General features: G+C 36.2%; 1 protein-coding gene across 1 annotated transcript; it reads right to left on the bottom strand.

The window, feature by feature from the left end:
* Positions 1 to 42,358: 42,358 nt before the first annotated feature.
* LOC113250826 (sodium channel protein type 2 subunit alpha) lies at positions 42,359 to 124,187 on the bottom strand. The gene is made up of 26 exons (XM_057318264.1): positions 123,883 to 124,187; positions 122,893 to 123,011; positions 112,188 to 112,277; positions 111,102 to 111,230; positions 110,621 to 110,712; positions 109,286 to 109,558; positions 106,687 to 106,750; positions 105,046 to 105,187; positions 104,699 to 104,905; positions 102,799 to 103,086; positions 97,574 to 97,921; positions 93,806 to 93,938; positions 88,919 to 89,157; positions 82,543 to 82,716; positions 79,801 to 80,157; positions 76,917 to 77,396; positions 67,043 to 67,163; positions 62,803 to 62,957; positions 61,042 to 61,215; positions 56,952 to 57,074; positions 54,449 to 54,730; positions 53,059 to 53,112; positions 49,681 to 49,818; positions 49,208 to 49,312; positions 45,690 to 45,960; positions 42,359 to 44,126 (listed from the first exon to the last, which is right to left on the bottom strand). The coding sequence occupies exons 1-26, from the start codon at positions 124,147 to 124,149 to the stop codon at positions 42,931 to 42,933; spliced, it is 6,021 nt and encodes a 2,006-aa protein (XP_057174247.1). The 5' UTR covers positions 124,150 to 124,187; the 3' UTR covers positions 42,359 to 42,930.
* Positions 124,188 to 144,179: the final 19,992 nt, after the last annotated feature.

Here is a 144,179-nt window from a genome sequence, read left to right as displayed (position 1 = left end):
CTGTGCTATCATGTAAGGACAGAGTGAGTAGATGGTCTTCTATGAACCAGGAAGCAGGCTTTCACCAGATTCTGAATGTCCTTGTGCCTTTATCTGAGATTTCTCAGGCTTCTGTGAGAAAGAAATTTCTTTGGTTAAAAAAAATTTTTTTTATTTTGTTTATAAGCCATCCAAGCTCTAGTATTCTGTTATAAGCTGTCTAAATGGACTAAGACAATATTTATACTATAACATACCTTAATTTAGAGGTAATATTTCAAAATTATAAACCAGGGATGCCTGGGTGGCTCAGTTGGTTAAGCATCGGCCTTCGGCTCAGGCCATGATCCCAGGGTCCTGGGATTGAGTCCTGTATCAGGCTCCCTGCTGAGCAGGGAGCCTGTTTGTCCCTCTGCCTTCTGCTCCCCCTGCTTGTGTGCGGGCTCTCCTCTCTCACAAATAAAGAAATAAAATCTTAAAAAAATTACAAACCAAAAATATTGATTCAAACACATTCCAGGTAGATGGTGTTAGCCCAAAATTCTATAACCAGCTAAGTAGGTAATGAAGATAAGCTAAAAGTAATTAAAATTTTAAAGTAATAAATAACTTCAAATGAAGACCTCAGTAAACTCAAGACATACTTATAATGAAATGTGCTTGCCAAAAAATGAAGAAATTGCTAATATGTCTTTGTGTTTATGTTTCTGCAGTAGGTTTGCAAAATTCCCAAGCGTTTTGAGGTAACTAGAACTTTTAGAAGCTTAAAGTCACCAAATGGATTAACAAAGCTCTTAGGAAAAGGACAAGCATTCCTAACATTGCCTGGATCGTCCAGCACAGTCTGGCCTTGAATGCTTCACCGTTTCCATGCCACGCTCTCCGTCAGAGCTGTCTCAGCCCCTTTGGATTTCCCTTAATCGTACCATACTCCTCTGCTTCATGGCCATGCCCTCCGTCTGTGGATGCTTTATCTCACCTCCGTTCCCTTTCCTATTATGTTCACCAACTTAATGCTTGCTTACACTTGAGAAAGCAGCTCAAATCTAATTTTTTCAGGATGTTTTGTCTTGCCCTGTCAGATTCTATCATGTTCCCTGTTATAGTTTTATAATATAGTTTTAATATAATTTTAAATATAAAATATAGTTTTAAAATTTAAATATAAAATATAAATTTTAATATAATTTAAATATAAAATATAGTTTTCCTGTATTTGCACTTTCAAGTAGATGTTACTCTTTGTGCTTACATATTTGGGTGATGGTTTAGTTAGTATCTGTTTCCTTAACTGACTATAAGCTCCATGTGGTCAGGCAAGTGTTTGATTTGCTCACCATTCAATCCTTAACATCTAGTACAATGGAATTAAAAGCATGGGCCCAGATCTAGAGCCTTGATTCCAGTCCAGGTTCTATCATGTAAACCTCTCTACGGCTTGGTTTCTTCTCCTGTGTAATTTGATCAGTAATAAAACCTTCTTTGTAGGGTTGTTTTTGTGCTTAAAGAGACAGTATTATATTTATAACATATATATATTTAGTGCAATGCATGTAACAATTATAAATAAATACTAGATATTTTAAAAATAAATATTTGCTGAAAGAATAAATAATAAAATAGTAATATAGATTTTTCAGTACATATTAGTAGTGTACTGATTGTAGTAACTAATAAATACTAAATTTTAGGAACCCTTAGTAACTCAGTGTTGAGTTTGTAATTTAACCCTTAGGTGTGTATAAAAGGGAAAGCCCATGGAAGTTTCTGTCATCCTTCCATCAGATGGAGCAAAACAGCTCAGCCCATCACTTACCCCTGAAGTCTCTGTAAGGGCAGCAGCTTTATTCATCATTGAATCTCGACTGTTCAGCACTCTTCCAGATGTGTAAAAAGGTGTTGCAAAATATAACTGAATAAATAACACTACTCCGTGTCAATTTACAGTTGGGTTCAAGACCAAATATCTAGTTTTTTGGGGGGGTTTTGTTTGTTTTTTAAGATTTATTTATTTGAGAGGGGGAGGGGCAGAGGGAGAGAGAATCTCTAAGCAGACTCTACGCTGAGCATGGAGTTCGACATGGGGCTTGATCCCAGGACCCTGAGATCACGACCTGAGCTGAAACCAAGAGTAAGATGCTTAACTGACTGTGCCACCCAGGAGCCCCCCAAATATTTAGTTTTATTCCTGTTGGTTGATCTCGATTTATAGGTACCCGGAAATTTGTTTAATGGGGGTAGGTACGTGACTCAATTATTCAATTGACTACTTAATAAACTTAGGATAAATCCTTCCTAAACTTTGAAATGATGGAACAGATTCTAAATGCTTCCATTCTTTTCTGTCAAAATTAAAAAAAAAAAAAGGTAGAAACTAGTAAACCTCATAAATCAGACACAATCAGCAGCACATTAAATTTAAGGTATGTCTTGAATATAATACTGCAGTCTGAATAAAAACTTTCGTTTTCTAGAAATGACAATAAACACACCTAATAGGAAGAATCTATTAAAGAATTGAACACTTAATAACACAGGTAGTATCTGGTGCTTATGAAGCACTCCGTAAATACCCACCGAGTAAAGGAACAGGATGTGTTTACTTTGACTTCTCTTTTAAATGTTTAGGTCTCAATGTTACAGCAGCAGCGAACAGTAAAACAGCTGGAGTGAGGACAACCCTAACTAGTAAAACAGCTGGAGCCCCACTATCTGCAGAGTATCCAAAGTAAAAGCAGACATGTTCAGCACAGAAAGCCTAGATGAAAGTCCCCACCTACCAACTTCTTCCAGAAACATTCAGACAAGTCCACCTTGGGGAAAAAAGGAAGGAAGGAAGGAAGGAAGGAAGGAAGGAAGGAAGGAAGGAAGGAAAGAAGGAAGGAAGGAAGGAAGGAAGGAAGGAAGGAAGGAAGGAAGGAAGGAAGGAAAGAAGGAAGGAAAGAAGGAAGGAAGGAAGAAAGGAAGGAAAGAAGGAAGGAAGGAAGGAAGGAAGGAAGGAAGGAAGGAAGGAAGGAAAGAAGGAAGGAAGGAAGGAAGGAAGGAAGGAAAGAAGGAAAGAAGGAAGAAAGGAAGGAAAGAAGGAAGGAAGGAAGGAAGGAAGGAAGGAAGGAAGGAAGGAAGGATGGAAGGAAGGAAAGAAGGAAGGAAAGAAGGAAGGAAGGAAGGAAGGAAGGAAGGAAGGAAGGAAGGAAGGAAGGAAAGAAGGAAGGAAGGAAGGAAGGAAGGAAGGAAGGAAGGAAAGAAGGAAGGAAGGAAGGAAAAAAAATGAAAATGATATTACAAGAACAAGGTCTGCAAATAGGGATTAACAAATTCCCACCTCACTGGGGTTTTTTTTCCTATTATTTTTATAGGCTGGAGAAATTTTAAGGAACAAAGAACTGGATTTTCTGTATTTAAAAACACATACATTTTCTGTATTTAAAAACACGTACACGTACACACCTACACCAAACACACATATTTGTTTCTATGCCAAGTCAAGATCAGTGGTGTTTTCTATTTAGGAATATGTCTGAGAAAGAAACCTTTTCTGATTAAGATAATACAGAGGGTCAATAGAGTATTCTATGAACACAATACCCTTTTGGGGGAACTGTTAAAAAATGTGTGTCCTAGTGAGAAAGGATAGAATTTTCCTTGCTTTTTTTCCTTCAGTTTCTAGGTAGGTGCAAACAGAGGTATGAAGCTTGATCAGGCTAGACAATAAAAAGCTTTGTCAAATAAAAGCAACCTCTTTCCTATTGTTATTCAAGCTATTATGGAAAGGATGTGGAGCGGGGCTGTCAAGAATATCACCTCATTATTTTCTTTCAAAACCAAGTGTATTTCACAAGCACGTGGCAAATATCAACAGAAACTGAAATGATATATTCATAACCCAACAGGATTTATTTCATGATGGTCTTAATGACTTCATTTGTTTGCCAGGTAGGAAAGGATTCAAAAGGGGGGGGGGGGGTAAGAAACAAACATCAGAGGAAGACCAAAATTGTAAGGATGTATAGTGCTTAGAGTAAACAGATTAAAAGCATATTGATAAAAGCCACATGTATGTAGCAGCAGCAAACATGGTTTACTCATAATTGTGCAGCTCAATAAAATATGGTAAAGTACTGTACAGGCTTACACATGTATTATTTACTCATATACTCAACTGATGTGAGAAAGCATGGATTATATTTCTGAAAAAAGGAAAGATCCATTTAAATAAATAAAAAACAAACTCCTGGTGCTTTTATGAACCAGGAGCTTTAAAAGCCTGATCTTATTTAATTCCAATGACACTGCATGGTAGTTATCATGCCCTCTAATTTACAGGTAGGAAAATGAGATCAGAGAAATAAAATAAATTATCTGAATTAACTCAGTAAGGAATCTGAACACGGGAACATCTGACGCTCCGGAATATATCACTGACATCTTTCAAAACCTTTGCAATCTAGAGTATCTTGCCAGTAAAGGACATCCACACAACATTTTGGACATAAAACCTTCCACTGATTTCCCCAGCCCTTCCCATTGTGAGAGATGAAACCTGGGCCATATCAGGCTTCCTCAGAGCGAATACTCATATCAAACAAGCCATTATTTTCTTCCTCAGAAATGAAAACTGGTGGGGTTAACCTTTAAAAAAAAAAAAAGCCAGTTATTTTTACCAGCGAAAATGGATTTATTTGGGAATAGCAGAGAATTGCAGTCCTGGACAACCAAGCTACAACAAAAACCATAGACAAGCCTGCTGAACAAAAGAAAGGAGCACTCTTTTACAGAGGGAAGGGGGAAGCTGGGAGGACTGTCATAAGCAAAAAACTCCATTGGAGTAAACTGGGAGTTCAAAGTATAGTGGTTTTTCATTGGCTGAGTTGTGACTGTCCTTCATTGGCTGGGCTGTTGCGGCGGGCGGGCGGGGGGGGGGGGGGGGGGGGGGCAGGGGAGGGGTTAAGGGATGGGGGTTGGTAGTAAAGTAGTATCCAAGCACAAGGTCCCTCTCTTCCTGTTGGATGTGCAATAAATGAGGAGTGGTAGGACATGAGAGCTTCCTGGCTGAACCTCCTGACTTCGTTCTAGTGAGGTTTCCCTTTATTAATTTTCACAGTGGTAACACAGATTTTTATATTGAGCACTTGGATAAAGGTGGCTTACTCTCTGATTTTTTAAAGTCTAAACAATTTCTTCAAAGAAAAATGTTAAAATGGTTTAAGTAAGATTTGGAGATATCATAAATATTAATATAAAACATATTAGAAAAATACATTGAGGCTCACATCTTTTTTTCAACGTATTAGGATCTCAAGCATATAGTATCAATGTTTAATTATATAGAACTGATGAATAAATAATAAATGCTATTATGCCATTTAAGTGATACTATATATTCACACTAAAAATGTATTTATTGACATGGAAAAAAATTCATAATAGGTACTTTATGAAGCAACTATTTAGTGTGTGTGTATAGAAAGAATTCTAGAAGAATGTATCAAAATGTTTATAATTTTATTTCTGGAGGTTAAGTCATGTCATGTAGACATTTTTTCTTTGCTTTGCTCATTTGCATTTTCAAATTTTTATGTAATAAATATGCACTATGTAAAATTACATAATAAGTTAGCATAGTACATTCCTGTTCAAATGTCAAGACTTCATGAACATCAAAAACTCTTTGGTGAAAACCAAAAGTTCCTTTTATGACTTCAAATAATTTTCAACGCAAAGATATTCCACCAATTTAGGTTGGGGAGAAACAAAGAGTTCTTTTCCAGGGAGTTGTGCCCATTTCCTGCTAGTGTGTTGTGTTAGAAAAACATTCATCTTGACTCAAGTGTGGGGTGACATCTAGTGAACTGTTTCTGTAGATGATTGCAGGGTTATCTCCTCTATGGCTCCCTCTCCTGCCTCTTTGCTTTCAGTACATAGTCCTTCAGATCTGTCCTTTTTCAAAGCATGCATATGTCCCCAATTTAGAGAAGGCAATATTTGAGTTATGTGTAGGCATAAATGAGATTTCTCATTTTGCGCACCTTGGCAAGAGAGAGCTGTTCAGTTTGGCATGTAAATAACACATGTTCTTTTCTCTGAAAAACAACGACTTTGGACTTCAGGCTTTGGATTATGATTCACCTAGCTTTTCATCTGTTAGTGGTTAAAAAGATGACTCCGTATTTGCTAAGGCGTAGGACAAGCTGAAAGTCAGTATCTATAGTCAGTCAACAGGTCACAGACCAACTCTTCCTTCACCAATGAGCTTGAGTTTTGGGGAACAGACAACTATCCCTATAGTTGTTTGCCAATAGAGGCAAACTTAATCCTTGGGTTCAAGACAGATAAATTAGTTATGAGTACTGAAGTTCATGACCAAGGCTGAACTAGCAGGATCTGTAACTTAATGCTAAACTATATATTACTGAGATGGAAACTACTATCTAAAGTCAGGATTGGTCCTAAAGAATAGACTTGAGAGTGGCCAAGTGGCCTTGGCAATAGGGAAAAATACTGTAGGCAGAGTATGACACATGAAGTAGACAATCCTCTGTAATAATTTTATATAATATAGTTTAGTCCCTCTCCATATTAATTTAAAAATTATCAGGATCCCATTTAAAGGTTGCCCATGAGTATAAATTATTGATATAAGTTTGGTATCATGGCTTTTCTGAGTTTTAGGAGGAATTTTGACATCATAAACTCTTTTAGCTAACCATAAGCAGAGATTTTTCTTTTTTTCACATTGGAGATTGCTAGAACCAGACGATTATTTTGTTGTTGTTGTTGTTGTTGTTGTTTTTCATAAGCAGAGATTTAAGCAAGCACTGATATTTTGTAGTATCATTCCTGTATTAAAAAAAAATTGAGATCCATTAAGTTCAAGTTCAGAGGGTAAGATGGGTGAAGGGAAGTGGTGGGAGAACAAAGGATTGGAGTCATATGACAAAGCTTGCTAGTCATCTTACAGAAGTAGTTATTACATATTATCCATACTTTCCCTAAAACATGAGGCTGGCTAGAGATCCTATACCCTGGAAATCAGATTTTAGTCAATAAACATCAAAGAAGTAGAATAAACAGCTTGCACACTTACACAAAAATAAAGATAATAAAGTGTCATACTCAAAATCCACAGCACGATGGATACTAAATAAAATTGGCTTGAGGCAGATTTAAGTTACCAGTATGTACCCATTAAACTAGCAAGAGCACTAAAAATCCATTGGTGACAGGTTAAGGTATAAAGGTACGCTTATATATTTTAAGTGACATCGTAAATTGGTTCAAATTTTCTGCGGAGCTGTTTGTGACAAAAACTATATAATGGTTTCTTTCCTTTGACCTAGTAATTTCACTTTGGGGAATATACTCCTAGAGAATAATCTAAAAGCAAACAAGTAATTTGTTCCAAGCTTTTCATACAAAGCTGTTAGGAAAGGCGAAATCTGAAAATAACTCAAATGTCCAACAATAAATGATTATCCAAGGAAACTAGTGTTTAATACCCTGAAATACTAGCTGACCTGTTACATTGTATGGACTAGTTAATATAGGCCCGTATTTAGGGTAAATAACTGAGTGAAGAAAAAAAATAAGATCCATCTGTGAAACCTGATTAGAGTCATACAGATACATAGGCCTATGGATGAACTGGCCATCAGAAGACACTCTGAAGTGAAGAAAGGGAGTGAATGCAGGTTTATTGATATATTGAGGACCTGTGTCCCAGTGTCTTTACGTAACTTATCTTTTTTAATCTCAGATCAGTCTTGTGAGACTGGTACTATTTATCCAATTTCTACTCAAGATACCCAGTGGTTGCCAGTCGCATAGCTGGGCAAGGGACAAAGCTAGAATTTGAACCCTGTCTGGAATTCCAAAATCCATAAATTTCCAATTCATCGTATTGGGTATTTTCTTGAAGTTCTTTTTAAAAAACACTAGTCTCATTACCTGGTCCTCCAAAACAGATTGATCTGCTGAAAAAATTTGAAAATGTATTAAACTACATCTTTCTAATGTTAACTGGCAAAAACTTTCAAAATCTTAAAGTAAATAAGCCCATTTACATTTATTTAAGACAGCACTTCCGAATCCAGTAAATCCTGTTGGGGGGGGTGTTTACACCCCTCCGTAAGTATATATGGCAATGGTTAACAAACCATAAAACTCAAGATCTGCAGAACATAGTTTGGGAAATACCAATTTAAAGTTTTGTGCTCACTAGGCATATTCTTCTGAGGTTAAGTATTAAAATTTCAAGTTTTAAAATTAAAACTTAAAAGTATTAAGATTAAAGTGTTGAAACGTGTAAAAGTTAGCTCTATTGCATTAACCTCTATCTGAAGGCACTCGGAGAATTAAATGTAAATTAAGGAATTGCTCAGAGCTTTAATGTGAATATATATGTATGGATAAAATAAGTATATATAAGATATATACATATATAAATACATATTGGAAATATGATAAATATATTTTTTCATATTTTCTCTCTTCCTTAAAATAAGTGGCAGCTCTTTAAATGTTGGCACAGAAATCACCATGGGATCCCTGAGGTTCATCTTCCCTGGAGGAACAACTTTATGGCAATTTGTCCTACTTATTCTATAGATAAGGATAATTAGAATTTTGATGTTCTCGGGTCAAAAATTTAGCTCTCAGAGTGGCCACTGAAAAGGAGGTAAAAGATGAGGATTCTGAGTCCATGAAGGGACACGTCCTGGTGACAACACTGACACTAGCTCTCTGAGAGGTGATTGTGCTGGTGAGCTTAAATAAATGAACACTAGCAGCTGTACCCCCGGGGGGTCAAGGCTAGTCAGGAATGAAGACCTCACCACTGAGTGTGGTTCAGAGGACTCATGTTTTCCCAAAAGCATTTTCACTTCAAGACCTGTGGCACTGGCCATCCTAGAGGATTTGGCCTCCCTCTCTGACCTAACCTTTGTGTTCAAGAATTGCTTTGACAGGGGCGCCTGGGTGGCACAGCGGTTAAGCGTCTGCCTTCGGCTCAGGGCGTGATCCCGGCGTCATGGGATCGACCCCCATATCGGCTCTTCTACTATGAGCCTGCTTCTTTCTCTCCCACTCCCCCTGCTTGTGTTCCCTCTCTCACTGGCTGTCTCTATCTCTGTCCAATAAATAAATAAAATCTTTAAAAAAAAAAGAATTGCTTTGACAATCAGCCAGTTCTTAGACCACCACAAGCATTATAATTAGATGGCTGGGGTATGTGGGTAACCTCATAACCTTCACCAACCTCTCATAACTCTGTAACTCCTTGTATTGCAAATGCAATAGGGGACCAAGACAGGTTTGTGACTCCTCTTCAGATCCTGATGCTCGATATACTGGGATTGGTGTAAGGAATTAGAGGAGAATTTATCCTACTTCTGGACCCATTACTATTTCTACCATGTGTTAGTCCCAACACGTGGACATGGACTGGCATAAGATATATGTGTGCCCAGCTTCCAGATCAATTAAGTAAGAATCCATGGTTGGGCATTGGTACTTTTTAAGTTTCTCAGGTGATCTGAGGAATCTGGTCTGAGAATCACTGATGTAGAAAGCCATCTTTATTACAGATTTATTACAGTGTGCCTTGTAATGTATTTTGTGATTTAGGCCTTTCTTAATCTTTCAGTCATATTCTCATCTTCAGATTTCAGCATTTCTGGTCTAGTTGATCTTGTATAGTTTGTGGAATAAGGAGCAATGCATGCTGGACCCCATTTGAATATAAAATCTCATCAGTGACTAAAATTTATCTAAGAAAATAGAAACCTTCTTATAAGAATGAATTGTTTGATACTACAAAAGATCTATAGGAAGTTGCTTGAGTATTTAGGGAAAGAACACTAAGCAAAAAACAAAATGCAATGTAATAATATAAATTCAGGGAAAGAGATCATTCTTGCAATTTTAGGAAATAATTTCTCTTTTTCTAAATTACAAGTAATCCCTAAATCAAAATAATAATCTAATAGAAGTAATGTAGAATATACCAGTTTCCTCCCATTAGCAAACCTCTAACTGAAATTCAGAGATTGTTTGGTTTTATTGAGCAAAAAAGAGTTTGGGGTTACTAAAAAAAATGCAAATGAATACAAAGTAAACAATATTACCTTTCTTCCTCTCAGATGTTGGACCACATCACCTACTCAAACAAAGCCTTGTTTCTACTTTCTGATCCACAAGACAAATGCCTTCTTGTTTTCACGATCAAAGATATAAAATGGTTTCCAGATACTCCATTCCCACAGAGGATATGCTCACAAACTTCCTTCCTGACTTAAGGAAATATCTGCTCAAGTCACCAATATCTATGCTCTTCAACAAGAGCACTGGAGTTTTTTGTCTAAGATCTAGGATGGTCTTAGGCAAGTTTTACAGCAGTCTGAGCTTAAGTTTCCTCATCTATGAAGTGAGGATGTAGTCTAACCACATGGGAAAACTGGCAGCTCATGGCCTAATTTTGACCTGAAGATATGTTTTATTTGACAAGCAGTACTTTTTTTTTTTTTGCATGCATTAGCTGCCAACATTTAAAAATTGGGATGTTTACATACAAATCCATTTTTATTTTTTTTAAATTGGTAGAGGTGGCCTATATTCTCACTTAGCAATAATTACCTGGAGCTGTGTCTTCAGTCCCCCCTTTAGATGGGGCTTGCTCTCGGAGATATCACAGTCCCAAGCTGACCTACTTCACACACTGTGGTACTATCTAGCTCCAGGAGCATTCGAGACTGTAATCTGTGACCTAAGAATCTCCTAGGTCCCTTGCAGGTCTGAAATCCTACGATTCTGCTTTTTCTTAAACACAAACACATGGAACAGGACAGGATGAGAGGGATGGAAAAGGTTAGAACAGGATGGGGAGAGAGGGGAACTCTCAGCTTCCTTTGAGTGTGGATGTATAATTTCTCTTCTAGACAGAACTACTCCCTTCAAAAATTTAATCCGCAATTTCAGAGGGGGTGAAGGGTGAGAGATACATATAAACACCGCAGTCATATTTACCAAGTGATGTCAAGACAGAAAAGTAGCTACTGAATTTCCTTTCTGTTATTTCAAAACTTAGATTAGTTTGTTTGTTTGTTTGTTTGTTTGTTTGTTTAGAGTGGAAGGGGGGAGGGGCAGAAGGAGTGAGAGAATCCCAAGCAGGCTCCATACTCAGCATGGAGCCCAAAGCAGGGCTCGATTCCACAACCCTGAGATCACGACCCGAGCCTAATCAAGAATTAGATGCCCAACTGACTGGGCCACCCAGGTGCCTTGAAACTTAGACTCATTTTTTTTTCAGATTATAAAATCATTTACGGTCATTTCAGAACATTTGGAAAATCAAAAGATGTATAAAGCAGTTCCAGATTAATATCCATTGAAGTCAAATCTACAGAGGGATAAAAATATTTTATATCAATTGATTATAACAAGAATCTATTGAGCACTTCTATGTGTGTTAGGTACTGCGAGGGATACAAAGACAAAGACAAACCAAAGAAATAACATTGAACTTCAGGAAGCATATAATCTATGAGGAGGAAATAATACAAGTTACATACCCCTGATATAAGGAAAAAAGACCAAAATACAATACTTTCAAGGTCTGTAATTCAAAGAAACTTGCCAATTAAAGAATATAAAGAATTTTACATCACCCAAGACAAAGAATACATTTTCAAATTTTCATTGAGTTACACCAAATAATGCAATTCAAAAAAAAAGGAATTAACTAAAACAAAACAATTGTCCATCAGTGTGATGCATATACACGATTATACGTAATCAAAATTATTCCAAAACAAAAAGTATTAAACTATTGCAAAAAAAAAAAAAATCAAAGTGTAATATGCAGCCTGTCCCCAGTCACTGTGGTAGTACAAGAAATAGAGTTCAATTTCACAGTTACTGGATGAACATTACACTTTGACCCAGACTTCATGGGACCTAGCACTGAAAGTAATTACCATAACATAAAATACCTCTGTTTGAAAGATTTTCATTCTCATATAGTCATAAACCAAGCAGAACATGATTTCAGTATGTTATGAATAATACTTGAGAGAGAAATTACCATGTCCAGACATATACTGGTAGAGAAAAAGAAAAAACTTTCTCTTGATTTAATTTGAAAATGATAATTGGTTCATTTTTCAAAGGGCCTTAATTCTGAAAATGTTTTACCATAGCCTTTTTGTGTATGTAAAACCTAATGATACCCTAGATAACAAGCTCCCAGATGAAATTACAAACAATTAGATGCTGCATATATCGTTTTCAAGTCTACAATGTTACTGAATTATCATTGTTCTGCAAATTAATACTTGCTTTCATTTATAGTAAGTGACCAAGGGCAAAATCGGCTCAAAATGAATGTAACACAGAAAATATGAATCACTAAAATTTGTGGCTATTTTCCTTACAATCATTTCCTCCTGCATGTAAAATATGGTTTATAATAATAACAAAACATTTCCCCCAGCTTTTCACAGTCTCAGAAACTGGTATGCTTACCACAGGATCTTTATTTGTCTAGAACATTTAGTGGAAACAGCATACCGTCCACTGGATAAACCATGTACAATAAATGCGATCCTTCAAATTTACTGCTGATTTATCAAATGTACAGTTGTCAGCTAATCCATTTCTTTGATGGATCAACATTTCCATTACTAAGAGAAAACGTACACCTCTGAGCTGTATACTATTCTCTGCAGACCAAAAAATGTGGTTGTCATGGCAACCGCAAACCGTGGAAAGTCTGTCATGACCCAGTAGCTGTATAATGGAAAACATCTGCTGGGAAATCACGGACTGGCACAAGGTCTTCGGGAGGAAGTATTTGTGAGAATTTAACCTTCAAAGATTTCCTCAGCCCCGATCTCAGACTCGCCCAATGCAAATATATAAAACGGTGCTATTCTTGCCAACATTTGCAGCACGCGACAGAAAGAGAAACACCGAGAGAAAACACGATGCTTCATTCATTGTCAGTAATACAACTTCCAAGGAATTAAGTTATTTCTTCAATATCAAATTGTTTCTTATAAAGTTCCCCCCTCCACACACACACAAAACAAGAGCACAAGTAATTTTCATTACTTGACCTCAACCAGTGATCTCAAACTTAAATGAGTATTAGAACTGCCTGCAGGGCTTGTTAAAACTTAGACCGCTGAGTCCCATGCCCTAAGTTTCTGATTCAGTAGGATGGGGTGGGGTCTGAGAATTTGTATCTCCAAACTTTCCAGGTGATGCTGTTGCTTCTGACCCTGAAACTGCATTTTGAGAACCACAGAACCTCAGAGAACTCTACAAGCTCGCTAGTAAGAGAATTTTGAGAGGAATGAGAAAAACGTCAGTTCTAATCACAAAGCTCACGTCAACGATATAAACTGCAGTGGTTTCTATACCTGGTCCTGCGTGAGAAATCACTTAAAAAATATAAAATTCCAGGTCTTACCCCTCGAGATTTGATTTTGGTTTGTCTTGGACAGAGGCCAGTGTCTAGGTATTTTTAACAAGCATCCCAAGTTGATTCTGATGTAAGCTGTTTCTCTACTTTGCTTGCTTTACTAATTGGAGGCAAGTCATCACTTCGTGGTATCTCACAATCACCTGTAAAGCTTGTGTAAAATTTTAATTGCTGCCCCAGCTCCTCCGATCCAGTGGCTCTGGATGGAACCCAGGAATTGAAATCTGTCAACCACCACTAGGATTTGGTGGACTGACCACAAACACCAGTCTTCAAAGGGGCTTATTCAAAATATCTATTGAGGATGGGGTAAAAATACTAGAACTCTTGGTTTTTTTTTAAGATATTTTTTCTGGGGGCACCTGGGTGGCTCAGATGGTTAAGTGTCTGCCTTTGGCTCAGGTCATGATCTCAGGGTCCTGGGATCGAGCCCCACATCAGGCTCCCTGCCCAGCGGGGAGTCCACTTCTCTCTCCCCACTCCTGCTCTCTGTCTCTCAAATAAATAAATAAAAATAAAAATTTTTTTAAAAAATATTTTTATCTGAAAACTTAGAAAGACATCAAGCTTTACTCAGAACTCTGGCTCTCACAATGAGTCCCAAACAGTCATGAGTCACCTACTGCACGAGGGAAAACGGACTTTTATTGTGGAGGCGGCGGGGGGGGGGGGTGGCTTTGACAGAAATGCTTGGTCTGGTTCATGTATTATTACAACACAGAGCAGTTCATTGGGACTTATTTAGGTAGTCTTGTGGATATATTTTCCCTAGTTTTCACTGACCTAAGCCTTCAGAAAATGGGCTAGTGGCTTAAAAAGAATTGCAACTGATTGAAGACATTACAACTAATGCAACCACAAGTAGCCACCTGAAATGGCATAACTCACACCATTTCCTGCTCTTAGTGCAAGCTGTTTCCCAACCTAATTAAGAAGAATAATCTAAGATCCAAGAAGGTGATCAATGAAAAGAAAGTAACTCTTTTCTGCAAGACATGTAGGCTATGGATGGAGCATATTTAAAATAAATGTTTCCATGATTATATAAGTTCATTGCTAAAAATTGGCACACTTAAAAACATGGAATCCAAATGTTCTACTTTGATTAAAAACCTTCAAAAAGGGGGAGCTTATGGCTGGCTCAGTCAGTACAATATGCGACTCTTGATCTCAGGGTTGTAAGTTCAAACTCCGCATTGGGTGTAGAGATTACTTAAAAAAAATACTTAAAAAAAAAAAAGAGTTTACTTTAAAAAAAATCTTCAAAAGGATTTCAGTACATTTGAACCATCGTTTAAGGATATAATTAAAAAACACAATTAAGATATAATTAACACTCGATTAGTTTACAAGAAAAACTGATGGATTTTGGGGAAATTAAAATTTGCTTGAATTTCAACAAAAATCTTTAGTGGACAACATAGAGAAATGAGTAGAAAGATTTGGTAAGCAAAATCAAAAAACAGACAAGATTTTTCCATTTAGCTCTTCATCTTTTTTTTTGTCAGCTAAGATGGACTTCTAAACCCAAATATCTAAGTAAACCAAAGTTAAACCCAGACCTACAAATTTATTATAAAGTGCTAGGCCAGAATGTTTTTATAAATAATCAGGCGTGTTAAATATTAAGTTTATCCTCTGTAATGTAATGTGTATTTATTTTTAAAGAAAAAACATTTTGTTCCTTTTTAAATTAAAATAGTTATTAAAATAATGTTTGTTATCCTCAGTTCATTTTTAAAAAAATTCTATTGTATTCTTTTTTAAAAAGATTTATTTTTTCAATTTAGAGAGAGAGAAAGAGAGGGCATGAGTGGGGAGAGGGGCAGAGGGAGAGAGAGAGACAAGCAGGCTCCCCACCAAGCAGGAAGCCAGATGCAGGGCTCTATCCCAGGACCCTGAGATCATGACCTGAGCCAAAATCAAGAGCTGGACACTTAAACCAGCTGAGCCACCCAGGTGCCCCTAAAAAAATTCTACTGTATTCTTTATAATATAAGGACTATGGGAATGTATTTCTTTGTAACATGTAAATAAATAAATATACATGTACTGGGAATATGCACTTGAAAATATCTTACTGATTTGTGTATGCAAATTAAAAAGTTCAGAGATTCGGTTTTTGAAAAACTGGATTAGAGAAAATAGTTTTCCTTAGAGCTCTAGTCAATAAGGTAGAAATCCTTTTCTCATCTATGAATTTGCAACATGTACCAGTTGAGGATAGTGATGTGGATGTTAATTATGTGAGTATTATAAGCATTGTGTTAATGCTACCTGCTATACATGTTAAAAATTTTTGTAATTACTAAATAATTATTGGGCTAAAAGTAACTGACACTTATCATTCCTTTTGTGACCAAATAGTGTCTAGTGTCAGAAAAGGTTATGGCATTATAATTTGATGCATGTTAACCCGGATCTTGAAATTGAAAGTCACAGAAATAAATATTTTTGCCAAATTATATTAACCATCTTTGGAGAATCAGTGAAAGATTCACCCATTTAAAAAAATTTAATTTGCTTTTCTATCATACACTGTATGGACTTTGAGCAACATAGAGTATAAGCATTTTTTACATGGTCACAAAAAAATATAAAACACCTACTCCCCTCGCATGGACTGTACAATCTAGTTGGAGAGGTAAGACATAAAATTTTACCTATACATCTTTTTACTTGATGGGAAAGAACATCACTCAACTCTGTCTTTGACCATTTCCTCCCCAGCCGATGGTGCTTACTGTGCGCAGTGAGGGAATTTCTCACCACTACCAACATAAACTAGCACTGGTGGTAAAGAAATGCTTTGCTGAGAGTTAATGTCACAGTTAGCAGAACAGAACTTCAGCACCTCCTTTGTATGGGCCTATTAGTTTTTCATTGCTATGTAACAAATTACCACAGATGTAGCAGCTTGAAACAATATCCGTTTATTATCTCAGTTTTGGTAGGTCTCAAGCTCATTACTGTATTCTCTGTCCAGGGCCTGCAAAGCTGCAATCAAGGTGTCAGCCAGGGCCGGAGTCTTATCTGAGGCCCACGAATCAAATCTCCTCTTTCGAGCTAATGTGGTTTTCGGTAGAATGCATTTCCTTGCACTTACAGAACTCGGGGTGGCTTTCTTGACGGCCAGCAGGAAAACAGCTCTCTTAGACTTCACCTCCCTTTTTTTTTCCTTTTAAAGATTTATTTATTTGAGAGAGAGAGAAAGAGCGCAAGCGGGAGGGGCAGAGGGAGAGGGAGAGAGAATCTCTAGCAGACTCCACACTGAGCGGGGAGCCTGATGCAGGGCTTGATTTCAGGACCCTGATATCAGGATCTGAGCCAAAACCAAGAGTCGGTTACTTAACCAACTGTGCCAGCCAGGCACCCCAGACTTCACCTCATTTTAAAGGCCTCCCCTTGCTTGGATCAGATCCAGACATGATCACCTTCCTTTTTATTAACTCAGTGTCAGCTAATGAGTGCCCTAACGGCTGGAGGGCTAGCTCACCAGATGGTCCTGCGCTTAAACCCTACAGTGGATTATTATTTTTGCACTAAACAGTTGAGTATCTTTTAAAGAACTTAAAAATGAGAAAATACATTTTCATATTTACCCAGGTATTTACTGTTTCTGGTGCTCCTCATTTTTTGGTGAGGATTTATATTTCCCTCTGATATAATTTTCCTCCTGCTTAACGAACTTTCCTCAACATTCCTTGTAGTGAAGGTTTACTGGGGATGAATTCTCTAAGCATTTGTGTGTCTAAGAAAGCTTTTATCTCACTTTTATTTTCGGACAACAGTTTTGCTGGATATAGCATTCTAGAATAAAAGGTTTTTTCTTCCTTTTTTCAAGTATTTAAAGACACTGCTCTATTGTGTTTAGGACCAGCCTGCCAGTCTTTTCTTTTCTTTCTTTCTTTCTTTCTTTTTTTCTTTCTCTCTCTCTCTCTCTTTTTTTTTTTGTCCTTTGTAGTCAGTCTGCCTTTTTTCTCTGCCTATCTCAAGATTGTCTTTCTATCACTTGATTTTCAACAATTTGATAGTGAGATGCCTTGATATAGGTTTCTTTTACTCTGCTTGGGGTTATTAAGCTTCTTTGAGTTATTAATTTATAAATTTTATTAAACTTGTAAATTTTTGGCCGTTATCTCCTTAAATACTTCTATTCCTCCCACCTTCCTTCTGGGACACCAATTACTCATAAATGTGGCCAGTTGATGTTGTCCTATGGGTCACTGATTCTCTGTTTTTCTTTTTTCTTTTTTTCCAGTCTCTACGCTCTCTTTACCTGCGATCAGAGCTCCAGTCAGCCAGTCCTTGGCACCGTGTAAACTTTGGTAGTTTTGACTTGGCGGCTTCTGCCAACCATGTTGACAGAGTAGCAGATAAAACTTCTCTGCAGAAAAAATAATAATAAAATCTGTTCACAAAGAGAAATAGGACTGAGAGACAGAGAAAGCATGCTCTCTGAACTCTTGATTTTTTTTTCACGTCCTGGATTCAGTTCCATCTGAGGCTTTACAAATTCTTGTCTTTGGAGTAACAGGCTCAATTCTTGCCCACATTTTTGTTCTTGGTTTCTGAGAAATGCCCAGTTTCGTTATAATCATCTTTATTTTGCTTAAGCTAGCTGAAGTTGGTTTTCAACCACAATTGTAAGACAATTTTTCTCCATTTGTTTCAGTGTGGAAAACTTTGTTCAAAATGAATATAAATGGAACCCCAACAGGTAAAGAAGCAAACACGGAAGTGCTCCGGATCTCTAGGTGTTGAAAGGCTCTGTGGAGATCCAAGTACTTGCATCCCCTCCCCTCCGCCATGGCACCTACTTTACTCTACACAACTCTCGGGCTTCCCGGAACACAGCGTGACAAGCACAGTCCGACAGGATTATTCTTGCTACTTACATTTTCTGTGCATAATTTTTGTCTTCTCGTGTCTGTGTTTTAGCCCATGCTGTTCCTTGGTTCTGGAGTGTTCTTTTCCTTAACCTTTTCTTTATCTATGCTTTGGCTATTCCTTGGGGTCTATGTTGCTTAAATGGCCAATCATTCTGAAAACTTTCCTTAATTATTCTTATAAGGAGAGAAGTGAGGACAAGCCAGGATTTGGTGCTGCTTCTATTGTCCCTTCTTTAATTTCTTTAGAAAAAAGTTTGAAAAATACTTACCTAGTTCCTCAGAAACGAACCAAAATAAGCCAAGATAGACGAAACTTAATCTTTGTCATACTTTCTGAATGAAAGGAAACAATCCCATATTTATTTAAGTATTTGGAGGGAAAACTTAACAGAGAACTATGTTAATTTTATATATTTACAAAGACCATACAGGTATTGTCCTAAGATACTATCTGACTTTAAGGCTCTGAAAATTTTGCCTGAAGTCCTTACGCCATCACATGGATAAGGGGAGAAGGATGGAAGCAATATCGAGTAAACACTGTATACCAGCCAATTCATTAGATTTAATTTTCCAAACTCTTTATGACGGTCAGCTTTTCAAATTTTTTCAGTTGTTACATTGTGAAGTCAGGATTCAATCGATTGTACTTACTCAATGAGACAAACGTAAGTAAGAATAATCCAGCATATTAGAATGTTTATGTTAATTTTTTCTTGGAATTCAAAGATTTTTTTACATTTACTAAATCTGCTATTTTTTAAAAAACAAAGGTGCCTCATGCTAGTGTTTATAGTAAGAAGGAATGAAACAAAGTCTTGATTTGTAGTAAGAATTGCTTCTTCCTAAAGGATGTTTAATAAATCACACACACCTACTATAAATCATTTCGTATCAACACAGCTCTTTAAGTAAGAGTAGCTTGGAGGTGAGGACAGCTCTGTGGCTGTGAGGTCACATGTACCTAAGTTTCTATTGAGCCACTTCCTTGCTTTTGTCAATCAGCTCTCAGAAATACTAACATGGATGGCCCAGTATCCTGCACGACGATGGTTAGAGAAGGGGTCTCTGCAATCATGTACAAATGTACACGATAAGATAAAATAAAATATCTGCAGACTTAGCATAATATAGCATAACTGCCAAATGGTAAGCTATATTCAAATAGTAATCATAAATCAATATTAAATGTCCCATCTTTTATTAAAAAATATATTTAATAATGACGTTCATATTGTGCTGCCCCGAACAGCAAACACTCAAGCATTCCAAACCCCCTGACACATCAACTTTCCAACCTAGATGCAACTTTCAGACACACTTGTCAAATATTAAAGATAGGAATACAGTATTAGTAGTAGCAGTACCCGGTATGGAATCACGCTTTGCACTGGGAGAGAAATACACCAGATAAGTCCTTTCTCCAAGAATTTGTAACATAAAGCCTTCAATTTGAGAAGGCAAAGATATGAGAAAAGGGCTGAGATCCAAGATAATTTCACCATTACATTAACACAAACTTAAGGTAGTAGTAGTTTATTCAAAAGCTCAGTTTTTAAATGTAAGTTGTTTGGTTCTTACCATATTAAGTACTTAGGAAAAATCAACCTATAAATGGGCTTTAGGAAACCTATAAATAACTTGAGATTGCTTCCAAATTCTTTGGGGGAGAGAGGAAGTGTATACATTTTGCTGGAGAGAAGGTACATGGCTTTCATCAGATTCTCCACTAGTCTATAATCCCCAGAAGTTTTAGAGTTATTAATATAAAAGTTCAGTTTGTTTATTATTTTGTTGTTAATGGGAATTATTGCTGTTTTTATATAATGTTGACAGAACAAAAGTCTGCTGAAATCAAATTTAAGGATATGGATTTAGATGTAGCTCTCTGTTTAGGTTAATATTATGCAGAGTTCAGCAGATAGCTTACAGTTATCTTCACCGATCTGATTAAAATCAGGAGACACCTGCCCAACTGTCTTCAGGGGCCAGGAAGGTATTACAAATATGTAAAATGAATGGACACAAACATGTAGGACACTACAGAATAGTAGGAATGATGTAAAACCAGAGTATTAGCCTCTCCTAAAGGTATTCAAACTCACTGTGTTTCTTTTAATACCATGGGGCTGAAGAAAACACCAGTTTGTAACCCCTGAATCAAGAATCACGACTGATGATAACTGTAAATGCACCACTGATGTCTGTGACACCACTACCTGCTTCATATGGTTTTACTGATTATGCAGAGTGAATTCATCTCACATTGCCAAACTTTTATTAGATAGATAAGTCTATAATGGTTAAATCACACTAATTCTGCTCTGGGTGTGTCACCGTTTTAATATTTAGACTGCTTCAAATGTGATAAAAGTAAGTTGTCGGCAAGACAAAAAACTTTACCCTGTTATGTTTAGTGTTTGAAGGCCTCTCATTAAACTGACAAATGACAGATTAGCAAGGAAAAAAAAAACAGATTTAATTATATATGTACTTGGAAGTTCACAAAGAAAGGTGAGTCAGGGATGTGGTTGAATTTGGGGCTTATCTCCCATCTTAATTGGGGATGGGGAAGGGGAGAGTGACACTTTGGGAGGAACAAATGACTTGTTAGAGAGGGATAAAGGGGCACTTATGGAAAAACAAGTGACTTTTAGAATGGGTCTTTAGGAAAATAGACGAAAAACATGGTAGTTCCATGGCAATGTCTGCTTGGGTGTGTAGACTTCTGGTCTCCAAGAAGAGTTGATTAGAGTTGCCCCTGGGTGGGGGTGGGGAGGGGAATTATGACAGTTGGGTTCTCTTGGGCAGCTTTGCTTTTAGGCAGATGAGGGATTTCCAGAATTCAAATGTCTTTGGCTCAAAATAATTTTTATGCATACTGGCTTATTCTGGACCCCTTCAATATGAAGCAACATGCCATGAATACATGGAGAAAAGAAAAGAAAAAAAAAAAAAGATTGCTTCCATTGTGAAAAGTCAGCATCTGAGCTTCTTAGATCATTTCTGCTAGACTTATAATGAAGTTCATATTTTTGCTAAGTGTAGTGAGTTAAAAGCACAAAGTCACCAGTTAAAGAAAATTCAGAAGAAAAAAAAACTTAAAAAAAACCCACTTCTGAGTTGTTAAATTACAGACTACAAAACAAGTGAGCTGAAACAGAACGATTTTGGTAAATCAATGGTTTATCCTTTTACACTTTAAAGATCAGAGACTTTGAAATGTTTTTCTGAACTCACATGACTTTATCACCAACAGCAATTTAGTAGTTTCATTTTAATTAATACTACTGCTAAAAAGCTGAATCTGAGCAAATTAATCTGGATTCTAAGAGGTTAGGCAATTTTCTTCAAGAGCATACACTTAAAAAATAAAATTTGTTCTAGTTTACACTGACAATACAACAAACTTCCAGAGGTTCTACAGCCAACCCCTCACACCTTCTATATGCATCTTCCCACTGGGACTTTTATTCCTCCACATCCTTCCCAGGACCCCTACCCTCTTAATTGCCCTTCCTTTGTTTTCTTTTCCAGGGATTGTTTTCCTTTTCAGGAATTTTTCTGTTACCCAATGGCAGAAGTTTAGAGTTACAAAGCCCTCACAGATCTCTGCAGAGATAAGGGAGCAGCTGCTCTGAAAGAACCCAGAAATGAGAGAAATGGATGGACGTGATTTTTCAGAGGTGAGACCACTGCTTCTCAATCTTAATGAATGAGTTTACAAATCTCCTGGAGACTTTGTAAAAATGTCTATTTTGGGGGTGAGACCTGCGATTTTTGCATGTCTGACAAGCTCTCAGTGATGCTAATGTTGTTGGTCCATGGACCACTCTTTGTTTGGTGGCAAAGAGGCAGAGTGTTCTCTTTATGAAAGCACTCCTTCCTTGAAGGTTCTGAAAAACACTCAAGAATTAAACTGCTTTTCATTATTTTTCTTGCTACTTTATTATTCTTTGCATTTATTCAAGGTTGCCAGCATTGATTGATTGATTGATTGATTGACTGATTGATTTTTAAGTAGGCTTCTTGACCAGCATGGAGCCCAGCGTGGGGCTTGAACTCATGACCCTGCGATCAAGACCTGAGCGGAGATCAAGAATCATATGCTTAGCTGACTAAGCCACCCAGGTGCCCCAAGGTTGCCAGGATATACACAGCATTTGTGAAATCTACAGTTTCTCTCAGGCAATAATGTTGTCTAGGGCATGCATCATGATGTATCTGTATGATAATCAGAAGATGAAAAAGCTTTGCCTGATCCTTGAAACAGTATAACCGTGTTGCATTTTTAAAAACAACAACAACAATCCCAAAGACCATTTGTTAAGCATTTACTCTGTTCCAGGCACTCTATCAGGTCCTGGGATTCAAAGTTGAAAATTACATCATCCCTACTGGTAAAGACCTAAAATCCATCGTGCTAAGTGCTACAGTAGGGTATGTATAAGTGACAAGAGAAACAGTTGGAAAAATAACTTGCATCTGGGGAAGAGTGAAAGGCCGCTGGGAAGAGGTAACACTTGAGTTAAGGCTTGAATGATAGGTAAGGCTTACCTGTCAGGAAAGGGGGAGAGAATGTTCTCTGCAGAGAAAATGGCCGGCGCAAAGGCGTAGAGACACTTGCCCCTGAAGCAGACTTCTGATGGTGGGTGTTACGCTCTTTACCTAACAAGTTCTCTACCCAACAAATGCAATTAGCATCGCAGTAAGAAATAGTATTACGTTATTCATGGTGACAAATAATTGAAATAAGAAGCAGGTATTTGTTTTTTAAAAAGTACTTGAAAAAGCAAGTGGACATTAAATTTTCTATAATTACTCTCTGCACTGCCTTTTAAATGAAGCTTTGTAAAAGAAAAGAATGTGTTCTGCATCTGTGCCCAGCTCACTGCTGAGGAAGCTACTAGAGCAAGCGTCACAAGCAGCTGCTGTTGCTTTCAGGCACAAGACTAGTTTCCGTATGGAATTAGAGACAATCCTTTCAACTGCGATTTTAGGGTATCTCCACAGGCAGGATAAGCCTTTAAGAAACCAGCTTTATATAGTCTGTCTTTTTATTTTGATTTTTTCCTATCAGCCAAAGTAACCGATAGACATTAATAAGGGGAACACCGTAAGCAAAACAGTGCAGTGCAAGCTTCAAATACACCTAACATTAAATCCATTTGTTTTTTATGCATATATTTATTTTGCAGTATTTTATGCTGAGCACTTCTCTAGGCTTTGAAAGTAAAATGACAAAGCAGATGGGGGGTATCCCCCCATTGCAAGAAGCCTACATTCTACCGGAAGCACCACCAAGCAATAGGGAACTCTATTTAATAAGCGGTTCTCAAAGTGTGGTCCATGGAACTTTGGGGTTCCCCAAGACCCTTGCAGCAGGTCCATGAGGTCAAATAACTTTTCATAATACCACTAAGACATTTGCTTCCCCCCCTCACTTTGTTGACATTTGCACAGATGGTACAGAAGCAACGAAGGGTCAAACTCTGGGTGCATTAGCACAAATATCAACAGCGGTACCAACCATTCTGCCTTTCTAGTCATTGCGTTCTTAGGGCCACACACTTGCAGGAGAAAAATGGAAAAAGCTAGTTGCACTTAAGAATGTACTTAATGAAGCAGTAAAAATTAATTTTATTAAATCTTGACCCTCGAGTGAACATCTTTTGACTATTGGATGTAGGACTTCAGCAAGATGGCAGATTTTTCTTTTACCTTCCCATTAAAAAAGAAGAAGAAAAGAAAAAGAAAAAAATAAAATACAGTTAGTTACCCATGAATGAAAATAGCCCTAGGAGGTCTCAAGATTTAAATTCACCCTACAGAAACACAGTGGAGGGAAAAAAAAAAAAAAAAAAGGGAGAGTAACCACACAGAAAGGATTGCTGGGTGATGGCAGAGCCGAAACATCCCGAGAAGGCTAGAAAGGAAGAAGAGCAGGAGCTTTCAGTACCGGTGTCAGGATCAGTATCAGCCGCGTCCAGGTCCCCAAGGGCACTATCACTAATGCGGACCCCCAGGGAGGGAGACGCTGCTGTGGGCCTCCCAGGGAAGGAGCTACTGTTGTGTGGCCCTGGGACCAGGGCTACAAGGCCCTTTACCCCCAATCCCGCGTGGGCCTTGGACCCCAGAGCTCAGCCACGGAGCACGTACCTGCACTCCAGATCTTGGCTCGTAGGACCTTCCATACGCACCCACGGGCCAGACGCTAACCTGCCGCTGCTTCGCGTGCACACGCAAGCGTTCCTAGCAGCCGAACCACTGCCTGGGAGGGCTCGCCAGCACCTGCCCTCCAGAGCCGCGCTTTCCCGTGCACCAGCGCTCGGCCGGCTGTCCTGCTGCTCCGCGGTCACCAGCACGCCGGACACCAGCACTACTGTGACTGCAGGGCGCCTGCGAACCACAACTAGTGCTAAGAGGGATCCTGTCCGCCACGACACCCTCCATGGGCGAAGGAAGGTCAGGTGCCGCTAGAGAATCTAACAGCTCTCACCACTACTGCAGACACACACATCCGGGGCCCTTGAGAACCGCTGAAATCTTCCCCAACACTGGCCTCAGCTGGGGGAGACCCAGGAAAACTGCTCTGCTGAGCCTTTCCTGCGGCGGGAACCGCCAGACTCCATACAGCAGGTTCTCTCTACTCACCCACGGATAAGTGTCTTTCCCAAACAAAACCAGCTGGTAAAGTCTGAAACAGGTGAGCGCTGCATCAAATGTGCAGATAACAATGGGAGATTACAAGAAACAAACCAGTAATGAATAGAATCGTTAGACGTTTTATCAGTAATCAAAAATTCCCCAACAAAGGAAAGTCCAGGACCAGAGACTTACCGATGAATTCTACTAAACATTTAAAGAAGAAGCAATATCAAGGCTTCTCAAACTCCCAAAAATTTGAAGAGAGGAAACACTTTCAAACCCATTTTAGGAGGCCAATGTTATCCTGATACCAGATATGGACACTACAAGAAAACAAAACTACAGATCAATATCCCTGATGAACAAAGATGCAAAACTCCTCACAAGCCAAATTCAACAGCACATTAAGAGGTTCACACACCACTATCAACTGGGATCTATCCCTGGGATTCAAGGGTGTCCCAACATGCATGAGTCAATAAAGATGATAACCACATTAGCATGCAAAGGATAAATATCATACGATCATCCCAATAGACGCAGAAAAAACATTTGACATAATTCAACATTCTTTAATGATAGAAACTCTCAACAAATGAAGAAATGAACCTCAACATAATAAAGGCCATATTGACGAGTCCCCAGCGAAGATTGTACTCAACAGTGAAAAACTGAAAGCTTTTCGTCTACGATCAGGAACAAGACAAGTATGTCCACTCCCACCAGTCTTATTCAGCATAGTGCTGGAAGTCGCAGCCAGAGAATTCGTTAAGAAAAAGAATTAAAAGCATCCAAATCAGAAAGGAAGAAGTATGTTTCCTATGATTAAGAGTCTCTTATGGTTTGTCTCCCTCTCTGATTTCGTCTTGTTTTATTTTGAGGGTTGCTGGAGGGGACGGGGTTGGGGGATGTGGTGACGGTGTGATGGACATTAAGGAGCGCTACCCATAGTTGAGCCAAACTTCGTGGGTCAAGGGCACAGCCCTCTACCTGACTGTGCTCACTTCAGATACCAGCTGTAAGTTAGAAGGTCCCCAGGCCGCCTGTGCTTTTGACCAGCTGGCTACAATTCTGGGAAGTTCCCACCACCTTCTCAAGTTCAACTATTCATTAGAACAACTCAGAACTCAGGAAAGTGCTATGTTTATGCTTATAGATTTATTATAGCAAAAGGATGCAAATAGAACTAGCCAAAGGGAGAGACACCTAGGTGAGGCCTGGGAGGGCCCCAAATTCAAAGTTTCCACCCCTGCACACCCCCGGGGAATCAGGATGTCACTTTCTCAGCATATTGATGTGTGACAGTATGTAGAGTATTACCGACCACGGAGCTTACTTAGGCTTCAGTGCCTAGAATTTTTATTGGTATTTCATTACGTAGGCATGATTGAATAAATCACTGGCCTCCACATGATTGAACTAAGCCTCCAGTTCCCTTCTCCCTGGATATTGGGCTGTTATCACCCTCTAATCACATGGTCGGTGCTGGGTCATCTCAGCAGAAAGATCTAGGGCCCCCCATGAGTCACCTCCTTAGTATAAACAGTCAGACACCACTGCAAATGACAAAAACACTGCTATCACTTGGGACATTCCAAGGATTTAGAGGCTAGTTCAATTTTTTAGTTTACAACAGAGACCACAGGCACTGAAATAGGGCATGTCTTCCGTGACTAAGACTAAACACTGGATGTGGCTTAAGCCTAAGATATTTTGAAACATAAAGTGAATAACAAACCAGAAAAAGCAGTTTGGAGACATTTTATGAGGAATCTTTGAAAGTAGCCCAATGATCTTATCTTTTTAATAATAGAAAATCTCTTCCTATTACAGTGTTTGTCTCCATCTCCGATCCTTACCTGAATGACTTCTATTCGGTGAGATGATGGCATTTCAAAAGATTTTAACAGAGAACCGGCCTCGATCATGTTTCTAAAAATCTACTTCATACTTACAAATTGTTTTCAATGAGGCCAAGAAAAATTGACAGAGAGACCAGCAGATTAACAAAGATAAGAGCCATCCTGATGCTTTCCTACAAGTCAGTATTTGACCGCCCAGGTCCGATTGCCTGCTTACCTTCATCCCTTGACACTAGACCTGCTTTTGGTCTCTGCTAGTTCCCATTTTGTCTCCTGATTCAATCTGTTTTTTCTCTAGGATTCCAGATATCTAGCTCCTCCCCAACATATTTTTGTGCGTCCTAACTTACCAATGCCTGTGTTAACCCTTAGCTTGCCATATGCCACCTCGGGCAAGGCCATCATAGCCAGATGCCTAATTCCACGTCCCTGTTATCCACGTGGCCGTGCCGGGACCAGAAACTGCGAGCTCTTTTGCCTTGCATCGCTTTCCTGTGATGCTTGCATTCTTCTGGTATGAGTGCCCTTTCCAGCCCATTCCAGCTCCCGGCTCTCAGTCACATGGGGCGATTTCTGCCCTTGCACACTGCTTAGCCATGGCATTGTGTGTTGTACAGTGTGGGCACCTGGCTCTCCACAAGATCTCCACAAGATCTCTACTGGTTCTGCAGAAGTAATTGATACTATAAATGATTTCTCCCTTTCTAAAAAACATGGATCTTTGTGATGGTGGCACACAATAAAAAAAAAAATTGTATCTGTTCTGGCTTACAAGAGATTCTCAACATGGTTAAATGTTCAGTGCTAAGCGACAGATGTGAACAAATGAAAGGACCTCTGGCCTCATAAAACTAATAGTCAAGTGGGTAGGTTATAATTTTTGGAATATAAACACTATTAGTTAATTTTTAAACTTGTCCCTAATTATAGATATATATCTCCTTAATAATTACAAATTTATTAATATGATAGTATGTTGGGCATATTATAAAATATATATATAAACTGGAAAATCAGAAGGCTATATTGCACAATATTTTTGTAGACTTCTTGATAACGTTTAATGTCTTTGGCCAACTTATTAGATGCAATTTTCTTATCAGATACATTTTCCAGTGCTTTTACCTGATTACATGGCTGAAGGAGAGATGTAACTACTAATGGTGAAAGCGTCATTTTCTGGTTGTTAGGTACATTTCACAATTCCTTACGGGGTCTTTTTAAGCTACCTAGTCACAGAATCTAGAATATTTATCTCATTTTAACTTAAAATGCCTTTAACGGATTGGCCCCAACCTGTAGTTAGTAAGTTCTACATTCCTCATTCCTTTATGTGCACAGGTGGGTTCCTGTGTCAAGACGACCATCCAAAGTGGGCATGATTCCTTCCAAGCGCGGGTATGTAGCCAGGCCATCCAGATTCCCTCTCCGGAATTTAAGGTTGGAAACAGAATCTGCAGGAGCAGACTATGTGGGAACAGAAGCTGAGAAGATATCCAGGATGCCATATTGTGGCAAAGGCCACGAGAGCCATGAGTGAGGTGAAGACAAGCTACAGATGAGATGAATGAGCTGGTTGGCAGCTGGCAGAAGCGGAGATAAGTCCCTGTATTGCCCTCGAATGCTGTTCTCAGTAAATGAACCCTAATACGGTGTAGATGATTCTACCTGACTGTGTTCCATTCCACCAAGCCTCAACCGTTCGGCTGCTCCTGAGTTCCTTGCTTCCCTTACTGCCACAAGTTTTAGTTTTACTAACCTCCTGCAATGTGAAGTAGCCTAAATGAGCCTCTATTCCTGACCAACGGACAACAGCGCGCCTACACCGCAGGCAGTGTGTCTCCTCGCGATTACCCTTGCAGGAACCATCATCTCCGTCACTGCTCCTCTGGGCATGCTCCACAATGTGGCACCAGAGATGTCCTCATAGAACCAAAGTGGAATGCATATGCATAGGGGGATCACGTGGGCTCAAGATCCTGGACGTCAGAGGGCTGACTCATGGAGAGGCGTAAAGCTAGGTGGACACCTGATTGGTGTTTTAGGAAATGAGACAGCAGGAAGACCCCGAGAGGCCATGACATCAGACCTAGAGTGTTTAGGGAACAGTTTATTTCCCATTATGCTTTGCATTACCTAATTGGAAGAGCTACCCTCACCTATTCGCAGCAGGAAGTCAAGCTTCCCCATGGAATTCTGCCTATTCGGCCTTTCAGCTGCTGAGTGAGCATCACTGGCGTATCCAGATGGTTACCCAGTGGTGATAAGCTCTGACTCTGAAGTCTGGGCTCTTGCCCATTGATACGTGTAAGTGTACATCCTGCCACCTCTCACTACTGAGTTTGGCATGAGAGATGATGACAACAGGATGTTTGAATCAATCTTCCGTTGAGCTAAAGTGTGGTCAGAAAAAGAGGTGGAGAGTGAGGCTGGGCAAGAACCACAGGGCGTGCTGCTACCAGTGAGGGTAAAGCAGGAAGTGAGGCAGACAGACCCATGGAGCCCAGGGCAATGTGGCAGCCAGGGAGTGTGTACTTCCGTGATATTAGCAACTGCTATTCCAGTGACTACCAACTACAGTAATAACTTCAAAATACTAATATATACAATTTTTAGTGTTTAATCATTCTCTGTAGTCTATTTGATCTTACATTTCTTAGCAAGGAAGAGTAAGAACCAGCAATATATTATCAATCAAAATGTATGCACTCTAAAGCAGCTGAGTTTCATCAGAGGGTATACTTTAAATACATGAATCTTATAAAATACTTGAAGCATATTGAAAAGTGTAATAAAAATATCCAAGAAAAAAGAAGTGAAGCAGCTTCAGATTTTAAAAAAGTTATAGAAATTTTAAAATAATGCTATTCATTAAGAAGTTTTACTTCTTAATACTTTGTAATACTTTGTAACACTGTAATACTTTGTAATACTTTGTAACACTTTGCTCTTCATGGTTTTCAGAAAAATCAACATAAGATATAAACTTACTTACATGTTATTAAATCTATGTATATGTTCATTTAAAACTACATGTATTTTGAAACAAACTAGAGTCAGACAATTTATAAACTCTGGCTTATAAATAGAAAATCTCTATCAAATGCTCAACAAACGTGTTTGATTCTACTGAATCTCTTCATGTTCTTTACAGTGCATCTGTCACTTTCTTCATGTTAAACTATTTCTACTGAGAATTATAAATTTATATTCCTCTCTCTCTCTCTCTCTCCCTCCTCCCCTTTAAGCTGGGGAGCTGTTGTTGTTGATATAAAAACATTTTCCAGAAAATAAATTTAACAGAGTTTAAGCCTGCTGTATCCCTAAGAGTTTGTGATGTGAGGATGGAGAGAAAAGCTATGATATACTCTTTAAAGTTTTAAGTTTAATAATTTTCATGCTTGAAGTGAGAAAAATGAGGAAATAAGGTAATTCACCCACAGATACCTCGTGTTCCTTTCTTTGACCTCCGGCACATTTCAAAAGCCCATTGATAATCTTACTTAAGACATCTTAGGTTGAAAGTAATATAGTCTTCAAAGTAAACAAAAATAAATGAATAAAAAGGGGATTTATTGAAAAGGCATTTCATAGAATTCAAAGAAATGATTTTTTAAAAACCCCACAATCCTCGGAAAGACAGAGTCTTCCTAGCTCCACCATTAAATAATTCAACTTTCAAATACCAATCTCTATGTCTTCAGTTCAGATTTGTAAAAGAGAATCTGATTTATCCACCTGGGTCTTCATCCTTCATCCACTGTGACCAAAAGGTAAGGCAGCAGAGCCGGAAGAATGCCTGACAAATGTCCAGTCTTTGGGGAAATGGGGTATGAGTTGGGGGCAGTTCTCATGGGAAAGACTGCTAGAAGATCCAAGTTGTCCCAAACCCTTCAGAAAGACTATATACAGATCACCATTCATTCAATTTCACAGCAATATTTAATAAACACCTGCTATTTTCCTGGTATTACCATCTACATGGGAGTGGTAGCACCCTGGCACTTTCTCTAATTCTGACACAAATGACTGATTAATCTTGAGCAACTGACATCAAAGCCTTCCAAAGGCGCCAAGATGCTTTGATGTCTTTACAGCGAGTAACTACCCTGAAAGTAGCCACTTAGGTTCTTAGACATCCCCCCACTTGTAGAAAGACAAAAGCACAAGTATTAATCTGTAACAAGCCATTCTGTGACGGGTCACTACGTCGTGGGATAGCCAGCTTTGTTGGTGACAAGACTTCCTCAATATCCTGACCGCTTCTGTACTAGATTCAGATTTACATCAAACTCAAGTCTGGCACAAAGCCTAGCCCTGCATCAGCCATGTGACAGGCCTGACGCATACACTTCCTTATTGACTGACTTGATTGCTTTATTATTTCTAGCAATTAACTTAATCAGGACTTACAAATGGTCCTCAAGTAAGAGTTAGATTTTCGGTTTCAGATAATTATTCCAAATGCCATAAATCACTCCCAGGACTAACAAATTATTCAAGATCATGCAGATAGGATTGTGGGATTGTTACCTCTGCAAACTTGCTCCAATGTCTCTTTCTCCAAGGTCTTTGCTGCCCTCACAGAAGACTCTTCAAGATTAGCATTTTTTACTTAGTGTTCTTTTACTTGTTATTTTTCCTTGTTTCTTTGTAGCTGAGATTTAAGAGACCTCTTTTTTTGTTTTTTCTCCCTGACGTTCTGATTTTTCAGGCAAGAAGTTGTGTAGACTAGCCACTTCTTTTCATTAGTGCAGTAACCAATATCTGGATGCCAGATCATTTTAGTACCATCTGGAAATAGTCATGTGCAAATTTAAGTGATGTGAGAATGAATCATTGTGCATTAAAAAAAATAGGATAAAAGTCAATAAATGCACCAGGGATTCTTTATGTACTGAGTAAGTTAGAAATTATGATTGGGTAAATTCTAGTAGATAAAGTCTATTTGATTTTTCTTCTGAGTTACTGGTAGAGATTTAATTAGAATTTTAAAAATTCAGGCTGCGTGCTTCTAAAGGAAATTTCCTCTGGACAAAGGAAAACAATTGTCAATGCTTAGGTCATTGTCTGATAGAGAAAGATAGTTTATTTGGGGTGCAGATGAATGAATATACTGGTGTGAAGGATGAAGAGTGATGGCTGGTTGTAATTGTTGCGTGTGTGACGTATGTGGCCACCCAGAGAGAAATCAGCCTCATTATTCCACAATCATAAGAGGCTTGCAGAAGAGAATGCCTTCTTCCTGGCCTAGCCTCTGTGAGCAATATAATTTTGGTTAGGATAGTCAGGTTTCATTTAGTTCAGCTATCTTTATATGTGGCAGACACACCTAAAGTGACCCCCCTTCCCCCTGAGCTGTGCCACCCTGGTGTAATTCCCTTTACCTAAATGTGGGCAGAACATGTGACTTGCTTTTAACCATTGAAATATGGCAAAGGTGAAGGAATTTTGCATATGTAATAAAGATATCTAATTGATTTAATTTAATTTTTTATTTAAAAATTATTTATTTATTTATTTATTTATTTATTTATTTATTTATAGAGCAGTTTTAGGTTCACAGCAAAATTGAGAGGAAAGTACAGGGATTTTCCATATGCCCCTTGCCCCTACACATGCATTGTCTTCCTCCATCAACATCCCCCACCAGAGTGCTACATTTGCTACAAATGATACACCCATATTGACACATCATAATCACCCCAGTCCATAATTCACATTACAGTTCACTCTTGGCGTTTAGCATTCTATGGGTTTAGACAAATGTATAATGATATGTATCTGCCATTACAGTGAACCTGGAGTCTTGAAGCAACAAAGACTCCCGCTGGCCTTGAAGAAGCAAGCCCCATGGGTTCTGTAACTGTAAGGAACTGAAATCTACCAACAACTGCATGAGCTTGGAAGAGGCCCCCCAAGCATCAGATGAGACCCCAGTACTGGCCAATGTCTTGATTACAGTCTTGTGAGACCCCGAGCAGAAGACCCAGGCAAACTGTGCCCAGACTCCTGACCCATAGAAACTGTGAGATAACAAACATGTGTTGTTTGAGTTACCGTATCTGTGGTTATTTGTTACTTGGCAATTGAAAACCAATGCACTATAACAAGATCTAAAAGTTATTCCATGGAAAGGACAAAAAGGTATTTCATTTGTTGGGTTTTAGAATGACTGAATTGAAGCATCTTAGGAAAATCTATATACGCCTCATATATGGACTATAGAGTAGGTTCTGACATTTTTCCATTTCTTTCTAAGTAAAGGTCTATGATTAAGCTCATGTTTCTGAATTGTTAGATTCTCTTGCCAAGCCTCACATTGAGTTTGTCCCAAACTGTCTGTCCCAGAATGCTTGTTTCTTATTTCACAGAGGACTTAATAGCAAAACTGTTCTGATTTTGCTCGGAGTACTGTCTTTATAGTCTTTATCAGCTAATTCTGAGGAAGGCTTTGCTTCCTGTTAGTACGACTTGGAAAATGCTGACTGCTGACTTTATAAATTAACCCAAGAATGGCGGTACAATGCTATAATTATATGGTACTAATTAGAATGTTTTGAATCAGATTTGCTTTGGGGACTATGTTTTCTTGGGCTAATTTTTTCTGCCGCAATTGGGATCTGTTGTTTACAATAGCAGGAGGACATTTTCTTTGTAGGAAGAGTAACTTATTGCGTGTGTTGAAGCTAAAAATACATATTTCACACATATGAAAGCATGACCCTTCGTGTGTGACTTTGTTAAAACCCCTGGCCACAGAAGCTAAGGGAGATAATGGTCTAATTATTTTATTCTTGATACTACTCCAACAAATAGAGCTTTATTAATGAATAGAGTTATTTCATGAATTAGAGAAAGAATTTAAGACATGAACTGAGCTGGACAACCAAATTTTATTGTGCTTATGAAAATGTGGATAAACACTTCAAGACCCTCTCAAGTACTTACAGTAATAATGAACAGTTATTTGAAACTCTGTACTTGAACATTTTGTTCATCCAGTTTTATGTGACTCTCTGAAGTGTTTTCCATTCACCATTTCTTTGGCTTCATAATTTATTTGTGTTGGTTTGGATTTTCAACTATGAGGTCTTCAATGTTCAAGGAAAGAAATCTTTTCTTAATAAAGATGTTTGACAAACTGCTTTTTCCTAAGAGATAATTTAAATGTAAAACATTGTTTTCCAGAAATGTTTCCAAAAGGTACAGTTGCTTCTATTTTTTCACATCTAAAATAGATGCAAAATAAGCACAAAATGTATTTGCAAAGGTAACTCTCCTACTCTACCAAAAAAATGCTTGTCATGTTTCGTAATGGAAGTAGCGCCCCCTAGTGGGTAGTATTGCAATAATATTAACTAATTTTTTTCATCTAAATTTCCATTGAAATGAAATTCGCGTAATTATATTAAAGTGTGCAACTCAGTGGCATTTAGTATACTCACAATTTTGTGGAACCACAATCTATCTTTAGTTTCAAAACCTTTAAATAGCCTCAGAAAACACCCCATAGCGAGTAAGTAATCGCTCCCTATTCTGCCCTCAGCATCCCCTAGTAAGCTTTAACCAGCTTTCTGTCTGTATGGATTTGATTATTCTGGACATGTCATATAACAGAAATCATACAATACCTTTCATTCTGGCCTCCTTCCTTTATCATGATGCTATTAAGGTCAGTTCAAGTTGTGGTATGTATCAGTACTGCATTCCTTTTTATTGTTGAATAATATTTCATTGTATGTATATTCTGCAGTTTATCTCTTTATCCAATGATGGGAATTTGCATTGTTTCCACCTTTTTGTTGTTATGAGTAATGTTGTTATAAACATTTGTGAACACATTTCTGTGTGTGCATATTTTTTCATTTCTCTTGGGTGTATACTTATGACTGGAATTGCTGGGTTGTATGGTAATTCTGTGTTTAACTTTTTGAGGAACCATCAAAGAAGGCCAACCAACACACATCAGAATATGGTTTCCTAAAATATTGGTTGGTATTACAAGAGAATGCCTTTTAGTATTGGAAAATAATGTCAATAGTTATGAACTACTCATAGTTCCTTCTAATAATGCAATCTTTTATAGGATGCCTTTCTAGAATTGAACATGAGGTGATAATTCCTTTTACCCCCTAAAGATTGGCTTCAATAATATACTACAAGATTTATCAATAAGAATGTGTGATGTATTTATATAGAAAAAACAGACAAAAAATCAATAAAGATGAATTTTGATAACATAATCAATAAACTTGATCTATTAAACATACATAATACAATAACAACTGAATAATACACTTTATTTTCAACCACGTATGAAACTTATGTTACATTTGCTAGCTGCTGAGCTACAAAGTAGTCCCCCCCAAAAGTTAAATGATTAAAATTATGCAGAGTATATTATCTGAACAAAGGGAAAATAAATTAGAAGTCAAAACAAACATATCTAGAAAATTCCTTAGATATTTGGAAATTAAGCAGTACTCTTCTAAATTTCTAATAAAATAGGAAGAAGTCACAATAGAAATTAGAAAACATTTTTAACTGAATGGTAACAACATAAAATACAACAAAATTTGTGGAATGTTATTAAAGCCATGCTTAGAGAGAAATTTATAGCCTAGCCTAAGTGCATTTACTAAGAAGAGAATAAAGGCTGGACTTGTTTTTTAAGAATTTACAAAATAATGGTAAATTAAAACCAATGAAATAGAAGAAGGAAAAGATAAATATAAAAGCAACCAAAATTAATAACGAAATAGAAAAGGACATACTATAGAGAAGATTAGAAAAGCCAAAATTGGTTCTTAATGTATAGTAATTAATATAATACAATGTAATATAATAATAAAATTAATATCAGTAGGAAAGGGGTCTTTACTACAGATCCTACAGAGTTTTAAAAGATAATATAAAGTTATAAGTAACTTTATGTGAATAAAATTGAAATTTTATTTGAAATGTTAAATCATTAGAAAAAAATAGTTTTATGGCAAGTGAAACCAGAAGAAACAGCAAAGCTAAATGGCCCTCTATCTATTAAAGAAAACAAATACATGATTAAAAAATCAAACACAAAAGGCAAATCAGGCTCAGAAGACTTCATAAGTCATCCAAATATTAAGGACAAATTAACACCTATGTTATTCAATATCTAACAGAGGCCAAAAAGTAGAAAACTTTCCCCAACTTGTTTTGAGCATACCAATAACCTTATGATCTAAGCCTAACAGGCACAGTAAAAGATAGAAATACTGTGGGCCAAGCTGTTTTACAGATGTAGATTTGAGAATGTGAAACAAAATATTAAAGAGCTAAATATTGCAATATATGAAATTGATAATGTAAATGACCAAATTGTATTCAATTCCAGGAGAATAATTAGGATTAACATTCTAAAAGCAATTAATACCATTTACCATAGCACCAAAATAAAGAATAACAATATGATTATCTAAATAAGGTACAATAAAAATTTAATAAAGTTAAGTGTGCACTAATGATTTTGAAAACCCTTAGATTCGGAATCACAGGGATTCTCTTTAAGTTGATAATGGGTATCTATTTTGAAAACCTACACCAAACAACATACTTAATCATAGTAGGATTGAAAAGAGCAGAAATCAATGGATGGAAAACTGAAAACTGTAGAGAAAATCAATAAACCAAAAGTTGGTATTGTGAATACATTAATAAAATTGAAGAACCCTTAGATAAGCTAATCAAGAAAGAGATAAATTACAAATTTTCAGTACCAGAAGGGAAGAAAGGGATATGACCAGTGATGCCACAGATACTGGAAGCCTAATAATGGAATGACATGAACCATTTAGCAGTAAATTTGATAACTTGGATGAACAAATTCTTTAGAAAAATGCAACTTCCCAAAACAAAAAAAGGGAAAAATCATAATAGTCCTAGATCTACTAAAGAAACAAATATCTTTAATTAAAAACTTGTCCACAAAGAACACTGAAGTTCCATATGGCTTTACTAATGAATTCTATCATTATGTAAGGGAGAAATAATTGCACTCTTACAGAAATTCTTTCAGGAATGGACAATTTCTAACTTGTTTTATGAAGCCAGGATTATCCTGATACCAAAAGCTGACAAATTACCCAGAAAGAACACTAAAAATAAGGAAGAGACAGTAAAAAACGTGGGAGAAAGATTAAGAAATTTCAACATATAACCCTCAGAGGTTCCAGATGGAGAAAACAGAAGAATATAGGATGAGGAGATATTTGTTTGCTGAAAGTTGAGAATTTTCCTGAAATTTTCTGAATTACAGATGTTAATGTCAATCTCAAATTAAAATAGCATTAATTCTGAGGCAGATTAATAGTTAATTTCATAACTAGATTCAAAAAATTAAAAAAAAAACACCATAATAATTATAATCTAAACTATTACATTAAAAATATGGCTGGGGTTGCCTTGGTGGCTCAGTTGGTTAAGCGTCTGACTCATGATTTCGGCTCAGGTCAGGATCTCGTGTTGTGAGTGTGAGCCCCACATCAGCTCTGCGCTCAGCAGGGAGTGTGCTTGGGAGTCCCTCCCTCTGACCCTCCCCGCACTTGTGTTCTGTCTCTCTTTCTCTTTCTAAAATAAATAAATCTTTTTAAAGAAATATGGCTGAAATAAAGCCATTTTCAGAAAAAGAAAAAAAAAAGTCAATTTGCTACCCACAGACCTTACTAATAAAATTCCTTACATATTTCAAGAAGGAAATAGGGGGCACCTGGGTGGCACAGTTAGGTGACTGACTCTTGAGCTCACCTTAGGTTGTGCTCTCAGGGTTGTAAGATTACGTCCCACTCCAGGCTCCGCGCTCAGGGGCTCAAGGTAGGGTCTGCTTTGGACTCTCTCCCTTTTCCTCTCCCTCTCCCTGTGCCCCCCTGTCTTAAATAAATAAATCTTAAAGAAAAACAACGAAGGAAATAGAGCATAAAATGAAGAAGTAGACAGAAGAAACATATTTTAGGAAAGATTAATTAACATGTGAATAAGTCTAAGTAAGCACTGAATATACAAATTCATCATAATAATATTGTTTAATTTGTTGGGTGTCAGACAAAGCAGAATTAAAATAGTAGACAAAAATCACACCAAAAGGGGACAATAATATGCATTGAATCTAGAGAACTTCATTGTTCCAGATAAGGGTGCAACTGCTGATTTTATTTCACTAGTTAAGTATGCATGTTAAAATTTAAGAGCAATCACTTATTAAAAAATAAAAGAGAGAGAGAGAAAAGGAAGGAAGTGAGGAAGGGAAGAAGGGAGAGAGGGAGGAAGATGTGTAGGTTCCAAACCAGTACCGATGTGCGAGAGAGAATAAACATAACAAAATTAATGAGAAAGAGGACAAAAAAAGGGAAGGAAGAAAAAAGAAAAACTTGACAAATAAAAAGCACAGAAAAAAGTAATAAAAATAAAATCAAATATATCTGTGTATAAAATAAATACAAGTATAATAAGATAGGCTATTAACAGAAAATGTTAGGTTTTTAAAAATCTATGTATATTCTTTTAAAAATATATACCGAAAGGTAAGAACACAGACATCTTTAAAAATAAAGCGATGGGAAAGTGAGAGCTCTGTGAAATATTAGCAAAAAGAATGGTCAGTGTAGTCTTCTTACTATCAAATTAAATAGGGACAAAAATACCTAATGGCACTGCATTGCACTGTTGAGGAGCAATCAATCATTCCTTGTTGCCAACAGAATAAATCTCAGGCTCTTGAGCATGACATTCAAGGTTCTTCACCTCTAGCTATACCCTTTTTTGGGACAGTTAATTTTGTCTTTAATCTCACAGCTCCTATCACAAAGTTAATATGTAGTAGACACTCAAATATTTATTTAGTTCAGATGACAGAAAAAAAACCCATTATCGATGCAATCATTCTAACATTTACTTGCATAATGTCCTCTTCGCCTTTATCATAGTTTTTTTTCTTTAAAAAAAAGGAGAGGAGAAACATGTTTGCTTTGTGTATCTAACAGGTCGACAACTAAACACAATTTCTTTCCTATGTCTTTTCCTTCCCCCTTCCTGCACTATTTCTGTAGATATTAACAGCAAGACCTTTTTTCAGAGGTTAATTTATAAAGCATCCCTTCCCATTTTGATATTCTCCTCCCTCCCTCTACTTCTCCCAGTTGTTTTTCCCTCTTTCCTTCTCCTCTGCCTTTTCATCCTTCCTCGTATTTTCTCCCCTCTTCTCTCTGTAAATCGATCTGTATTATACAGAACTCAGGAGAACATGTGATTATGAGAGGTGCCCCAGAATAGAGAAGTAGAGGATGGGTCTTTCCTGTTTAGATTTTTGACTCGAATGACAAACTGAATGTGTGTTTTATGTGGATTATCTCCCATTGGTCCAGATTAATGGTTTTTACCCAACAGGGCATGTAGTATTCACCTGAAAGAGTATTTTATGAATCCAAACTGTTTCCTAAACCACCTGCATATTCATCTTACCCAGTATGTACTAGGAACAACTGCGGTGCCTGTTGTGTGGGTGTATAATTTGAAAAAGTTCTCAAAAACAATACTGATAGAATTCCCTTTCACGAACTACAGTCTTAGAAGAGAACCCCTGATATATAAACAGATCAATGTCAAGTCCTTGCACTACGAGATAAACACCTCAAAAGCCACCATATTGGAAGCCTTACTTTATACACAGTGAGTTATATAATGAAAACTCCGAAACATGAAAGGGGCAGGCATTTTCTTTTTTTTTCTATTTTTTCTAATATTTTTTTCCTATTGGGCATAGAGACCCTAACTCACTGGCTTTCAACCCGTAGTATGAATCAGCATCAATGGTAAGCCTTAAAAAAAATTAGATGCTTAAGTCTCATCCCCAGAAATATGATTTCAATTGGTCTGGCCTTGGCCCATGCATTGACATTTTTAAAAAAGCTTCTCAGGTAATTCAATATGGAATCAGAATTGAGAAACATTTCCCAAACTGCTCAAATTAAGTAGAAAAACCAAATCTGTGTCATTTGGGAGTTTTGTTAATATGGTACAAAGGGTTGAGATCTAAGCTCACTTAGAATTTTTGCCAAAGAAATTGTAGAAATGAATATAATGATACTCTATGGATTTTTTATAGCGACAACAAATTATTAGGGGTTTAAGTGCACAGAGCCATTGTCTACAGAATGTAATTAATAAGAGATTGGGTGAACAGAAAAGAAACAAGAAAAATATCCTGAATGAAAAACAAGAGCCAAAGGCAGGAATGGAAAAGTATATAGGAAAGCAGATCAAGAGTACATAGGAAGGGCGCCTGGGGGGCTCAGTCAGTCAAGCAACTGCCTTTGGCTCAGGTTGTGATCTCAGGGTCCTGGGATCAAGCTCTGCATCGGGCTCCCTGCTCAGTGGGGAGCCTGCTTCTCCCTCTCCCTCTGCCTGCCGCTCTCTTGCTCGCTCACTCTCTTTCTGTCAAGTAAATAAAATCTTAAAAAAAAGAAAGAATACATAGGGAAGAAACTAAAGTGAAAAGGAGAACAAAACAAAACAGTAGGTAGACGGGAAGGAGAAAGGACACACAACTTAAAATGTTAGTCAATTTTTTTATTAATTTTTGTAACTTTCCAGTACTCTACCCAATACCATATCTAGATTTTTGGCCAATATTAAAACTAGATATCCAATACACTCTTCTTAATTGATTTCCATTCCATGAAAAAATTTAAAGATGAATTATTATATTTAATGTGTATTCTTTACATTTATATTTTTTCTGATAGATCATTTTTACATGATAGAAATTTACCTTTAAATGGCATTTCAAAGATAGAAACAAAGACAGAACAATTAAATACAAAACAAAAGCAAAACCTTTATTCTTTTGGCTTGATTGTAATGTGGTTTACCGTTCTTTATGGTAATAGCATTTTCCTGCATGCATTTCACCAACACACTACAAGTCAATAGCTTTAGTATAAAGAATCTACATTTAATGTTGCTTGTGAAAGGAAAACAAAATGTTTTGCTGTAACTGGTAATATAATTTCACTACCTGGCTTTGTGAGGAAAAAAAAAACCCACAAAACTTCGGTCCCCTATCATAACTGATACAGTTCTAATGCCATACGGGTCAATAAGAGTAAGATCTATCTGGGTGAACAAACACTGGAAAAGACTGACGATTTACTGAATAAGACTAGGTGGAAACATCTGATCCAAGCAATGCCAAGAATATCAACTGGTCTTTCCTTCAGCCTCTTTTGATGATAAGGCATTACTATTTGAAAGCAAATAAATGCTGGACTCAGTCTGAGATTTGTTTCACATTGAAGTGTGTGCAAAGTTTACAGTACTAATAAAAAAGCAGAAACCTACACTGCATCTTAGTCTTTGTTTCTTATTTTGTGAAGTGCTGCAATTTAAAAGTGCTAGGAACAGAAACTAACAATAGTGACTGTGACATCAACCTGAAGATACTTTTAATTTCTCATTTTATGTACAAAAGGCTGAAAAATAAAATAAAATGAACTTTTTACAGTATTTATATTTTCTTAGAAAACTCTAACCATATAGTTTCAACAGATTTAAGCAGCTTGCAACATGTCCGTACAGTCGGGCTGGTCACCATGGAGTGTTCAATGAAGACTGCAAGAATAAAAAGCAAGAAGCTCTTCATTGTTTGCTGCAACCTATTGCTTAATGACACGAAGAATGAGGTCTTGGTCGAACAATTTGCTTCACTTCACCACTGACATATGGCTTCCCATATTAGACTTCTGAACAGTGGAAGGAGTAGGATACAGCAGCATAGGCAAGATAAACATGCAGCAGTGACAGCTTCAAACTTATAATGGAACCAATTACATCATATTACCTGTTGAAAGCTTGCAAACTATACTTACTGTGGTACATATTTGATGCAATAAATACTGTGCTTAAGTCATCATTTTTGTTTGCTCAAACATGCACCACTGGGTAAAATTACTATTTACAAAGCAGACTTTTATTGTTTAAATTGACATATGCTATGTCAACCTCACCAAGAGCAGAAGATGGCTAAACAATACTGCAGGAAAAAAGCAGAATCAACTTTATAAAGTGGTGGGGGGTGCTTTTTGGTCAATTCAGGTTTTTAAAAGGATTGATAGGATATTTTTAGTTTATGCCAAAGGACACTTATCAAAAATGGTATAGTCATGCTGCCGGGACTCTGAATGACTATGTAATGGTGTGTGTGTGTCTCTGTGTGTATACATATATATGTATATACACGCACATATACATATATACATATATACATGTACATATAATGGATTATGTAAAAATAAAACAATTCTTCAATGCTTGTGAATTCCATGGAACATTTACAGGCACATTAAAATTTTTCTGGATGAGATACCTTAAAAACATGAATAGCTATTTAAGCACCTCAAAAATCTAAAAACATCCTGAAACAAGAAGTAAACTCTTTCTTTTTGTGATGTGATTTTTTTCATGTGTGAATGAGAAGTGCAGCATGCCTTCATTTAAAATATATCCAGTTATACAATAGAGAAACGTAGAATTCCCTACCTTTACTCCCTCTCCCCAAAACATAAACCCATTTACAAAAATAGTCACATATAATAGTAAACAACCTGTGAATTAAAAAAAAAAGGTGATAAATTCACAGCATACATTTTGTAAAAATATGGCAGGTGTGGCAGTTAAATCATAAACAGTGGTGACGATTACTATCATCAAGTGTCACGTGTTGAATTTACATAAAAATTTAACTTCCCGCCCCCCTTTAAAGTGGTTCCTATTGTCCGAGTAGCCATTACCTCTCTGCTCTTCAGCAGTGTCAGCTGGTTGTGAAAACAGAAACCTCCTGTCAATGCTGTTTTTCTGGTTTATTGAGTCCCAGTTTGCTGACCAGAGGTCTCTGTCTTGTTATAGGCACTGACCTTAAGTATACATTTGTAAAAACAGTCAGTTTGGCATAGACCTCCTCTGGGAGTCCTGTTGACACCACTACATCACCATCCCAGGCTGTAAACAATTGATCACAAAATGGAGTATTCTTTGTTCCTTTTTACTTTTTACTTTCCCTGATATCTTTCCCTTTGTCCTCCTTTTCTGATTTGTCTTTTTCAAATTTTTCTTTTTCCGGTTTGGTCACACTATCATAGGAAGGTGGAGAGGTGGTGGAAGGCGTCACATCGGTTTTCTCTGGAGTTGAATTCTCATTTAGTTTGTCAATGAGAATATCATCTTTGATAGGTGTTCCATCACCTTCTTTGCCTTTGTCTTTCTTATAGATACATGAAACCTTTTTAACTTTTTGCTTCAAGAGGTAGCGTCTATAAGCCCTCTGGATAACGATAGCAGACACCTCTTCTTGTTTGCGTTTCAGAGTGGTTGTGATGGGCTCGTAGGAGACTTTGGAGGGATTTGACGCCATGAATCGCTCCTCCATCTGTATTCGAAGGGCATCCATCTCTCCACTCTCACCCAAAACCCGCTTTGTAAAAGCAAATAAGATGTCAAGACAATGGATCCGGTCCCCACTGACCATGGGCAGGTCCATGGCAATGAGCTGGACTTTGTTTGGTTTGGCTATGAGAAGAGGAGGATCCAGGGCAGCTGCGAAATCCGAGAGCTTGGCGAACTCTATAAACTGGGTGGCATCGGGATCAAACTTCTCCCAGACCTCATAGAACATCTCAAAGTCATCCTCGCTCAGGGGCTCTGCACTTTCCTCAGTAGCAACACTGAAGTTCTCCAGGATGACAGCGATGTACATGTTCACCACGACCAGAAATGAGATGATGATGTAACTGACAAAAAAGAAAATCCCGACAGAGGGGTTCCCGCAGTCCCCCTTAACTGAGCTTCCAGGGTGATCTTTTTCAGGGTCACAGTCTGGAGGTCCACTGTTGAGAATAGGTGCTAGCAGTCCGTCCCAGCCAGCAGAGGTGGTAATCTGGAACAGGCAGATCATGCTGTTGCCAAAGGTCTCGAAGTTGAACATGTCATCAATTCCAACTTCCCTCTTAACATAGGCAAAGTTGGACATTCCAAAGATGGCATAGATGAACATGACCAGGAAGAGCAGGAGGCCGATGTTAAACAAGGCCGGAAGGGACATCATCAGAGCGAAGAGCAGCGTGCGGATCCCCTTGGCCCCTTTGATCAGACGCAAGATTCGGCCAATCCTGGCGAGCCGGATCACTCGGAACAGGGTAGGAGACACAAAGTACTTTTCTATCAGCTCAGCCAGAAACATGCCTATGGAAAGTCAAGGAACAAAAACAAAAATAGTTCTATATTTAATGGTAGTGAATGAAAATTTACATGGATTAGATAATCACTAGTTTTACAAAATGTGGACATAAGAATTAGGTATACACATAATACACACACACACACACACACACACACACACACACAATCTGCAGTATTTGTTTAGCAAAATGAAACTGATACGTTTGGTGTTATAACATTAACCCCTTTATGCTAACTGAGGTTTCAATGGTCATTTTACCTAGTTCAAGAAAAGCATCTATTAAAAGACTCAACCACTGAAGGCCTAAAGATGTCACAAAGTATACGGCAGTGAAGCAAAGGAGTGGATTTGTAGTTCTGAAATACCAGTTCTAGTATTGGCATAAGAACTAATGGACGAGGTTTGTGAATCTGGATTGGAATATGGGAGTTCTTATCCTGAGACGGTTGTGATCCGCTTTATTTGGAAGGTGGCAAGAATGATGGACAGGAGAGAATCCAGGCTTTGGAGACAGACATACTTGTGACTGAATCCTATCTCTTTTTTCCCCACATCACTAAGTGGTGTTAATGTCTACTTTTGTTGTTTTTATTAAACTCGGCACTTACTGGGTCTTTACTTTGTTCTAGGCATGCTACTAAGTGCATCTCCTTACATAATATCATTTAATTCTCACAATAACACTTCACAGAAATATTCCCTGGAAAGCCAGGGATTGGAGGTAACTTGCCATAGGTCACAGAGCGGGTAAGTAGTGGAAATAGGGAAGCTCCAGACCAGATCTGTATGACTCCCGAGTCTCATCCCTTAAGCACTCTATGACCACCTCATAGCGCCATTGCGAGGAGCAAACAGAATGGCATATTGTTTCAGTGTTCTAGTCCACCAGAGAAAGCAGTATAAATAGTAGAATACTATTTGCTTCCCACTGTGTATGTTTTCTTTTCTCAAATAGGCAGACCCTTGTCTTAAATCTCTTATATTTACTGTCAGCACCTCATTTAATGCCCTATACCTGACCACTTAATATGTATTAATGATAAGGAGCCTGTTGTAGTTTTTTGAACAAAATGTCTACTTCTGGAGAAAGAATATTACAAACCATAGAAACTATCTGAATCCAAAGGTAAGATGAAGCTTGTGTGTTTGTGAATATATGTAAACACACATGCAAACTATTCCAATTATCAATAGCTTAATATTTATGGACTATTTGATTACTTCTAATAATTTTTGTGTGTATGTGTGTGTGAATTATTTATTCAAAGCAGTACTTGTCTATACCAAAGAAGTGTGAGTGACTAAAAGAGTGTTATGACAAATTGCAGTTATTGTCTTCTGAAATGAGACAAGATGATAAATGAAAGCTGAAAAATAGAAAATCTCTTTTTTTACACATCATTTCATGCACAGCATGCAACAAGAGAAATGACGAACTGAAGAACTATTAGACTTTTATCTGAAATTTTGGGATGAATAAGAAAGATCAGTAAGAAACACTTTCAAAGTTTTAAACAAATTTTTACTACTAACTTCCTTAACTGAGTAAAAGCATCTCTTCTTACCTACGATAGAGAGAATGACCACCACAAAATCAAAAATATTCCATCCGATGGTGAAATAGTAATAGCGAAGAGAGATTAGTTTCAGCACACACTCTCCCGTGAACAGAACAATAAACACCAGATTAATCCAGTACAGAATGTTTGTCATCTCCTGACTCTGGTCATCAGTTTCCACCATCATGGTGACCATGTTGAGGCAGATAAGGATCATGATGCTGATATCAAAGACTTGCTTGGTTACAAAATCAAAGACCATTCCTTGGAATTTGTTCTGGAACAAGGAATATATAAAATTCACTTAGAAACATAAAAAAATCAAATTTGACATATCTGCTTTTAACATAGCAATATGAAAATGTGGCTTTTATAAAAACACACCATGTTTATTTAATATTTGGAAGAACATTTTGTATACTGGCATATGCAACTTTTTTTCAAATGTATTTTAGTTACACTGTTCATGATATCAGATTTTATAAACTGACTTTAAGAGCCACTTACTGTGTTCTCAGTGCCCGTAACAACATGTGTACAACAGTCAGCCAATATCTGCTACTATAAAAAAATCTTTGTTATCCCACGTATTAGAGGGGGGTATCAAAGTAAACTTCAAAGAACTAATAAATAATTCTCTAGCTTTTTCTCTCATGTTTATTTTTTTCTACTTTTTGCTTTTATCATCTTTCCCCAAAGCCAGAGAACCTGAAGTTTCATCTTGGAAGATGTTTTAAAAAATTATAGGTCAAGAGAAAGGACATATGTGGAACACCTGGTGAAATCCAATTAAGTTCTATATTTTATTTAAGTGGTATTGTACCATTTCTTAGCTTTGATTACTGATCTATGGTTATGCCAGATTTTGCAATAAGGAAAAGCTTGGTGAAATCATATGCAAGTAACTCTTCTTTAAGAATATAATAATCTTTTAAAAAGTTATAGCCCACAATCAGATGTTCAAACTTTGCCCTATTCAGTTTGGACCTTATTTCCAAGAACTAATTGGCTTTATGTCTTGTTTATGAAATTAAGGCCTCACCTTACCAGTTCTGCTCATTTGGACCCTGTTTTGTACCATTTTGCCTATACCTGCTTGGTATTTCAGGCTTTCTAGGGCTCAAGCCTTGACTTAACTTCCACTAGGCTGTCCTCTACTTTCTTAACTGGAAACACTGATGATCTGTTCCCTATACCCTTCACAGCCTGCTTTCCCAGATCCTGACATGTTTATCCATCTGGCTTCTCTGTACTAGTGTTCTGATCTCTCCCTGTTGAGAGACATCCATTACTCCCTATGGAAATTCTTGGACATCAAACATCACCAGTTTGTTGTATTTTTCTCCTTTCTCGGAGTAGATACGTGGCTTGCTGGACTGGACTTCTATTGCTTCAGCAGAGTCTGTCCTTCAAGAGTCTCCTTCAACTTGATAAATGTGTTTCATCCCAGTTCCAGACCCTTCCTTCTTAGTTCTTATTTACTGTAGTTTACCTTTCCAAGTCTGGTTATGTTTCTTTTATTTCTACCCTTCTGATATTTCTAATTCCTCTTAATAAAATTTGCAGATTCTACTGTATCATTTTATCTTGTCTCCTTGTACTAAAACAGACTTCCCTCACTCCTTCTCTGGTGACTTTGAATTCAATTTTAAGTTTTAAGCACCCTGTGTCCTCAGAAAACTTTACGTTTACATTTGTCATAAAATTGATAACACTGTATTGCAAATGGTTTGCTCCTGCTTATTTTAGTTTTTTCTTCTAGCTGTCTGGAGGCTCTGCAAGCACAGAGCAGTGTCATTTTTCTTATAGATATAGCACTTAGAGTGTAGTAGGTTCGAAATTGCTTAAAATCAGAAGCCTTTTATCAATGAAAAGCTCCTTAGATTTTCTGTCCGTGTAGTTTTCCAATGGGTCACTTCGATGTATCCAATCCCCAGTCACTAATCGCTATCTCCAATTTAAGTCCCAGGATCTAGTACATGCTGGAGGAAGCCACGTGACCCTGGCAGCCTTGTGCACCAAAGATTTATGTCCTCTCACTTCATCTTGGCCCTTGACGATGGTGGGGAATCCTTTATCCCTCACTTGCTCCAGGATAGTTACAAACTTCTCAGAAATATTCTTTTCTTTTGCCCTCTACTCTTTTTTGAGAGCATCAAAATCAGTGTAAAGAAACTCTTCTGCTTCCTTTTGCATTTCATATTATCTTGACTTTTCACATGTATCTTTTTATATATTACTCCATATTCATTACAGGACTCAGTCCCTCTTACTTCTAAATCTAATCTAGACCATTCTATTCTTGAGCCACATCCTATGTGTGACTTTATTCTATATTCCCTCTTCACACTCTTCTTCCCCAGAACTCCTGTTTTGCTTCCAACCTAAATCTCTCTCCAAATCTTAAGAAACTTTTGATTGCCAGATTCTGCAAGCTAGCATCTCCATTTTTTTCTCCATGCATGTCCCTTCTTCATGTCCTGCATGACACTGGTCATCCAGGGTGTATGGCAGAAACTCGTAAGTTCTCCTTATTGGGTCCTTCTTTGTCTCTCATATTCAATTCATGGACAAACTTTAATTTCACTCCAGTGACAGCTCACAAATCCATCCACTTTAATTCATCTCCACACCACTCTGGTTCAGGCTACCTCTCATCTCTGAAACAGCCCCAAAATAAGTCTACGAAGCATACACATTGCCCCTATCAATACTGGTTGAGTGATCTTTACAAAACTGAAAATGACCAGGTCCCCTTCAATGGCTTCCCATTGCTCTAAGGATAAAGACAATTTCTGAACATGGCCTACAAAGCTCAGAAAAATCTGGCCCATCCTAACCTCTTCATTCTCAACACATCCCAATGAGCCCTCACTCTCTGTACTCCAGCCTCACTGGCCTTCCTACCTCAGGGCCTTCACACAAGCACTGCCCTTCTTCTAAAGGGCTCTTCTCCTCCTGACAACAATGTCCTGCAGCAACCAAGCAGCTATTGGCAAATAGACAACTGGAATAGCCATAAAAATTCATGAAGAGAATGATGTTATCAGATTTAGAAGCAAGATGCTAGGGGAAAATATGAAATATCTTTAAAACCAGAAAAAAACCCGACTTGTATCGTTAATGATTCCACTTAATCAGCAGAACTGGATAGGAAATGGGGAATATCTGAGATGTACCAATTATTCCAATTGGTCCCCACTGTACTCTGTGAACGTTCAATATTTCCACACAATGTATGTATGCATATGTTTTCTTCTCTACATTATTATAAGCTCCTCAATGACATCAATCCTATGTAATGCTATTGGCATATAAGTCTGAAATGTTTTATTTACATATATTTATATGTTTATATATAATACCTATATTATATATTTTGTGTATACGAGGTATATATATATATATATATACACACACATATACACTTAGGCTAAGATAAAAATACTAGTATCTGGCAATTTGGACTACGCAAGTGATAAATAACATAGATCTTGCTGGGAATGAAAGCATGTTATTCTTACAGCAGGTCGAGGTATAGGTTTTTGTGGTTTCTTTGAACCCAGTTTTTTCATGGCATTGTAGTATTTCTTCTGCTCTTCTGTCATAAAAATGTCTTGACCTCCAAAGTAAAGAAATAAAAACAAAACTTGTTAAAATCTTGTTCTTTTCTAGCTATAAAATCCACCTCCGTAGTTGTGTGAAAATTGGCTTCCACGTGCTATTCTAGTGTTGCCCATCTTTGTATTTACAGAGTTAGATGCATGTATTCAATCTGTAAATTATTCTGTATTAATCAGTCATATTTCTATACTGAAAACATACATGCTATCTGAATTAGCAATTACTTAAAAACTTACAATTGATTAAATATCTCAAAATAATTTCAGAATTTTATATTCCTTCTTTTAGCTGATTACGTTTTAGACCCAAAAAGAACCAGTGTGATATGTTTAGTTCATGTTTTAGAATAAAGATGAAGTTTTAGTATACTTATCTTCTTTTTCTGTTGGTTGAAGTTATCTATGATGACACCAATGAAAAGATTCAAGGTAAAGAACGAACCAAAAATAATAAAGATGACAAAATAAAGGTACATGTACAGATTGTCTTCATACTTGGGTTGTAATTCTACCTGCAAAATATTAAGGAATGATAACAATTAGAACTACTACTTGTTTTATAAAAAAGACGTCAGCTGATTTTCAATTCTCAAAACATGTCTCAATTGCTGGGAATGGAAAAAAAACCTCAAACATTAAACAGATTTTATGAAACATCAAATCTAACATGCTTATTGAAGAGTCCTGCAAGACCATTCAGTGACTTGGCAAAGTGAAAAAGCTCATAGAAAAGTCCAGATAATTAAAATTAATTTCACCCAATAAATTTCTAGATTATGAATGTACTTTCCCTTATAGGTAAAGTCCTCCAACAGGGCATGCAAAGTGAGGATTTCCCTTTCCTGCAGAAGAGATGTTTGAGTTACACTATTTTATGTTAAAACCTTTAAGATTTATTCTCTCTGATTTGTTTTTTTTATTCATCTGTAAAATGGAAATACTAGAACCGTAACCACATAGGGCAGTTGAGAAGGTTAAACGTATTAATACCCGAAAAGTGCTTAAAGAAACAGTGCCTGGCCTATAGTAATAGCTGAGTGTAAAGGTTTGATTCCTATTACACGTTTCTTTTCATAGGCTAGAATTATTATTGTATGTGTGGATATGGGTACATCTGTAGGATCATTCCCTTCTGAAAACGAGTCTATAGATTCATCCTACTCGGTAGGCTTTAGGCACAGTTTCTGTAACAATGATGCCTTGTCTTGTCCAGCACACTTTTTGGTCAAAAAAAGAGTGACGGTGTGATCTTTGGCTGTAATCTATAGCTCAGGTCCCACAGGATATTGTTCTAACCAGTTCAGTTAACCAGTCACAGGTGGTAATGGATACAAGTAATGACCCATTGTGTCATGAAATCAATTTAAAGGGTAATGGACAACTTGCTATGTTTTTTTAATGAAATAGAGTAAAATGGAAAATGTCAGAAATATTGTAAAAGTACCTATTCTTTGATGGGACTTTTATTTCATTTACGTATGTATACAGTGAACAGTGATATAAAATGATATTTTAAAACATTTTAAAATTAAATACAATACATACAGAAAAGTGCACAGCACATAAGTGTAAAATGTAGTAATAAATTGTTATAAGATGAATCTCATGGTGCAGGACATTGTCAGGAACTCAGAAACCTTGCTGTATTCCTTCCCAAATATAAACTCTATAATCCCTGCTGGAGGCGATCATTATCCTGACTTTTATGGTAATTTTTTCCTTGCTTTTTCTTTAGAGTTAACATGTAACTATGCATTATTTTTTTTAATGATTTTTTATTATATTATGTTAGTCACCATACAGTACATCCCCGGTTTCCGATGTAAGGCTCGATGATTCATTAGTTGCGTATAACACCCAGTGCACCATGCAATACGTGCCCTCCTTACTACCCATCACCGGTCTATCCCATTCCCCCAACCCCCTCCCCTCTGAGGCCCTGTTTGTTTCTCAGAGTCCATAGTCTCTCATGTTTCATTCCCCCTTCTGATTACCCCTTCTTTCTTTATCCCTTTCTTCCCCTACCGATGTAACCATGCATTCTTGAACAATAAGATTAGTTATGTCTATATTTTGTCTAGTAGATACATCTGTTATAACTGTTTATTTTTAGATTCATCCACATTGCTATGTATGCTGTATTCATATATCATTCATCACTGTATAACATTCAATCATTTGTCCATTTCTACTACTTTTGAGCTGTTTCCACTTTTTTGCTAGTTCAAAAATTATGTTCACTCTTGTACATAGATTCTGCTATGCATGTGCACAGGTTTCTGTAGGATATATTGCTAAAAATGAAATTGCGGGGCTAAAGAATATCTTGAATTTTATTGAATCACGTGATAATGCCCAACTTCTTAAAGAAATATTTATCCATTTTGTCCCGTCAGCATTGCATAAGAGTTCTTATTGCTCTTTATCCTTGACAGTACTTGATATGGTCATACTTAATACTGCCAATGAGGTAAATGTATAGTTAATGTCAATTGTGGTTTAAATTTGCATTTCTCTGGTAACTACTGAGAGTAAGAGTGAGCAACTTTTCACAACTTTAGTGTCCACTTGGATTTCATCACTGTAAAGTGCTTGAACGCTGAGGAGTTATGTAGCAGATACTGTCCGCTAAGTTCCTAAGGAAGGAACTGAAAGAAAGTTTCATATCAGGCTGCTGCTAAGGAAGGGAGAGAGAACTCTAAATGAATTATTCAAAAGAGGTAGGAAACTGCTATAGAGGAAAGTGGTTATGAGCCCATTGTTTGTGGTCAGGGTTCAAAAACACGTACTACCACTTACCGCATTGAGCCAATTTGCTTCAATAGTGAAATGGAGTTAATATCAACCACACAGTAACGTTGTTATTTAAGATTAAGTGGGATAGTATTAAGAAAGCCCTTAGCGAAGTGAGTAGTAATACTAGTTAAGTTATTATTATTATTCAAAAAAGCATATGACTGGGATTCCTGATAGTACCCACAGAGATACAATGCAGGGCTTTTAGTTCTCATGCTCGCTCTCTCTTTTTTTTAATAAGGTGAAAAAAAAAACCCAAAACAAAACCAACTGTTCAGGAATTCTTTCTCTGTTACCACCTGGTTATTGGTGCTTAGGAAAATAACATTTCGAATTTAATTACTATGCTCTGGCAATATACCAGAAGCCAATCTCTCTCCTTTTTTTAAATGTGATTTCCTCTCCCATTGTTACATGGTGAAAAATTAATGAAAATTGTACAAAATTTTCAAAAGTGCTGAGGTGTCTAAGGCAGATTGTGAAGGCCCCTTCCTTCTATCTGAAAATCTCACTTCCAGAGAGAAACACTGTAAAGTTTTTGTTTGTTTTCTCTTTGTTTTTTCTACCATTAGCCGGATTCTTCCTATTACAGGGAAGATAAAAAGATGGAAGAAATCTGTCACAGATGAAGAAAGTGCACGTTGAGGGCTTCTAATGCACAAATGGCCAGAACTATCAGAGCCGAAAATAAAATGTCTCATTTTGCAAAATCGACAAAATTTTAAGTGCTGGGTGCCATGCTAGATACTAGAAAAGATGTGTTAGAAGATTTACAGTGAGTAGAGAAAAACGTTCAAATCAAATTGTGGAAGAAATAATGCAAGGTTGAATATTCTATTTTTGTAATATAGATGTTTTCTATAAATTGACCCATTGTTTTGTTTATTAGTAAATTACAACACTGTGGAAATATTCACCGGATCAAATTAAACAATTTTCCCTCTAAACAGACTTACATTTCGTGAATCAACAGCTGCATACATGATATCCATCCATCCCTTAAATGTGGCCTGTAAAAAAGTCATACCAGGTAATTTTTTCTCCCATAAATTATAATTTTAGAAAAGAAATTAAGTATCAGATTGACCAATTCAATCATTCAAAAACAGGTATATAAAAGGTTGGGGTTAGTATGCAAAATCTGGGAAAAGTTTTGTAATAGATGCATGGAAAATACTTCAACTTTACATTCTTCTGTAAATCTATAGTTAAACAGGATAGATTTTAACAATATGCTATCATAAAAGTAATTATCAACAATCTTTGACTCTGATATACCTATAAGAACGTAACATGAAATTTGATAAAATAACATCAGACAAGTTGAAAAGTATGCTGCATTGTTTGATCTTAATGTTTTCCATTCTTATTCTTTTCTAAATGGTATTATCACCAATCACTAATCATGATGATTTGTTCTTGAAAAATCTCGATATTGTTGATTATACTATTTTGATCTAATTATTCTATAAGATGAAGTAGTTGCCTAATCTGAATACAAACATACTGAACTACGATTTACTCTTTTAAATATCTGTGGTTTTGGGGGAGACAAATGCACCTAAAAACAAGTTTTATGCATTTTTTTTCAGTTCCTTAGAACCACAGGATCTGTCCTTCCCCCTAATATTCATACAGCATTGGGTATCATGCAGGTGGATTATCTCAGGGAGTGATCAGCTGAGAAGTGGAATGGATTTTTATGAATTCATAACAGACATAACAGACTTGATAGAAGATTTTTATTTGCAGAGAGCAATCTCCCTATCTGAAGGAGTTCAAGCGACAGGCAGGAAAGGTTGGAATTAGGTAGGTGTCCGTGTGACAGACGTAAAGGTGGGGAGTTTGCTTATGGTGGTGGTAGACACCGTGTGGATGAAGGCTTGATGAGGGTTTTATACTGTCTGGTAGTAAGGAGGAGAGAAATGTACCACTCCTCCTCCTCCACTCACACACTTCTCCAACCCCACGCTAGGGCCTGTGCCTCTATTTTGCTCAGACTAGGGATGGGGTAAAAAAGTGGGAACCTACATAGAAATCTCAATAACAAAGGACTGGTACTGGGGTAGCTAATGCATAGTCTGAAAGACCATAAACTTTGTAGAGCAGTCCAGTTTCCAGCATGATGCAGTAAAGATAGTTCAGCAATGATTTGAAAGAATCTATGTAAATTATCTATATCTATATCTATATCTATATCTATATCTATATCTATATCTATATCTATATCTATCTATCTCTGTATACATATATATATCTATATACATAGATATATATATATTGAGAGAGAAGATTTCAGACTCATTTTAACAATACATCACAGAGAACAATAAAGTGGTTACTTACTACTTGAAGCAGAGAAAGATATCCAAGTCCTACATTATCAAAGTTTACTTTCACATTTTTCCACCTGGCAGTTTGATTGCTCTCTATGAGGGCTTTACATTCGCTGTAGTTGTTGACCACACTTACATCAAACATTTCTCCAGTGGTGTAGTTAATACAATGATAAAACTTGCCAGCAAAGAGATTTACTCCCATGATACTGAATATGAGCCAAAAGATCAGACAAACCAGAAGTACATTCATTATGGATGGAATGGCTCCTAAAAGAGCATTGACAACAACCTGGCAGAGAAATGAGAAGGGAAAATAAGTGAAAACTCAACAACCATATTTAAACACTATTAAAAGAACAGCAGTCAAGTGATAGAAAATATATCTGTTCCTAAAGTTCAATACTGGGCAGAAACTAGTATCTGGTAGCTCCAATAAAAAATTTTACACTTACAGTTCAGAATGGTTAAAGTATATTTTATATCATAGAATGTTTTCTCAAGAGGTAAGAACATACACAGAGCAAATTTTCATCAAAGAATGGAACTAATTATAAATGCAAATAGTGACATGGCAATAGAAACAGTGTCAGCATGTGAAGATCACAATTTCTAAAAATTTGCAAACCATAAAATTTACAATCCAAAATCTGAAAGTAAAAGAGAACAACACTTGAGGGTCAATTTCCAGGGCAAAAGGGAACACTGATAACAGTTATTCTGGCAAAGCCAGGATAAGCCAGGATGTCCCAGGCACTGTAGTCTAGGGTCACCCTACAGCTACAACTTCGGAGCAAAGAGCTCAGAGCATAGAAATCAAACATGCGACAGGAGAAGGGGGTTTGGGAGTCAGGAGCTCTGTGTTCCAGATTACATCACAAATTAGCTGTGCGCCTTTGGGCAAATTATTTCATTTTTCTGATCCTCCTTTGGGAAATCCCTTTCAGAAGAAAATCCTCATAAAGCACTGCAATTTGAGCCCAGGGTTTTCACTTAATGGCTCTTTTACTTGCAGCTTTCTCAATTAACTAGGGCTTTCAGGAAATATTTTTCAGCACTTTTAAAAATTATCCCTCAAGGAAATATTTAGCTAAAAATCATGTTCTAACCTACATCAGCAATAAACTTTATCAATGAGCAGGCATGTAAAATATACGAAACACACGCATTAATCTTCCTCAACTCCCTTATGGGATAAAAACATGTACAAACACATACATACACACATGTAAATATATGAATAATGGTATCTTACAATCGACCATACCAAATGGGTACTTGGCAAAAAGGCACAACTCATCTGCAAATTGGCACCTGGAGCCTATTCAGTAAAGGATAATATTTTAAAGAATTTTTTAATGAAAGAAACTTCTAAAGAACTTATTACAGTGTAAAGTTACTACAAGAACTTCAACTTTCTGATAATTCAGAGGTACTTGTAGACTTGACAGTTCATTTTTAAATTCACTACAATGAATGCTCTGCAAATGTGAGGAGATTCTGATTAGCAGAGTTAAAAAAAAAAAACTGGAGAGCAAAGAAATAATATACGTGTTTTCAAAGATAGATGAATGGAAAGACTAGGAATTTAGGTCCTTATCTATGCAAATTTGGTATAGAAAATATGAAAATTATTCTACTATTGAAAGTTTGATTGCTTTTTGAAAATTAAAACTACTACTGCAAAAACAGTGATTTTAAATTGGTAAAGTGAAAAGAATTTAACAGCTAACAGATCCTTTCTATGCAACCATGAGCACACTAACACACAAACACACACACCTACACATATCTTTCATTTCTGTTAATGTTGCAACATTCAGAGAAAGTCCCAAGTAACTACTTTCAAATGATCAGAAAAAGCATCATTTTCTAAAAGTTTGTTTAGAGTAGTGAAATCCCCAGAGACAGGATGTCATCATTTCCTCTGTGCTGAGGGGGTGTGGTCTCAGGTTTAGTGCCCCGGGACAGTGACAAATGGCAGCACAAACTCCTCCTTCTTTCTTTTTACCACCTTTCTAAATGAGCAGTAGATTTCCACTGACCTACTTTTTCAGCCACCACAGCCTGTGTTTGAAGGCTAAAGGGCCAGATTCAGATTTAAAAAGTCTCAAACACATCATATGGAGCAATGAAGAAATGATGAGGAATTCTTTGGAGGTTTTAAATTACAGTCGGTGGAATTTCCCGCACATTTAGAAATGGAACGAACATAACTAATCTTGACTCACATCGGAAGTCTACACAACATGATAGAGATTTCCCACAGAGTGAAAAATCTACTTAGCAGCAATCTAATTGTTTCTAATTAGAAGCAATCACTTAGGCATTCTAGTCTGTGAGTGTCTCCAACAGTGTCAAGTTTACGGATGTCTGACAAATACTGATTGACAGGGTATGTCAGTATGAATGTATAAGATATAAATTCTCCATAGATTTGTCATTTCTGAGGTACAAAATGTCAGTCTGTTCTCAATTATAATTCCAGCAAATTCGAAGGCATGCAGTCTTACCCTCATTCCTTCAAACCGGGATAAGGCTCTCAGTGGCCTCAGAGCTCGTAATGTTCTGAGGGATTTGATGGCACCAAGTTCTGAGTAACCCAAGGCATTTGCAGTCAAGCTAACCAATGAGACCTGTACAGAAAAAGCAACACAGTTTTCTCACTTACAGGCAAAAACGCTTACCCGGTTCTCAACCCGTAGTGAGTATCAAAATCACCTGGAGGGCTTGTTGAAAGCACAGATTACTGGTAGAGTCTGATCCAGTAGTTTTGGGATGGGGCCTGAGAATCTTCAAGTCCAGGTAAGGCTAAAGATACTGGTCTGTGAGCCATACTTTGAGAACCACTGCCATAAACTTATGAGAAAGAAGCTATACATATTCTCTTTTCAAGATTCTTGACACGAACAGTTTTTTTTAATTAAATGTAAAACAAGAAAAAGAAATGGCACTGAAATGCAATTTTCACCCACAGATCTGTAAACCTTTATCATCTCTCATATGTTTAGCCAACCTAAAAGGGAGATGACTAAAACTTAGTGTAAGTACACAGGTGAACTAAGAAAACCACTGGAGAATCTGCACACAAACACACTCAGAAAGATCTAGGCTTCTAAATAGTGGCTTTGTCTTTCTGTCAACTTCAGTATGAGAGCATCAAACCATGAATTAGGTCAAATGAAAATAATTAACCAAAAAAAAATTGAGATTTTAGTATGACTAATAGAAATTGCCAGGACAATGGTTTTATAGAGATGACTAACGTAGTTGATAGAAATTCTAAAATCTCAACTAAAAAGGAAAAGATCAAGTGTCATAAGTAGCACAGAAATGTCTAATTTCTTTGAAAATACATAGAAAACTCATTAGATCTATATAATCTAAGAAAAAGTATTTTGTCCTAAAGACACTTGAATTTCAAAAGCAGAGAAAGAAAAATAGATGTGTAATATAGCTTTTAAGAGTATGGTGTTAATGGATATTTGAAAAAATATATTTTTTAAAAAAATAAAGCACACAGAAAATTTTTACAAAACTTATTCAAACTAATTTTGCATATGTAATGTGAAATAGAAAAAACCTCTAAATTTGGCAAAAAATGAGCTACAAAAATTTATCTTAAGTGGTTTACATATTTTCCCTAAAATCTAAACTTTTTTAAGAAAATATTTTATTAATTTATTTGAGACAGAGAGAGAGAGAGAGTTCACAAGCTGGGCGGAAGGGTAGATGGAGAAGCAGGCTCCCAGCTGAGCACGGAGCCCAATGCAGGACTCGATCCCAGGACCCTGGGATCATAACCTGAGCCAAAGGCAGACACTTAACTGACTGAGCCACCCAGGTGCCCCTAAAATCGAAACTTTTAATTTTAGGCCTTGTGAGCCCTCTCTTCACTAATAATTGAAAAATAAAATTCCTGGATTATCATTTGTTGTGAAAATTTTCTGTATATAAAATATGAGGACCTGGACTACTTTACCTTCCCTGAAGACAGAATCAATAAGAAACAGGCATAAATTAAAGGATGAAAGATATAAGTAGGACATAAGAAAAACAATTCTGAACAAGGGCAGTATTGACTGGCTAAGTAAAAGAAGTGGGAAAATACCCACTTCTATGGAACTTGTGTAGCTCAATGTGAGAAGGAGATCCATGTATGCTTTCTCCTCTTCCTGGAACAATCTCCTAATTGATCTTACGGTCTCTAAAAATCCTCTTTCTAGTCCATCATTCACAACTGCACCAAATTTCGCTCCCTCAAAGAGCAAGCTTTTCTGGTCACATAATGCTTCAGTGGCTTCTTCCCGAACTAGATCAGAGGCCTACATCTCTTTGGATGGCATCACAGGTTCTTTTTTTTTTTTTTTTTTTTTTTAAAGATTTTTATTTATTTATTCGACAGAGATAGAGACAGCCAGCGAGAGAGGGAACACAGGCAGGGGGAGTGGGAGAGGAAGAAGCAGGCCCATAGCGGAGGAGCCTGATGTGGGGCTCGATCCCATAACGCCGGGATCACGCCCTGAGCCGAAGGCAGACGCCCAACCGCTGTGCCACCCAGGCGCCCCATCATCACAGGTTCTTTAAACTTTTCTCCAACTTACCTTTCTTACCTTGTCATCCAATTAGAAAACATTTTCCCTCACCCCGTGGCACTGTTCTTACTCTCTAGGATTATTTGTCGCTTGAACAGGCCCTGCTTGGCTTGCACTGGTCTTAATGCTTTGGTGTCCTTCCCCTTATCTGTATCTGCTGACATTCTCAGCCCTCAAACTCCAGCTCACAAGGGTGCTGCCTCACAAAGCCTTGCCTCCTTCCTTAGTGAAGTGAATGGCACTCCCAACACAGATGTCATCTTCTCGATATATACGTATCTGTCCTCACTTGTCAACTGTAAGCTCCCACAAGTTAGAAAAATGACATTCATATTTGTATCTTCCATAGCAAAACAGATGATCAGGAATATATTTGATATAAAGCAAAGTATTGATGAGTTTTATATATTGTCATAATAATTTTCTTAAATCTAAGAAGGTAAATACCAGGATATGCTCAGTAATATGAGCACCAGCTGCAGGGCAACTAGATTTCTCCTAAGAATTTCTTTATATTCAGATCATATTGATTAAATGCCTTTACTGTTACACAGATACATTATATATCAAATATTTTTATTATAAATTTTCCAGTGTATCATAACCACATATAGAAAGTAAAGAAAAAGTATCACCATAATCCAATTATACAAATAAAAGATTGGTTATATATAGTCTTGGTATATTTTTCCATTGTGTAATATCCAATCATACATGGTTTTAAGTCCTTATTTATTTATTGTCTTCTTTTATTGCCAGAAAACTTTTGATGTAATTCTGCTTGTAGCCTTATATATTATATTTAATAGTAGATTTGCTATAGACAGATTAGGAAAAAATAGAACAGATATTCTTCTCTCTTAAATTCAAAGAACTCTTTTTCTCATAATTTGTTTCTTCTGTTTGGTTCTTGGAAAACTCAAATTGGATTAAAAGTTGATATTTTTTCATTTGAAACTGTAAAAAATAACTTTCTCCATGGAAGGGTCCATTTTTTAAAATTTTGCTAGCATGATATATAAATTTTATATATCAAAATATTTCAAGTTAAAAGTATGTCTTTAATTTCCAAGGAATTACAATCAACAGAATACCATCTTTAAAATGTACTAGTTAGCACTTGTGCTTTCTTGCAAATTCCAGCGTCCTCCTCCTTTGTTGGCTGTGAACATCATCCTGTCACCTTCCCCATGTGCCTAACCCTGTCCCCACTGGCTTGCCTAGTCTTTCCTAGAAAAAAGACCTTTAAGGTTTTTTTTGGCCATTATGAATAGACTACTAATTTAAAAGGTATTTATAAGAAGTAAATATCCAGAACTAAATGAAAATGATTTTTAATTTTTTTGTTCATTTAAGAATTTGTATTTGTGAATAAAAGGTGAGATCTTCAAAATTTTCCCTCAGAAATCATAGAGTAATCTTGTATTCCATTTTTTAAAGACTTTTATATTCTGGTACTCCATCTTACTTTATTTTCAACACCAGTGCAGTTTAAAACAACTTTTAAATATTGGCCCACAGCCAGTCTATTTCAACCATCATACAAATCAAGAAATGTATCTCCTGCTTTTCTGACTTTCAAGTTTCTTTGTGATTAGTAACCCATCTGTGGGACAAACACTTCTCAACAGGCTCTGATGATAACAAAAATACTAATGTCAAAGATAACCATGAGGAATTTAAACACGGTTGTTGTGTCAAAGGTAAGAGTGAAAAAAAGCAAAACTTCTACATCAATATATTATTCTGTATAACTTGGGATTTAAATGTTAATCTGAAATGAAATCAATAAGTGTAGTAAGGCAGCATTTGACTGTTTCACCTATGAAAGTATATGAATTTAAATCAGCAAAAAAACATTATGGGGTATCTTCTCATTGGGAAAAATGGGAGTCATCATTTATATTTATGTAAAGTATTTACTGAGTGCCTACTGTGTGCCAGGCACCATTGCTAGAACTATCATCACATGCCAATGGAATGAAACACAGAAGTGCAGAACACTCACGTCAACAATCAGGAAATCCAGCCAGCACCAGGCATTGGTGAAATACATCTGAAAACCATACGCGACCCACTTGAGAAGCATTTCCAGGATGAATATGTAAGTGAAAACTTTGTCGGCGTATTCTAACATGGTCTTAATGGTTTTTCGCTGCTCAATATATATATCTTCAAAGGCCTGTGAGTGAGAAAATCCCATGGAATTTCATTGTCATAAACTGTCTCTAATTGATGTCTTAACAGAGCAAACCTGCTGCAAGCCTCGTCTCAGGCGCCTGTGTCTGGAAGCCTTCTCGCTCCCCATGGCGGCATTGTGCTTCAGGGTCACCTGCAGCCACACTTCAGTCAACCAAGGAATTCAAATAATTTTTAAATTAGGGTATCGGGATATCCCAAAGAGCTTAAAAATGTGGAGAGACTGTCAGGTGCTTCTCTCTACAGCAGGAGGCAGAAAGTCATGTGTGAGTAGATGTGCTTTGTTCATGACACTAGAATGTTTTCTCTCAGTAATGCAAATGTAAGGCAGGAGACAACCCTCCCCCCCCCCACTCCCATAGCAGGAGGAAAGAGGAACAGAGGATTATCACCTTCTCCTCTCTATTTCTCTCGCTCAGCGTGGGCACATGTGTGGTGCATGTGGGGAAGCCCACCCACCCCAGCCCCGCTGTGACATTTTGCAGAGCTCTTGGGACAGTGTAGGGAATTGATTTTCAGGAGCCTCTGTGTGTTCTGGAATGAAAAGATCATTTATCTAACTCAATCTCCTTATAGGAAAAACTATCAGGATAACTTGGTGGTCTGGGTTAAGAACAAAAGAAAATGTTCTTTTTTGGAGAAAAGGGGGATCCGGGCTTGTGATCAGGGCACAAGGGCCTAAAGTCTTTGCAGCTCAATTTACAGGTGAAGCTAGAAGCCCCTCAGAAGCCAGCCATGGTGCTATGTTGATGCATTTTGGTGAGATTTGACTGGGTATAATTGAGAACCAAGAGCTAAGACAGCAAAGGCACTAGTTACTGGTGAGACTTTAGAGTTCCCTCTCTATTGGCATTAAAAATTCAGGGCTGACCCTCTTTGCGCAAGTACATGGCAAGATGCAGGATTCTTAGTCAAATCAGAGGCAGTCTTAGAGGCCTCCAGACACAAGGCTATAATCCTAATGAAATCAACTGACCAAACCCTGTAGTTGCTAATTGAAAAAATAAAAGAAATGCAGCCACATTTGTTATCACCAAATGGGAAAACAGGTCACACTATTTTCATAGGTTAATTAATATTTTGACCAAACTGACCCTTCCATTGAATGAAATCAGATATAAATTAAGTTTTAATGCTTTCATTTTGCTATTAGTCAGTAATTAAGTCAGTCTACTATTTGCCATTCACTGTGATTGGCACTAGTGAATCAGGATGAACAAGACAAGTGAATCCCCTGCGAAATGGAGTTTATGTAAGCAGTTTGACAGTTAGCTGATATCCCATATCATGTCTGCATAATGACTCTTAATAAGAACTGCCTCTGATGACTCAAAGTCAGAAATATCTTGAAGTATTACAAGAAACCATAATTTGAGTTTGATTCAATCTGAGATCTACTCCACAACAATAAAAATTGCTATCTACTGGGGTTCACACTGTGCTAAGAATATCACAATGTAATCTCTTACTTCACAAGCACCATATTTTAAAAACATGTAACAAGAGGTTCACTGAGGGGGAAGGTAAAGAGTTTCAGTAAAGGAAAAGGAGCAGGTTATATGTCACCTACCAGCGCCCCACTGCTGAGTAGAATCATGAAGACAATGAAGGTTTCGAACCAGTTGTGCTCCACTATTTTATAGCAGGTTTTTCTCAAGTTCCACCAGAGTTTCCCTTTGCCTTCTTCTATGCTTATCTGACAACACTTGAACTTCCGCACACAGTCTACAATAAGTCAAAGTAAATGAAGAAAAAAAACAGTCACTCTTCGATTCTGTACATTTGTATTGGTGGAAGACTCACCTACGTTATTACCTGATACGTTGTAAATAACTAGTTTTTAGGCTTCCACTTACACAAACACAAATCATCTGTACGGTTTTTAAACCACTCATTCAACAGATATTTTTTATGCATATGTGATTATTGTAATGGATTATATTACATCATAAAAACATATAGAAAAAGAGAAAGGAAAATAAAATCACCAAAAGTTGATATTTGCATCTTATCCTTATCCTATGATTCCATTCATACGTGGACATTTGAATTCTAAGTAGTTCACTTAATAGTATAATACGCACATTTCCCTTTTATTGTAAGTAAACAGAACTGTGAAAGGCTTTCACAGTACTTCTCTAAATAAGATAACCAGACTTAACCAGAATTTATAGAATTATTCCACTACTATTGAATGTGTTGCTTTAACTCTGGCTATTATCAGCAACAATATTATAAACATCTTTGTGTAATCTGTGAATTACTACATCAAAGGCTTATCAATAGATATTTATTGAATATCTGTTGTAGTCAAGGAATTGTACTGGACAAAGTATAATTGTAGAATGTGTAAACATAGACTTTCTCTTTAAAAAGTGTGCATTTTAGGGGTGCCTAGGTGGCTCAGTTTGTTAAGCGTCTGCCCTTGGCTCAGGTCATGATCGTAGGTCCTGGGATGGAGCCCTGCCTCCGCTCCCTGCTCAGCAAGGAGTTTGCTTGTCCCTCTCCCTCTGTCCCTTCCCACCACCCCCCCAACTCATACTCTCTCTGTCTCAAACAAGTAAATAAATAAAATCTTTTCTTAAAAAGTGTGCATTTTAAGTAGGGCACTTGTGCTCACAAATTCTATAGTTATTGAAAGCAAAAAAATCACAAATTAAATAAGGTATTGTGAGAGTTGACTGGTATAGATTAATTTCTGATATTGAGCTTTATAGAGGAAATGAATTGCAGCTTAGACTTTGAGGGATATGTAAGAACAGGTCTAGTACAGAAGCTGTAAAGGAATGGAGAAAGTGAAATCAATAAAACTTAATGATAGGTCTAGAAGTTGCATGAAGGAAAGAATTAGGAGTCAAGACTAGAAAAAACACTTAGAGCCAATCTGAAAAAAGGAACTGAGGAGTCAACTGGAGAGTTTAGATTTTATATACTGTCCAATGACTAAAACATTGAAGGATTTATTTGGGAGTTGTGAAGATTTACCTGATAAGAACACTGATTTAGAATGATCTCTGCCTATAAAAGGCACTGATGGATAGAAGAAAGAAGATGAAAAAGGAGTTAAGAGTGCATGAGACCCAAACAAGGGCAACAGTGGTGCTAGTGGTTAGGAATCAGAAGATACTGTTGAGCTCACAGGACCTGGCAGCACACAAAATAGGGGGATGCTGGGGTGTGGGAGATGAGTCATGAGATGAGGCTTTAACCATGAAGAGGGCTCTTATTCAATCAACAGAAAAATGGAAACCTCATCTTGAAAAGAGCATAATATTTTACTGCATAGACATTTATCAGATGCTACTTTATAATGTCAGTCAGCCAGATCATATCCTTTGTTTCATGAAAATTTAATGATGTGCTATAAAATGTTATTAGCTTCTCAACTAAGAAATAAATAGCATTATATTTGTTGTTTCTTTGAGGCAAGATCTTTTTCATATTTCTGTTTCCCAAAAGATCAAGAAGATTCACGTGCCCTGAAAATATTCACTGTATTAAATTAAATGGAACTAAATTTAGGGTGTTTTTTTTCTCTAAAGAGGATATGAGATGAAAAAACAGTTTAACAGAAAAAGAGCAATTTTGGTGGGAATGATGAATGCCAAATTTGAGACACTGGTTTATTTCTGAGAAGAAAGGAAGAAAGGGGGATAAGAAACAGGGAACAAAATGGGCCTAATCTTTATCTGTTTTATTCTTAAATAAAAAGTCTGAAGCAAATATGACTAAAGTATTCAAATTGTTAAAGTTGGTTGGTGGGCATCTATGTATTATTCATTATTATTTTCTATAATGTTAAGTTATTCTATATCCTACATAGAATATATTCTAAAATATTTCATGCTTAAGTGTTTTTTTAAACCTTACAAAAGACAAATGTTAATAGTACCATAATTATTATTGCATAATAACTTATTATTTCCTTATTATTGCAGTATATATGAATATATTGTGACCCTAAAACTAAGCTAATTGTCTGGTAAAGAGTAAAAACTAATACCACAGAAATTATTTTTGTGATACACCACTTGAATATTTTGGGAAGTCATATTATTTTTTTCATAATCCAATAACTGCCCTGGAATGTATGCAGACTTTTTGAAGAAAAAAGCAAAGCGTGACTCCCTCATAACTTATGCTGAACAAATAGCTCTCCCTCTGAAATTATTTAAAAATTTACAATTAATATTTAAGTATTTATTTTCACCAATGCATTAAAGTCCAAAATCAATAAGTATATGCAACATAATCTTCTGTAACAACCTTGAAAGAATCCATTGACATCAATTGTGATTTTTAACATCTGTGTAATTACACATTCTAAAATTTGCTTAAAGTTTAAGTTAAAACAGCTTTAGTGTTCTTAATGTAAACATGCATAACCCAAATGAAACACTTTTAGAATTAGTTGTAATAAAATTGCATTACTAGTAACAATTTGAGGCAGTCATTATTTTTATTTTTTATTTTTATAAGATTTATTTATTTATTTTAGAGAAGGGGGAGGGGGCAGAGGGAGACAAAGAGAGAATCCCAAGCAGACTCCCCACTGAGTACGGAGCCTAATCCCAGGCTTGATCTCACAACCCTGAGATCATGACCTGAATCAAAATGAAGAGTCAGATACTTACTGACTATGCCCTGAGGCTGTCACTATTTTTTAAGCTTTTGCTTAAGCAATTGCTATATGGTATTGATTTGAGACTAAGACATGATATGCATTATTAAATAGCTATTAACTAAAAAATTAGTTAAATGTGAAGTGATATCCAGGGTTTTTGAGAAATGTTCCTGTACCTATAATAGGGATTTATATAAGAAATGAAAAGAATTTCATATCTTGTGCTAGTGCACTAAATTTTCTGCCTCTTTGATCATTAGTGGTGCGTTCCCACACAGTCTGGATTGGCCAGGTGACTTTGCTGTGGTGAACAGGACAGGAGCAAACCTGGCAGAAGGGGAGCCTTGGCAGTTAGGCATCCTCTCTTGCTCCTGTGCCTTCACCCCAAGAACATGCCTGACCACTGTGTGGAGGACAAGAAAAGACAGGAGTGGAGCTGAGTCAGCCCAACAGGCCATCCAAAACCTCAGGCTTGGAAGAGAGCCTATCCACGATCAGCAAAATCATCTGGCTGGCCATGGACTTGTGAGCAAAAATATATGTTTTTTTCTATATGCTAAGAAGTTCTGGGTTGTTGGATATACAGCATTATCGTTCAAGAGATAACTGCTCCATACCTCAAATTACATAATTTTAGCTTTCTTCAGAAAATCCTCTTGGTATTATTGGCCCAAGGCATGGTGTCCCATATTATAAAACTCACAGTACATTTTGGCATTTCATTATCTATTATCTATTATCATTCAGAACTAGTAAAAAAATTAATCTTGACAGAAACAAGTAACCATTACTCATGGACAGTTTTAAATGTACACTTATCACTTACGGCCCATTGTAGACCGACAAAACAGTAAACAATAAATTACCTCTTTGACCTTAACTTTTTTCTTTCTTTTTTTTAAAGCTAGGGAGAGATGTTTGATTTGGCATTCTCTCTGATTTGATATTCTAGAAGGCCACCAAAACACCCATATAGTTAGCAGCCTTTCTTAGTTGAACAGGATGCACAAAAACAGGAATGTCTCATTGCATAAACCCTATCTTTTAAAAAATTATCTTTGTTTTGATACAGAAAAAACAAAAACCAAACAAATGAATGAACAGTCTCTAGATAGAGATGATTCGGGGGTGGGGAAAGAGAGAGGTAAGAAGGGTCCGGTGAGCTCACAGGCACTGCTCTACTCACCTTCCGTGAAACAGGCTTCAGGTTCAAGGGATTCTTCGGGTTCTACCTCAGGCTGCTCTCCCTCAGCGGGAGCTCCTATATCAACTGTGCTGCCTTCCGATGAACTAGTTGCATTTAGCTTCTGAAAATCAATTCCACAGAAAAGCTTTTAAAATATTTTCTTTAATCTATAATATAAAAATTCAAAAGGTGTGCCCTCAAGTCTTCTGTATGCATTTCCTTGATCTGTAATTCAAGAGTCTCTTAAACATAAATGCCAGTCCGCTTTAGGAGAGGTGGGGGTCACAAGATTAGATGCAGTGCCACAGCATAGTTTTTTCTTTAAAAATATGGTGCTAACAGGTTCAATAATTTTTGATTAAGCCCTTGTATAGAGATTCTGAAATAAATCCTGAAGAGCGCTGATGTAAGCTGCCAGAGTCATATGGCCATCTGTGATCTTGCTTTTGTAAATTCACTGGCAAATGGTATGGTTTGTTTTATTCTAAAATTGTGACCCAACCAACGAAAGCTGCACAAGTGTATTTTCATGTCAAATGCAGAAAAGATCGATCCAATGCACATAAACAGCAACAATCTAAATTTATCCACTTTTCATTGACATGAAAACATATACCAGTAGTTGTTGTTAAATATATTCTATAGTTTTCTAATTCAGAAAAGAGCAGCACATTGTTAGCTTTAGAGCAAGAGCTGGTATTTTGCATTCTCTTTGGCCAATGCACTCCTGTGTGTCACTGTGCATTTGGAAACTACTTGTCACTCTGGCACTCTTACCTGTCCTGGTAATACAGGGAGAAGTGAATCTTTGGCAGTCATTTTGGTTTCCTTTAGGCTACATCAAATACCACCAGAAGAAAAATAGAATAGAAAGAAGTTTTTTCGACCTGGACATGCAACAAACTTTAGCCAGATCAGGGTGTGAAAGGGATCAGCTAAAAATGAAGGGATCCCAGTCTTTAGCCTGGTCTTAAAATGCTGCAGGAATGACACAGTGCCAGGTATGAGTGCCACATGGAATCAGAGTAGTTTGGGCCACAGCATTCTCGGACCTGTTACAATGTTATTACCATTAGTGCATAACATTAGGAAATGGCTGAGCTGGTAAGAGCTACTTTATAAAGGGGATGAGGTAAGCACATGATAAAAGGCACACCGAAGTAGGGTGAACTACTACAAAGTGGACACTACAGTCAGTATCAGAAACACTCTACTCATATTTGAGCTAAGGATTAGATGGATCCGCTCCGGGAAGCTGGTTCCTTTATTTTATGAAAATCATTTTCTTTATTTAAAATATTTACTTGGCATAGTGATGTTGATGAAGTAAAACTATTTATATATGAAACATATGAGATTAAAAATGCTTTTGTCTTATGTAATTTAACAATATCGGTGACAGAAGCATAAAAGATATGTCTATCTTCTTAGATCCAGTTTCAGGACTATTTTCTAATTTGAATGTAACAGTTAAATCAAGGATTATATATTATAAAATGCTTGAATTTTGTTGAATTCTTCTGCTCACCAGGTGTATCACACTACTAGACAGATAATCATGATATCTTTGCCCTTAAAATTTTAATATATTTTGTTTTAATATGAATTGTCAAAATAGGAATATTTATTACTCATATTTTAATTTTTTAGACTTCTAATTTCCTATCCTTTGTCTTTTGGTTAGACTCTTTGATAATATAGCTGTGTTTACATATGTGTAATTGACTAAGATATGACCAAATTATCCTCTCATTCCAATTCATCTGAGTCACATAAAATTGTTACATATTAGGAACCTGAAGATACTGATCTTATCATTTGCAGGAGGTTGAAACATGGTAATCGGAAAACCTGAAGCTCAGTCATACCTAATCTAACTGCAGATAGCTCACAAAAGAAATGGAAAACATTCCTTTTAGAAAAAAGGATAACACTGTAAATACAGATTGGGGGAAGACCTGGGGGCGAACCCAAGGGAAAAACGAGGATCCATATTCAGAGTACTCCATAAGCTCAGGGGGACATTAGTGAATGATTCTATTACAGCCTACATTAGTGCTGGGTATGTCACAGGTACTCAATAAATATTGTTTAAAAAATGAATGAATGAATAGACTTCTCCATAACAAAATGAAGGTTAGCTCTTGACGGTGATTGGGAAAGTCATCAGACAACAAATTCCAGTGAATCTTGGTTTGAAATGTTCCAGAAGATCCCTGTAATGTCAACTATCACACCTTTCATTTACTGCAGCTCCTTAATACCAATATAGAAGTAATGTCTTTTTATTGAAGCCAAATATTTGTGTATTTAAAGGTCAGGTTACTAGTTATAATTTTAGAAGTGCAACATCAAACGATTTTTTCTCTAGAAGACGTAAAGTGCCAGATTTAATCTTTTGAAGCAAAGACACTACTGCCATCTCTGTATCCCTAATACCTATCACCAACGTTTGTGTTTAACAGATGTTTGTCGAGTAAATGAATAAATGACCAGTGCATGGACTCTTTTATACTGCCAGTAACTACTTCTGACACCTCCTATTGAATACTTTTACATTCAAGAGAATATAAATAATATCCCCACTTAGGTGCAGAGTAACACAAATCCTTTAAGATTCTGAATTGTGTAAATAATGGCCAATTACTTTAGAATTAGTAGTGCTGTCTCAACACCAGGCTCTCAATTATTCAGACCTAAAATGAGTCTACAAAGAAAACTGTAGTTTAACTCTGGAGTTAGTAAAATAATACTGAATCATTCTGACAGTGTTTTCTTTCTTTTCACTCTTTATAGGTAGATCTGAAGTCCCAATGGTGAATGGAATTTTTTTAAGGAGAGGGACTCTCCTCCTTCTCCATCTTCCCTCTGATATGAAACAGCAACCAATCTGGTGTCTATTTAGAGAAGGAAACATGGCTTTAAATATCTTGTCATAAGTTATAGTGAGTCAGTAGTTGGACTCTAGATCTTCTGTACCCTATCTTCCCAGAATTTCCTAGAGAATTTTTTGATGATACATAAGTAAAACCAACCCTTATCAGTAAAAAATATTTAGTAGACGTGATACGTAGTTAAATGTTGTAGGTTCAAGATAGTGCTTGTGATATTATTGATTCCCACGTTTTGTGACTATGAACTTAGTATTAGTTCAATTTATATTCATATTTTTATATGTATTAATGTAGAGTAGAACTAAATATTCATTGGAATATTAAATGAACAAAGAGTTTACTTTAAACAATAATACTGAGATGTAGGCAAGAAACTGCAATTTGTAAAATCTTTCTTGATAACATCAATCCAATGACTTAAAATTACATAAGAGGCAAATATCATAATATAAAATACGTTGACTAAAAGTTAAAATGTGTAAAGAATCCACAAACATCAAAGGAATCAAATTAAGACTATAAAACTCCAGCTTCAGATGTGGTCATAATTATAATAAGTCTTAACTATGGTACAAATTCACCAAATAGAACCGTCAAATATACCTCATTATATGGAACTTCTAGAACTCATGTACTTGAAGAATTTTCAAATAAAGGTTGTTTGTAAATGCTCCAAACTAGGCATCATCCACTGCAAGATGCCACATGAGTAAGAGGTCAAAATATGAATTGGCTAGAAATAGAACCAGTTCTATACTTTCCAGTTCTACACTTGGCAAGTTTTATATTTTCCTTTGGTAAAATTTAGATGTTTAGGTTCCCTTTTTATTTTTTATTTATCAGGAAATAAATGAACTAAATGATATTGTTACAGTACCTTTGCCTAGTTAAATTTTAACCAAATATAATGTATTCTAATATTGGGATAGTAAAGAGATCAAACAGGAATAGTCAATTGTTACTTGCTATGAATAGCAATAATTAACCTACAGGTGGAAATATTACTTGAACATTTGTTTTAATGAAAATCTCATATTACAGGGCTCTTTCTATTGAAAATCTGCTGGATTCTTACAGGAGTTAAGCCAGACAGAATCATATTTTGCTAAATGATCCAATATATAAATATCAAGGCACATAATATTTCATTTTGTATTTTTAAACATTCTATCTCTTTTACTTTTCATACCATTGATATATTACTATTAAACACCGACATGCCAAACTAGTAGTCTTTCTTACAGAAAGTAAAAGTATTTTTTCAAATAATTAATAACAGCAGAAAAAGGGAGAGAAAACATCACTTGCTATTTTTTCATAGGCACCCTTGTTTCTCATTATAAAATTGAGATACATTTTTAAGGAAATATAATTATTTATAAATATTATATATAGTTTAGAAAAGCAGTATATTCTACTCTGATCAATAAAAGGAATTGGGATTTTAAAGAATGAAATAGCTTCAAATATAGATTAAATCAAATATTTTGTGTCTAAAGATTCTGACCCCCAAGAATGGCAATCTTTTGTTCCACATGGATCCTAACTCAAATTTATATTTAAGGAACTCTGGGTTATTTTCCATGAAAAATCTTAACACTAGGACAATCAAAGGGATTGTTGGTGTTATGGTCTTAATAAGGAAGATGGCAAAGTCAAACATGCGACAAAAAGTATCATTAGTATTATACTACATTACCCAGAAACCATTTCTGTCTTTATAATGGATACATTACACAATTTTCAAACCATAAATTGGATTTGAAGTATCCTTCTTGGTCTGTCAAAAATGACCTTTATACCACGTTGGCTTACCCCTCAGCAGATAGATAGTGCCCCAAAGACACACATGTTTAGCCCATTTTGTTCTTACATGAAGGATATTAAGAGACTCTTTCTCCCTTAACCACTATCCAATTGGAAAACTTTACCTTGAGGACTAAACATTCTCCAGGATAAAATCATAAGTGGGTTCTTATTGAATCTTTCCCACCAAAACCTTCTCTCACATCTTTTTCCCTCTTCCACCCCTTGTATTGGAATTTAGTATACTCTTTTAGGGAGCAGACAATGTTTCCTGAGGGAGGATTAGAGACATATTCAAAGAAATTGAAAACTGTAACAATGTAAGAGTTAAGAATAAATGAAGTCAATTTAAACCAGTTTCTGCTTAGTTTGTGTTTCACCACATGTACTCCAACTAAATCTCCTAAATAAACTGGTGGATAATACATATGATTATCACTTTCTTGGTATACCTGTTTATACAAGAATTGGAATATGGGATACTCAGAAAATAAGGAAACGAACCTCCCCTTTCTCCAAGAAACTGGGAAAAACAAGCTATTATCCTAAGGTGTCAAATCCCACACTTTTATGAAGAATTAATACATTATAGGAAAAAAATTCTCTCTAGTTCCTGTGTATATGTATATCTGTGTTTCATTGTGAACAATTATATATCTTGGGTCCCATTTTATGTCATTCTTCTAATATACAAGGCATTATCTTTCATGAGTCTAGACTGCCAGAGACTAAATATTTTGTTCCGAAGTATAAAAGAATACTATAAGAATGACATAACCATTGCTCCTTTCCAGAGCGCCAAATATGCTTACATTAGAGTTGTTTTACAGTTTTAACAGCAGAAGAGGGAACTGCACCTAAGTGACAAAGTATTTAATTAACATTTCTTAAGAAAATAATTAAATTGTACTGAGCAATTTAGTTAACATATTTGAGTACAAAACTATAATTTCAACATTAGGAAATGCAAAGGTCCACCAAATGGACCCCAAAGTGGGTTACACTCATTGCCATGGTCACATGACAAGGGAGGTCCTTTCATTTAAAAACACTAAAGGAGCTCACAAGGATTCTCTTTCCACATAGGAGTCTGTAGTGTATGATACATTTAAATAATATTCTTCAGGAGACAGTTTCCTAGCAGGTCTGGATGAAACAAGGAAAAACAAAACCACAAAGGCCAGAGGAGCAACCGAGTAAAGAAGGTGGATCCCAGATCTATTTTCAGAATGAACATACCACCTAAAAGACCATTATCTTATTTTTTTGGTGTACAAAAGGCATTTTTTCCCCTTTTCTTTCAGTCTTAGGAGTTTTAGGGGTTAATATCAACAGAATTTCCAAGGAATCATATTCTAAATGTAAAATACTTCTGGGTCAACTGCTGAATAAAGCAATGCCATTTTCTCTGTAATGAAACAGATAAAAATTGTACCCATGCTGCTAGCAGCCAAAATGTAAACATTCCAATTCATTTACATTATTATCACATTAAAATACCCTTTAGGCAGTTTGCACATGAATAAGGAATTGCTTTGATTTGCAGATTACCCTTCAGAAAAACTTAATATAACACTGAACAAAAAATTATCAACGAAGTACACCCATTGGGGCTATATTGAAAAAAACAAAAACAAAAACAAAAACAAACCAGGGGAGAGAAAGCTTTTCTGCAAGTTTTTCAAAGAGCACCTACATTTCTCCTTTAAGCCCTTAGCATGTTCAAAACTCTGTAGCATTAACTGGAAATTAAATAATCCATAAAGGCATGCACTTTCCTTTTTCAGTGAATTTAATTTCTATTAAAATCTATGAAGAAGATTAGCAGCTAAATCATTGTTTTAAAAAGTTAGGGTTGCCAGACTTGCCCGACCATGCTTGACATGACTCAGCGTAAGAGCAGCTGTGCATGTTTTTATTTTACTGCCAATGGATGGGCAAGGACTGTAGCTGAGTAACATGCAGGCCAGTCAAAATTCATTTAGAAACTGATTATATTTATATATGTACAACTTGCTTGGGTAACCTGGGTAAAAGTGGTGGCACGAGCCTCTGGCTGGTTAAAAAACACCAGAGCTGCACTCTTGATGGCTCCAGCTTGATTTTACCCCTGTGAGAAGTAAGAACGGTAAGCAGTGAAGGTCACCATATTGTACTAGTAAATTTCACTTTGAAAAATAATCATTCAAGCATGGCTTCAAAATTATTAAAACTCTAAAAGAGAAATCAGTCATTCAAAATCACAAACTATGAAAAGAATTACATTAAATATAGTCAAATAATGTTGAGTTAGAGCATACATGATTATATGGCAAACTCTAGAAGATCTACACAAAGGTATCAAAGAATCACACAACTTTGTCAAAGACATAGAGGATTTAGTTCAAACACCCAAACAACCTCCGAGTCCACTTGGTTAGTCTGTCCTATAAAAATGGATTTTTAGGCATTCCAAAATTTTTGAAGTGCCCTATTTTTTCCCTTTAATTAAAAAAATTATTTAGAAAAGAATATAATAACCTTCATACCATTTCTTACTACTGTACATGTGTTACTTAACAGCAAAACCCATCCCACTCGTTAAAAAAATGAACAGACAAAAATAACTAGAAGACGGAACACTAAACAGATATTTCAGGTAGGAATATTTGGAATTCTTGGATAATTCTCTCAAATATCTTTTGTTTTCTAGTACAGAGCTACTAGGTAAAATACCAAATGATTAAAACTTGTACATTTCTCTTCCTAGACTATTGCCCTAATCTTTATTAGTTTATGAGTGTATATTTAGGAAGTCTGATATAAAGACATACTTGAAAATTCCTCCAAATAATAAATTTGAGCAACCAGGTAACAATCTCTATGGTGGGAATGAATCGAAAGGACTCCATAGCCAAAGCAATAGAATAATTTCTATTTCCAATGGGCAGATCAGTTCTCTGCTCCAATTCCAAAGTAATGACTTCACATATATTATTTTGGAGTACTTAATTGAAACAGAAAACAAATGAAAAAGCTTAATGGTTACTGGAAAGAGAGTCTGGATTTTCCTACTCTAAGCCCCACCTGATTGGACATTCCCCCTGTGTCAAACATAATGGTTTGTTGGGGGTGAGGCAAAAATACATGCGGTTTTGGAAAAGCCTGAGGCTTTAAAATTTCTGAAAATTAAAAAGACTGGATGTCAAGTTAACTTCACCTGAAAAGACACTCAAACTTAGCCAAAAGTTTAAACTCACTGATGGCTTTAACATTTGATTCTTCATAATTTATTCTTAATTTATATGATACTCTAAAATCAAACATACATAAAAAGAAAAATCAAAAAAAAAAAAAAAAAAAGAAAAATTGACTTCCCTTACAGTAAAGGAAATATTTACTATATGGTATAATGTCAGGATAACAAGAGGGGAATATATAGTAAAATTTAATGACCTAATTCTATTTTCTAAATGCTGGCTTCGATTTCCAATAATAAATAATAGGTACAATTAGGTCCCACCTTTTCCTTCAGCACAGCCCAACCAATTACACTTATCCAAAATTTTATTAACCATATATTAAGATATTATTAAATTTTAAAATAATGGCTTTATTAGTAAACATTTGAGTTCAATTAGTTACAGCAATTCGTTGCCTCAGGCTATAAAGTTTTATAATTTTCACCTTGAATCACATCACTTATTCTGTGAAACTAGTAACTATGGCCTTGTTACTTACCCATTAATTTTAATACCTCTTTTTAAACTTTTTCTGGGGTGCCTGAGTGGCTCAGTTGGTTAAGCGACTGCCTTTGGCTCAAGTCATGATCCCAGGGCCCTGAGATCGAGCCCCATGTAGGACTCCCTGCTCAGCAGGGAGTCTGCTTCTCCCCCTCTCCCTGCTCATTCTCTCTCTCACTCACTCTCTTTCAAATAAATAAAAAGAATCTTTAAAAATAAATAAATAAACTTTCTCTGGATTTCATGTTTAACATCTATTTCTACCTAATCACAGAATTAGCAATACTTATCTTAAAACAAGAAAGAATGAAAAATATCACATTCTTCAGTAATTTTAGATAATCAACATGGGAATACTGACTGAAACAGCTAAGGTTTCCTTCATAGAAATATATTTTTGTTCATAATTTTATTAACTAATGTCCAATTTTTGTGACCACTACACTACTTAAATTTTACCCTTCAGTGCCTCAAGCTCCCCAGTCATCTATCTTTCTTAGAATGAAAATAGTACTGGAGGTCTTTCTCTTCCTGTCAATCAATTCAAATGACAGAAAGGATGAATTCTGCTTTTGGCTCTTATTTTTGTTTGCTTATGCAAGCTTTAATCACGGGGAATTCTGTTTTCATTTTTGTATGGTTAAACAATTAAACACTAAGGGTTTAAATTCTTTCTTCTCTTTATCTCCAACTCTGTGCTTATTAACCTAGAAACGAACTAAAAGCATACTCTGGTACTCATACTTTTCTAGTAAATCAAAGAATACTTTAAACTGCGAAGACTGGTACTGTAGTTGACAAACTCAAAATTTTACGTTCTCCAACATATCAGGACTTGTTGTTTGTGTAGACAGCATGCACTGGGCTCAGTAGGGTTAAACATTTTCAGTATGATTCATCACTACCTTACTCTCCTTAAAAAAATTATTTACTTCAGAAACCTGAAACTATATGTAAATATCAAGCCAAGATCCCAATCAGATTTTCCAAGCCAAGATCCCAACCAGATTTTCCATGAATAAAAATGCCTGTGCAAACTAAATAAGATCACATTTTATGAAGTATTTCATAAAAGCCAAGTAAGGATTGGAACTGCCCTCTCACCAAGTATTTTTCTAGTATATACAAAAAACCACCATTGTGGGAGAATTACAAGGAAGAAAATGAACTGAGGCATTTTCACAAATCTCAAATTATTTGAAAATAATTAGAAAGATTCATATTAATCTGAGTATTAATATTATCAATAGTTTAAAATGGTGAATATTTGAAAAAACTGAGTCAGCATATCATTTATCTGGCTACATTTTAATCTGTCCTCAATTTATCACCAGTTTGCCATAGAAAGTGTGTCAATATCCTATTTTCTTATAGAGATAAAACATAACTTCGATGTAGACTCCTAGTTCAAAGCATACGTTAAGTCAAAATATCTTATTTAAAAATTCCTACCTCTTTGCTTTCCTCCATATCTGACTCGCTGCTAAATTCTTCAGTATTTAAATTTTCAAAGTCAGATTCTCCGACAGCAATTGGTACGGTCACAGTGAGGCTGGGGTTGTTTATGAATGACATGTAATCACTTTCATCCACAACATATTTTTCCACACTGCTGCCTATGCCACTGGTAGTTCCATTTCCATCTTTGAGATAATTGAGATCCTTGCCTATTTCTATAGTGGTATGGTTGGAAATACAGCTGTCTTTTTTGTTATTTAGATCTTCAAGGGGTTTAATTTCATCTAAGGCTTTCTGCTTTCTAACAAAGGCTTTCTGAATAAATTCGCGTAGTTTTCTCTTAACGTAATCGATTCCTTTCTGCATCCTTCCCACAGCAATCTGGAGATTGTTCATTTCATTATCATCATCAGTGGCAGCCAGGTTGTCAGAACTGAACGAACTCAAGAGCAAGGCCAAGAAGAGGTTCAGAACCTAAACACAATAGGAAAACAGGTGATGAAAACATTCTGTTGATTCAGTTGCTCTGAAGTATAAATTTTCCAAAATTGCTCTTACTCCTCATTTTTTACTAATAGGTATTCCTTTTAGTTTGTGATAAACTATCCTGAAAAAAAAGTGAATGAAATAAATACCTGTCCAATATCAAGTAATACTATTAACACTATTTCCTTTTTAGTCATTACAAAATTACTGAAACTACTATTACATTAAACTTCCCTGCTGCAGTTTGATCTGTTCATTCATTGTTGTCAGAAAGGATTTTGTTCTTTGCCTTTTCTTCTCTTCTTCCAATATATGCCAAGTATATATATGAAATCAAACCATATCTATAATACAAGCCTATGACTTTTTGTTTCTGTTCTATGGAACCCCAGGACTATCTCTTCCTGTTCTATGCAATCTGTACCTCTCTGAAAGCAAGCAAATTGCATTGGGGATTGTGGTGGCTGTAAAACAGATCTACAAATTATTTGTTACTCCTCCATTCAAAAGTTAAAGCCTAATTTCCTTCTTATGTGTGAGTTTTTCTTAGTGACTAGCTCTGATGAATACAACATGGCAGAAGGGACAGTGATTAGAACACAAACAAAGCCTTCTCCTTGCCTTCTGTCTCATGTCACCTGCTCTGGGAGAAGCCAGCTGCATGTCCTAGACAGTCAACAATACTATGGAGAGGTCCACGTGGAGAGGAACTGAGGCCTTGTGCCAACAGCCAACAGGTAAATGGGACTTCCTGTCAAAAGCTACGAGACGGAGGCTTCTTGGAAGTTCATCTTCCAGCTTCAGTCAAGATAACTGGGGCTCTAGCCAACATCTTGAAAACAACCTTACTACAGATCCCAAGCCGGAACCACCCAGTTAAGCTGCTCCCGAATTTATGACCCACAGAAACTAGAGATAATAAATATTTGTTGTTTTAAGTCACCGTTCATATTTCTGGATTGCACAGTGCTCATGTTTCTTGTTACTTCAAGAATAGGTCTGCATCATCTAAGCTAATATTGAGGAGGCTGAAATCTGCAAACGAATAGAAATAAATGATAAACTTTTGCCTTTTTTCCTCTCCCTTTTTTCTTCCTTTGGGGGAACTGGAGGTTACTTTAATGTGAAAGGAAGTTAAGTCTATCAATTACATATTTTAAAATATGGTTATGTCAGTCCTTGTTCTAGTCCACTGGATTGGAACTTAAGCAACTCAGAATAATTACTTAATATGTAAATTATAAGAACCTGATCCCGCCCACTGAGTCTATTGTCTTCTCTTCCCCATCCACTGGGTCCACTATTGCTTGGTTTGCAACAGCCTACTTTTCTTTCTACCGAGCTAAGTCTTACATCTTAATTAAAGATAATTCAGGTTCAAACTCCTTGACAAAGCCTGCCTTGATTATCCTTGCCAAAGCAATGTTTCCACTTTGTGAACTTGATATATACCACTCTGTTTTTACATTTTATTTTTTAAAGATTTTATTTATTTATTTGACAGAGAGAGAGAGAGAGACTGCGAGAAAGGGAACACAAGCAGGGGGAGTGGGAGAAGGAGAAGCAGGTTTCCTGCCGAGCAGGGAGCCCGATGCAGGGCTCAATCCCAGGACCCTGGGATCATGACCTGAGCCAAAGGTAGATGCTTAATGACTGAGCCATGCAGGCGCCTGTTTTTACATTTTTGACACATATTAGATACTTCTAACTTTACCCCTGTTTGAGTTAAGTCATATCATGGTGTCATATATATCTTATCACCTTTTCTATGCCTCCAGGACTCAGTAAAGATGTATTGGAAATGGCTCCTTTGACATAGACATAATAATAAGTGATTCCTGAGTCAGTGTACTTGTTGATACTGTCGTTTCTAGGCACCAAATAACTTATGTGCTTTTAATGGATTAAGATGACCGTTAATTTTTTTAAACTCTAATTTGTAGGAAATCCAAATCTGAAACATCTTCAAGTGATACAATTGTTGATACTTAAAAATAAAGTGAGTGACTATTCTTAGTAACACATCCATGCTTTAATACAAGAACTAAAAGATAAAAAACAGAAACGGCCATCGCCATGGAATAGTAAGAAGTATAGTGATGAAGAGCAACTCTGGTTCAAATGGTATTTTAACAGCTTGTTATACGCTATATGTTACATGTTATATGTCAATTACATAAGACTGGAAAAATAAAAATAAACAATAAACAAATATTTTTTAAAAAGTTTATGTTGGTCTCAATAGTCTAAACTGTACCTGGCTTCTGCAATAATGAATAAATGAGCATTGATTTAAAAAGCCAAAAACATATAAAACATTCATCAGTTGAACACACACTTTAATGGTTACATTTCTTTTACTAAAGATAAGGAAAATGTTTCTACTACATACCACCAGGTTTCCAATCACCATGACCATCATGAAGACAGTAAGGCACATGGTTTGGCCAGCGACCTCCATACAGTCCCACATGGTTTCTATCCACTCTCCACACAGCACACGGAATACAATCAGGAAGGAGTGGAAGAAGTCATGCATGTGCCAGCGTGGGAGTTCACAATCATTGGAAATCTTGCAGACACATTCTTTGTAGCTTTTGCCAAAGAGCTGCATGCCGACCACGGCAAAAATGAAGACGATGATGGCCAACACTAAGGTGAGGTTACCCAGAGCCCCCACTGAGTTGCCAATGATCTTTATCAGCATATTCAGGGTGGGCCAGGATTTTGCCAATTTGAAAACTCGGAGCTGGAAACAAAAGTGAGAAGGCTATTATTGCCCTGCCTTCTAAAGAATCTGTGAATTTATTTACAGGGAAAATCTATGGCATAATTGTCTCAATTACAGGGTGATGGATTATTTGTGTGTCAAACTATTATCTAGCAAATGTATCAGTTATTTAATACCATGGGTTATTTTTCATTCTAAAATAGTCTACTTTATAAATAAAACAAATATATTATACAGTTTTTATTGGCATTTTAATGAAAAGATATATCAACATTTCCAGAATCTTATAAGCATATGTAAGATTTTTTTGTTTTCCATAGGGAACTGATATAGCTAAGATTAATGGTGATTAATTGGCAGAGACTGATTCACTGAAGTAGAGGCTTTCATTATTTAAAAGCTCAAAGTGGATAAATTTTTTAGTGTACTTGAGATACATAAGTACAGTTAAATTAACACAAATTATGTAAGGTACAAGAGAAAAAACAACTAATTTCTTTAAATCGTTAGATTGCTTTAATCTTGCTATATCATAAGTTTGCTGTAACCTCAAGCTGTATTTTAAAGGAGATTTATTTTACTATAGGGCCCTGACCTTGTTTGTGTTTTCACCTTCTGTGAACCACGGTCAACTACGGTCTGGAAGCAGATGATGCTTCTTCCTCCTTCCTAATAGTGGCCTAACGCTATGTCACAATGCCTACGTCATTTACCTCACTTCATCTCAACACACAGGCATTTTATCATCTCATATCATCACTAGAAGAAGGGTAAGTACAATACAATAATATATTTTGAGAAAGCAGATAACTTTTATTAAGAGTATATTGTTGTAATTGTTCAGTTTTATTATTGCTTATTAGTGTTAATCTCTTACTGTGCCTAATTTATAAACTGAATTTTATCATAGGTGTGTATGCATAGGGAAAAACAGCATATATAGGGTTTGGTACTATCCACAGTTCCAGGCATCCACTGGGTGTCTTGAAACATATTCCCACAGATAAGGGGGAGGGGACTACTGGGACTACTGTATTCAAATAAGAAATACTTGGACTTAAGTAAAAAGCTGTATTTGGTCAAGTCTTATGTCTTCGTGACTTAATCAATCAATTCATTATAGTGTGTAAATGGCTTGCCACCACTGTACTTGACGTGCCAGTTGTACGAGCTCATGGAGTCCTCTAAGTTACCATTTACAGTTTGATGGCAGCAGAATTTTGTTTCTGATGTTTCAGTAAATGTCAGAAGAGTAGTGTATTATTTAATGGCATCTAAGTGACCCAAAGGGGTGGATATAAGCACTAAAATGTTTAATTTATTCCCAGAGCAAAACGCTAAGCAAAACACTAATGCTAATATGCTTCCTATTTCCGCAAACTGCAACACATCATCACAAAGACTTACTAAACATTTTTTAAGTAGTTGCCCATATTATTTGTTATATAATCATTTCTAATTTTTGCTCTGTTATTTGCATCCTTCTAGCTTCAAATTAGATTCACAGCTATCCATGAAAACTAGTGAAGGAAACCATAGCTCTAAGGATCTCAACACAAATTTCATCTTTGAAAGTGGTACAGGAAATTCTAAATAGACTTCACAGTAAAGTCTTGAATCTAATCACCATTAATATGTTACCAATAAGAATCTGTCTTTAGTAACTATCTACAGCCTCTGTTAATTGAAAATAAATCACAAAAAGAGCCAACTCAAAGTAACAGCATGATAAAATGCATCACACTCTAAATGGAAATGTGTCAAGTGATATTTTGTCTCTGAATTTTAAAAGATTCATGAACTGATGAATATAAAAATCAAATAAAAGACTATTTCTTTAAAATTAACAAAACATAATATAAGCAATTCTTCTCAGAGACTAGATCTGGTGACTTCCGGACTGGCTGAAGGGGCAAATGTGTGGGGAGCTCCACCTTCTTCCCTTGCACACTCTACCCAGTCTCAAGTCTTGACTTCTATGGGGGCAAAGTGGGCAACTCCGTAATTCCTGAGCCTCTGAGAAAAAGGTGAGCTCATCCTAAGTCTCAAACAAGCCTTATGCACAGTTAAGCAAACTTCACATAACTGAACGATGAATATTGTGTTATTTAATTGTATTTGGATTTATATATGAATCCTTTGTAGGATAAATCCCTATTAGCCTTGCCATTCAATTAAAAAAGACAGAACTGTTATTTGGTCATCTGAATAAACTTTATCTATCTGTTAAAGCTATGATGAAGAACAAGTTGCCAGCTGGTTGTACAGGAATCTGGTTTGCTTTTAAATATATTCAAATAATATTTTAACTATGGGAAATCTTATCATTCTTATTCCTACTAGATGAGAGAAGCCTGATTAAATTAATTATAAAAACATTATGGATACTCCCAGTTAATTTACCAGCCGAAATGATCGGAGAACTGACAATCCTTCCACATTTGCCAAACCAAGTTCCATTAAACTGAGGCTCACGATTAAACCATCAAAAATATTCCAGCCTTCTTGAAAGTAATAATATGGATCCATGGCTATTATCTTAAGAAACATTTCTGCTGTGAAGATCCCAGTGAAGACCTAAAAGAGAAATGTTATTGCACAAGTGAATACTCTTGAAAACATAAATAATTATCGAGCAATTTAACTTACTTCCAACAGACCACAATTACAAATTTTAAAAACTGGTTTAGGTCCAGCAAATTAGTAACCTCAAATGGTTTGTACTCAAATCAATGTTTAATTGTTTACTATATTTAAGGTTTATTAAGTGATGAGGAGTACATGAATTAAGACCATAAATTTAATATTGTTATTTTTATTTTCTTACATGAAAGGTTCAGCTAAATCCTTGTGGTCAACTGCTTGGCTCTGTCTCTAATTTCTCTAGGCCTCCAAAACTCACCAAATGATTACCTAATAGTTGGTCCCCTCCCATGGCCCTGCAGGCTAGAATGCTAAGAATGCTTCATATTAGTTATAATAAACATGGTCACCACCAGCCCTACAGATGGTAAGAATGCTAAAAATAAAAATTATTTTCCTGGCCAAAAAGAAGCAGTATTCTCCATTCTCTATTTTCTTAATCTGCAACTATTTCAAACTTACTCTCTCCTCCACATATCTGACTGCTTTTCCTTATCTTTCCACCTCAGTACTTCTGAGTCTCAGAGGGAACAGAAGTCAGACAATCTGAACCTTCTCAGTGTTCCTCTATCTACCTACTTACATCCAAACCCACGCTTTGCAGGTTTTTCCCTTCCTGTTAAAAATGAAAGAAGAGCCCCTGCTTTGCTCTAATTTCTCTGTTTTATGTGTCTCCTTTGGCCTTCTCAAAGAATTCACTTTCTCAACTAACCACATAGTTTCAACCTTTTCCTGCTACTGACTTCTTCCAAGTGGGATTTTATAGGGAGCAATGGACACTCAGTCCTTCTCTACCTTACAACTACCATGAACATCATCGAAGAGACTCTCCTTACATTCTGCTTCCCCTGTTAGCTACCCCCATCTGTCCTCTCCTCATAGCCCAACTTCTTTAAGAGGTTGGGTACTTGTCTATACTCACTAGTTCCACTTCTTCAACTCACTTTGCAACCTATCAGTCAACACAAACTGCTTTAACAAATTTCACCAATATAGCCAACATCACCATTGGTAAATTCAGTCAAAATTTTTGAAGTTATCTTGCTTATCTCTTTGGGGGTTCTTCACATTGTTTTTTCGTTCGTTGTTTCTGAAAATATTTTCTGTTCCTGGCTTCAGTGATCCCCACCTCCCTGGATACTTCTCAGCTGCTTTTCTTCCCCTAACAAATTATTTAATATCGGACTTCTTCAGAAGTCTCTCTGTCCTGGACCTTATTACTCTAATTTTCCTCCTACAATAAGTTTACACTTTGAGACTTATTTTTCCATTCCAGCACATCTCCTGAGCTCCAGAACCACAGACCCACCTGCCTATTCAACACTTCCATTTGTTGGCTATCTCATAGGGATCACAAATTCAACAGGTCCAAAATTTACCTTACCACTTTCTCTGCACAACCTTGCTTTTCTTTTGATACTCACTAGCTCAATAAATGAAATCACTCTCAAACTTGGTGGCCATCTCAGAAATCTGAGACCCTTACTGACACAAATACTTCTTGAATACTTCAGGTTGAAATTCACCCGTGCAGGTATCACCAGTTTATTCTCCTTTTATTGTTGAGTGGATATCCATTGTTTGAATATTCTACAGATATTAAGATACTGTATAACACTTTTTGTTACTTTTCCAAAAAATCTTTGCCACCCCAACAACATATGCTAATCTTTTCATATATTTTATGCTTACATATGCCATAGACTCTTGTTTTGAACAACTAGTTGTCTTTTAAAGAAATTAAGATAAGGGAAAAAAGACAATCTTTTTTATTTACCCACGTTTATTAATTTTGAGTGACCATCATTCCCAGATTCAAATTTTCATCTGATAGGTTTTTCCCCTTTAGCCCAAAGAACTTCTTTAACATTTTTTGTAGCATGATTCTGATGCAACACCTTCTCTCAGTTTTTGTTCATGCTAAAATTATTTCACATTAGCTTTTCATGGATAGTTTCACTGCAGAATAACAAGTTAACTTTTTCCTTTTTTTCTTTCATTGGGTTATTTTCTTATGGACTGAATTGTTTCTGATGAGATATCAGCCCCTAGCATATAATAAGGATTTTTCTACTGGCTGCTTCCAAAAGTTTCTTTTGTTTACAGCAGCTTGACTAAGATGGGCCCAATGTAGTTAACTTTATATTTATCCTTGCTGATGTTCACTGAAATTATATAATTTAATATTAAAATGTCTAAAGTTAGGGGCTCCTGGGTGGCACAGCGGTTGAGTGTCTGCCTTCGGCTCAGGGCGTGATCCCGGCGTTCTGGGATCGGGCCCCACATCGGGCTCCTCCGCTGGGAGTCTGCTTCTTCCTCTCCCACTCCCCCTGCTTGTGTTCCCTCTCTCACTGGCTTTCTCTATCTCTGTCAAATAAATAAATAAAATCTTAAAAAAAATGTCTAAAGTTAATATTTGTCACCAATTTTGAGAAAATTTTGGCCATTATTTTTCAAATATTTGTTTTGTTCTATTCTCTCACTTTTCTCCTTCTGGGTCTTCCATAAGCAAATTTTAGACCACTTGATATTATTGTGCAAATTAGTAATAGTACACTTTTCAGTTTTTCTCTGCCATTCAAATTGGATCATTTCTATTGATTTGCTTCAAGTTTAGCAACCCTTTCTTCTGACATCTGCAATCTTTTAAAAATACATCAAATGAATTTTTCACCTTAGAATTTTTCTTTCTAGTTCTAAAATGTCTAGATGATTCTTAATAGTTTTCATTTCTTTTCCACCCATACTCTCCATCTGTTTACTCTTTATGATCATTTTTTCCCTTCAAAATGTAAACATATTTACAGTAGCTCCTCCAAAGTCCTTTTATGTTGATACTAGCAATTCGGTCATTTCTGGATCTATTTCTATTAAGTGCTTTTTCTCTCAACTATAAGACGCATTTTCCTATTCCCTTCACATATCATGTAATTTTTTTATGTGATGTGATGTGTTGTAGAGTGTTTTGATTCAATTATTTCCTCTGAAGAAAACTGATTTTTGTTCTAGTAGGCAATTAGTTATAGGTTGGCCACATGGAACTTATGGTAGCTATGTTTTATACTTAATTAGGACAGAGGTATTTTGGTTTGTTCTTTGTCCTAGCTGAATTCTGGTTCTTTGACATAGTCTTTACCCCCAAATTTTAGCCCATCTGGGATTTCAAAGAAAAGCTCAACATGTTCATCCAATTTCTCTATCTTGGTTGGCTTCAAATTCTAAATTCTGTTGAGAAATATCCCTTTCTATCTATTTTTTGGAACTGTTTGTAAAGGATTGGTGTTAATTCTTAAAACATTTGATAAAATTGACCAGTGAAACTGTCTGGGCCTAGGCTTTCCTTTGTGGGAATATTTTTTGATTACTAATCCAATTTTTACTTGTTAAAGGTTTTTTCAGATTTTTCTACTACTTCTTGACTCAGTTTCAGTAGTTTCTTACTTTCTAGGAATTTTTCCATTTCATTTAGCTTAATTTGTTGGCATACAATTATTTACAACATTCCTTATACTCCTTTTATTTATGTAAGATCTATGGTGATGTCCCCTTTTGATTCCTGATTTTTATAATTTGAGTCTTCTCTATTTTTTTTTACGGTAAGTCTAGCTAAAGATTTGTCATTTCTGTTGAATTTTTTAAAGAATCATCTTTTGGGTTGATTTTCTCTAATGTTTTCCTGTTCTCTATTCATTTCCACACTATGTTTTGTTATTTCCTTTCTTCTGATAGCTGGGGTGTAGCTTGATCTTCTTTTTCTAGTTTCTTAAGGGAGCAGGGTAGATTATGGATTTGAGATTTTTTTTTTAACTCTAGGCATTTACAGCATAAATTTACCTCTAAGCACTGTTTTAGCTGCTGCACTTCATAAGTTTCAATTTGGTGAGTTTTCATATTCATTTCAAAGTATTTCTAATCTCTCTTGTGATTTCTTCTTTAACCCCTTGTCACTTAGAAGTTTTTAAAAATCCACATATTTGTAAATTTTCCAAATTTATGTTATTAATTTCTAATTCCATTCCATTTTTGTCAGAAAAGTATTTTGCATGATTTCAATCTTTTAAAGTTTATTGAGGCTTGTTTTATAACCTCACATATAACTTAACTTGGGGAGTATTTCATATGTACTTGAGAAGAATTATATATCCTATCCATATATTTTCTAATATTCCACGATTCCCCTCAAATGCAAATCTTGCCTTCCTTAACACATAAGACAAATCCCACTTTGAATTGTCCATTTGTTGTTTTTTTGTCTTTCCAGCATCTACTCTCTCTTCATCTAGAAGTGGGAGAACCGATTTTTTTTCTTTATAATTCCACTCATTTACTCTGTCTCCAGGGATAAGAAATGGTTCTGGTTTGGCCAAATAGGGCATTCTAATTCTAGAACCAGAGTAACTGACTGGCTTAGAAATGGTCATGTAACTCCAACCAGGCCAATAATCATCAATTTTTAGACCTTTGTTAAGCAACTAGTTAGGAAGCACAATCCTTCTGCTCAGGAATCTAGGCTGGTAAGATAAAAGTTGGTGGGGGGCGCCTGGGTGGCACAGCGGTTAAGCTTCTGCCTTCGGCTCAGGGCGTGATCCCGGCGTTATGGGATCGAGCCCCACATCAGGCTCCTTCGCTAGGAGCCTGCTTCTTCCTCTCCCACTCCCCCTGCTTGTGTTCCCTCTCTCACTGGCTGTCTCTATCTCTGTCAAATAAATAAATAAATTCTTTAAAAAAAAAAAAGATAAAAGTTGGTGGGATGTTGCTACCAGTAGAATACCCAGCCAGAGACAAAGGAAACATATTGGGAAGAAGTAGGGTCAGAAAATGACTCCCAGTGACATTGCTTGAGAAAGAGAATCTATACAGCTTAAAACCTGGAGTTATACCCAAATGGGTGTTAGCTAATTGAGGTAATGAATTCTCTTTATTTTTGCTTAAGCCCATTTGAGTTGTTTCCTAACACCTGCTTCTATTAAGCTTTCTTCCATCCCTTGCTCATTTTTTAGAGAAAATACTGAAGTGGTTCCCATATAGGTGAAAATTTGGACTAGGTAATGTTATTATTCTTTCTTACCCCACAGTTCTGTGATTTCTGACTACAGTTTATGGTATTCTCTGAAATAGCTTTCAAAATCTCGGATATAATGTTCAGACTTTTCATTGCTCTGTCAATTTCTTATGGACACAGTTTCCCTAATTTTAAAATACAAACAATCATAGTACCTGCCTTAGGACTGACTTTATGGGAACCTAGAGAGAGGGAGCTCATGTAAATTTCATTTCTCAAGTTGGGAGGTATATGAGAACTTAAGCCTCTTACATTGGTATTAATATATTTTTGTTGCCTGAGTTTTTATTTCTCAGTATAAGATCACTTTCCTTTCCTTTCTGTCACTTTACCATATATCCAGTGAATGTTAATACAAATTTTTAAGGGAAAATGTATACAAAAATTTAGCATTATAAATTCCTAAATTTACAGAAGAAATTCAAACAGAAATAATAATCTCTATGTGATATTTCCTTCCCAAAGATTCTCTTCAGTGTTTATAAATGATATTTCAAAATTATCTGACTTGGCATATTTTAAAACTTGATAAACGTAGTTATGTCATTAAGAATGTATTCTAACTACCTGAGAAACACATCACAATCTTGTTACCATAGACTAATGTCCTCTATAATTCATAATCATCTTTCTAATCAAATTTAATTCTTTTTTTAAAAGATTTTATTTATTTATTTGACAGAGAGAGAGAGACAGCCAGCGAGAGAGGGAACACAAGCAGGGGGAGTGGGAGAGGAAGAAGCAGGCTTCCCAGCAGAGCAGGGAGCCCAGTCCGATGCGGGGCTCGACCCCAGGACCCTGGGATCACCCCCTGAGCCGAAGGCAGACACTTAACGATTGAGCCACCCAGGCGCCCCTCTAATCAAATTTAATTCTAAATCAAATTGTACATAAAATCTTTCACTTTTGTGCACTGCTTAAATGCAGCAATATATTTTTGTTATAAAAAAAGGGATGATAAACTTTTGCTGTCCAGGAGTACACTGCCAATTAATACACATTTAACTCAAAGGTGATATATGAAATTCATTAAGGCAATCATGAACTCTTGCAAGGACCCTCAGCAAGTCTTACCAGGTTCCCTACTGACAGCACACTGCTGAATTGCTCTGTCATAGGATAGTGCTCCATGGCCATAAAGAGTGTATTTAAGACAATGCAGATGGTGATGGCCAGATCAACAAATGGGTCCATCACAACCAGGTTGACGAGATGTTTCACCTTTAACCATGGTTTACAGCAGTCCCAAATCAAACACATGTTAGCAAATTTATACCAGCAGGGTGGGCATTTCTGTCTGGATTCTTCAAGTTCTGGAAAAAAAAAAAAGTTAGAATACTCATGAAAACTGCTTACTTTTTATTAGGCAGCATTTGGTTTAAACTGAAAGTGATTTTTTTAGAAATAAAAGTTGTCACAAGTCATTAACGGATTAATCTGGTGGTGGAACAGGAAAAGACCTATCGTGGCTTATCTGTCATAAAAACATGGGCACAAAAAGGCTGGTAAACTTTCCAAATCTATTTTGGCTAAACATAATTTCCCAGATTCTATCTGCGATATTAAACTGTTCAAAAATTATCTTCAAGAATATCTGAAACTAATGGGGAGGACTTGGGTTAAGCTCATCCATGCTCCAGATAGAGCCAGATATATATATATATATATATATATATATATATATATATATATATATATATACACACACACACACACACACACACACACACACATTATCAAAGAACCCCTTCACAGGAGATGTCTTAAAACTTTTATCAGTCATGCTGAATCTCAGTTTCTTGGATTAGATATGTGTTTTGGGGGGCGCCTGGGTGGCACAGCGGTTAAGCGTCTGCCTTCGGCTCAGGGCATGATCCCGGCGTTATGGGATCGAGCCCCATATCAGGCTCCTCTGCTATGAGCCTGCTTCTTCCTCTCCCACTCCCCCTGCTTGTGTTCCCTCTCTTGCTGACTGTCTCTATCTCTGTCGAATAAAAAAAAAAAAGTAATTAAAAAAAAAAGATATGTGTTTTGGGTCTTTCAATGAGATAGTTTGGTCAGTGCCACCAGTGTCTGTCAAAGTTTCCAGTTAAGCTTTTTATAGATATAGGCTTGCATATTAAACTCAACAAGATTCCTTATCCCTAAATTTCTTTATTTAACTAGAGGGCACAAAAGAAGAGAAAATATACATGTTAAGAAACTGGAATACTCACTGTTAGCATAAATCAATGTTTCACTTGAGACATGTACTACTGGTAAAATATAAGAGGATTTTAGGTGGCACATATGTAGAATTCATAAATTTTCATGGTGTGAATTTACTTTAATGTATTAAAGTATATAACTATCATAGCAAACCTCTGATATAAAATTTCATATCATAGTACATTTATATAGAAAAAAGTATGATTTCAAGAAGGCTTTCAATTAAATAATAGGAGAGAGAAGACAGAATTGCATAGCTCTTTAAGGTGATACTCAAAATACTGAAACTTGGTAAATACTGGCAAAGAATTTTAGAAAATTAGGAAGTGAGAAATTACTATCTTCTTTGGTGAGATGATCTTTTAATCAACTCGAGTGGGATAAGAATGCAGAACTTGCTTTCTGCCCATAGCATTACTTCACACCTGATTATCTGTTCTGCCAAATATGAGACCACCACTTCTTAGCACTAAAATAAAGGGAAAGATTCTTTTTTCATTCATAGTATATTTGACTCTGATCAGTTACCTTAGTATTACTACTGTAGCAACGAAATATCCCTTCCAACCTGATACAGTTCACTAGAAGCTAAACTTCATGGGGGAGAGAACAGCATATGGAATGGATCAACACAGCCATAGCTAATGATTTTTTGTTTTGCTGATAAACATTAACTACTAACTAATGCTGTAAGTTCACCAATTTCCTAAAGTAAATTAATTTCTTGATTATTGGTAACAGAAATCCATTAGAGCTAGATTCTTCAATTGTCTCTTTAGATACTAAAATTCTTCAAGTGCACAGTTTATGTCTCTCTTTCTTAATATGTAATTTTGTAAACAATAAAGAAGAGTTGAGGTGTAAATCAGAGGAAAAATGTAAAATTAATAACCAGTTATTGCATAAGATGCTTTTAAGACTCCTAAACAATGTCATATTTATACTGAAGATAAAAAGATACCATTTACAGTAACTGACAGAAGAGAAATGAAATAATAACTCTTGGCCTGTGTACCGTCAGAATAAGTATTTTTTAAATTCTACTTGTCATTTAGCAGGTAAAGAGAAGCAAACAGGAATTGTGTAGAAAAAAACAAACAAACAAACCAGAGAAAAGTTCAAAAGGGAAAATTCAGGCAGTGTTGCTCATCTTGACACCAGGAAAAAGTGGATCAAAGTTGTTTTAGTTCTAAAATAAAATCATTCAATTATTCATGCCAGTGAGAGAGAATGAGAGAGAGAGAGAGAGAGGGACAGAGAGAAGAATCTTACATTTTAAAACAAAACAAAGCACTCAGGAAAGAACGACAGCCATCTCTCCATTATTCCTGTGTAGATTATCTACACTGAGATTGACTTCCATCCCAGTTTAGATATTTTGCTGGTTCTCCTCAATTCCTCAGGTGTTTGTAACTTACCCTCCCACTATCCTTCCCAAGAATGTGACCAGGGAACATTTATGTATGGATTTGCATTTAAAACTTGAAAAGCAAACAATTCATTTTTTGCTCATCTCCTACAGTTTCATTAAGTAAGAGGCTATTCATTCCCCTGGACAATGGAGATTTGACTGTAGTTCAAAAGAAGGAAAACAAAAGATGCCAGCCAACTGGATCAACAAGCCTGCTTCAAAGAAAAAAAAAAAAAGAGGTGGGGGGGTAGTAAACTAAACATGATTAGACTTAGAAGAAAGGATCCCCAAATAAACAAATTATGTCAACCTAAGAAATCTTTCCACGGTTAGCAGGACCAAAAAAGGAAGGACTGTGTAAGACAGCTCTAATATGCATGTGTATGTGAAGTATTGCGAACAACCAACCTAGGTCAATGTCACATTCAAAATTTTTAGATACAATTGAATAAAGAAAAGAAAGGTTTATATTCTAATCAACCAATGAAAAACAGAATGAAAATGTTGCCACTGTCCCTCACAAAAGTATAAAGTCAAAAAGCTCTGCAGGTATTAAACCAAACACTCAGTCTTCTGCTTCCTAATTTATACATATTTCTAGGACATCCAAGGCAAGCCCATTGAGACACATTTCAATGGAGAGCCATGTGGATACACTCATTTTGAACTCTGTATTTTAATTAGTGGACAAGGCCAATCTTGTGGTGGATTGCTGTTTTCAAGTAATTTCTTACGTTAGCTCAAACTTAATGGTATCAGAAGTGAAAAGTAGGACTGTTGATTTAGACTTACCCTGTCTCCTTGTCTACTTCTTGCTTTAGGGAGCAGACATGCTGCTGACATCGGTAGCAGAACCACTGGCAGCTTCCTCTCAGTGGTTTTGCTATGGCAAGGAGCAGAAGACCAGAGCATCTTCAAAAGATTTACCTGGAGGGACAGGGAGGAGCAAGCTACTGGCAGCTGGGGGAGAAGAGGGAGTGCAAGCTAATGCAGGCGAGGTTGGGGAAGAACGTACTGAGTTTAATATTCCATAGAAATCAGTGAGAAGATTTCTGATACTGCATTAAGATATTATGAAAATTGGGTCTTGTAATACTGATGTGGCTGTGATATATATTCAGACATCTACACTGTGGGTTTTTTCTGGCTGCGACTTTTAGGCTTTTGGTACTGATATTAGTATAAAAAAAATCTTCCCATTCAGACTGGAAAAGAATTATTCCAAGAATCCGTCCAATGCCAAGAGAAACTATAACTAACAATAACAAAGGCATGTGCCCATGCATTCTCTCTCATTCGCCATCTTTCTTGTTCCTTTGACACGCCTACACACACACACATACATACAACCTGGGAGAGGGCAGAAAGAAGGGGGGCTATAAAAGAGAAAGGGACAGAAGCGAGATGGCAGGTAAGGGAGGAGGATAGAATATATTTTATATGAAAGTATTTTCCAAGTAGTTGAAGTTGATAGTTCACATTTAAATTCACTTACAGTGTGGAAAGACACAAACGGGAATTAACAAAAACAATGAAAGTAAAATGACAATAATGATAATATTTACTGACTGCCTTCTACATTCCAGATACATAGGTGTTTTATATATGATGTCTCAATTCTTACAACACCCTGATGCCTAGATCTCATTATCTGTATTTTACTGATGAGAAAAACTAAGTTCAGAGTCTTAAATTAACACATTTAACATGTAACAGAACCAAGAATCGATAACCGATCAAGCTGTCCCCACAGTCTTTATTTTGGCATTATAAGATCCAGACCGCTAAACAATATGTTAACTACTCAGATATACAATCTGCAACTAAAGAAAGAGCTGATATATTGTAAAACTCTGGTTACGGAAAGGCAAAAATAGTTCAACAAAATTTTGAAAAATTTGCTTCAAAGAGGTTGATATCAAACCCTAATCCACATTTTTCATTAATATTCCTGGTTAAATCAAAGAACTTTATAACTTTTGTCTCAAGCAGTTAATACAATTTAAATGGGTTAGCATCATCATGAAAATAAACATTTATCATTCCACTCCTTTCACTGTCATACACACAACAAGCTTCAACAGTTTAGAATTTAATCTACAAAAGCAGTATTCCAAGTATATCTTGAATTTGCAGTAGCTTCCTGGAGGCTAAATGTAAAAATCTGTATAAGATAGTAGAATCTACGTGTTGTACATGGATTTTACTTTTATCTGGTAAAAGACATAATGCTGATGTGATATAAAGTCAGGAAGAATTTTCTTGGACTTTATGGAAGTAATTTTTTTTTCATCATTACCAAAGTATCACCAAGTGGGTCTACTGTAGGACTTTTGACATACCTTCCATGGTGTTGGTCAAAATACTGGCTAGACTCATTGCTCTTTGCCTTGCTGTAGGATCTTCCAGCAAATCCATGGAAACATGATAAGAACTGGATCGTCTCTTTCTTAGTTCTGTTTCAGTAGTCGTGCCCTGAAAATAAAATTTCAGATAAAATAACTATTATTCTTAAGGGTAGCAAAACCCAAAGTGTACCTATAATAGGTACTATTTAACTAAATGCCCACCAGATGAGAACAGCTCATTAAGATATTGCTGGAATCAGCATTCTTGGGAAGCGTTTCAAAGCCCATCAGATTTTCAGCCTTCAGTGATTTTTGGGTTTGCAATCAAGATGGACTTTAATTCCTCCACAGTGGAGCTTTTGACTGGAGGGATCATACCTACCATTGCATAGCTAACCTTTTAGCATTTCAACCAATCCTACCTAGAACTTCAGATTGAAACTCATTGTTCCTTGATTTACTCTCAGGTTGAGTTATTATATCTTTACAGACACATATTCATGGTTTAATGTACGGAAACAATTTCTAAGGTTTCCCTAATATGCATTAGTAACATTCCCCCTAAAATGTGAATTCAACTTGTAAAATGCTTTTGTTCATTATAAATAGGTAACATTTCCTAACATCCTTAATAATAAAAGCAAATATTAGAACTAATTTATAACTGTCTTACATTTGCAAAACAACTCCACAAACCATCCACAAAACAACACATCCTTGGTGCCGAAACTCTAATTTAAGTCAATAACACCAATTTGGGGAACTTTGATTTTTAACCATGATAAAATGATTTGATACTTTTCTATTCCAAAATACACTCAGGAAGATTTCAACATGGGCAGAAATTTACTCCTACTTTAGGAGATCAAACAAGGAAGTTAATTATCACAGGAAGAAAGGGCAAAATTCATGCATTTCAAATGCAGATCTGAGTGCTAATAATACACAAGAAGTCATTTTTAGTTGAGGATCCTCCCTATTTCAAAGAGCAATATGAGTCCTGTTCATCTACTTTGACTTTATTGTGGAATGAGTAATTAACATTATTTTATTAACCTGCATCCTTCCGATGCAGACATATTCAAAAGCAAAGTTTCCACTTAGTTGATATGATTGCCATTAATGGTGACAGACATCCATACAGGCCATTCTAAAATTAATTTTATGGTAGAAGAGAAGCAAAATTGATGAGAAAATAAATTACTCCTCCCTGTTGAAACTAAAGGCCTTCAAATCAAAAGGCTGTTTTTCAGAAATTAAAATATTTGGCCTGGTCAGAGAGGCAAAATTTTAAGAAAAAAATAGGGTCACTTAAAGGTCATCTAGTCTCTTCTGCTCTGTACAGAACTATATGTGCAATCCTAGATCTGTCTAATTTTTAATGATAGATTTCTGATCTTCTAATGATATTACTGAGGAAATTCTTTCTTAAGTTAAATTGCTTCTATTGAATTTACATGTCAAGGATACTGTGTGCTTTGGTGGGTATCATTTGGCTTCAGCGGTTTATTTTCTATTCTCATTTCCCCCTCTGCAGTCTCTCAAAGCCTACTCCTTTGTCTGCACCTTTGGCTCAGTGCCCTGCCTCTGAGCGCCTGGCTGTGTGACTGCAGAATGGACATGATGGAGTGGGAAATAAAAGGATTTCAGTAAGTTTTGCTTCAAATGGGCTCCCATTTGCCTTCAGAGATGTATCCTATCCTCTCTGATAGGACAGGGGTTTTATGGTAATTACTGACAAATTCTATTTTCTGAGATACTCCTTGTATTATGCAAAGAAGTTGCGGATTTGTTTGTTCAATTAACATTTATCTGTTCTCTTCACTCTTTTGGTCTGAGTAAGTCTTGATTGGCCCAGGAATCTCTATTTTTTTTTTCTTTAAACTGCTTTATTGAGGAATGACTGACACGTAAAAAGCTGTGTATATTTAATATACACAATTCAGTGAGTATACTCTTGTGAACTACTACCACTATCAAGGCCACAAACATCTCCATCACCTTCCAAAGTTTCCACTCATCCCTTTATTGTTGTTGTTGTTGTTGTTGTTATGATTCATGATGAGAATACTTAACATTAAATCTACCATCTTAGCCAATTTTAAGGCTACAATGCAGTATCATTAGCTATAGGCATTATGCTATATAAATCTCCAGAATTTATTTATCTTGCTTAATGGAAATTTTGTACCCTTTGGCCATCAAACTCACAGAAGCAGAGAGCAGAATGGTGACTGCCAGGGGTTGGGGGAGAGGGAAATGAGGAATATCCAGTTTTAAGAAGCATCCCTTGGAATTTTGATGTAAGTAGTCTGAGGGTCAAGTATATTTGGAGAAACACTGGGCTAAAATGAAAATGTTTGCTTCCTTAGCCATTTCTTACTTTCCATTTAAGAAAGTTAAAAAAATTCAATGGAAGGCAATATTGCAGTATGGATAGAATGCAGGGTCAGTAGCTTACACACCTGGGGTCAAATCTTAGTTCCATCATGCACAGGCCTCAGTTTCCTCCTCTTTAAAATGGGGATAATATTAGTACCTATCATAAAGGGTTGTCGTGAGGACTTAATGAAATAACACATGTAAAGTGTTCCAGGCAGTGTCTGGTACATAGTCAGCCATGATTATTTTAACAGAGAAGTTGATATTCCTTCTGCATTCTTCCTGGTTCCTTCACTACAAAGTTCTACTTTTTTCACTATTTTATCTGACTCCAGGTACTTGGATGTTTCTTTGGGAGAAAGTGGTAGGGAGAGGCCATGGGAAAAAAGCGATCAATGGCTATTTCTGTAACCTAGGTAAGCGGTAAGAAGCTCCTCTTTTAGATGACAGAAAGCTGACTCCATATGATTTTAATGTGGCTGAAAGAGCTTCTCCAACTATAATAAATGGGCTTGTTTTAGAAAAATCATACAAAGAAGATTACAATATGATTTGGCAAACTATAAAATACAACCCAATGACATTGCTAGAATAGTTTTATGTTGGGCAATAAAATCTTATTTATTACCAAAGTTAAGAAGCACCTTATGTTTTACAAAGGCAAATGTCAATAATATATCCCTGTAAGTGTCTGCTATTTAGTTGAAACTCTTTTTTATATGTTTGATTTAGAGCCTCTTTGTTTACAAAAAGAAATCATGATAGTAACACAAAAAATGAAATCTGCTCTAAAAATTGCAATGCATGACCCTACCAGGTACTTTGAGTGACTTCTTTACCACACAAAGGTACAATGGCTGGGGTCATTTGAGTGGGTGCTAAAAATGTTACAGCACTCTGACCTGCAAAGAAAAAGAAATGTTGCATTGCAGGATTTAGATGTCTTTAGTAACAGTATCTACTTCAAGAAGAAGTATCAAATTCTCTTTTTAATGGAACAGTGGTAACAAGATCCTTCAGTTGCATATTTATATCATTTCTTGCATTTCATTTGATTATATTAATTAAACATCATGTTTGATAAATTGTTGCTGTGCTTTTTTGGCAAATATCATACCCCTAGGCCTTGAAGGATATCCTTTTCTTCTTCCCATATAATGATGAATACTTCTAATTAGATTCTGTGAGAGCCAACCTATATTTTTAATTAATTTGTAGAAACATCTAAATAGAAAAATTTGACAAAGTGAGTTCACAGCTAGAGTGAACCAACCCGAACAAAAGACTTAACAAAATCCCTGGATATGGAAATCAAAAAATACTCCTGCCTGCCCCAGCCACAGGTCCCTTCCCAACAGTGGCAGTTTTCATTGGCCTCACCTCCGGAAGGAGCTGTCCAGCTGGAGACGTGAGGGCAGAAGGGCCGCCAACCAGCGAGACCACTCCATTGCAATCCACGGCACTGTGCATCTTTCCATTCACCGGCAGAATGGGGAGTACCCTGGAGGCACGGCTGGCCTGGCTGACATTGCTGTGACGCCGCTCTCCATGTCTGTGTGGCACAAACAGAGAGTCTCTCCGGCTGTCATTGTCTTCAAAGGTGCTGTGCTCATCGTCAGCAAAGTCATTCTCAGAGCCAATATCCTTTGTTCGACCTCTGAAACTGAAAAGGCTCGCCCTACTGTTGCGTCTTGGAGAGAAAAGGGAGCCACGGATGCTCAATAAGGACTATGAATAATAAGAAAGCAAACAAAACACAGATGAAAAGAATTAAGAGCAGTCATCCCCAACATATGAGACTTGACTCGTTTCAGATCTGCTGACTTACCAGAGGATAAGTCATGGGACAAGTTGGAACCATGCGCTCCTGTGGTAAATGCTGGTGGTGTGCTGGCACTCTCTACCAGGCTCACCTCATCTGTTTTGCTTTCCCTTTTTCTCCCTTCCTCCATTTTTTATCTTCTGTCACTTCTATTTTACAGATGCCTTAAGATAGTCGCAAATACCCCTCGACATTTACTTTGTCCCATTATTGGCACCTAGAACAGAATTTTTTGCTAGACCCTATTCTAGAAACTAATCTCATTTAACATGCCAATGGAAAGCAACTAAACACACACAACTACATTTAGATCCTTTGAAGCCAAAAATATAGCCCAGTAAGAGCTCACTAGTGACCACACCCTGATGCAGATCTCACCACAGAGGAAAATAAAATCAATCTTGCTAGTAGGTCTGTTTAATTATAGTACAAGGAGCAGCTTCTCCCTTTCCCTTTGCATATTTTATAATGTCTTCATGAATAAATTAAATAAATCAAGCTGAGAGAACTGTATGATTCATTCCCTGATTTTCACTCTTCTGTCTCTCAAGAAATCTGAAAAGTACCATATTCACAAAAGCCTGATTTCCAGTAAGTATTTGGTCACAGTCATTACACAGATTTCTAAATGGCTACATTGTCACTGCCACAATGCAGTTTTCCTTGATTCTTAAACACAGATTTCTTGAACACAAACACTTCCTGATTATTACTAGTCTACTTTTATAACTTCACTATTGTAAACACTTTCTTGCCTGTCCGACATCCATTTTTCGTTCTTCTTTCAACGTACCCTGATTATCCTTGACAAATGATCCTCAGTCAAGACTATGACCCAGGCCCAGCCAATGAGTGCATTCCACACCTCAGGCCATAGAGAACCCTTTAAAGATGGGCAGGGCAGCCTGCTTCGTCCATTAGCAGCCACCTTTTTCTTTTACAATTGTTGAGAAAGAGGTGCATTTTCAGTTGGGGTTGCTAAGAATATTGAATATAAGTTTGAAGTTGCAGTGGCATCTTGCCACTGTATTGGAAGAATTTAGGCTTGAAATATGGAGAAATACTTGGCCATAATAACATGTTTTGAGCCTCTGAATCCAGCCATGCCTAAAGCTACTCACAGATATTATTTATCTGATCTATTCAGTTCTCTGTTTTTCATTTAAGCTGGCTGGAGTTGGATTTCTAGGATTATTAATAAAAAGAATACTAATCTAATCATTTAAATGTTATTAGTTTTATCTTTTTCTCTCCAAAGGATTTAAAGCTAAATAAAATTATTTTGTACCCATATGTTTTTTTATATTTCCTTACCAACAAGTATGCTTTTAATTTTCTTTTTGGCTAAAAAATAATTTTTCTCAATAATGTCTATAAATATCTGTAAAACATTTGTAAGCTTTAAAAACTATCTTACATTATGGAATCCTATTCATTAATTACAGAAAGGACATTTAAAGAGACTGATCTGCTCCCCCAAAAGATGTCCTTTCTCCTTTTCCTGCTCCCATGTTTTGTCATCTTATTACTAATTTCACTAGTAAGATTCCTTCTTTTCCTTTATTGTTTTCCATGTAAGTAATTATTTTTTTATGTCTCTCTTAGATTACTACCCAATTTCTTTCACCTCTTTTATCTCTTCACAACGGACTTTGAAGAAGGTATAAAAACATGAGAATTACAGGATTTGTGACATACTGGCTATCATCAGCTCAAAAAGGCAGGCACGAAATGCTTGGCAATAAGAAATAAGGTAGAAACTATATGTATCACTCTTAGTAAGACTTTATATTTTAACTACAAGTACTCCACTTAATTAGAGCCAATGGAAGGGTTGGAGGGAAATAAATTATAAAATTATACACAAGGTTTCCCTCTGAGTTCAAAGGTGAATTATGCCATACAAGAGCACAGCTTACATGAGACAGCTGTATGAAAAACGACTGTGCTCCATCTGTTAACATCATCTTCTAATGCTTGCATTAATTATCTAAATCCACAACAATCAAATGCTGCACCACAAATAAAGGATGGGCAATACAAAAAATCTGCCATAACAAATGAATCTCTAAAAAGCAAAACTCCTGCTTTATTATAAATAGGGAGTGAACTAATAACTTAAGAAGGTCGACTATGTCTAATAACTTAAGAAAGTCGACTGTATCTTCAGAATAAAATATCCAGGGACACCTAGGTGGCTCAGTAGAAACCAGCTCTTGGTTTCGGCTAAGGTCATGATCTCAGGGTCCTGAGACTGAGTCCTGAATCAGACTCTGCACTTAGCACAGAGTCTGCTTGGGATTTTCTCTCTCCTTCTCTCTCTGCCCCTCCCCCCACTTGCACATGTGCTATCTCTCTAAAATAAATAAATAAATCTTTTTAAAAATAAAATAAAATAAATCAATATTGATTGTCTTGAGACTTGATTAGAGGTTGTCCTCTTGACTTCCTTCTCCCCCATCTTCCACACTAACAAGTCAAACTAAAGCCTAAGAAATATTTCATACAATCCACCTATGCTACTGAGAAAATTAGAATCTTGCAGTAAAAGCCTATATTATATATATGTTTTTTCAATATGAAAATAGAAATCGTTACCAACACAACTGCCTTTCCATCGTGTCACCACAAAACAGTAGTCTTTAATACTTTGGGGTCTTGGACTTTCAAAAAAATCTAACAATGGGCCTTTTGGTACTGTATCTTAAGAACCTCTACCTTCCTTAATATTTTCTGTATTACTTCCAGGGACTTGGAAAGTGGGATTAGTGTAAATTCAGGATTCTCTTTGTCTTTCCCCCCTTCCCCTCCCTCTCTATATCTTTCCCCTATCCTCCTTCTCTCTCCCTCTCCATCTTCTTAACTATGCATCTATTTACCAGCTAAAAGGAAAGGTTTTCAATCTTTTAAAATACAGATACTACTTAAGAAACAAATATCAATTTGAGCCAGATGTTGCATGTTGTATAAGTCAGTAATCACTTATTACACCCAACTAGCTAGGAAATAGAGTTACAAAGAAGACAGTACTGGGGAAATGTTGTATCTGTGGGCAAAATTTGCAGAAAGAAGTAGGTCAGAACTTAACCTTTTCAGGCTTCACTATTTCACCTAGAATTAGTTCTGTAGGATCTGAATTGAAACAAATTGAAGAGACTGTGGTGCCTGGTGATCTGCAGTTTCAAATTTAGGCCATTTTATCTCTAGTAACCTACCTTCCTTCTCCCCTCCCTCCCTCCTTTCTTCCTTTTCAACATGACCAATGCTGTAAAAAGGGGATTTGATTTTTAAGGAATTCACATTTATTAAGATTAAATCATAATGATTGTGACAACAACATGAATGAGAATGAATATAAAATGTAGAATTAAAAACAAATTCTATTTTAAATATAAATTCAACCCCACTAATCCTTTAATCTATTCTCTCTCATAATGTTATTTGGACTTGGAATGAATCGAATTGACCTATAAAAATTTTACACATGTTAAATATGAGGTTCTGTGAGACTGTATATACTACAAACTATATGAAGAGCAAGTATAACCCTAAATACATGTATCTTTTTAGTGAAATCAAATTGTAAGTTTCTTTATCAGTTTTTTTAAAATATTCTTTCTAGTCAGGCTGTTAAAGTGGAAAGTTCAGGAGTTTCAGTGTCATATCAAATTTGAAAACCACCTCAGCCCTTAATAACTATATGACATTTAGCAATTATTCAATTTCACTGGGCCTAATAGTGAAAATAATATTAGCATTACTTATGATAACGTAAAAAGAACACCAAGGATAAAATAAGCACTTGAGAAAGAATGCAGCCCTCCCATTCTCACATCTGCAGACTGGGGATGATGATCACAGTACCTACTCAGGGCTGTAGTGAAGGGCTTAAGTGAGTTCATACCGAAAGCTGCAATGGATTATGTAAGTGTCAGCCATTATCATTGCCATCAGTATTGTTCTCATTGTTATGGTTACTAAATCATACTAAGGTTTCACTACTGGTGACATTATCTTCTGAGAAACTCTGTATCTGGTAATTCTCTAGGTAATTTCAAAATTTAAGGATCCCAAATTTCAAAGTCTCAACAGCTTGTGTTGGTACATAAGCTACAGGCATCCAGTGAACATTTACTGCCCCATATAATCAGGATATTCTTTCAGCACAAATCCCACATTAAACATGAGAGAGATAATCAAATGCAATTAAACACCACTATTTATTTAGTGTCATAAATATTCCTTAGCGCATTCCCACCTAAGAATTTTGGCTACACTTCTAGAAAAATTTTGCTTCATTTTCCTTTGAAACAAGTGTCTGAAGAAAGATTCTTCCAATGAAGTTTGTATGTGAATGGGAACAACTACACAGATGGTCTGAAAGAATACATGGTTCACTTCTAGGAACCTGCCACTCAGAAAACCCATAGGCACTGGGTCCCGGCACAGTTGTGTAGCTAAAAAGGGATGGGAACCATCTGCTGATAATTTCTCATGTGGAAAATTGCCCCGAGATGTTTGAGTCTTCACAAAACCTGAAAACCAGAAACCTTCCCAAGCACAGTGGGGTCTATGCTCTAAAAATGCTTTCTTGGGATTTCAAAAAGTTGCAAAACGCACAAAGTCTCTGAGGTGATAAACACAACACTTGATGAACATTACAATTCTGATAGATCGGTGCCATTGAGGGGGAACGTGGTTTTATTTCTACCAAATTCTGGCATATCTCTTAAAAATGGTCTGTTATGAAAATGCAATTTGTGTAAGCTAATAATATCTTTACCTGATGTGGAGAAGAGAACCTCTTTTCATATGTCAACCTGCTTCCTTCTAAGGAAAAACGGAAACCTTTTCTTCTTATGCTGTCTTCGGATTCGGATTTGCGGACCCCATCTTCCTTCTCTTCTTCTCCAGACTGCTCTTTCTGCTTCTTTTTCTTCCTTCTGTTTTTCAGCTCTTTTTCACTCTTGGAGCTCAACTTTGATGCTACTGAAGAACTCTCTGAGAAAACTCCCACCCCGCCGGCACCGCTGAACTCTCTTGATTCAGCAGACGCTGCTGCAGCCGCTGCCTAGAAGCACAGACAGGAAGAGGTAGTTGCATCCAAACCTCGAAAAACGCTATCCCCGTTCACTACTTAATCTCTCTTCAGTATCATGAGCACGATCGTGGAAAACAACTCTCCATTCTGCTCCATATTTTGGAAGACCATGCATTGTCATTAAACCAATTAAAGAATTAAATTCAAAAGACACGTGGAAGATGATACATGGGACTTTGATGGAAACTTGAAAGCTCTGGCCTCTCACTATGCTCTCTAATTATTCAACAATATGAGCAAGACATTCAAATATCATAACAAATTTTTCTGACTTAACCACTATATGAAGTAAAGAATTTAAGAATTAAAGGTTTCCTATTTTAACCTGATCCATCACACATCCACTTGACACTAATTTTTAGTGCCAATCTAAATTACTGAATTTAATTCAGCCAAGTATTTTATTTTGATAAACTTTTATCTCTCACTTAAGTGAAGTATTTCACTAAGAAATGTACCACAAAAACATACTACAGATCATTCATATATGTATGTATATATATATATATATATATATATATATATATATATATATATATCCCAGATCATGGCATCTGAATGAATTTCTAAATTATAAGAGTACAGTTTTGGGAAAGGTAGTCTTTTTTTTTTTTTTAAGATTTTATTTATTTATTTGACAAAGAGAGACAGCCAGCAAGAGAGGGAACACAAGCAGTGGGATTGGGAGAGGAAGAAGCAGGCTCTCAGCAGAGCAGGGAGCCCGATGCGGGGCTCGATCCCAAAACCCTGGTATCAGGCCCTGAGCCAAAGGCAGACGCTTAACAACTGAGCCACCCAGGCGTCCCGCGAAAGGTATAGTATCCTATCTTGTTGCTGTTACCCCAGTATATTTTATCTATCTGACCTTTATTAAATATTTAGGATACTCAGTATTAAAAGGAAACTGTAGTCAAGATCCAAGAGAAGCCAAAAATAGGCACTTGGATTAGTTAATGCCATTAAATCAAGCAAATACAATTAGAGCAATTCTTGCCTTATTTTGAAGTCTTATCAAATCCAAATTAAATTATTTTTATAGGATAGGAGGCAGAGAATGTGGTGACTTACTACATTTATACACCAGGGTTTTTCTTATGCAATCTGTAAATTTGCATTTAAATACCCTTCATATAAAAATGAATATTAAATAGATCTTTCCTTTTCCAGATTCTAGGAAATAATCTTTTCAGTTTGACTCTGGTTTTCTGATCTTTCCCACCTCTACTGACACTAATGAAGAAGCAACTATAACAAATTCCTCTTCCCCAGAAAATTGAGGGCATATAGATCTCAATACTTCGTGAGCCTGAGTAAATGAGGAGTCACAAGGGAGGAAAAAAAAAAGTCAAGAAAGCAATTATAATTCTCAAAGTTTTGATGCTATCAGCATTGACAGTAATCATCAACATAAAATAACAATCTAAAATTCGAACAGGCTCCTAACAGCAACACATATGACACGTTTCAAGTGTTACTTTTATCCGCTGCTGATTTTGTGCAGTAAATGTCGCTGACCTCACCGGTGCAGTCAGAGATTGAGATCAACAAACACAAAAGAGCTCTACGCTCTTGCTATCTGTACCTGAGCTTCTTCTTGTTGCTTTTTCAACTGTTCGAGCATCTGTTGAAATTCAGCCTCTTTCTGTTCAGCTTCCTCAAGAGTTGCCTGATTCTGTTCCTCATAGGCCATGGCCACCACAGCCAGGATCAAGTTTATCAGGTAGAACGAGCCCAGGAAAATGACCAGCACAAAAAAGATCATATATGTTTTCCCAGCAGCACGTAGTGTCTGAAAAATGTGAGAGATAGTTTGTTAAATTTTATATAGATGCTAAAATCTCACACTCCCAAGTAACACAGTATTTTATAGCAATTCCCTTGATCTCAGTATTTCATGCTTCCTAGAAGAATCCTTTTATCTGTTCTCACCAGTTGGTAAAGGTTTTCCCAGAAGTCTTGAGTCATGAGACGAAATAAGGACAAGAAGGCCCAACTAAAGGTGTCAAAGCTTGTATAGCCATAGTTGGGATTTCGACCAGCCTTCACACAGATGTATCCTTCTGGACACTGGCTGTAATTAGATTAAAAGAAGAAGTCAGTACTGCAAGTCTGGTGGGTGACTTTCCTGTTTTTATAGATGCCAATGTCTACTTTATATGACAGTAGGGAAAACAGATTTCTCTCACCTTACCCAGCACTTAACCCAACACTATGTGGACTGATTTACATAATAACAGAATATATTAGGTCTATTTGTGGATTCCTCTGTGATTCATAATTGTCATTATATTTATCATGTCTCCATATAAAAGCAATCATATCATGATTAATATCTTCTGGGACTTGTAGAAGGAACAGAAGAATAAGTCTACAGGGAAAAAACTGATTTTCACTGAAGATATCTAGATGCAGAGTGTGTGTGTGAGTATGGCAGTAGAGAAGAGGGGGGAAGGAAGGATGGATGGGGGCACATGGAGAGGAGGGAATGTCACAGTTCACAGTTATGACTTTAATGATCAAGCCAAACCTGGCCCCAGTATTGTGCCTGACACTTCTGGGATGCATGATCTTGAGTAAGTTTCCTAACTTTGCTAATCTTTGGGCACCTCATATGTAAGAAAGGGCTAATAACAGGACCTGCCTTACAAATATACAAGCGTTGAATAAGATATTCTATGTAAAGCATTTAGTAATGGTACAGACAAGGAATTAAAATTAGTCTGTGCTACTTATCACTGGGATTTGGAGAAAAAGGCAGCACAATATTTATCATATGAGCCAAATGAAAAGTCTCAGGTATTAGTTATTAATGTCCACAACATCACCTTCCATTGAAGAACAACAGACTTCTTCTATGGTTCTAAATTCTTGCCAAACAGGGAAAGGTAATTATTTCTCTGAATTTTCCTAGGCTTTAGCTCCAAGTGCAATAATTCTTAATAACAAAGTTCACATGTCAATCATAATAATCAAAAGCACTTATTGAGTGCTGTAATAGCTACATGTTCACTAATCCATTTAATCCTCACAGCAACTCTATTATTATACCCATTTATCACTGGAGGAAACTAAGGCAAGGGGAGGAAGTGTTATTTGGTAGAGTCAGGATTGAATCCATGCTAACTTTCCAGCCTGTGCTCTTAACCACTTTGCTAAAATATGCTCGACACACACTCACCATGACTCAGATACTGACATTATCTTCAGAGATCTTACATTTGAAGCCATGGAGACCACATTAGCATATATATAATATCACACTTACAAAAGTACATGCTTATGAATTCCATTAACTTAATCTTCTAATACGTATATACTGCTTTTCTATTTTCCATTGAACTAATTTGGAAGATTAGCTGTGACCTAGTATGGAAAAATAATTGCCGCATATGAGTGTGTGAAGGAGGTGAGAATCCACACTTATTTCAGCTATTTTGAGAATCGGCGTGAAGTGGAATTTATGGAGGGCTTTGAATGAGGAGTGAGGGAGGGCTGGGTGGGTGGGAGGTGGCAAGTTATCAGGGCTGATGGAGCAGTGTGGACTGAAACTCAATACGAAACATCACTTACCCTGCATCCGAGCTGTTGCCACAAAGCAGAGCATCATTTTGCCCTTCCAAAAAATAAAAGTGACCTATTTAAAGAGTGAGGAATAGAAAGAATCATTAAAAAACCCCTCAAAACACATCAGCCATTGTGTTCAGATAACAGACCTCATAATTTCTTTCAACCATAATGAAATGGATAAAATAATAAATATGTATATGGCTAAATGAAAATATTTTAATAATAACTGAACACTAAACAAATATCAAAATATAAAATTTTTTATTAAACAAATGTTTAGAAATTCTGTTTTAAAAAGAATTTTTTGGGGGAAGGAATAACATAGGATTCTCTTATCAGCATTTATTACAAATATAAACTCAAATTGCTTGGGGTAGTTAAAAAAAAAGAGTCAAAGCTGTTTGGCACAAAAAGTGAGAGAAAGGGTACTTTATAAGTACCCTTTTGCATGGTCTCAAAATAGATTCAGATATTTTTTCCTACCAGTTTTAACTTAATTTCCTGTGAAAAGTGAGGTTAGGTTTTTCCTTTCTATGATGCTTTAAATAAATATTGTGTTTTGGATTCTGGCTTGATTAATGTCCTTCAAAGGAACAGCATAAACCTGTTTCTTTGAAGGTATATAATTTTCTAAGTATATCTAATTTCTATTCTTAGGGAAACCTTATGTATAACTTCAATAAGTTGCAAAGATGATCTCAAAAAACATATACATTCATAAACATACATATTCACATACAAAAACATATAACATCAAAACACATACATATACCCCACAAAAAATTATTGTAGTTGTTTTTAGGACTAGTTAAAGCCTATACTGAAGGAATCCCCTAATATATTATACAGGGAAATCTGGGCTGTAGTTTTGCAAAAAGTTTCTGATCCTTACCTCACAATATATACCAAAAAAATATGTCTAGATTTTTAAAGATTGAAGATTTAAAAACAAGTATATTAATATGATACAAAGAATAGTTAAGTGTTTTTATATAGGATATAGGTGGTTCCTTTATATGTATAGTATCTAAGGGAATATTTTTATGATCTCCAAATTAAGAAGCATTTTCTAAACTTAAATAGAGAAAAATGAAAACAAATTTGATAACTATATTGCCTAAATATGAAAATCACTTAAACATCAAAAACAAGCAATAAGATGAAAAACAAGCTAAATACATTTGCCAGAAAAGGACAAAATGTTAACATGCTTGATAAATGAAAGAATTCATGTGAATTCTCCAAAATTTACTATCACTTGATGAAATAATGGGTAAAAAAAATCAACAGATAATTCACGTTATACGAAATATATAACTTGTTAATGGTACTAATAAACATAGTTTAAAAATTCTACTGCAATAATAATTTTTTCTACCAAAAGATTTTAAAATACCGTAATAGTCAATATTAGGGAGAGTTCAGTAAGATGACCAGTTCTGTAGGGATTATATAGTGGTATGATCTCTCTTGAGAGCAATCTGACACTCTATCTCCATAGCCTTAATCTGGTTATACCCTTTGACACCCCCCACCAAATTCTATTAATAGAAATTTATCTGAATGAAATAATCAGAAATAGAGAAAATATTTATGTGCAAATATTGTTACTATGCTGTTATTACAATATTAATAAGTAGGAAATCCCATAAATCATGAATTTTTTAAAAACTATCCAATGAGTCTTAATCTCTGTTATAGAAATCTTCATAAGAATACTAACTCTTTAAACATGAATATAATTTGAGAAGGGATAAAATTTCACATGGTTCTAAAAACCATGATGGATACTTTAGAATAAGTATCCCAGTAGAATACTGATAATCAAAAGACCAATGGGAGTTGGCTAGGTAATTGCACATGGAGAGGGAGGACTTGGACATCCACATGACACAGAGGCTGGCTTCAGTGGTAAAAATTATACTGAAGTATATGGCATCATAACTGTATTCTGATGTCCATTCCTAAATAAAATCAAACTATACTGATAAACAACTCTAAAACAATGGCTGACCCCAAAAGGATAAATTACAATAACAGAGATTGGGTTTGAGTTTACACTTTCCCATCATCAATAAGTGAATGGCTGGATTGGGGTTGCTTAAGTTTCTGATGAATACACAAACGTAGATTTCCATCGTGCTGAATGATTTCTCTATTTCCAGATATATCATATGCACTCAATACATACAATGAGTCAACCAAATAAGGCCAAGTTATTTTTCCCCAGTCTTCTTAACAATGCATTTGTTTCAGCATAATACACCGAAGAGTTCAAACTATTGATTTATTTACTACATGACTGAAAACTCCTTCCTGATCAATGCTTACCAAATACCAAATAAAATGGTATTGCTTTCAATACTGTCTTAGGAAAAGATAACACATTTTCAAATGATAACTTTTATTATACTGATTGATAGGTAAGGAAAAAGGAGTAAAATATCATCATATCATAAATATCATTTGATTTCTGTATCACGTGTGTTATCTTAAATTGCTTAAGTCATTTAGTTCACATTAAAATTGAGACAATTTCCACTATATGTATTTCTTTAACTAAAGGACTAAACAACTTAATGGTTAAAAGAGTATATCTTACTTTTATCCTCAATATATTCATCCCAGTTAAACATGCTCACTGTCCTATTGAAAGTGGTACCGTTCCCATCCAATGAGTTATTAAAGAAGGAAGTGATGTTTATTTCAAAGGAAGAATTATCTGGGGGCCATTGCAAACATTTATTCCGCAGGTTGCCCATAAACAGCTGTAGTCCTATTAGTGCAAACACGCTCAGACAGAACACAGTCAGAATCATTACATCAGAGAGCTTCTTCACCGACTGGATCAGGGCCCCCACAATGGTCTTCAGGCCTACGAATAAAATCAGAGGGAGGAATGTCAATATACTATTCAACAGCTATGTTATCAACAAAAACATCATGAACTTGTCCTGGAAAATAAAGATGTCATGCAGAATGCCAACAATATTAGTTTAATGTTTGTGATTGAATAACATTTTCATGAAAAGCCTGTAGCTGGTGAAAATGAATGAAAGCAGAACTTGTATGTTCGTTAGAAAACTGTGAATGGAAATGAACCAAAAGTATATTTCCAAATACCCCTTAGAGCAAAAGAAATGATTTTGTTATTCATGCTTAAACACCAACCTTGTGTAAATATTTTGCTTTTATTTGCAGATGTCTTACTCCTTAACCTCTTATTGATTTTAGAAAAATCTTTATGAATAGAGTAGTAAGAAATCTTGAAGTCAATGGATTATGAGGTTATATATTTGCGAATTCTGCAAGCTTGAATATGGGTTAAAAAAGGAAGACATCTGAAAACTGAGCCCCATGCAGCACTCATGCTATCTCTTGCTCTTTCATTTATCTGCAGATAAGAACATCACCAGTTTTCGACCTCAATGGTCAAATTTGCATCAGTCTGAACGCCTCATAGTTTAGCCTCTATGCGGAAAGCTTGATGTTACAGGATGCAAACCATGTAGCCTGTTACTGCAAATGCCTCATGCAAAGACCTGTTAAACTCAAAGGCTGATTTAGAACAGTTTTAAAGAAAGCAAGAAGTAAAAGCAAAGAATCAAACCCATCCAAAATATGATGTCCTGATTCTTGCTTTTTTACGTATTTCTTTGCAAAGTGTGACAAGCAAAAGGCTTATGCACAAAAGCTGTGATTGTAGCACCAATGCAGTAAAGTCAGCCTCGGTGTTTAACCTAGCTCTCACCTGGAATGACTGAAATTGTTTTCAGTGCTCGGAGAACTCTGAATGTTCTCAACGCTGAGACATTGCCCAGGTCCACAAACTCTGTCACATATCTGTAATAGGGAGTTCACACACAACACAATAACAAAACACAAGAAACAGTTGGAGATATAAGGGGCCTACCACCTTATACCAGTTTCTTCTTACCTGGAATTACAGAAATAGTTTTCAAAGCTCTCAAGACTCTGAAAGTTCGAAGAGCTGAAACATTGCCTAGGTTTACAAATTCTGTTACATACCTGTAGAATTAAATCAGAGTTATTCAGAATTTAGGGAAATCTAAGTCTATGTTGGTCTTTCATCAAGACCTTTTCAACTTCAATGACCGTTGCCATCAGATTTCCCAATTAAGAGAAAAATGGCATTGTTTTCAATCATAGTCTATGTTACTTGAGAAACTTCATTTTATTACTTTATAGTGCTAATTGAATCCAAAGTTATAAAATTAACTACTAGATTCCTAATTTTTCCAAAGTGCATCATTTGATTAGAAGAAAAATATTCTAAGTTCACATGATAACTAAGAAAAATGCTTGATCTGTCAAGGGAAGCCACTGAGGAGAAATACAGCATAGGCTCCCACCAGTGATTTATTATTCCAGGATGGAAAATGTATGAAGATACTCACGCAAAAGTAATGACTGTGAAATCCAACCAATTCCATGGATCCCGCAGAAATGTGAAATCTTCTAAACAAAAGCCCCTTGCAAGTATTTTTATAAGTGATTCAAAAGTATAAATTCCTGTAAAGGTGTACCTGAGAGGAAATAGCCAAGCCCACATTAAAGATGTAGTAGGTAATTGACAAGTACATGTCTTAAAGGAAACTTAACAACAACAACAAAAAATTAGAAGCTTCTGTACAGGTCTGTACTGGTCTCCCCATGATGTGAGCTTAGGAAGAGTTTAAGGCAAAAGAAACATTACATTCTGAAAGACATTCTCATTAACTATAAGTAAATAAGCATTGTATTTGCTACATTAACTAATTTGAAGGCCCAAATAATATGGTTCTATAAGATGATATTACCTGAAATACACTAGCTTTCAGTCTGATTTAAGCAAATAGGTATTAACCTCCAAATTAATGAAGCATTGTGTTTAATAAAATATGTGTCATTAAGAGCCATGAAATATATACTAATAAAACAGCAAGGTAATAGCCGGGGTGCTTGGGTGGCTCAGTTGGTTAGCTCTTGATTTCGGCTCAGGTCATGATCTTATTAGGGTTGTGAGACTGAGCCCCTCATCAGGCTCTGTGGTCAGAGGGGAGTCTGCTTGAGGATTCTCTCTCCCTCTGCCCCTCCCCCCGCTCTCTCTAGCTCTGTCTTCTGCTCTCTAAAACAAATAAATAAATCTTTAAAAAAAACGGTGATAGCCATGAGAAAAAGAACATACAAGCTAAGTATAACTTTTATCATTGGATATTAGTAATCACTGATAATATTCAAAAGAGTATGAGACTCACAAGGAAGATAAAGGGCTACAAATATTGGCAGTCAAACAAGTGTAGGGATTTGAGCTAATGAATGAGCCGTTGCAAGCTTTGTCCTATGGGAAATTAGTGGTTGAAATGATCCTGAGTCATTGTTTAAACTTGTCTGGTGTAGAGTAGCTGGTATGATTTGCTAAAGAAAGTGATAGGGTCTCAAGATAGTAAATTTGCAATATAAGGGATAACAACATTGAAAAATATTTTTTATTTTCTACTTACTCCACATTCTTTGTCCAGTCTGGAGGGTTACTCATGGTCATAAATACACAGTTGGTGAGAATAGTGCACATAATGAGCACATTGAATAAAGTAGAAGAGTATTGTCAAGGAAGACAAAAATTCAATGGAAAAATCTCACTTTTATGCCCCACCATGCCTTTTACACTATGAAGCTTAGAATTTTTATGCTCTTATTATTTTATTCTTGAGTCCATCTTTTCCATTTCTGTAATTCAACAACCACATATTTAGGCCATGTCAGGCAAAGCTCTCAACTATTTTGAGGCCATTTAGGTGTTTGTTAGTAATTTAATATAAAGAGATGGGTTCACTGGTAAATAATTTATCAATTTAAGTTTTTTAAATGACAGATTTACCTCAACAACTGAACTGCAAGTTCAGCATGTCTGTAAACTACGACAAAAATTCAACAAAAGAATTTAAGTGATTACTTAAATGCATTATAATTCTATTCTAAGGATCATTCTGGTAGAATGTTTTTAATATGATCCTTTCTGCATGGAGTGTATAATATACAGTAATTGCTCATAAAATTTTGAATAGTAAGAAAAGATGGCTGGTATTAGTGATGGCATTTCTTGGGTGTGTAACTGTGGCCAAATTACTTATTAATGTACCTAAGATTTGGTTTAACTCACTATAAAAGTGAGAAAAAATAACCATTTCACAGGATTGCTGTGAGGATCAAATTAATTAAAATACACAAAAGCTCCTACACTTAATGTGCCTGGTAAAGAAAAGATGCTCAAAAAATCACCTTCCTAACTTCCTGAATCATAGAGAACATTCCTTATAACAAACATCTGGTTTGTGTCGCTGTACCCACTTTGCCTTTGTAGACACAGCCAATGCTCTTCACTTTCCTTTATTGAAAAACAACAACAAAAATTGAGAAAATATTTGGTAGTCAGATAATTAAAATGACTTCCATAAATAAAATGACTTCAAAAGCATAAGAAAAATTCAGTTGCAATTATGTAAAATGACAACCTTTATCAATGTAAACTTAGACACAATGATAAAAATCCCAGAAACTGAGTAGATGCTGTTCATAACCCTTCTTACTCTTAATTTTTATTATAAATTTTCATATTACTTGCACATAACAAAACAGTAACATGATTTTAAGCACAGTAAAATAGGACAGTGAGTAGCCAAGTTCCATTAATCTATAATGGAAGTTTCTCTGCACTTAACAACTGCCGTTAGACAAAGCCATAATTCATTTTTCGTTTTTACTAACAGTGATATAAGGCATGTGCTTAATTCTCAGCTTGTTCAAATGCATCCACATTAAAAACAGTCCTAAGTGAATGATGTGGATCAGCCACGTGAGGGCACTAGAACCTAGAGAACACTTTAGAAAAACATCATTTCAAAGAAGAAACACCTACTTTTTCTTAATTGCTAGAAATAAACAAAAAGTAAAATAAATGTAAGATGATTGCTATTAGTATATAAAACTAGATCTTCTGTGTCTGCTAGCTTGCTAGGTCCTACGGGAGAAAACAACTCCTTTTGTCAGACTGGCACCATTCTAAATTCATGGTTGTGAATCTGGCCAGTCCTCTACACAGTCTTGTATTTCTCACTTAGCTCCATCTCCGACCCTCTGCAAAGACAATTCCAAACATTCTCCAATCTCCTCTGACCTTTAACCCTCTTCCTCCTTCCCTCCCCACCTGAAGCTGATGTCCTTATTTCCTACTTCACTGAGAGAATAGATAGCATCAGACTGCCAGATCTCTATTTCTCACCCCCAAGCTGATAAACTTCTCTGGAGGCTTCTGGACCTATCCTTTCTTCCTTCCTGTTTCAATGGGGAAAGTTTTCAATGCCCCCACTCATACTCCAGACACCTTCTTTCCAGAACACTTCAGAAATCTCTTATCTCTTTTTTCTTTTATCTTTATTATCTCCCACCCTATTGGGAGCTTCCTATCAAAAGCTTACTAGCTATTCTTTCTAAAGATGGCAGACTCTTCGTATTTTGTCAATAAACAAAAGGGCAATTTTGTTCTTACTTGACTTGCTCTCTCGGCAGTATTCAGGAAGGAAAATTCTTCCCTCTTTCATTAAGTTTTCTTCCCTTCCCTTTATTGAAATCCTAATTCTCTGGTTACCTCATGCCTCACGGGCAACAACAATTTCTTTGCATCCTTTGAAATGCAGCAATTCCTTTTTGAAAAGGAGACAGGATATCTCAGCCATTTCCCCCCTCTCCTGCTATATTCAGCCTAGTAGCGTTCATCAACAAACATAGGTTTAAGTGTCATTTATGTATCCACCATCTCAACTACTTGTCTCCAGGTTAGACGCCTCTTCTGAACTCTACACAGTCAAGTGTTTAAATGGCATCCGGTCCTGGGTTTTTCTCTCTCCGTAAACCTCTACATCCAGTTTAGCACTAAATATTGTCAAGTGTACCTTGCTGTAGCTGGATTCAGGGCACTTTTGCATCCCCACATCACTACACAGTCCGATGCCACCGAGTGTAAGTTAGATTATTGCAGTTTCCTCCAAACTGGTCTTTCCAAATCTATGTTTAGTTCTTTTCAATACATTCTGCATATTGTGCTAAAATGACCTGTGTAAATGTAATTCAGATGATTTCAATAGTTTTCCACTATTCTTAGGATGATGATCAAATGTCTTAACACAGCCTAGATTCCAGAAGGTCTGACCCCTGTCTGCTCCTCTAGTTTTGCATTCTTTATTTATTGTATTCTTCACTCTTAATTGCACTCTCCCATGATACTGTAATTGTTTTAGATCATCTAATGACATATTCTCTTCCTCAAATAAGGGTCTTTGCAAATACCACCTCTTCTCCCTGGAAATGCTCTCTACTACACTATAGTCAACTCATACTTGTTCTTTAGTACTTATTTTAAAAAAGATTTCTAGTAGAAAGTTATTTACCATAGTACCTCACCTGTTCAGGTCTACAAGTTATATATTCCCATAGCATCTTATATTATTCTACCAATGATTAATTTTAATGCCAACCTTTTCTTCCACTAGACTATCAACTTCGTGGGGGCAGACACCACGTCTGTAGTGTTCACCACTAAATTCTGGCCATTTTGCACAGTCAGTGGACTACTGAATGAAATAAAATTTGCAACTCATTTATTACTAAACAGAATAATATTTTTTCTTTATAAGGATTTTTGATGATGTATTGATACGATATGGGATAAAAATACAGCATGAAATTTATCTTCATGTATATTGAGTACACAAGTTTCTACACTTTGTTTTTTGAAAGAGAGTACAGAAGGCAAACATAAGTGGAAATTAATAGCCTCATGGGATTTATGTCACATAATGATCTGAGCCATGGTTTTATGACCCTTAAAAAATATTTACTCTTTATAATGGTAGAATTTAATTATATATAATGAAGTAAAATATAAATTTCAATATTATTAGACAATAGAAAGAGTGATTATTGTCTCATAAGTCACAATTAATAAAGCATTTATGCTCAGACAAGAGTTTTCCACATTGCATGACTATCCTCTTAATAATAAAAAAATACACTTAAGTTAAAGATCCTGACAGGCACTCAGGAAAAGAAAGCAAATAAAACTATTTTGCTTTTAAAGCAAAATAAAAGATAACTAGAGTTAGGTTTTCTGCTTTTGATTTAATAGGCATTGCTAAATAGGGGGTGTATCAGAATTCATCAATTTTTAAAAATCACTGTGGATTAATTTCATCAGTCACATACTTTTAAAACTCTTGGCATTTAGTGAGTGACTTTTTATAAGGTTTCAGATAATCATAATAAATATACAGATATTAAAAATGTAGGTATGGATTTTTTTTGGTGATACCACATGTTGAAAAAGTATAGAAACTCTACATCAAGGCAGATTTCAAGGGGAAGAACTAGTAATAAAACGTGTAAATCCTACATTATTTTCTAAATATATAGGCCAAGACATCAACAAAGTATATTTTTAAAAGCATAATGTATCCCAGATCAATATTTCCTTAAGAGCCTTGGTATATAAAATATAATAGAGGCTGACTAACCTTAAATAATTTCAGGAAAAAATTGATCCTTTTAATCTATTAATTTATTTATACCAGGTAAAATATGTTAACCTGTGATTAATACTGCCAGTTGGCAAATCTAAAATATTTTATGGTTTCACTCATTTGTGGAACATAAGGAATAGCAGGGAGATCAGCAGGAGAAGGAAGGGAATAATGAAGGGGGGGTAAACAGAAGAGGGAATGAACCACAAGAGACTACTGGACTCTGGGAAACAAACTGAGGGTTTCAGAGGGGAGAGGGGTGGGGGGAAGGGCTAGCCCGGTGATGGGTATTAAGGAGGGCACGTATTGCATGGAGCACAGGTGTTACACGCAAACAATGAATCATGGAACACTACATCAAAAACTAGGGATGTACTGTACGGTGGTGACTAACATAACATAATAAAAAATTATTATAAAAAAACTAATGATGTACTGTATGGTGACTAACATATCATAATAAATAAAAAAATATTTTCTGTGTGTATATGATGAAAAGAAACCCCCAAGTTTGTACTGAACATGGCTTATGTACCCTTTGACATGGAACCTGAATATTTAAAATACTGGCCTACCTAGCCCTAGCTCCGTGTGGATAGGATGGAGAAACGTGAGCTTTAAAGCACTGAAGGACAGACGAGATGTATCCTTTACCAACCACATGGGTTTCAGCAAGTTGCTTAATTCTTGGATGTTCAGTTTTCTTATGTAAATACAGTACTAATGCTTTCCTTAGAGGATACAGCTACTTTTATTACTACTAATCATTTGCTTATTGAATATAAAATGTAGGGCATTTCTTTATTATTCTTAAAGAAGGGAAAGTCATTGTTTGTGAGTCTGTTCAGGGACTTTGTAATGTTATATAACGTCCAGAGATGTTGCAGAGGAGTTTTTAACTCTAAACCAGAGGGGAAACACAGTTTAATGTTAGAGTTTTGTTTTGTTTTGTTTTCTTAACATAAAAATGAAAAATTCAAAGCAGAGTAGGATAGGCCTCTTGCTACATATCAGTGCATATTTCTAAGCTAGCAGAAATACTAACTAAAGGTCACATATATACTTTTAACTCTTGAGTTGTTTCATTCTATGATTAACCCTCTTCCTAACTATGTGTTAATGTTAACCATCTTCCTAACTATGTGTTAATGCATGATAACTTTTGAGCCTTTAAAGCAGGGGAAATGGAAATCATAAGTTGTTCCCCCTCCTCTCTTACAGGCCTACATAGTTCTTTTCAGGGAAAACCAGAACTTTTTTTTATTTCTACGTGGATACCGTATAATTTTGGAATGAGCTAAAAAGCCTACTTCTTATTTAATGAATTAGCAAGTTGAAGCCACTGAAGATAACCTTTGGAATGCATACAGACAGCGAAATTGGCACGGCACCTAGTACATTATACCTGAGAGTTGTCTTCTGTTGGGTGGAAGATGCAAAGAGCACTGGGCTGAGAATGAGAAGACCTGGTCTGACTGGGGCGCCTGGGTGGCTCAGTCTTTAAGCGTCTGCCTTCAGCTCAGCGCCTGATCCCAGGGTCCCTGCTCCGCTGGAAGCCTGCTTCTTCTTCTCCCACTCCCCCCGTTTGTGTTCCCTCTCTCATTAGCTGTCTTTCTCTCTGTCAAATAAATAAATAAAATCTTAAAAAAAAAAAAAAGAAGAAGAAGAAGACCTGGTCTGAAGTTTTAGCTCTCCCACTGATAAAACATGTAGCCTTAGAAAGGGAGTAAACACGTCTGGGACTTAATTAAATCGTCTGCAAAATGAGAAGGTTGCACAATCACATTGTGTTTTAGTCACTGACAGCTCCAAACTCTGGTGCCATATAAACATTTTCTTTGCAATGTGAAGCTGGAAGAAAGCAGTGATTTATACAGAATTCGTTGTGGAATTTCTTAATAGTACAAGAGTTTTCCTTTACTAATCTTGCAGCAGTTGCTGCTAGAATTGTAGCTACTACAACCAACAACAGCTATCATAGCAACCATTTATCAAGTGCCTACTACGTATTAGTCATGATGCCAGGTACTTATCATACATTTTATTATTATTAATGTATAAATTTTGATTCCAATTTTATAGATGGAGAAACTGAGATTCAGAACAGTTGTAATACCTTGGCCCAAGGTCATAGAGCAATAAGTAAATCTCACAGGTGGGGTCTGAATCCAGGTTTTCTGATACCTAAAGCTATTTTTCATTTTCCTACTCTGGGTGAATGACAGGCAGTCTGCACTAGTTGTATGATCTGGAGTGTTGCATATCTTTCTTATGACTTTAAATACCATCTAAATATTGATGTCTCCCAAAGTTTTATCTCCAGCCCAACCCTTTCCTGAACTCCAGACTTGCATTTCCACCCAAGTACTCAGCTCCTCCACTGAATGTCTAACAGCCCTCTCAAAAACACATTCAAATCTAATTCAATTGCTCAGAAAATCCTGTCACCTCTTCTGCAAAATACATCTAAGTTCAATGCCATTTTGTCACCCTCATTGTTTCTACCACAGTCTAAGCCACTAGCATCCCTTGCCTTCATAATGGCAGGAGGACCCCAATCAATCTTGCTCCCAACCTTTCCCTCCATGCAGTCCATTCTCCACGCAGCAGCCAGAGTGGTATTTATAAAATGTGAGTTGGGTTATGATATTCTTCCGCTGGAAATCCTTCAACCATCACTCTGCATCTCATTCAGAGTGACTTTGGTGTCCTCATTGTGGCCTACAGCTGCAGCCCCTGCCCTCCACTCTCATTGACCTCATATCCTACTACACCCTGCCTTCCCCACTTCGCCCCATCACTCTGGACTCCTTGCTGATTCTCCCTGCTGAACACACCAGTTGTACTTCTATCTTTATACTCTGCCTTCACATTTGCTATTCTCCTTACACTTAACTTTTCCCTAGATTTCCATGTCTCACTCTCTCCCTTCCTTCCGATCTCTACTCAGATGCTATCTTTTTAGGGAAGGCTTCTCTGACCTAAAATAGTACCTTGCTATTCTTCTCTTTTTACACAGCTTTATTTTTCTTAATATCTCTTATCACTAGTTGACATTGGATTTATTTTTCTCATCTTCCTCCTCTCAAACACATACACATACATGAACGTAACTACATCAAAGCAGGAATTTTGTTTTGTTCAGTGTTGCATCCTAATGCCTAGAACACCTGCCATATATTAGGTACTTAATAAATATTTGCAAATGAACAAGTAATGAGTAACAAATGCAAAATAAGGTGGAATATGCACATTAATCTAAAATAATAAAAACTGACATGAAACACTTTTAAAACTCTGATAAGGAATTTTAGGAATATGGATCATTTTTAACTTGTTTATTATCTAGAAAATATAACCATATTTTATTTAACTAGCAAAACAAGATACTAGGCATATCAAAAGCATTTTCAGCTTTCAAAATACACCCTGGCACAAATATAGTAAGCATAAGTATAACTTCTCATTCTGCCAAAGTCAAGAAACAAAGCTAATTTGATATTCAACAGTTCCTAATGAAGATAACAGCTCTTTAAGAAACAAGACAGGATTTTCTTTGGAAATAGAGATATTAGTCTAGGCCTAAAATATAAATTTCTTTATTGTGAATAGGCATTTTCTGGTTTTTAAATTAATGATAATAAATACACAATGACCTCTTAACTATGCGCAAACCCGCCATTACCATCTCCAAGCATTTTAACCTTACAGCAAAAGGCATGTGCTTGAAGTCAGAAAACCAGGATTTGAGCATACGTAGGGCTTGTGTTGAGAAGAATAAAAGACAAAATCACTAGCAGAATCACTTGCAAACCCTACAGTATTATACACATCAAAGTTTACTAGGCTCTCCCATCAAGCATGCCACTATCGCCAAAAGGCTAAAGAATTCATTTATCTTAGACTTTTGGTCCACTTGCTTTTTCTATTCTTATATCTTTACTCCAAGATGAAATATCCGAAATATAGTATTTTAATTCAAGAAATTAGAGATTTTTAAAAATCTTCTTTTTCTACCTTGGAAGAAATTTGTGGCTTATCAGCCATTTGTAAGCGTCTTATCACTCACTTTAGCAAATCTTAATAGGTTTACCTGGCTGCCTTCACATAATTCACATCACTACAGGCCTCCAAACAACTCTGCCCTTTGAAGATTTTCTTCTGGGAAGCAAGTGCAAACCCTCAAATTCAAGTTGTCTCAGTTTCCAGAGAGCCCCCACCATAAACTATGCCTTTAATGCCTGGATCCTCTAATCAAAACTTCTAAAACTGTCCTTGTCCTCTACCACTGGGTGTCTCTTTTCTCAAAGGGTCTTAAATTAGGACTCATGGGTTCCCTAACTTCCTAGGATTTTCTGGAGTGAGATGATGGCTTTCGTGACATTTTCTAAAAATTACACAATCTCCAGACAAAAGATTTAAAATAAAAACTGTTTTTTTCTTTAATATTAGCTTTCTTAATTTCATCCTATCACTCAGATTCAGGACAAAATAGTTTTTTCTGACCTATTCAGACCTCCCATTTTGTTACTTGTTTTGCTTCTAATTTTCTAACCTCTGGCTCATTAGTCACTTATTTATTCAATGCATACTCTCCTAGTTATCTACTCTTAACAGAGTGTTGGACATAAGTTTGAGTTTTCACATAATTTCATATAAACATAAAGTTTACATAAAGGGTATACAGTTATCTGATAACATAATAAACAATTGATGGAAAGATTTACTTAGTGCAAAGAAATATCCAAAACATAATAATAGACCATAATTTATAATTCAGGAGTCTCAAATCTAAATCTCAACTTTATTATTCATTTCTAATGCTAACTTAAAGACCTTTATGCCCCATACAATTGGGTTCTCTTTCTTGAAAAATAGAAATAAGGGAATGTTATTCCTTTAGATAATTCACAAAAAAAATTATTAAATCTTAAAGCATAAAAGAATAACGAATTAAAATATGCTGATGTCTATGCAAAGGACATAGGGGAGGAAGAGGAATAAACTAGATGTCAAAGGGAGACTGAATTCTAGAATGTCATGCTTCTGAAAACTTCATCTACCATACTGCTTGGCAAGTCTGGGGACATGATTTACAGCCCCTCCACCCAGAACTGAAATGAGTTCCCTGTACTAAGCTTATCCCCCATCTTGAATTCCTCACTTCATCTAATTCAAATATTTTCCTGGACTACTGGAGGAAGTAGGCTTTTACACTGAAAGTCTTACCATGTCATAGAATCCCTGGACTGATCATGTCATGGAATCCCAGGCAATGACTCTTTCTAAAGAAGAAACAACATTAAAAGTTGCCCTGAGACTCTGCTTAGATTTCAGTTTCCCCTTCAGGAACCTTACCTATGGTTCCTGATGCGTATCAATCCTCATCCCAAGGTTTAAGTGTTCTTCCTGTAAATGCCCCTGCCTGGCAAAGCCCCAGTATTTCAAACCTTTGCTTCTTTGGTTTTCCCAGGGCTGGCTGTCAGTCAGACCACTGTCCTTCACCGAAAATAAAACCTCTCATTCACAACTACTCTATTTAACTTCTAGGAGTAAATCAAATTACCTTCTCCCACCAAGGTGTCATCAATCTAATTTCTGGGAAGTTGCTACTTCAATAAGGAGAATGAAGAATAAAATGAGGATGTATATGGCTTGACAGACAATAAGCCTTTGGAGAGAGACAGTTGTAGCAGAATCTTTGACTTGAATGAAACACAGGAACAAGTGAGAAAAGGAAGGAAGGAAGGAAGGAAGGAAGGAAGGAAGGAAGGAAGGAAGGAAGGAAAGAAGAAACGAAGAAACGAAGGAAGGAAGGAGGAAGGAAGGAGAGAGAAAGAGAGAGAGAGAGGGAGGGAGGGAGAGAGAGAGAGAAAAAGAAAGAAAGAAAGAAAGAAAGAAAGAAAGAAAGAAAGAAAGAAAGAAAGAGAAAGAAAGAAAAGAAAAGGAAAGAAAGAAAAGAAAAGGACGGAGGAAGGAAGGAAAGGAGGGAGGGAAAGAGAAGAGAAAAGAAAAGCAAAAGAAAGGGAAAAAAGAAAAAGAAAGAAAGAAAATAGAAAATCAGTGGGATACTGTTGGGGGAAAAATTAGAGAGATATCTGAAAGGCTAGTGTGTATACAATTACAACTGTGAGCATTTACTCACTCAAAGCTTTCAAATGCTGAAATAAAAAGCAGAAAGTTGTACAACTCAGATCAAAAAGATATAAAATCGTGCAATTCAGATCATGTACATATTTTCCAAACGTGAAAGCAGTAAGGAAATTAGCTCATGGAGTTCACCCATTGCAAAACATTGTAAAATATGAAGACGTGTAAAAGGAGAGCCTGGTAACATGATCGATATTAATGAAGAAGTCTTAGATGTACAGCAATTCAGAAGGAAGCAGAAGAGGACAGAAGAAAGAAAGAAGCAGTGAGTCAGGAAGAGGGGAACTACTAGAAGATGAAGAAAAGGGGTTCACTTACCAATGATCCCATTTGCAATATGCTAATTGTTCAGTAAGAGGAAAGAAAAAAAAAGAGCACATAACATTGCCAATCACATATATTTTTTAAAAAAATTCCCAGATCAATAATTCAGTCAAAGAACAAAATCATAATCATAATAAGCAACTATTTGAAAAAAGGATATGAATGTACCAAAATCTTAATAGCTAATTTTCTAATAGGGTTGAAGGGAGTTAAAATATACAGGGCAGGGGTGGCACTGAATCGAGAGATTGCTTTCCCTTTATTCAATACTATAAACGTCTGAAAAAGAAAACACAACACATAAAACAGAATTTAGGATCTTAATATTAAAATTAAGAACATTTTAAGAGAAAGGTGAGACCATCATTTAAAATTTTGCCTTAGAAAATACTATAGTAATACACTAATTACCAACATACGACGTGATGATAGGTGCTTTTTCTTTCTGTGCATTAACTTCCCTAAATTTGGTAAATGACATGAGGATTTAAAGGAGAAAAAAACAAAACAAAACTTGTAGTCAATGCTGTAGGAATTCTTAGCACCTTTCATCAAGTTTTGATATAAGTATTTTAAAACTATATTAGTAATTCACAAAAAGCATAAAAATGAGGCTTTGATTACTTCATTTTGACAAAAAAATTTCATGAGAACTTCAGAGTTTACTACGTGTGTTTTGGATGAGCTTCTTTTGGGGGTACTTAAGTCACCTACTGTTATCTCTCCTGCAGAGAGCCGTGGAAAGGGCAAAGTGTATGGTATGAAGGCATAATCCTGCTACCGATCAAAGTAACTTCCATAGAGCTTGGAGTTGTAAGAAGGAATTTAAATACCACTTCTGGAAATATAACACTCGTTTTCACTTTTTGCTTCATCACACTGTAAAGTGAGAAGACTTTTGCCCTTCCTCAGTCACCCAACCGCATGATGCCTCTTCAGTTCTATTTGTCCTGGGAATACAGATTCAAATGAGTACTTCCAAAAGACTTGTAGGATAATGGGTCCATTACATGCTCAAGCCCACCCAGCATCCTAGTGATGCTTCAGACAAAGGCGAGGAAGCATATCATTCTTCGCCAGACATCTGTGGGACTAGTCCAGAACCAATTAGGAAGTAGGGAAAGTAAAGACAACTTGACTAAAAACTCACTTTCTTATTGATATAGTATGGGTCCAGGTCTTCCAAGGGCTCTGACACCATCTCTGGAGGAATGTCTCCGTAAATAAATGGAAGAGATTTCCCTGCCTCCAAGTCACTATTTGGCTTTGGGCCATTTTCATCATCCTCATCCTTACGCTCTTGTTTGGGTCTCTTAGCTTTCTCTTCTGCAATCCGTTGTTCAATAGCAGCAAGGGATTCCCTGGTAAAGAAGCGGAAGCTGTCAGGTCCTGGTGGTACCAGCACTGACTGTGCCATCTTTTCATCCTGCTCCTTTAATCACTGTTTAGTGCCTTGCATAAGAAAGTGCTATGGAAACAAGAGAAAGAGAGAGAGAGAGAGAGAGAGAGAGGAGAGAGAGAAGCAACAGTCATTAGGATAAAAGGTAACTGTGGCAATGACATGATATTGAGATAAAATATATAAACCAAGCTATCTGCAATGTTTTACTAAGGAAGCTGTATCCAGGGGATTCTTGTGCATGCATTCATTTGCTTGCATGAAGAGCTGTCTTTCATATTCAGTAGATGTCTATGAGGTAATCTAGTCTCCCACTCCCAAAATGTTTTAAGTGAAAATATCCAATTCGGAGCTCGGAAATGGAGGATACTGGTTTGTGCCTGCTGTTTCACTTGTGTGAATATTTTGGCAGCCATCTTTTTCAGCATCCTTTCTGAAAAAATATCAGAGATCCAAAACAAGAGATGAATAATCACCCAAAATTATAGAACCTGGGCTATGCAAGGATTTTGCATTTACCTCTCCATTTTTTTACATGTTCCTTTTGGCCTACTTTTACACCTTTAATAGCTTATTCAAAATCAACGCACCTAGTAGAGAGCTCTGGAAATCCTGAAATGCCAGGCTATGGAAACATAGGTAGATACTGCTTGAAAGCAAGGGAGCAGGAAGGAGCGGGGGATGCCCGACTGCATTTGGAATTGCTCGGAAGCTGCACAGGAAGGGATCCAGCTCCTGCCAAACTGGGCAGGAAGTCATCCACGTCAGAGGTCTGGATCTTGGACCCCCCTGGCTTAGCAACCTGCTGCTACCTAGTATAATTGCTTCTTAAATTAACAAATTTGCAGTACTTAGGAAATACTGTAGAATTAGTTCATTTTCTCAAATAGTGCCCATTTCATAAAAACCTAAATAGCAGATTTAGACTTGAAAAAATAACAAGTTTAAGACAGTTTATCTTTTAAACAAACTCCTTTTTTGTTGGTCTTTGGCATAATATAAATGGAGGCTTACAGTGTTCTAATCATACTTCACCGGACTAACATATATAACTTAACAGAGCACACCAATCATTCCAAATGTTATCTCTGAACAGTGGCAAGAGTTTCTATGATTTTTGAAATCATTCAACCAAAACCTTAACTCCTGAATGCCATCTGTATATAATCACTTACCTATTTTTCCTTCTTTTTAAAATATCTATCCATTGTGACCCCTATCCTACAGGAATGAGAATTGCCATTTAATTATATGAAGTGCATTTTTGAAGAGTAAATGCATTAATATCCAGATCATTTCTGTAGCATCTGCCAGATCAAACAGGGAAATTTAAAATAACATAAGCTACTCTACCGTTTCTACATTTTTTTTTCTGAAGTAGACTAGGACCTTTCAGCCACTAGCTAGCAGACTGCCCTCTCAGTATCACACTGCCTCCAAAACATCCCTCCTTTACCTCACCCATCCCCAGAGACCCTCATGCCTCGACAGACATAGGCATGAAGAAGGTCCGTGCATACTCCATGGAGGAAACTGCCATGCCTGGATGCTCTAACAGAAGAGACATGCTAAAACATGCAGCCAGCAGCTTCAAAATGAAAGTGGTCCTCTGCAGATCCCCCCAAGGATTCTACTGTAAAGGTAGAGAAGCATCACAGACAATAAGCATAATAAGAATATTAAAACATTACCCCTGCAGAATCTTTTACACCCAGAGTTTGGGATTGATAAGCTGGCACCAAGAAGACTGCAGCTAAAATTCCATCATTCTTTTTTTCTTTTTTTCATTTTTTTTTTTTTTAAATTCTCCTTCAAAGACCACACCTAACTTCCTGTAAAAGGATTCTGGTAACTGAAGTAAGAACAGGCATTTCCTGTTTGGGGACTACAAAATGGCGTTATTATAACTACCACTAGAGGGCGGGGGAACTGTGAAGAGAAACCCCTCATCGTGTACCTACACTGAAGCAGCCCAAAGCTTTCACTAATGGGGCTCTGATTTTTCACAGGCTTTTTGTAGAGCAAAACGCTAAGACTTTGCTGATTTCAATCATTAATTTTGCTAACAGATTAAGCTTCTGTTCATGCTTTTTATTTGCTAAGCCAGAAGTCATTCAATCAAAACAAATAATTCAAATTAAAAGTAAAAAAAGAAAGTAAATACTGAATGTTAAAAATAAAAACTCATAAAAAGGCAATTATATTAATGCAAGTCTTGCATACAGTGTAATTTAACATTAGCCTCAGCCCCAGAGTATCTGAAATCCAATAAAGTGCTTTGCTAATTCAACAGAGATGGTCTTTGTGCTATACAAATAACCTTTCTCTAGAAATAAAATAACCCTGATGAGACACCAATCCTATTTTAACTCTGATTTTAGTGGCTGAAAAGCAGCCAGAAGAAAAATGAAAAGCCAGTGAAATCCTAAGTGTTAATCTTTCAATTAATGATAAAGTAATGATTTGAGGACTTACTATGTGCCAGTCACTGACTGGGCTAACATGTCTGCATGTACCGTATCATTTCGTCCCCCCCACAATCCTATCAAATAAACACTTTCACGATCCTGATTTGAAAACTGAAGAAAGGAAGTACACAGAGGGTAGAAAAAGTCATCTAAGATCATACATGCAGGATCCAAACTGAAAGTCCGACACCAAAAATCTGTTAAGCTTATTCAGTCATAAAAAGAAACACTTGCTCATGCAACTAAAGCCTGAAATAAAGATTAAATAAAAATCAGGCAGTGGTACCAATTATAACCAGAAACAGTCCTAATTATTAAATCAATGTATTTTGCATATTTTCTAGTTTCAACATTTTCATTAAAAATGTATTTGTCGGAACTGAGCATAGAGAAGATACAGCCAAAAATAATTTTTTAATCACTCTAGCAGGTCTCTTTTGGTTACAAGAGACAAAAGAATGACTCACACTGGCTTGAGAAAAAAAGAAAGAAAGAAAGAAAGAAAGAAAGAAAGAAAGAAAGAAAGAAAGAAAGAAAGAAAGAAGGGAGGGAGAGAGGGAGGGATGGTGGGAGGGAGGGAGGAAGGAAGGAAGGGAGGAAGAAAAGGTGGGAGGGAGGGAGGGGAGGAAGAAAGGAGAGGACGGAAGGACAGAAAAGGAAATTCATTAGGGGAAGGTTTATTGTCTAGGGCTAGCTTTAGGCATGGGATGATTCTGGAACACAGCTGACATTACCAGCACTTAGTTATGCTGCATCCTTTGGCTTTGACTTCCATGGTGATAGCTTTTCTAGAGATTCATTCCTTATTGTAGTAGGGTGCTATAGCAGCTCCAGCCTCCCAACCTCCCAGACTTAAATCCAATAGGAATAAAGATCCAGAAAAACTCTCTTTGCATCTCACTGGCTCCAGTTGGGTCACATGCCCATCCCTTAAGTAATCACTCAGTCCTAGCTAATGCTGTGCTTTGTGCTTTGATTGGCCTCCCCTAAAGCAAACGCTTTACCTTTGGAACTAGCAGGAAACCTTGCTTGAAACCTACGAAGAGTCAGGACTGTGGTGGTGGTATAGGAACATTCCTCAAAAGCAGAGTTGGAATACTACCACTGGTGGATGGATACTTGTCAACAAAAACAGTAACTGTGTACTCTAGTCACATACTGGTCATATTTGCAGTGCCTCAATACTTGGTAATATTATAAATGTCAGAAGATATATATCTATGTATACATATATTTCTAATGAAAATGGTAAAGCCAGAAAATATGCTATATATATGCTAGAAAATATGCTGTACGCATATTTTTACTCCATTTTCATTAGGAAAAGATATATTTTCTATGTGTACCATCTGAAAGACTTAGAAACTAGACAAGATGGTTAGAAGATTCTTTCCCCCAAATAAGTTCTCCTACTGTAATCATATATTCCATAAATCTCTATGATGAACATTAGCTTCATTTATCAAATGAATACATGAATATTCTGGTCTCACTTTACAAATGTGCTTAATAATAGGCTTTTGTATAACAAGATTCTAATTCAAAAAAATAAATTAAGGAGTAAAACAATTACAAAATGATTTGCCAAATGTATCTTTTGGGGGAGGTTAACCATAATAACACATACTGCACTATTTTTGTGAGGCACTATTTTAAGAACTATAAAACCATTTAATTCTCAGAACAACCTGATGAAATGATGCTGTGATTATCCCCATTTAAAACATGAGGAAACCGAGGCATTAAGAGGTTAAATACTTTGCAACATGCATACGATTTCACAGCTGGAAACAGTAGAGTCAGAATTCGAACTCATGCTCTCTGGCCACAGAATCCATGTGCCTAAACATTATGCAATGCTTCTCCAGCCTTCCAGGTTCTTTCCAGGAAACACTTGCTATCAGGAACACCAAGGTAATGTACAGTTTCTTTGACATCATATTAGTTGTAGGCTCACCCATTTCTGTCCCATCAATCCTAGCTAGTGAATGTGTCCTAGGATATTTAAAAGGGTGAACACGAAATGTTTTACCTAAACATCCAAGATATATGATGAGCAACATGTGAATATTTTTTCCATCTCAAAAATACTGTATGCAGTACAGATTTGAAATAACAATCATAGTCTCTTATTTCTGATTTCCCAGGATGATGTTTTCAGACAGCCTGCACATTAGCTTTTCTTCCATTTGTTCTTGTTAACACCAAACTGACATTTTATGAGAATGCTAAATGGCATGTTACACGAAGTTTTTAAACTTCATTCAGTTGCATTACTTTGCAGACAGGTGATTTTATGTTACAACTTTTAGGCCAGACATTATATTTGGAAGACTCATAAGTAATTGGAAAGGCAAACAATATTATTTTAATTAGTCAGAAAGGAATGAATATTATGAATTAGACTTCTAAATTCTGGTAACATTTTTTTCCTTGCAATCCCGTCTTTTAAAAATTATTCTCACTTATAAAAGAGGAACATTAGTTTTCTAAATTAAGATATAAAAGAAGCCATGTTATTATACATGATGACATCTACAAAAATAAGAGTTATATGAAAGATAGAGTAATAATAAAACAAGGATTTGCAGTAAAAATAGCATACGACTCTAATTTCTTTCCACAAAGATTCACTTTATAATAATTACTCTAAGGTTCAACTTATACTAAAAAAAAATTGGCTTACTTAATCTCACAGACAAGGAAATAATTATATAATAGTTTATGTTATAACTAATGGTTGTGGATAAGTGCTCAAAAAATTTAGAGGATTTTTATTCAAGAAAGCTGAGAAAGACTAGGAAATGTCTTTCTGAAAGTTATCTTTTAATCCTATTTTACAACTCATTTTTAGTTTTCTTCATTACATTAGAATAATGCTGGAAACATTAAGAACATACTTGCTAAATGTTATCTGAAGATTTATTTTTGGATTTTCTAGTTTCCTTAATCCATACATTTCAATCTATTTTTTCAGGAACTTTTTGATTGTCACTTACTGTTTTTTTACATCTTTTTCTCTTTAACCTCGATCCACTCGCTCATTTCTATAACTAAGAATTTCCATAAAAGGGAGAAAGTTCTGAGCAATCAGACTTACATGTTTCTCCACTATAGATTAAGAACAGAACATAATTGAAAATGAAAGACATAGGCTCAGTATGCACTATTCAGATAAATCGTCATTTTTCTTTCAATTCTAGGGTTAGCTCCAATATGAAAAAACTTATTTTCAGTATTTTATATTCATATTATAATTGTTGAACAATATCCTTTATAAAAGTATAGTCATTCCTTTAGATGACTGTTATATTTTTAAACATTATTTTTTTCTTTAACAGATATGCACACCAATATTATCAGATCATGATGATCCCTAGGAAATACCCAGTGTAGTAAATAATCACTTTACATCCAACTTTCCTGGGAAAAAATAAATTACATATAATGACATATGCCTGTATCTTCATGCAAGTATTTTTATTCTATTGCAGGTAGGCTGGCAACATGGTTTTACATCCTTTTTTAATCTTTAGATATATTAAATGCGTGTTAGTAGACATCCATGAACTACCTCAATCCTTCCTAAATGATTTATCAGCTGGAAGGCCACCTCTACTCTGATTACATATTCGTTTATTTTTGACGGCTAGATTATGCTAGAATCACAGAATTCCAATTCTGGATTTAATAAGCAAGGAAGAAAACTTCCCAAGGCATGGTCTTCCCCATAAGGTGAAAAATTGTTCCAAATGCCTGAATATTTCCAGCTCAGCTGTCTTCATTCCTTCCATTTTGTTGAGGACCTCTACCTATAATTTTTCCCCTCAGCCCTCACACTCTTCAGTGGGGGAGGAAAAAAAAGCAGCCTCTAAACACCTCAGTGTGGTAGTGGATCTGAATGTCTGGGCATCATCCCCAGGAAAGAACAAGTAGGCAGAGCCAGGAGCAGAAGGTCTTTGAAATGAAAAACAATGCTCAAAAAATAGCTACATTCCAAAATATCCTAGATACAAAATTTGTGTGTGCGTGTGTGTATGTACATGTGTTTGCCTCAGACAGAGAACTAGATATGAGAGAATGAGACCAAAAGAGACCATGGATTTGTGTCTTCATGTCATGTTAACATGATCTAAATTCTGGCACTCTACTTCGTTCTTGATATTAGTTATCTCATTTAATCCTTGTGATATTTTGTAAGGGAAGTAGTGTTGTTGACACTTTTCTAATGGGGTGGCGATCCGAGCTTATGGAGGCTGTAACGAGGCACTGCCACACAGAGCCAGCATGTAAACTCACATGTGTCTGATTTCAAATTCTAAATATGCTTCATCACCCCATTTTCGGAGAAACGTACCATTGATACACCAATTGAGAAGAATAAGGTGAAATATGTCTGATTTTTTAAGTTACTGGATCCCTATCTATATCTGAAATATTTTCACAATACCATAAGCCCGCTGCTATTAAACTGGTGACCTACAAGGAAAAACTGAGTTTCCCCTTATAATCATGTTATTGTGGGGTTAGCTTGACTTCTGCCAGAGTAAGACTTAAACTCTCTGAACCTTAGTTTTCTCATCAGTAGAAATCAAGGCTCATTTTGAGTTTTATGAAATAGATTTATACAAAAAAACTAAGCAGTTTTCCTGGACATAGTAGATGCTAAATAAATGCTGGTTTCTTTTTTCCAGAGACTCCTTAGTGATGTTTATCAGTTCTACTTTTTATTAAAGTTACACATAAAACCTATCTCCCCTATTAGCTCATCTTTCTTATCTTAACCCATCTTTCTTTGTGGTTTTTCCAAAATGTCCAGCCTAGTACATCACCTGAGATAAATTGTCCAGTATATCATTGGTGAATTAACAGTTGTAGCCCTATATTATTCAGAAGCTCTCTTGTTCTTTTCACTCAGTACACTTTCTTTTCTCACCAGTATATATTTATGTGTCATGACATCAGCCTTATTCCAGGTTTCCAGTTTCTTTTTTTCTTTCAGTTATACAGGGCAGTGTAAGTGACTCGATACATTTATGGCCCCTCCACTGTTTGAGCTTACTTTATCATTCTTAAAATCAGGCTACTTAACAAAAGTCAGAATACTCTCTCTGCCGCCTCTCCTCTCCACTAAACATGCACGCACTACACCTATGTACATGTGCACACATACACACTCACACACACATGCTTGTTTCTGCCTCTGTAGCTTATTTCGCCAGCCCAGACAGTTCAACAATCACTTATTTACCTTCCCAATCTTTCAATTTCCCAGGTGCAATTGCTCTGAAACAGTTTCTTTAAGAAATCTTCTTCCTTTTCTGAATTTCCATTATACGTAGAGAAACAGTGACATTTTTCTTAATGCATTCCTATACATACATTTTTCTTTGCTTCAATTCACTCCCCAAACTACTGCTAAGTCAACTTAATGAAAGTATAATCTTCTGTTTGTCACCCTCATCCAAGAATCTTCAACCATTCTCCATTACCATTCATATAAAGCACAAATTCCTCTCCATGACATTTAAAGAATGCTCCAAATTTCCTTTCCATCTTATTACCTGTCAACCTCTACTAGCACTTTACGGTAAAGAAGAACTAATTTGCCCAAGTTTTCCTAAACCTGCACCCTGATCTTGGTGTTTCTACTTCCAAGTTGTTGCTTTCATTGTTTTCACAACCTGAAATTCACTACAATTCAACCTGACAAGACAATAGCAGTTTTAGGTCTCAAATGTTACAATTCCCATGAATATTTCTAGATTCTTTCAGCCGGGTATGGCTTTTTACTTTTTCAAACTCAATAGCACTTGCTTCTCACACACTATTTGTCATATTTAAGTGACTTTAGGTAAGGCTATGATATACTCCCTTTGTGACTCTTGAAGTACATATAAAGCAATACCCTGCACATAGTAGATACTCAATAAAAGAAGTGGATAACAGACAATTTCAAAGAGACACAGTTTTAAACAAGCTGTCATGTTGCAGGGGGCCTAGATGTGCGAAAAGCTCTTCTGACTCTAACAGACAGATCGAAAACAAATATGAATGTTATAGGAAAACAATTTTTGATTTAATATAAATAATAATGTTCAAATTCTTAGACTTGCCTTAAACAAAGTGGCTACTTTTTAATAAATAATTCTTAATTACTAAAAATATTCAAGCAGATACTGTAGAAAGGATGCCTGTCTGGGCTAACAATTGAAACATGTAATAGCAAAATACTTCCAACCTCCAGATTCTATGATTACCTAAAATAAATAAATAAAAAATAAATAAAAAATTTTTAAAAGCATTAAATTATCTTTTACTAAGGGAAGAAAAATGAAGACAGAATAAATTAATTGCTAAGGGTTTTTACATAAATTCTGGATTAGAGATAACTCAGCATCCAGAAGATGTTCACAGAACATGTTATCTCCCTAATCAGTGCTTGGCTCTGGGCCTCATGAGGGCAGGGGGCTTATCTGGGCTTGCTGACCACTCTCCAGTCTCCAGTGCTCATTGCATCATGTGGTTTCTCTATACATATATGGTACTGAATTAAAAATGAGACCTAACTTGCATTTGTATCACTAGATCAAAAGAGGTCAAAGAGAGGATATAGTAAAAAAGGATAATACCAATAAAATCGTGCTTGTTTTTAAAAATACATTTAATTACTGTTTCTTGGACGGAACTAAGAAGACACTGAAGGGCAGTTCTTCCTTTTTAGGATCAAGAAATAATCTATTTGTCTTTGTTACCAATTGTAATAATACATTGTAAAAATACACTGTAAACAATGTATTTTCAGCAAATATGTCAAAACGTGTCCAGGAACATGTCTTCCTTCTTAAGTTAGTTACTTTGTAGGTCCAGGGAGTTAAGCCAAAGGTGCCATGGCTCTAAAGAGTTTTGGATTTCCTTCTTTTGGTGTTGCCAGTTATCTTTTTAGGGAGCTAATTTACAGTTCTTTTTTTTAACCAATTATTTTTGGCACTCAGTTTGTAGCTACACCTGATTTATGCAACATCATCGATTTTGAGGGGCTCTTGTTGACTTACTACTATTTGGTGGGCACCATGCTTTGAAGAAAAGGCAGTAACTTTGGAGCCAGATAAAACTGGTGTGCGTACTTCTCTGCTACTTTCTCGCTGTGCTTCTTTCGGCAAAGGACTTGGATTATAGTGAGGATTAAATTAGTACAATACTCACTACACATAGCAGATGCTACTTATCCAATTTTTCCCGATGCCCTTAAAGCTCTTACACATAAGCACTTACACATAAGCTGAATGAATAAGACCAAATATAAAGCTAGAAGCCTGATATTTCAGAATTTGCAATGCAATGTATCATTTAACAACAAAAGGCAACTTTTTAATTTATTTTTTTAAACATTTTATTTACTTATTTGAGAGAGAGAGAGAGGGGAGGAGAGCAGGGTGAGGAGCAGAGGGAGAAGCAGACTCCCCACCGAGCAGAAAGCCCGATGTGGGGCTCGATCCCAGGACGCCGGGATCATGACTTGAGCCGAAGGCAGCCGCCCAACACACTGAGCCACCCAGGTGCCCCAAAAGACAAATTTTTAAAGTGCTAAGAGCCAGCATTCTTCCAGAAGCTTAGAATACAGTAAGTAACCAAACAGATCTGCCCTCATGAAGCTTATATTTTATATATCCTAATGATACAGATTATGTACAAGTATGTCAACATGGAACAGAGCAGGTGATGCTAATTGCTATGGAAACAAATAATGCAGGGAAGGGAGGGAAAAAATATCAGAGTAGAGGGTGGGGGAGAATGGTGCATTGAAAATTTAAATAAGGTGCTTAGAGAAAGTAACATTTAAGCAAAAGCCCCCGAAAGACCCAAGGAAGGCAGCCAAGTCATGAGCTTTCATGGATAACAGGGTTCCAAGCAGAGAAAATGCATAAAGAGATCTACAGAAAGGAATTCATATTTGGAAAGGCCTGTAGAAAGGTAAATAGCATTGAACGAATGAAACAGCAACACAGACAATAACATCAACAGGAAGAAGAAAGTAGAGCAGGTAGCAGGGACAATGAGTACAACAGCAGATGCTGCCAACCTCAGTTAGACCTGCCATCTGGTTTCCCAGCAGTTTCACCGGTGACACCTGTGACATAAATGTCAAGATCAGAGCCCAAGCCAGCCCCTGAGAAGCAACAATCATACCAGAATAAAGGAAAGCGTACTGCCACTCAACGTCCTGAGCCTGAGCACAGAACAGAACAGGGGTGTTGCAAGCAGGATAGCCATGCCCCACTGCTCGGAAAAGTCTAACCTGGATGGCTATTTGCAGGGTGGCCCCAGGAATAGCCTTGCAGATATGAAAAGTACAGCAGCCAAAGCTAGCATCTAGAAACAGCTCAATGTCAGAGAAGCAGACAAGGCAAAATGTTGCCTATCCTTAATGCCTAGAAATATTTGTTGAAATTTTAAAAGATTAGAAAAGAGATAATCTTTCTAACCATGATGCAGTTTTTAAAATAGACCAACGTAAAAGCAGCACCAATTAAGACATATAGCTACAAAACAAATATTGTTATAAAACTTTTTGTTTGTTTTCATGTGTGGAAAGTGTTTTGGTAATGTGTTTGTTCAACATGCTGGTAACTACCTTCACTGGCGAATTCCCTTACTTCTAATCACTCCTACATTTTAGAGAGAAAAAATACAGAATTGGCCATTCTGTTCCTCAGTTCATTTAATCTCTTGACCTGTACGGTTTCTTCCTCTCTTTTTCCTTCTTGTTTCTTCTGTCTTTAGAATAAAGATAATTCCTGTCCCGATCAAATCAACAATGTTGCTGCTGGAATGAATTCAGATCATCTGAAGTAAAATATTTTTTGAACAGCAAAGCATCATGACACTGCTCATTCATTTTCTTCTCTTTTTAAAATATTATTAATATACCAATTTTTGCCTGTAAGAATGAATGAAGAAATGATCTCTTGCATTCTTTATTTGAAAGTTGCTCTATATAACTTTGTGTATGTGAATTACAAAGTATGGTTAGAACACATAAGATGGTTAGATATTTAATCGCCTTCTATCCACGTACATAGGTGTGATTGCCACCCCACCACATTGCTGGACTGCTTTCATCTGTAAATGAAAACAGGAGAAACTGCAGGCTTGAGAAGGGAAAAGGGCAAAAGGCTCAGGAAAACATACTGCGTTCCTCCAATAAAGTAATAACCATTTGCCCTCTACATATGCATTTGCAAGCTCATACTCAAGAATGACATTTCCCATTTATTTTTCTCACTCCCAACCAAACAAAATATACTGAAATCATTAAAAGTAGGGACTGATCTGTAAAAGCAGCCTCGTCACTTGGAAATTATCAAAGGGCAAGACATGACTCACACATTTTTTGAAAAGTTCAAATCATGATCACAAATTTCAAACCGAATATTCTTTGATTTCTCATAAAAGACACACAGTGAGAGAGCGAGAGGGAGAGGAAAAAGAAGAAAAAGGAGGAGGAGACAGAGGAGGAGGAATGTTTGGAGTTCTATAAAGAAAATATTCTTCCAAATGAAAGAATTTATAAATTAGAAGATACGACTTAGATTTAGAATTAAACCCCTACTATTCTTTATGGCAGTGAGCAATTTTTTCCCCTTGTGTTGGCACCATAACCAATGCTAATTAAAATCATAGGTTTTGTGTTTGGAAGGGGGCCTCCCAACAGATCATTTAGTCAGACTGGTTATATTCATTAAGGATTGCACTAAAATCAGAGACAGATGGTTTTGTCTCAGATCTCAGAACAAAGATTTCACAACTTTTCTTGGTTGTCTATTCAACTTTTTAATCACAGATTAACTTATTCTTTAGTTATAGTCTTTGCCAATGTTATCCAGACTATTTCTGCTATTGTTTCACTGGATGAAACGGAAGCTTCATACATACCCCTATATGGGATTTATCAGGTAAAAAATGCCAAAATATTTACTTAGCATTCTGTTTATAGACACTGAAAGGATATTTGCCTATTATGTTAACCAATATCCAGTGACCTTATTATAATTGTAATAGAATAAAAACAACTGGCTGATGGAAGGTATGATCTCCATAATTTTCAATCTTCACAGTCTGCTTTTCTGCCTATCCCCTTTCATGTATTTTGATTGTTAACGTAAATTTGATCAATCAGTTCCTGAGACAAAAGAATGATTAAAAGGCATGAACACACAGATTTTTAACATCATATTCTAATTGTCATTCAATGTAGAACATTTTCTAATTTTCTTTATTATTTCTTCTTTGACACATGGATTGATTATTTAGAAATGTGTTAATTTCCAAAATAATTGGCTTTTTATAGATACCAATTGTTACTGATTTCTAATTTAATTCTACTGTTGTCAAATACTCTGAAATAAATTAAGGCTTATTTCATGGCCTAGCATATGGTCTTTGATGAATGTTTCATATATACTTGAAAAGAATGTATATTCTGCAGTTGGATATATTATCCTGTAAATGTAAATTAGGTCTTCATGTTTGATAACTGATAGTATTATTCAAGTCTACTAACTTTTCTCTATTTGTTCTATCAACTACTGAGAGAAGATTCTTAAAATCTCTAACAATAATTGTGTATTTGTATATTTATCACTTTATTTCTGTCCATTTTTTCTCCTTTTATTTTGGAACTCTATGATTTTGTCATACACATTTAAGATTATTATGTCTTGTTACAAATCAGCCCTTTTATTTCTATGAAATTACTTTTTTTTTTTAAATAGGCTCCATGCCCAATATAGGGCTTGAACTCACAACCCTAAGATTAAAAGTCACGTTCTCTACTGACTAACCCAACCAGGTGCCCCAGAAATGACCACTTTTTAAAGTCTATGTTAATCGTCCTTGTCTTGATGCCTATCTTATATGATATTAATATAGTCATATCAGCTTTCTTTTGCTTAGTGTTTACATACTATATCTTTTGCTATTCTTTTATTTTCAACCTATCTGTATTATTATACTTAAAATATGTCTCCTGAAAGCAGCATACCTTTGCTCTTGTTTTTTATCCAGTCTGCTGATTCAATCTCAAGAGTAGTGAAAATATGTACCCACAAAAGACTTATATCAGCATGTTCACAGCAACCTTTTTCATGATCAGTAAAGGCCATAAACAACCCAAATAACCATTACTAGGTGAATAGAAAAAAAATTTAGATATATTTATCCAACGAAGTATTACTCAACAACAAAATGTTATGAACTACTTATACATGCAACAAAATGGTTGAATCCCAAAAAGGGTGCTGAGTGAAAGAAGCTAAAAAAAAAAAAAAGTACATATTTTATGGTTTTATTTACGTGAAGTTTTTGAGCAAAACTAAAGCTATGGTGATAGAAATCAAAAAAGTGGTTATAAGCAGGAGGGATTGCTGGGAAAGGTCACTGGGGAAGTAGAGATGTTCTCCATCTTGATTGGGATGGTGGTAACAGTGGAAGACTACATTTGTCAAAACTCAAGCTTATATGCATTTTATTTTATGCAAATTATCCTTCAACTAAAAAAAATGGCATGAGCCCAAGCCATACTGCCTTTCTTCTACTTCTTGTTCTCCAGAAAGCCTTGTGACTACACCAAGGCAGGTCACGGCAATAGTAAACGAAAAGATCAGTTGGACTGAACTAGATCATGTTTCAGATCTAATCAGGGAAAAATGATACAGACCAAAGTGGAGATGTCAAAATAGAAATGTCAAAGTCAATGGCAACTTGCTGAAGCTTTTAATAAGAAAAGGGAAATAGCAAGAAGAAAAGTGTATATTACAAAATATCTGAAGTATTATAAAATGTGAATATGAAAATATAATACAGAAGATTTCAGTTTTAGTACACAGTGCAAGTATATAAGCAATAAGTGGGTTAAAAAGAAATAAAGGAATTAGGTATACAAGCTTGTTTAAGAAATATTAACTATAGTGAAAAGTCACAGTAAATGGATGAAAATATTTAAATTAAGGTTAACAGAAAGATCAGGGTGCCTGGGTGGCTCAGTCATTAAGCGTCTGCCTTCAGCTCAGCTCAGGTCATGATCCTGGAGTTCTGGGATGGAGTTCCACATCAGGCTCCCTGCCCAGCAGAGGATCTGCTTCTCCCTCTGGCCCTCACCCCATTTGTGCTCTCTCTCTCTAACAAATAATAAAATCTTAAAAAAAAAAGAAAGAAAGATCAAATTCACCTAATCACCTCAATCTTTTGAGCAAAGTACTCTGCCAGATATTGTTAAAAAAAAAAGTTAGGAGGAAACAGTTGGAATTGGAAAATTCAGGAAAGAGTAAGACCATTTGAATCATCACTGATTGAGAAATGGATTTTGTTGGTTATTTACTAAAGAAATAGGATATAATAACAAAAATATAGAAATTGAGGAGATGATTTTTAAAAATACATAAATTTAGGTAATAATTCATACATATATAGGATCTCTTACTATTAAATTGGCATTTTTTTCCCACTTGAAAAAAGGAGACTATGATGTCCTCATGCGAGGTCAATTTTGGCTTAAAATTAGAAAAATTTTTCTGTCTGAATACTCCAGAAATGTAACACAATAGAACATCATAATAACCAACATTTTGGTGTTGTTAGTCAACAAAAGCTAGTATATGTTGAAATCTTACTAAAGCCAAGTATTGTTCTAAATTTTTTACATGTACACTGCATTATTTAATTCAATCTTCATGATAACTTTTGGGGTAGGAACAATTATTAACCTTATTGTACACAAGAAAGCTCAAAGAGTTTTTTTTCTTATTCAAGGGCAGATTGGTACAGAGAGGAGCCAGAATGTGGACTTGGGCAACCTGATGCCTGAGTCCAAGTTCTTAACCACCATGTTTGCATGGTGACTAAAATCACCTATGTAAAGTAGAAAATGTTAGTCATGGCTCTACTCCTGTTCAGTGCTAATATTTCAAAATTTTATTTTAGGTCTTCTAAATCTGACCTCAACTAGGTCAGACTGTGACTAATACCACCTCTCCAGGCTTTATATCACGTAGAACCTCATGTGGAGTATGAAGCCCATGGGTGGAGTTGCCTCATGTGCAAATAAAACAATCTGGATGTTATATTAAGGACACAGGGAACACTGGGGAACACTGTTCAGAGAGGCAATACAATCAGATTTATTTATTAGATATTACTCTGATAGTATAGAAGAGGTCTGGAATATAAAGTCCTTTAGGGCAGGCAAGAAGATAAAAAGCTATCGTAGGAGCCCAAACAAGAGACAACGTAAGGCAGAAGCAATGGGATAAGGAGATGATCCGAGCATTTCTGAAGCTGCTTTAGTAAAATTTGAAGTTTGACTGCACATGGGTGGAGAAGGAGCTGCCGAAGATGAAGAGGACTCCAAGGTTTTTGTCTGGGGGACATGATGCACAGGAGGCAGACAACTTCTGTCTTTCAAAGCCCTCATTGATATTCATGTTCTCTGAAGTCAAATTCCATATGAAGCCACCCAAATTTATGGAGCAAAACAGAATGAAAGTTGTATTAAAGAATCTGCCCTGGGATACTAGAGCAAGAGGAGGACTAAAATCAGGGATGGTAGTGAGGAATCTTGTGCAGTAAGAAAGCCAAGTCAACTGGAAATTCAATTGTGTGTATTGAGGAGTAAGGAAGTTAAGAATAAATACATCTATTATTTCATAATAGAAAAAAACTTGAGAAGTTTGAATGGTTAATAAACATTCTCTTTTTTAATAAAGATATACAAGTATATGCTTTTTAAGAGTAGGTGAATATTTCTGCAGCTCATTAGACTATCATAGACTTTTTTTTCTAGAACAAGGAGAAAAATAATGATCTTTCAGAAAAGGGAGTTGAAAATTACTATAGTAAAAAGAAATGTAATGAAAAAGTAAAAAATAACCATCTTCCTTTACTTAAATTTTGTTAGGCTGGCTGACCAGGAAAATAGTATTAAGAAAAAACATGTTGATATTTTAAACTGGCAATGAATATAAAAAGTGAATGGAATTTTTGTTCAAAGGAAAGTTGAATTATAGCTTCACAAAGAGGCCAATAATAGGGGAAACAACCACCAATATTTAAAGATTCAGCAAAAGTCAGTGTCTTTGGTACAGAATGGGGTGGAAGAGCATGTTAAAAATTCCCAGTCATTAGTAGAGATGGGCATGAAACACGTACACATGGAAGCTCAAAATGTCCAGACTTTGGTATTTTATGAACTATAGTCTGTATCCTACCATTTCCAGGCAGGACAGAAATCTGAATAAAACACCAGTTGGGTTTAAGACTTTGTATTGCAACATTTTTTTGCTTGCAACATTTTCCATCAATTACCAAAAAAAAAAAAAAAGAAAAAAAGAGGCCATTTCTTTGGAGAGATAACCAAAGCATTCAAAAGCTACTTTTCATCATATGGATTAAGAAATACCTAGAGAAACAGTAACAGTAATAGTAAACTACTATTTATTACAAATCAACACTTCAGTAAGACGGAAAGATAATCCCTTTCCTCTTTTTCAAAAATTCAAAACACATTCCACATCATATGCAGTGATACATAGTGACTGAAGTGATGGGGATCCTCAGGCAAGGTGCGAGGAAAGGTAACAGAACTGGAGCAATATTGTTTTCTGCAGAAAAGATCCCCATGATGCATTCCCAAATCACTCTCACAAGTGGAGCCCTCACTTGAGGTAGCTGGCATATTTTCTTCTGCAAATAATATGAGGTCAATAGGACAGAGAAAGTTAATAGGGTAAAGCCAAGAATACCCCAGTGAATAGCACACCGGTTAGCAATTCTATAAGGTCTCTGTTTTACTAGTAATCTAGAACCGGGGTGCTGAGCCACCTCTTGTCTTTTAAAGAAGGAATTAACTTCTTCCCCTCCTTGTTGTTCTACTCTATATAGATTTTTAAGTGTGCATTCAGTCTAACATTGATTCCATTAATATGAACTTGAAGAATGATAGAGCTAGAAGGCGCTTTAGAGAGATTGTAATCTATTTCTTTCTTAAGGGTGATAAAATTGAAGCTTATAGAACTTCAGAGTATAGATAGTTAGCATCAGATCTGAGACCAGAGCTGTTTTTCGGGCTCTTAGTTCAGTACTCTTTTCACTGGTAATTATTTGTTATTTCTGAAGAAGAGAAAAAGCTATGAGTTTTTTTAAAAAGAAAGTTAACAGAAGTAATTTGAACTGAAAGATTATAAAAATGGGAATAGTTTTCTATTAAATAAATAAAAATATCTATTATTAGAGTTGAAGAATATTTCTATTATATTTCTTTCCTCATGAATAATCTTAGGATTTGAAAGCATTTACTTTTGGGTGAAAGTCTGTCAATCACAGACATCTAATCATTCTCCTTCCAACTCACCATCCTCTTATTTGCCAGATGCAAGTGAAAAGAGCACTGCACGCTCTGAAATGAGTTGAGGAAGGAAAACATGGGTCATTGCTGGAAATTAGGAAGAGAGTGTCTTTTTCTAGAATAGTCCACAGGAGGTGACTGAAGGGAAACCAAATATATCCAGGATATATTTGGTGGGCATAAGGAATATCAGTTTAACTCAGAAATAAATGAAAAATGTGCCCATAGAACATTATGATCACAACTGGATCCCATGGCAGGGTCGGAGCAAGAGTTAAGTTTTGCAGCAGCAGTAGGACATTGAGAATATCACCAATATTTCTGAGCTGTTTGCCAGAAGGCAAAGTGTATGCCCAGCTTACAACAGGTGCAGACAGCCATGCCAGACAAAGAACAGGAATACTGCTCCCCATGAAGGCAACTGAATTCAGGAAATAATGCATCACTTCCCAGGACTAGTCCTGGCTGCCAAATCTACACAGTCCCTGCTGTGATTAGCTCCTATTTTCCTTAGGCCACTGGGCCTTTGAACTGGCAAAGTTAAAACAACTGGGAATTTAAAGCTTTCTCTTTTGTCTAAAAGATTTTTACATGTTTATAGGAAACCAATACCTGATAAACATCTCAAATCCCAGTGTTACACACCATAGAATATCATCTGTAAGGATGAGTAAGCAGAAAAAAATCAGACACGTAAAAAGAGGTCATTGTTCAAAATAAGAGGCATATTCTTAATAATGTTGCAGATAACTCCTTGTGAAACATAATTACTACAAAAAGGAGAAGAGGACATTTTAATATTGAAATATACTCTGATGAAGATTAAGAGGACTTAAAAAAAAATTTAGGGGGGAGGTACAGAGAGAGAGGGGGAGAGAGAAAATCTCAAGAAGGCTCCATGTCCAGTGCATAAACCCAACGCGGGGCTCCATCTCATGACCCTGAGATGATGATCCGAGCTGAAACCAAAAGTTGGACACTTAGGGGCGCCTGGGTGGCACAGCGGTTAAGCGTCTGCCTTCGGCTCAGGGCGTGATCCCGGCGTTACGGGATCGAGCCCCACATCAGGCTCCTCCGCTAGGAGCCTGCTTCTTCCTCTCCCACTCCCCCTGCTTGTGTTCCCTCTCTCTCTGGCGGTCTCTATCTCTGTTGAATAAATAAATAAATAAAATCTTTAAAAAAAAAAAAAGTTGGACACTTAACTAAGCCACCCAAGCGCCCCAAGAGAACATTTTAAATATGAAAGTAAAGCTAACAGCAAGAGAGGCCAACAGGACTGCATGGTAAATTCATAGTACAATATAAACAGTAATCAGCAGATTTGAAAATGCAGAAAGTTAAGTCTGTTAAATAGAGGACAATCTCAAGAAGTTTCTACTTAAGAGGAAAAAAATAGGAATGATTATATATATATATATACACACACACACACATATATATATATACATATACAATAATACATATACATATGTATATATATATGGCAAAAGACCAGAAAATGTTATAATTAAAGATAGTAATTTCAGTATAATTAAAGATTAAAGATAGTAATTTCAGAAGAAGAAACTAAAGCCAACATAGTTGCAAAAATTTCTAATCTCAAGAAAGAATACAATCTTTGTATCAAGAGTCTGTAAATCAAAAAGGGTCATCAAATACAAGTAAACTGATGAAAATAACTCTAAATCTAGACATATCCTACTAAGACACGGAAGGTAAAAAGATAAATAAAAATTCAAATCCTTCAAGTTTCTGGTAAGGCAAAATGGTTAGCTTCCAAGGAGGGGAAAAACACAAGCAAAACTCTGGCTGTATATTATCTTCCACCTGAAATTGTCATTGCTATACAAGGGCACTTAAGAAACGTTCTCACACAGCAAGAGGTTAAGAAATATATCATCAATGTATCCTTTATAAAAAGATGATTTTAAGGTATACTTCAGCTCTACAGAAGATGATGGAAAGAATGGGGAAACTGTAATATAAAACTCTTAGGACATGGAGTTAAGCCATAGGGCTAAATCTAAATCACTGTTGTAAGCATGGGAACAAAACAATACACTTATAAAAAACATTTCTTTAAATTAGTATGAAATACCAAATAATTCTTTTAAAAACTAGGAAATAATTGGACAAGGAAGGAAAAAATTAGTATTTTTATCTTACATGGCAATAGTTAA

Source organism: Ursus arctos, unplaced genomic scaffold, assembly GCF_023065955.2.
Source record: "Ursus arctos isolate Adak ecotype North America unplaced genomic scaffold, UrsArc2.0 scaffold_1, whole genome shotgun sequence".
NCBI lineage: Eukaryota > Metazoa > Chordata > Mammalia > Carnivora > Ursidae > Ursus > Ursus arctos.
The sequence above is the reverse complement of the archived record's forward strand: the minus strand, read 5'-3'. Positions and strand labels throughout refer to the sequence as shown.

Bases quoted from the DNA above. Each gene is read 5' to 3' on its own strand.
- LOC113250826 (XM_057318264.1), bottom strand. From the start codon at position 124,149: ATGGCACAGTCAGTGCTGGTACCACCAGGACCTGACAGCTTCCGCTTC. The intron at 104,906-105,045 runs GTGAGAACAGAT...CACATTTTTCAG, and splicing joins GGGAAAACCTTTACCAACTG to ACACTACGTGCTGCTGGGAA. The intron at 80,158-82,542 runs GTAAATTAACTG...TTTTGTTTCCAG, and splicing joins TTCTCCGATCATTTCGGCTG to CTCCGAGTTTTCAAATTGGC.